This window comes from Ailuropoda melanoleuca, chromosome 11 (assembly GCF_002007445.2).
Source record: "Ailuropoda melanoleuca isolate Jingjing chromosome 11, ASM200744v2, whole genome shotgun sequence".
Lineage (NCBI taxonomy): Eukaryota > Metazoa > Chordata > Mammalia > Carnivora > Ursidae > Ailuropoda > Ailuropoda melanoleuca.
The window spans coordinates 99,550,192-99,688,522 of record NC_048228.1 but is presented as its reverse complement, the minus strand read 5'-3'; the positions used below and the strand labels follow the sequence as shown (position 1 = coordinate 99,688,522).

Sequence of the window (138,331 nt, the reverse complement as noted above, 5' to 3'; positions counted from 1 at the left end):
AAAAAAAAATAAACTCCAAAGACTAGAAAATTGTGTCAGCTGTACAAAGTTGGAGATCAGGGGTTGGGCCACTGAATGGGCTGGTGGAGGAGGGGAATGTGGAAAGGGGAACAAATCAAGAGTTGAGCCATTGGCCCAATTAAGTCACTTCATTCTTTGATGAGCCCTCACTGCTCAGGCCTCAGTCCTCTTAGATTCCTTCTTGTGTTGGGCAAAATTCTGCAGCAATGGGTATCCACTCAATGACATAGGTATATCTACCTTTCCCACTTAGAGGGAAAAGCTGGGCTCCAGTTGGTGGTCTTCCAGTTCCCTGGAAAATGAACATGAGTTTTGTTTTGGGATGGGGGAGGATGTGACTATTTGGTCCTAGAAATAGGAACAGGTAGCTAGTGTCCTCAAGAACTCAGCTACAGATGTCTTGTTTGACCAGACTCCCTAGTTCTCCAAAGTAGCCTTGACTCTCCACTATCCTCTACACAGCCCGCTCATCCCCTTGTCCTACTTCCCTGGCCCCCCGAAAGTATTTGAGTTTGAGCCTCTCTGGGATATACAAAATTAAATGTACCTCGCTATCAAGAGAATCAATTTCATCCTGAAAATTCTTGTCTGATCTACATTAAAAATTCATAATCTTCCTCCTAACATAGCTGACCTCATTTCTTGAGCGCTAATAACTTAGCCTTATTGTGTGTTTGCTGGTCCCCATCCTCCCTGCCAATTCCACCCCCTCCTTCCTGTCCTGACTCACATTGCAAGGTTCTGATATTGAAGGATCCCATGCCCCAAGAGTTTCTCTCTAATCACTAGGTTTCTCCACTCACCACAGGAGGGACGATCAAAGAAGAGTTTCTGTTATCATTGGATGCCAGTGATTTTTGCAACCTGCCGGAGTGCACCAATAGCACAGCAAGATGGCTATTGCAGAGGAAGAAGAACTGTTCCCAAAACCAGACAGACCCAGGCTCTGCCTTAAGCTTGCAGAGAAAACCCAAGTCTGAGCATCTCCCTGCCTTCATATCTGAACAGGGGTAGCAGTACTCTACTTGGAGAAGTTAGATAAGATGATAGGAGCAAAGCCACTTCTCATGCTGCAAAACCTATACAAACACACAAGATTGCTATTTTTCAATCTGTGCATTTCCAGTTTCCTCCTACATGAAGTGACTCTTCCATCCACATCCAGAACTGCCAACCAACCCTCAGTTTCTTCAGTTTGCAAAAGCTGTAGATAAGCCCATTGGAACGCAGATGTGGATAATCAGAGACATGACTTCAAAGGGGAAATACTAACACCATCATCATTATGGTCCTGCTATGATTTTTAGGAGAAGTGCTTCCTTCCTGCCAATTCGCCCACAGCAATTGCTTTCAGGTTCCCTTTACAGAATGATTATAACTTGATCCCCCAATCTGGCTGCTTATGTCAATGATAATCATCTCCATAGTCTGTAATTATTGAAACCTGCTGAGTCTCCACCAGTACCCGCCCTTGAAATAGGAAAAAGAATTAAGCACAACACCAACAGATGTGCCCAAATAAAGGCGATGAAATATGGGAATCCACAATGAACCTTCCTGCCATACATTACTCCCTCGATTTTACTGTAATGTGGAGAGACACAAATTAAAAATAATAATAAACATTTATTAATGTCTCCAATGTGCCATTGCTTCTCTTAACTGCTGTGTATCTGCAGGGTTCTCTAGAAAAATAGAACCAAAGAATACACACACACACACACGCACACATGTGACTAGTGACTGAAAACAACACCCATCGAATAGCTTACAGTTCTGTAGGCCAAAAGTTGGGGCGGGGTGGGGTAGAGGGTCAGCTGGATTTTATACTCAGAGTCAAGCCCCAAATCAAGGTATTGGCCACACCACTCTTACCTGAGGGTCCCATGGAAGAACCTGCTTCAGGTTCATTCAGACTGTTGTCAGAATCCATTTTCTTGCAGATCTTCACTTTCCAGTGGCTATGACCCAGGGCCCACTCTGCTCTGGAAGCCACCTGCATTCACGTTACATCTCACGTGACCTCCTCCAAATTCAAAGCAGCAACAGCACATTGAATCCTCCTCACCCTTGGAATCTCTCTAACATCCTGTGTTGCCTCCAGTCAGCCAGAGGAAACGCTCTGCTTCGAAGGGCTCATGGGATCAGATGAGACCCACCTAGATAATCCCCCTCTCTTAAGGTCAACTGCGCTGCCATATCATAAAACACAATCACCAGAGTAGTATCTCCTCACATTCACAAGTTCCAGGGGTTAAGGCGTACGATTCCCGTGTTTTCCAATACCACCAAGCAACTCTCCAAATCTCAGGGAACACTGACCAGCTGTCCCACAAATTCAGTGAACTCTGATATTATCTACCTACAGATAGTGTCCGATCCCACTGGTTAAGGGCTCAGCCTCACAAGATTGCCCCCCCTTCAGACACCAATCACAAGTCCAGGTTGTCACCTGTGCTTCTGACTGACCAGTTGTAAATCAGAGGCTCCCATGACTTCTTCCATCTTGGGTTCCATTAATTTGCTGCAGCAGCTCACAGAACACAGAGGAATATTTTACTAGCTAGGTTATCCATTTATTGGGAAAGGATGTAATTCAGAAATAGCCAGATGAAAGAGATGCACAGGCAAGTTATGTGAGAAGTGGCACAGAGCTTCCATGTCTTCTCCAAGTGGGTGCCCTTGTGTTCATTGAGTAGGAAGCCCTCCAGACCCCCATGCTTTTGAGTTTTATGGAGGATTCATTACATAGGCATGATTGATCAAATCATTGGCCATTGGATATTGATTCAACCTCCAGCCCCTTCCTCCTACAACCCCACCCACTGCCTGGAAACTGAATTCGTGCTTAAAAGTCAAGCATGCTTCCTCCCTCTCTCCTCATCCAAATAATACTCCCACACATGTAGAAAAACTAGTTTTCATAGATTATTAGAAAAGCAGCTCTGGTGTTAAGCTCATTTTTGCTGAAGCACAAACAACTGTAAGAATGGTGAATTAGTTCAATATTTTGTGAGTGACTTGGTACTATGTGACAGACTTGTCCATTGTTGAGCCGGACTGACTATAATCACCTTATCCTTGGAGAGGGATGTCAACAGCAGACAGGGTACTCTGGCAGCTAATGGCTCAAGGTGATAGTGAGGAGTTCTAACCTAGTCTAGGAGGCTCAGGAAATCCTTTCAGAGGGATTTGAAATTTACGGGAGTCAATTCAAAGAGAAAGAACCCAAATAGCATTTTTGAGGAGCTATTTTTGGATCAGGGCCCTTTCTTTGAAATTCTTCAAACCACAGCCCCAGGGTGATATGGGCATACTTCTGAATCTGTGTAAGATAGAGAACATTGCCTTGGATGGAAGTTTGCGATCTAGAGGATTGGTTCTCAACCTGACATCAGCAGCTGTCATTAGGAATACAGTCTTTGAAAACCCTTGGATGGTTTTTGAAAAAATCTCAGTGGTTAAGTAACTCTATGATCCTTCTTTTCAAGGATGCAGTCCTAGAGACAGCAATGAGGTGTAAAAGGAGCTCATGAAAGGAAGGACCAAATACCTGGAAACCATTTATGAGAAACCATCTGAGCTGTGGTGGTCCCAGGGCAGGGTGGAGAGTTGCATCCAAGTCATTGAGCAAAAGCCAGAAAAGCTAGTGGCAATGGAGTGGGCCAAGAAAAGTGGCCTGGAGGAACTCTTGTTGACGACTTTCTATACAGTCCCACCTCAGGTCTGGCAGCCAGCTGGGTTCAGTAAGGGCGTGGATCTCTTCCAGCTACGGGACTTAAGTCCTGCTGAAAACACTGAACCAGGTCCTATAGTGCCCACCATCAGCCACTTTCTCCTTTGACATTTTAACAGCTCAAATGGAAATCTCTTGAGGACCCAGTTTCTGAAGCATGATGAGTCGTGTCATCAAGTTAAATGATGCCACCTGCATACCTTTTTTCATCTGGAAGGCTTTTAAAGTCTGGTGGTGTGTGTGTGTTTTTTTTTTTAAAGGAGTCTGAACAGCTGGCCACCAGATGCCAGTCTCAATCCCTTGAATTGTGTTGGCTGATTATAGTTGGAATAATTTAATGACAAATCTTCACTTAAGTTGGTGCCCAATTACTGCCAAGTTGGACTTGTATTATTATGTGGCATTTTTATCCAGGACTATTGAAGGCTTAATGAAAAGAGGGTAGAGATGGGTCTGGAAAATAGCCCCAAGGATAGAGCGACTGGAGGTGACAGAAGTTTCAGAAGTTTTAATTTAGAACCTTATGCCTAGATAAATAAACAAATGAAAATAAACATACAAAAATAAGGCCAGCTTACAGGTAATAATTCAAAACAAGTACCAAATCATAGTACTTTTCAAGATGTCGTAATGTTTATCAGAAATATATCTCTGGCACAATGAACTGAAGACAACGCAAAGAGTGTTTTAACATCAATAGTCATAATGTTTGCCTTACTACTGCAGCGTTCACATTTCTGAACAGGATACAAACTAAAAGGAAGAGTCAGAATTCTCAAGATAATTGCAAAAATTATTTTCAATATTTTTTCTTTTTATCAACTTTATTTAGGCATAATTCACATTACATATATAATTATATATATATAATTATATATATATATAATATATATAATGCAACCATTGTAGGTGTAAGGGTCAGTGAGTTGTGACCAGTGTGTACCATTGAAACTACCACCAAGTTAAGATCTAGAAAGTTAGAAAGTTTTCAGTACTCCCCAAGTTTTTCTGTAGCCTTTGCCTGAAGCCCCTTTGCTTTCAGTCCCCACTCCCGCCCCAGATCCAGGCAACCACTGAACTGCTTTGTCACTATACATTGGTTTGCCTGCTCTAGAATTTCTTACAAATGGAATCATACCTCCCCAGACAGTGCTCCCACCTCCCAGGACAGTGCCCGTGGTACTTCGTAACTCTCCGTCTCTGTATCGTCCACATCAAGATCCAGGCTGATGGTACATTCTCTCTTCTACCTGGTTTCTTTGGTTCAGCAATGGTTTTGAGATTCATCCATGTTGCGGCCCTTCATTTTTTTTTTTTTCTGAATAGTATTCCATTGTATGAATTTACCACAATTGGTTAATTTGTTCCTTAATGGATAACATTTGAGTTACTTCTAGTTTTACTGCCCAGTAGTATTCTATCATATGGATATACTTGGAATTGTTGATCCAATCACAGGTGGATATTTTGTTTCCAGCTTGAGGCTATGATGAATTAGGCTGCTAAGAATATTTTTGTATTCGCATCTTGCAGATATTCTTTTATTTCTCTTGGGTAAATGGCCTACGAGTGGGGTTGCTGGGTTTCATGATAAGGCATAGTTAACTGTATATGAATGTGCCGGCCAGTTCTCAAGAGTGCCTGTGCTGTTCTACTCGTCCACCCCCATCACATAAGAGTTCTAGTTGCTCCATATATTTGTCCACTCTTGCCACTGTTGGGCTTTTCTCTTTTTTTAATTAATTTTTATTATTTTTTTAAGAGGGAGAGAGAGAGAACAGGCGAGCAGGGGGTGAGGAGCGGCAGAGGGATAGGGAGAGAGAGAACTTTAAGCAGACTCCACGCAGGATTCTATCCCACGACCTTGAGATCATGACCTGAGCCTAAATCAAGATTCAAATGCTCAACTGACTGAGCCACCCAGGCGCCCCTTGGCCTTTTACATTTTAGCCATGGTAGGGGGTGTGTAGTGTTACCTCACTATGTTCTCACTTCCCACTTCCCTGAAGACACTTTTCTTAAGACACTTTTTCAAATAGGAAGAGAGAAGACCTGGATGCAGGTATAAGAGAGAAGGTTAATGAGTAGAATTACCATATATTCTAGTGTGTCTAGGACAGTCCTGGATTACACCAAGTGTCTTAATGTAATTACCAGTGCACCCATGTATTAATTTGCTCAGGCCGTCATACCAAAATACCACTGACTGGGTGGCTTTATTTACAGGAATTTATTTTTCACAGTTCTGGGGACTAAGAAGTCCAAGACAGGTGCTGGCCAACTTGGTTCCCCAGTGAAGCTTCCCTTCCCAGCTTGCGGGTGACTACCTTCTCTCTGGGTCCTCACATAGTGAAAAAAGAGAAAGAAGCAGCAAGCTCTCTGGTGCCTCTTCTTACGAGGATGCTAATCCCATCATGTGGGTCCTATCCTCCTGACCTCATCTAAACCCAATACTTCCTAAAAGCCCCATCTCCAAATATCATCACACTGGGGTTAGTGTTTCAACATATGAATTTGAGAGAGGTGGACCACGGCAGCCCTGTAGTTTGGATTAAGTTTTGCAACTTAAAACTGTTGGGCTTTAAGTTGGGTGTGTGATGAAGTCTTCTCTAACTCCTCACAAAACCTCCAGTAAATCTGCATTTTTCACCAATACATTTGAAGTTATAGTTACAACTATAACCTCAGGTCCCAAGAGCAGAAGTTACCTGGTGAGACCCCATTATTCATGTTACAATTATTATGAGCTTTGAAAACATTCAAAAGTATACACTACTATGTGCATCATCTTATTAAACTATTAGGTTTTTTTTTTTTAGTCTAGTGGTTTGGTTGAAGAACAAAACTTACATCCTAAAAGCACACTGCAAATTAAAGAACGACTATTATCAATGAAAATATATTATTTCGAGTTCTGGCCTACTCTAAAATAAATGTGAAGATTTATCGTCTAACATTTTATTTTGACCTTTTGTGAATTGAGAGAATTTTACTGCACACTCAGGTACAAGTTTACCCATGAAGACAAAATAAAAGTTGAGCCAGAGATTCTGTCTATCCCTGAAACCAAATCCAAGAGAAAATGTTTTCTTGATTCATTTCCCATTTTCCCCTTTCATTCTGGCAATAAACTACCATTAGAATGTAATGATTTCAATTTTACAAAGTCTGTCTCTTTCCTGTTCACAATACGATTCACAATATGATAATGTCCAGTGCCAAGCATTATATCTGGTAGCATCTCATGACAGTTTAAAAATGGATGGAAGCATGCACGCATGCCTTAAATTTGCTACATAACTCTGAACACATTTTCACAACATAACCTTTCATATGGTTTTACCCTTATGGGGTTTCATCTGGGAAATTTTTAGCATGTATATAAATACGAGATATCGCATGAGGCACCATGGATAATAGAAAATTACAAAGAAGGTTAAGACATAATCCCAGCCTTTGAGAAACTTATAGTTTTGTACAGAAAAGGGGGGAGGGAACACTCACATAAAGAACTAGTACATGAAGCGGAAAGCAATAAGTACCCTGTAAATGAGACAAATGATTATAGGTTAGAAGCTTTGAGGGTCCCTGTAGGCAGGGCTTTGCTGTGCCAAGAGAACTTTGCATGTAAGAATTATTAGCCAAGTGGGGAATAGAGTAATACTTATTAGCTTTGCAAGTGACACTTTATACCACCCCCTGGTCAGGGAGAAGCAAAGGGGATCTTTTCTGATGTTTAGCATTGAAGCATGAGTTTTGTAATTTCAATTCAAAGTGAGCTTTTCTACTCCACATCTCCCATCCCCACATCCACACTAACACTGAACCCACTTACTTCATCAACGATGTGGATCAAAAGACTAAAACAGATTGAAACAGTGGTGAACCCATCTTGTAGGGAGATGACTTGCCTAGTACTATGCAGAAACAAGAAATTGAAAATCACACATGTCACTTGAGCACAAGAAATGAAGGGGTAGACAAGAGAACTGTCTCTGCTCAGCTCTGAGGACACAGGTTATTCCCTGGTCGACCACAGAATCAGAAAAGCCCATCCGGAAAAGCCCTAAGATGTCAAGGCTGTGTCTCCATCCACTAGTGAACAGTGGCCAGTAAATTTCAACCTTGGACCCAGCAGATTATAACTCCATCTTCATTAGGGGGAAGCTAAACAAGGAAAGGAAGATTGTGGAAAGGGAAGGCAGTAGTATTACCTCTCTCTCTCCTGTGGGCTGAAGAGAAAAAATGATCAGGAAGATAAACATATTCTCCCTCTCCCCACAAGTGTCATGACCTTAGAACAACCTCTTCTTCAACGTGCTCTGCCCAATATTTGTGTCATAATATCTAAGCATTCTTTGAATCAAGTGTTTCTTTGGAAAACATGGAATATTTTACCCCTTAGTGGGAGATTGATTACACTCACGGTGCAACTTTTTCACATCATCTTGTGTCTGTGCTCTTTCATGGACTCTCTCACACTGACTCTGGCCTCGAGCATGTGACCTGCTTTGGCCAATGGGTCAATAGCAAACTTGATACAAGCACAAACTTGAAAAAATACTTGGATATTTTCACTTCTTCTCTTGGACTCTTATAATCACTTGAATATATGTCCATACTATCCTTCTAGAGAATAAGATGCATGAAGCTGAGTCAAATGCCCCAGCCAAGGCCATCTTAGATCGGCCGACAGCCAGCAGACCAAAAATATAGGAGTCAGCGCCAGCCGAGACTAGAAGAAATGCCTAGCCAAGCACAACCAAGATCAATGGAACTGCTCCGTCAACCCACAGATTCATGAAGAATAATAAATGGTTTCTGTTTTAAGTCATGAAGTTGTTGTTATTGTGGTTGTTGTTGTTAACCTAGAAATAGCTAAATGATCTATCCTAAATGAGATTGCTCTGGACTGAATTGTGTTACTCCAGAATTCATACACTGAAGCCTTAACTTACAGCGTGATGGTATCTGGAGGTGGGGCCTTTGGGAAATAAGTTGGTTTACATGAGGTCATGAGGGTGAGGGCCTCATGACAGGCTTTGTGACCTTAAAAAAGAGGAAGAGACACCAGAGTTCTCACTTCCCACTCCAGGTGAGGACCATGAGAAGGCAGCCATCTAAAACACCAGGCAGAGAGCCCTCATTAGAACCTGACCACACTGGCACCCTGATCTCAGACTTCCAGCCTCCAGATCTGTAAGAAAATAAGTGTTTGTTGTTTAAGCCACCAGTTTACGGTATTTTGTTAGGGCAGCCCAAGCAGACTAGGACAGATTTTGGCACCAAGAAGTAGGGTGCTGCTGTAGCAAATACTTGAACATATGGAAGCAACTTAGGCATTGAGTAATGGATAGAGACTGGAAGAGTTTTGGGGTATATGAGAAATATGGACATTAATGGCAATCCTGGCAAGATCTCAGACAGATGGGGAACATGTTATTGGGAACTGAAGAAAGGTAATCCTTGTTTAAAATCTTAAAATCAGCAGAGAATGTGGTTGAACTGTATTCTAGTGTTTTATGGGAGGTAGAAAGTGTGAGTGATGAAACTGGATGTTTGGCTTGCTTTCTCCTGACTGCTTACAGAGAAATGCCAAAAGAGATAGATTAATTGAAGAAAGAATCGTTAAGCAAAAAGGGACCAGAACTTGAGGATTTAGAAAATTCTTAGCCTATCCATACTGTAAAAATGAGAAAGCTTTTTCTGAAGAGCACACTAAGGGTGTAGCTGAACAACCATTTGATAAGGAGATCATGGGTGGAGCTCCTGAACTTAAGCAGACATCGCAACGGAAACCAGGAATAGAGATGAGACTGTATCAGCAGAGGCACTGCCCCTTTGAACCAAAGGAGAAAAAAAAAGTGGGAAAGAATGAAGGAAGGCTGTCATTTTTTTTGGATTTTATAGGATGGGACCATATTGCTCTTTGCTTGTAAACATGTAATATCATTCCATAAAAGGGAAGAAGGAATCCCCAAACCGATTCAGAAGTCATCAGGGCTACCACTCTCACTACAGACCCAGAATGCACAGACCCAGGGTCAAGACGGCCTCCACCTCAGCTTCAAAGAGTGAGACCACCACCCAGTGTAGCCTCATGGGTGTGGGCACTCCGCTAAACTGTGGGGGTGATGCTACCACCCCAGGCAGGCTGGAGGGCAGAGCATCAAGATGTAATGCAAATTGCCTTGCTAAGTTTTGGGCTTGCTTGAGGCCTATTATCCCTTCTTCTTTCCTATTTCTCCCTTTTAGAATGAGAATGTCTATCCTATGCCTGTTTTGGAAGCACACAACTTAACTGGTGTCACAGGTTCACGGCTGGAGAGAAATCTGCCTCAGGATGAATCCTACCTACAGTTTCACCCATATCTGACTTAGATGATATTTAAATGAGAATTTGGACTTCAGAGTTGATACTAGAACTAGAACAAGTCAAGACTTTGGGGGCTGTTGAGACAGAATGAATGCATTCTGAATACAAAAACAACATGAATTTTGGGGGGCCAGGGGCAGAATGTTATGAACTGAATTGGGTTCCACCAAAATTCATATGTTGAAATCCTAACACTTGATGTGATGGCATTTGGAGATGGGGCCTTTTGGGAGATATTTAGTTTTCGATGTCACAAGGGTGGGGCCCTCATGATGAGATTAGTGTCCTGTTTAAAAAAAAAAAAAAACAAGAAGAGACCCCAGAACTCTCTCTCCCTGCCGTGTGAAGACACAGGAAGAAGGTGCCCTCTACAAGAGAGAAAAAGTGCTCTCACCAGAACTGAAGCCTGCTGGCACTCTGATCTCAGATCTCCAGCCTCCAGAACCATGAGAAAATACATTTCTACTGTTTGAAGTGCCCAGTTTATGACATTTTGTTATGGCAGATGAAGAGATCCCCTATATAACTAGTATCATCCAAACTTATTTTACTGTCCTTTCCCTTCTCATGGAACACTCCAGAATATGATTCCACAGACAACACTCCAGGGAAACACTGGGATAAATAAATCGTAATAATATAAGTGCGTCAAGATGCCAGATTTTAGAGACATAGTAAAGAAAGGACAACCAGGATTTTATGACGGAATGTTTTGGGTAAGTAGAAGAGAGAGTAAAAGCAATATTTAAAATCCTGAGGACCTGAGAGGATCGTGATACTAAAGACAGAATTAGGCAACTCAGGAAGAGTGAGTTTGAGGGAAAATAGTTTTGCTTTCAAGATATTAGACCTGAAGGGAATGTATTATCTCCAGGAAATGAGAGCCAGCAGGCATGAGAAAAATGGTGCTATAGGAGAGGTCGTATTAGTTCTATAGGTTCCGAATACTGGATGACCAACTCATGAAAGAGATCCTGCAGAGGAAAGAGAGTCAAAGGCCAAGGGAGGCACTTCAAAGTGCTGTGACATAGGAGGGACATACATATAGAGGCCCAGAGTGGGAAAATGAGTTTTCAAGGCCAATAGGAGAGTTCAGACTATAACTCAGACTGATTTCTTGATAAGCTTACTACAGTGCTCATGAGCCATTTAGCAATTAATTGGACATTGGTTCGCTGAAGGGCAACCAACCAAGATGGCAACCTAATTGAAATCATGTTGTGTGAAGAACTGTTGAAAGAGCCAGAATCATCGAGCTTGGGATAAGGAAGACAAACCTGTGGGGAGGGAAGAGGCTGAGTGTTGCCTTTGGAAATTGTAACAGCTTTTACGTGTGGAAATTGGAACAGGAATATTTACTGTTACTCAGAGAATAACCTGGTGAATTGTGGCCCCTCTTCCTGGTTGCTGTCAAACAGAAGTGGAGTGGCATTCCGCCAAGGCTAGGCAGAGGGCTTGTGAACACAGAGAGTGAATTAGAACCTCTCAAATCCTCCAAATCTGCAATTCTGTGATTTACAGATAGTCTCCTTTTCTCGTTTTGACTACTTGCAACAAGTTGATCTGCTACCTTATATCACCAAGAAAGTTAAAACAGGTCTTCAGATTTGCTTACCAGGACTGGAAACCATGGAAATGAGTGCTTGAGAAACTCAAAGAAATGGCTCTGTCCTGTCTCCAGCTCTCAAAGCTAAGAGTGACAAGCACAAGGTAGGCATTGTGGACCCTCTGTTCCTCTGCAGCAGGGTCAGCTCCCCCTGAGGGGCTTCACCTTGTAGTTCGGACTGGACTCTTTCCTACCACTCTCAATAAAGAACATTTCATTCACTCTCCAATCTCTAAACTTCAGTAACATCTTCCAAGAGGAAAATGAAATCTTCCAACAAGATTCATTTCTCCTTTGGCCTCTTCCTCGATGTCTTCGCATGTTTGATGGAACTCAGCAAAGCCTTTATTATAAAATCCAGATGAAGCCACCTGGGTTTTGGGATATAATTGGAAAATTGGCTGCTGCATGCATCCAAAGGAGAAGGAAAAAAGTCAACCGTAAGAGCACAAACCTTAATATATGAAAAAGGTTCAAAATGTATAATTACATTCAGATAGGGAACTGAATGTTTTCCAAGAATAACAACCTGCTGTCTCTAAGAGTTTAGCGTATCTTTCAGAAGTAATCTGTATTCCTCTCTAATGTAATGGATGCTAAGGAAAATATACGGCATGGAGATTGTGTTTTAACCAGCACTGAAGGGTTCAGGTACTAGAACCAGGCAATCTACATTCAAATCCCAGCTTTGTGGGGCTACTGGGTGGCTCAGTCAGTTAAGCAACAGGCTCATGGTTTCGGCCAGGTCATGATCTCAGGGTTCTGGGATAGAGTCCATCCTTGGGCTCCATGCTCAGCAGGGGGCAGGGGGGATCTGCTTTGATTCCCTCTCCCTCTCTCTTTGCCCCTCCCCCTGCTTGCACTCTTGCTCTCTCTCTCAAATAAATACATAAAATCTTAAAAAAAAATAAAAACAACACACACAAATCTTAGCTTTGCTACTTACTGGCTGTGTGACCTTGAGCTAGTCACTTAACCTCTCTGTCTGTAAATGAGGATAATGCTAGTATCTACCTCACAGGACTGTTGAGAAATTAAATGAGTTCATACACTTACAGAGCACATAAAACAATGCCTAGTACATAGCTGATGCTCAACAAATATTCCTAATTGTTCTCACCATTGCTTTAAAATGGTAGAAGAGAAAAGGGCCTGACCCTTTTAAAAGAGTTTGCAGAATGAAGGAAGCCATATTTCTAGTGGGGAGTGCTCAAAATACTTGAGTTAGAAACAAAATCTATGAAATAGGACCTTCTGTGCCCCATTTAGATCAGTTCAAAGCCAACCACACATGGCCTGAGCAGAGGGCAGCTTTTGAAAACATTAGCTCTCAACTGGCAACGCGGTTTAGCACATCTCGACCGAGGAGCAGCCTGGAACAGTCACTGTCAGGCTGACAGCCTTGTTCTGTACACACAGTAAAATAAATGTTTGGGTAAGTGGAGTTTACACTAGTCAAATGCTGAAGAGTGTATTTAACTTGTAACTTGGAGTTTAGCTTCCTTTATCCCCTGCTTTGAAGGTTGCTTGTGAAAGCTGACAGCAACTCATTGGACAATTTTCTTAATAAATGCAAATATTTTTAAAGATGAGGAACAAATTTTGTTTTCAGCATCTATTTCTGTCGCTAATCTTTCCACAGTTTCCAATTTACTTAGCCCAATAGCGCACCATTTATATACCTTAAATTTATAGTGTTCACAAATGACATTTAGCTAGATTGTTTTTGCAAGAGCAAGAAAGTGGGGATTAGTGTTTAATATAAAATACTCATCATTTGTTCAGTACTTTTTATTGTGTCAAGCCCTGTTCTGCATTCTTTGCATATATTACCTCTTTCAATCTTCCAAGAATCTTTCAAGGCAGCTATCTGTATTAAAGTAGTTGACACTAGCCAGCTCTGACAAACCACCGAACTCAGTGGGGAGACAGAACATAGGTTCATAAACTATTCAGTAATGTCTGATGCAGTCAGGCAGTTCTCCTATGCAGCATCTTAGAAGGGATCCCTCAGGGTTTGGGGTGTCTTCTACCACCAAGCTCCAGCACCTCTTTTGCTTCCTGACATCGGGACAGAGGGGAGAGACAAAATGTGGAATAGGTACACCAGTTACTAACTACCTGAGCCCCCAATTAACCCTACATTACTCCTGCTTATGTCCCATTGGCCAAAATCAGTCACATGGTTAACCAAGCTGCAAGGGAGGCCGGGAAATGGTGAGGCATCTGTAGACCACCCGAATTCTGAAACACATCTGCCATAGTTTACTCTTCTGGTCACCAAATATGCATTTTCTTCCCTCTTTCATTGTGTATAAAGAAAAGAACACAAACAACAGAATACATGCCTCTTCAAAGGAAATAACCTCAAATTCCATCTGGTCCCTGCATTCAGATCAAAGTGCATACTTCTGAGTGATGTGAAGCTCTTGGCACAAGTCTGGCTGTGCCACATCTTTATCCAGTGATCTGTAAACTAAAGAGAAAGTGCTCTCTATCGCCCCAAAGACAAGTTTCCTCCCTCTCCCTCTGTCTGTCTCACACACACAGTACAAATGGAGTAACAGTGATGACACAACAAAAACGTCAATTCAGAAAGGGGAAGAATAGGAGACACACAGCAACCATTGATGCTACCTCTGGCCAGGCAGACACAGTAAAGGTCCTCTGCCTTAGGGGTGGAAGACATTCTAGATATGGGCCTGGCTCCGTTGTCTAGGGAGAGCTTCTTTGCCCCTTTTTCTCTATGGCCATCATTTCTTCCTTCTGAGGGGCTCCCCTTGCTACCTCTGAGCCGTGTGTTGGGTTGCCAGGCCTCCAGGTGGCCGGCAGTTCACCTGCTGGTGGGAGAGGTTGTTTTCAGTCTTCAAGGATATTTCTAGTACAGGCGTATAGTTACTTTAACAATATGAGAACTTCAGAAGATTGGTAGGTTCCTGAAAGCCATCAAATCGAGGTACTATCGCTCTATTCCCTTTTATTTCTGTTTATAATTTAGCCACTCCTTCCTGGGTCTCATCTCCTTGAAACACCTTGCAAAATGCAGGCAATAGCAGCCAACACACATAATGGAACTTGCCCTGCCACTCACCCCCTCCCCCGCCCCCGCCCAGCCTCTCATCCGGGAGCTACAGGGTGATGGGGCACAGATGGCTTTGCAAGTTATCAGAGATGTCAGTTTCACCAAACGTGCTGCTGGGACAAAGCGCGGCACTTCACCTTTCCGGCCTCTGGTATCCACCTCCTTGCCATCCAGCTCCTGATGACTCGGCCAACAGCACTGAGTGTGGGTTTTTGTTAGACCTGCACCCCACAACCTTTACCAGTTTCGGTCCTGGTCAGGGGAAGCAACGCCAGCTGCTGTGGTAAATCAGTGACTCACAATAGGTCCCGCTAAGTAACACAGTGAGGTGTTTAATGACCTTTCGTTGGATAAATGCAGCACTCTGTGCATATATACAAATAGGTATTTAACCTTTCACAATTAAGGAAGCAAATGCTTAAAGAAAGCAGTTCAATGTGCAAGGTCACAGACGTGGAAAAGCATGGATGCAGGTCTGGGACGCTACGTGTACTAGTGCCTGTAGAGGTCCCCTCAGTAGAAGCCAGAGCAAATAGACTCTACCTTTTTCTCTGCTTTCATAGAAACGAAAATCTGAAACCTGACTGCTTCCCTGTAGTTTTAGACCCTTTCTCTCTTCGCACTATTTCAATGAGAGGTATTGTCCCCTGTCCATAGCATAACAGTTACTTTAGGTGACTCAAAAAACACAGCCGAAAATAATACATCGTTTTAATATAATGAATGAGGTTTTGGTCCTGTAATTGTTTGCATAAGTTTACATAATAAGTGTACTGAGTAAATCGTGCCTGTGTCGACCTCTCTGTTTTCCACCAAATGCTTTATTTACTTAACTAATGTTTTCTATATTAACTTAGGGGATTTTATTATATCATAGCCATTCATTAAATCTGGCAAGAGCACACATTGTCGTGTTTACTCTCTGTACAAGCTTTGACATATCATCCTTCCCCGATGGGAACATATTCTCGATGCAAACCTAAATTGTCAGAACTGTTGGATGACCTGAGCCTCTGCAACACTTCATTCATGAAGCGGGTATTTACTGAGTACTTTATTCAGGAAGCGGGTATTTACTGAGTACTTATTATCTATCAGGTACTGAGCAAGACCGGCTTTAAGATAGACTATAAATATTTTTAAAATCCCCACGTTAAGTTGGCTGTAATTTGAATTCACAAATACTCAGTGTGTGTGTGTGTGTGTGTGTGTGTGTGTGTGTGTGTTTAATGGCAGGTGGAGAAGAGTGGTTGAAACAGTAAAATCATTGAGTACAGTCTCTATGACAGAGACTTATCCAGCTACATGGAGACACTTCGCAAAGCGAGTATCCCTCCTAGAGTTTGTAATTCACATACAGGATGCAGGTTAAAATAAGTCCAATTCAAATGATGTCAGTTTGAGTATTTTCCCCTTTTATGAAAACATAATGTATACTAATTTTACATTTTTCAAACAGATGAATTAGAGAAGAATTGCATGGAAATAACTGTGTCAGCAAAAGTGATGTTTAAACACAATTTCACTAGTATCACTGTTCTATCATTTGAGAAAGAAACTTTTCTGTGCGCTTTTTCTTTTTTCTTTTTTCTTTTTTCTTTTTTTTTTTAGCTCCCAGTGAAGTGATGCCATTTGGTCTGAAGGCATCACTTGCAAAGGCAAAGAAGCAACTTGAAGTCACACAGTGAGAAGAGCTATGGATAAAAGAGAGAAATAGAATTGCTCAGATACCTGAAACCTTTGCTTCCCATTTGCCTCGGTCCAGGGTTTGCAGAAGAACGTCACTGGCTCCTACTCTTTCCTAACGAGCGTATATATTAAGCTCTTTGAAATGTGAGTATTATGGGAAGGATCGCAGTTGCTTTAAATTATAGACGTTGGCAAGTGGCGGGGAGGAGCGGGAGGTTGTTTAAGCTGAGAAAGACAGTTGCAAAACTTCGTGCAACAGCATGAGCTCCAAGCTTCAAACACATTCTCATGCTCAGAAGAGCACTTTATTTTTCATCGAGTTATTTGTTGTATTGTTTCGAAGCAGCTTTGAATAAGACGCGCATATTTCTGCTTTAAATTTTTTAATGGTTTCTAAATTCATGGGACAACCAAAGCAAGAAAGCCTCATGTTTTGGGGGAAATTTTGACATCAGCAATGTCTAGAAAAGGTAAGCCACTCTTTTCATTGCACTTTTTCTCTTTTGCCTTGTGTTTGGCCTTCGTCAAAAATATTTACTGGGAGAACTTAAGACAGCTACTTGTAAAGAAATTGGGAACTTGTAAAAATAGGTCAACAAATTATAAATCAGAGGTTGGAAAACCTCAGCCGTCATGCCTTCTCCTGCTTTCTATTCCGCTTGATGCAAACCTCTGTGAAATAGCTTTGACTATTTGAAAAAGGAGATTTCTCTTAGAAAATGTGTGCAGAAGATTCTTCAAAACCTCCTGATGTGTCTCACTTTTCACTAATATGGTGATGGGCTCATTTATTGCCTGGGTCAGAGAATCTGTGTTTTCTTATCCCGATATATGCAACCCAACTTTGTATTAACTCAGAAAACTTTCCCATTGAAGATTTTAAAATCACTCCAAAAAATTCTCTTAAGTGTGGTTACTATGACTTCTTATAAACTTGTCTTGCAGAATATGTTTTTAAATGTTAAATAAATCATTGGGCTTTTCCTTTGTAACAGCGTGATGAGGATGTTACGGCTATGATGTCCTGGGAGAAAAAAGTTCAGCTCCAAGTTTGTTCATTCCAATTGCAGTTGACTGACCATGCTAGTGTCTGGGTAGGATGACTTTGCCCTCTTGATTGTGCTTCTGATACAGGTAGGGAGCAGAGAGGCTTGAATATTCCTTAGTTTTCTATGGCATTGGTCATATGGGAAGTATGCTGTGGTTTTAGGTGGAGGGACCCATAAATCTGTGGTGTGTCGTTCTTATTTCCCTAGGAAAGTCTCTGTTATCAGATTTCCCATCTTTCTGAGGCAGAATTCCAGGTGCAAATAACTAGCTATCCACAGAGATCTATCAGCAAATTCTTCCGACCGGCTGTGATTTTAACAGAGTGTTCATTCCTCCGTGCACACATATGTACGCTCAGGCAGAGGCTGCAAAGCCGCATGGGTTTAGCCAAGCTTGAGTGGTCTGGGACACCTAGGCAACCTCAGTCTACAAAACCCACTGGTGCGGAAGCAAGAGCAAACATGCCTGTTGGGCCTGGGTGAGAATGTGAGGCTCTGCCCGGGGAAGCATGCTTGGGTTGGGAAGGGCTCTACCTGCCTTGCCGGACGAGCTGCTGCTCTGTTTCTGGGATATTTTTTTCCTTCCGTATCAAATTCTAATTATATAAGATGGATTATGGTGGCTTCCCCTACCTTTTGTGGTCTCAGTGGGAAAAAAAAAGAGGTTAAGATCAGAAGGACATTGTTACAGAGAAGAGAGAAGGCAGCTGGATCGGCTCATTGCAAGGTGGTCAAGAGAAACTGCTAGTTCCTTTCTCTCACCCCAGTCGTTAGTGGAGGAAGTGAGGGATCCATGCCTGCCACTCCGCTGTCCTTCTCCTCTCCGTGTCTTCCCTGCTTTCTCTTCCTCCCTCTACTTCTATCCACACCGGCCCTGCAAGCTCGAGAGAGGGAGCAGTGGGTTGGACGGACAAGATTATTACCATCTCCTCCTCTCCACCATTCCCAGGCCAGTTGGGGAAACCCCCACCCTATTTGGAGGGGGGTCTCCAGGACCCCACCCCATGACCTCATCACAGGCAGCCGGGGAGCTGGGATGGCCAGCGGTTGCATGGCGCCTGAGTGCACCCTGGGGAAGGGTGCGGCCCAGAAATGCGCAGTGTGGCATGACGTGGCTGCTGGGGAGCGGGGCGCGGACTTCCCATCACGGGCTCTTGTGGAGGCTGGCGGCATTTCTGGAAGCCAGGCCCGCCAGGCCCCACCTCTGGGCCTGAGAAGGCCCCAAAGAGGACAAAAACAAAAAGGCAATTAGAGTTGTTAATGAAGCCCCAAGCCAGCTGACTCATCGGAGGCCCAGCCACCAGGGGGGGCTTTGTAATGAAACCTGGACAACACCCTGGAAAGGACAGGTCAGGTTGGTCCCGAGAAGGACACTGATGAGAGGCCCAATGTGACCTAATCGTGCTCCTCACCTCGCAGAGGCTGGGGAGAGGCCACATCTGCAAGACACAGAGGGAGGACAGTGTTAACTAACGAACTGCCAGGGCGTTTGGGAACGATGCTGTCCAAACCTGAAAAGGTTTGGAGCCAGACTCAGCCCAGATCGCCAGCTACAGTCACACCCGCAGTCCATGACACGTGACCTGAAGAACCTCAGGCTTGGGAAGCGACCCCCTAGAGCAGCTAGGAAGATTGAAATTCGCTAAACTCTGAGGGTCCATTCTGGCCAAGAATCTTTACCAAGGCTCTTTGGACATGGCCCTTGACAGAGAGACCAAACATTAACAACAGTGGAGAACACAGAAGGGCTTTGCACATCAACCTGCTGACATCAAAGGAAACTCCTCGTAGAGCTGCATTTGAACTAGACCTTGGAGGAGGAATAAAATATCATGAGAGAGACAAGGGGGGCAGGAGCACGCAGGCAGAGGCCAGGGGGAAAAGGTGCAGAGGTGGAAAGGTCATGGCTGTTCCCATGAACCAAGGAGCTCGGGAAGGCAAGGCTCTGTTGCCCAAAGAGCATCCCAAGGAGTAAGACTTTCATGGGTTATTAATAGGAGGATAACAAAAGCATTTCCTGGTCAGGCAAATCCCAGAATGCGAAAAGCTGTGTACCACAGTGAGCCAGAACTCAGGTTCTGGGGTTACAGATATCTGATTCCATTCCCAGCTCCAACTCTTTTTTTTTTTTTTAAATTATATTACGTTAGTCACCATACAGTACATCCCCGGTTTCCGATGTAAAGTTCGATGATTCATTAGTTGCGTATAACACCCAGTGCACCATGCAATATGTGCCCTCCTTACTACCCATCACCAGTCTATCCCATTCCCCCGCCTCCCTCCCCTCTGAGGCCCTCAGTTTGTTTCTCATAGTCCATAGTCTCTAATGATTCATTCCACCTTCTGATTACCCCCCCTTTCTTTATCCCTTTCTTCCCCTACCGATCTTCCTAGTTCTTATGTTCCATAGATGAGAGAAATCATATGATAATTGTCTTTCTCTGCTTGACTTATTTCACTTAGCATTATCTCCTCCAGTGCCGTCCATGTTGCAGCAAATGTTGAGAATTCGTTCTTTCTGATAGCTGAGTAATATTCCATTGTATATATGGACCACAGCTTCTTAATCCAGTCATCTGTTGAAGGGCATCTCGGCTCCTTCCATGATTTGGCTATTGTGGACAATGCAGCTATGAACATTGGGGTGCATATGGCCCTTCTCTTTACTACGTCTGTATCTTTGGGGTAAACACCCAGTAGTGCAATGGCTGGGTCATAGGGTAGTTCAATTTTTAACTTTTTAAGGGACCTCCACACTGTTTTCCAGAGTGGCTGTACCAACTTGCATTCCCACCAACAATGTAGGAGGGATCCCCTTTCTCCACATCCTCTCCAACAATTGTTGTTTCTTGCCTTGTCTATCTTTGCCATTCTAACTGGCGTAAGGTGGTATCTCAGTGTGGTTTTGATTTGAATTTCCCTGATGGCTAATGATTTTGAACATTTTTTCATGTGTCTGTTAGCCATTTGTATGTCTTCATTGGAAAAGTGTCTGTTCATATCTTCTGCCCATTTTTTGATTTGTTTATTTGTTTCTCGTGTATTGAGTTTGAGAAGTTCTTTGTAGATCTTGGATACCAGTCTTTTATCTGTAGTGTCATTTGCAAACATCTTCTCCCATTCTGTGGGCTGCCTCTTAGTTTTTTTGTCTGTTTCCTTGGCTGTGCAGAAGCTTTTTATCTTGATAAAGTCCCATAAGTTCATTTTATCTTTTGTTTCTCTTGCCTTTGGAGATGTGTCATGAAAAAGGTTACTTTGGCCGATGTCGTATAGGTTGCTGCTTATGTTCTCCTCTAGGATTTTGATGGATTCCTGTCTCACATCGAGGTCTTTCATCCATTCGGAGTTAATTTTTGTGCATGGTGTGAGAGAGTGGTCAAGTTTCATTCTTTTGCATGTAGGTGTCCAATTTTCCCAACACCATTTATTGAAGAGACTGTCTTTTTTCCACCGGATGTTTTTTCCTGCTTTATCAAAGATTAGTTGCCCAAAGAGCCGAGGGTCCANCCAGCTCCAACTCTTAACTGCTGTGAGAACTTGGACTATTCAAGTTTCTTCATCTGTTCATTGAGGATAATAATTATATCCATTCTTAAAGGGGATAAAGAATCTGAGGATTAAATTAAAGAATTCACGTGAAGGGACTACTATCAAAGTATACGCCATGAAAGAGCTCACTGAATGTTAGCTAGTCTTATTAGCTGGTTTCTTTACTATAGGACTTCTCACACATTTTAGTTCTTACTACATCCTCTGTCTCTCCGTAGGTGGGTCATTAGAATCTAATGTTTTCCAAACTCATCAGAATGTAAAAATATTCCCCCTCCCCCCACTCCCAGGAGTATCACACAAACCATGGAATACAGAATGCATGATGGACAATGGCGAATCTGAGTTGCCCCAGTTAGTTGGGGCCATATGGCCTTCCAGCATGTGCATTTCCCAAGATTTAGTTGCAATTTATCAATCTCTACCAGCTTCTTCATGCACTGTCTTTCTTGTTTCTAGGAAACAAAAGCCCCACAAGTGGGATTCTCATATCTAAGGAAATTGACCTTTTCTTAAAACTATTGTCTACTTTTAGAGGGAAGAGAAAAGTGACGGCAAAGCAAATTGTTGTCAATCCAAATTTCACACCCAAAAGGGCAGCCTTTGCCTGTGGTTTGAGGGCCCATTGCATAGAGGGCAATGCACAGGACACAAGCTAACTAAAACATGATCCCACCTTTAAGGAGTTATCAATCCAATGGGGAAAACAGCAGGTGAGATCCAATACCTAAGAGGCAAAACTAGATTTACAAGGAAGAATACAAGAGAGCTCAAGGTGAATGAGAATTCATAAAAAAGGAGCTTGCAGTTCCCCGGAATAATCAGAGTAATATGTAATATTCTTTCATGTTTACCATGTACAAGGAACTATACCAAGCACTTCACAGTATGACTAACCCATAAATACTTCAGAAGGCTACATGGTGGGCGTTGACTTGCCCATCTCACAGAGGAGAAAATTGAGCCCTAGAGAAATTCAAAAACCTGCCTGAGATGTTCTAGAATGTAAGGGGCAGAGTGCAGTCTCAAACTCAGGCCCATCTAGTACTCTGTATCCCTCACCCAGGGAAGACTCCTTAGAGGAGATAAAATGTAATTTAGCCTTGAAGGATAGATAGGGATCGTTGGGAGGGGTATTCATTCCAGGCAGCAAGAACATAGCAAAAGCATGAAAGAGGACAGCGTGGGGAGTAGCAGCAGAACTCCCCTAGCAGAACAAAGTACATGCATACAGAGCAGAGGGAAATGAGCTCAAAAGACTTAGTTGGTAAAAAAAAAAAAAAAAAGAGAGAGAGAAAGAAAGAAAGAAAGAAAGAAAGAAGAAAGAAAGAAGAAAGAAAGAAAGAAAGAAAGAAAGAAAGAAAGAAAGAAAGAAAGAAAGAAAGAAAAGAAAAGAACCAGACTTGTTGGAATCAGATCATAGAAAGCCTTGAATGCCAAACCACAATGTTTAGATTTTTTTTTAATGGAATAATCATTGTAAGTTTGTAAATGAGAAAATTTGTAACTCCTTGGCAGATTATTAGAATGGTGATTTAAGATGATTAATCAGTGTCTAGAAGTGTCTAGAAGGGGCAGAGATGAAATCTCCAGTTAAGAAGCAGATGTTTTCCAGAGGAGAGATAAGAGCAGCAAGTGTTCACACAGCAGTTAAAGGGTGGAGATGCTCATTGGTCCCAGGCCCCTAAAGCTGCTACACCAAGGCCCTGACCATCACAGCGGTCTGTCAGAATAATAACCTTGAGGCCTCATTAAATCCAGATTCAACCCTACAAAATGGGAGGGGTGGGGGATGGAAGAGACAGGAGGAGTTAGTTGACGTCCAAGGGCCTTCCGACACCTCAAACTCCTTGAAGATAGACCGTTATGCAATTTATGGAAATCATTAACTCTACAGTCCCCTATTATTTCACATTTCCAGACTGCTTCTCCATATCAAGCAGGCATATTTCCAAAAGAATTTGAGGGTGTACAAAAGTTTTATGGCAATTACATAGTAGTGGTATTGGCACGCAGTGATTGGGGAAGAGTATATTTTAATATATCCCTTCAGGAGAAACATTCACCCATTATCCTGGCTGCGTGTTTTTTGCAAAAATTTAGCTGCCTACCTCTCTTGACGGAGGAGTCCTAACTGCAGTTCATACATCAGGACCTTGTAGCACTCCAAATGGTAGCGATTCATGTCGGGGGCATATGACCTCCTCCAGCTCCTTAAAAGGTGGTCAGCTTCCAGAGACTGGGAATTCATGCATCTTTAGATTCTTTGATGCTTTACCACTATGGCAGGTCTGACTTAATTTACAAATTCAGGTCTCCAAGAAGTGTCGATGCTTTCTTACTGTCCTTCCTTCAACTTGAATCTGATTCCAAGAGTCCACGCCAGCAGGAATTCAGGTTTCAGATATTACCCAGCTCCCGTCCCCATGACCTCCAGTACCAGGGAGGTCTTCCTTCAAGCTAGTTATTCCCACGCTTATAAATCGCCTGTCTCTTAGGTGTCTGTGGATTCTGCTTTCAAACCCTGCTTGAGAACTGGGAATCACTGTCCAGGCTGGGAACCTGTGTTTGAGCAATCCCGGGCCACACAGAGCCAACGTTTCCACTTCTCACAGATGTACCCATTCCTGACATTCAGTCTCCAGATCGGGGGTGGAGGGAAGTGGAAATCTCGTATCAAAGGCCTGCACTCCTCCTCTCCCAGCATACACACTTGGACTTGGACCTTCAGAAGATAAAGCAGGAAGTATTGCTTTCAAGGAATTTTTGCTTCCTGCTCTGCACAATCTTGAAACAAGGACACACAAAGGACAGGGCAACATTCTTGGAATAAGCTGGGGGTGGAGGACACAAATAAAGTTATTTTGTCACTCACCCAATAGGTATTCAACAATCATCAATGCAATGTGTGCCCCAATAACTAATGAAATGGTTCCTCCTAGGTTTGTCACCAGAGGGGGTATTATTATGATCAGATTAATAGATCCTTTTTAGTAAGCACCTACCCGGTGCCCATACTTTACATACGCCGTCTCCATATCTCCATTGTTCAGATGAGGAGAGGTGAGCAGCTCACCTGAGATCCCACAGGCACGATGAGGTAGGGCAGGTATTAAACTCAAGTTATGCCCATCTCCAAAACCCACACGCTCTCCATTCTGCCACATGGACTCCCAGAAAGGATTCCTGTTTTCTGTCTAGAGGTCTGCTCTTGACAGTTGCCTTTTCTAACTAAAATTTGTTTTAAACCAAGGGGTTTTTTTCACCATGAACATAGAGTGACTCTGGCTGACACAGTAATAATCCCATAGAGTGTTTACTAGCCCATCTCATCACCCATCTGCAGGCCCCACAGAGGCAGACAAAAGCAGGGGAAGGTGACTTGTCCAAGGCGATGGAGCTAGAAGGGGGTCAAACCCATGTTTGTCTGTCTCTACTTCAAGGGGAGGGAGTTAGTCCTCATTAATGAAAAGCAATTATAAAATAGCATTAAATATTTGCAGTTTTACAACCTTTTCATCTGCCAATAACAAAAAACCACAGACTATGTAGTTGCTTTCAACCCCATTCTGCCAGATGTTCCCTAACAATATTTGAGAACTGTCAGTAAGACGTTAGTTGGTAACCTTGCCAGTTGCCAAGGTCCCCAAAGGAGCTCATCCTCTTAAGTTGACAAATGATTTTTTTCAGTATCTTTCTTGCATCATTATTTTTTTTTTAGAAAAGAATTTTTTACAAAGTAATTTTTATCCCATTTCACTGTGAAGTCTAATTTGACATCAATGAAATCTTTGTCAAGAGATCCTTTGAATTTATCGCAATTACCAACCCTTTTATCATGCGTAGATTTCTATCAGTTTCTCGGGTCATTAGCATCTCCTCTTGTCCTTCACAATAAAGACCATATTCCTTGGAATGGTCTTGGACGGCCTTTGAAAATCTGTCTTTGGACCACAATCTTTGTCCACGTTCTTCCCTCCTGTTCCCCGTGTTTCCATATACCCAGGTATACTAAATACCACAGACGGGGGGCTTCAACAACAGAAATTTATCTTCTCACGGTTCTGGGGGCTGGAAGTCTAAGACCAAGGTATCAGTAGGTTTGGTTTCTTCTGAAGCCTCTCTGCTTGGCTTGCAGACGGCTGCCTTTTTGCTGTGTCCTCACATGGTCTTTCCTCTATGCAGAGAAGCCCGAGTAGCTCTTTGTGTGTCCAAATGTCCTCTTCTTATGAGGGTGCCAGTCAGATTGGATTAGGGTCCCCTTTCCAGGCCTCATCGTAATTTCCTCACAGCTTTAAAGGCCTTACCTCCATATATTCATATTCTGAGGTATTTCAACATGGAACTTCAGGGGGACACGATTCAACCCAAAACAACCCAATACTTGTGCAGAAGTAAACACAGTTTCTCTGGCACCCCTTTTCTCTATGTGTCATAGGTCTAAAGAATTGAGTCCGTTCCCTTGCCTTTGTATGGATTACGCTGAATCATATAAAATGGCTGAACTTCAACCATTTTATTACCTACCAAAAATGGCAATTTTATATGATTCTAACATGATCTGGAAACTTAACAAAAACTTTCATTTTTTGATGACAGTTTATGTGCCAGGCCCTTAAAATATCTCAGAAATTGTTAATCATATCCTTGTTTATCCCTGAGGCTGAGAGGGAATGGTATCCAAACAGACTTTTAGAATGTTTTTAAAGATTTTATTTATTTACTTGAGAGAGAGAGAGATCACGAGCGGGGGGGGGGGGGGGAAANGGGGGGGGTGGAAGAAATAGAGGGAGAAGCAGAGTCCCCACTGACGCGGGACTCGATCCCAGGACCCTGCGATCACGACCTGAGCCGGAGGCAGACACTTACCCGACTGAGCCCCCCAGGAGCCCCAAACAGACTTTTAGAATTTATCCCCACTTACAGATCTCACCTCCAGCTTCAACGCCACCAGTAACAAAAAGTTAATACTTAATAAGGTAGCACCTTCCATTAAAACTTCCAGGAAGTTCTTTATTATGCCCAGAATATGACCCTTTTTAATGTTTCTCTGTTAGTCCTTGTGCTGTTTTTAGCAGTAGCAAGGAAAAGTCCACTTGAAGATGTCACTATATGCCTTCCCACCCTCCCCGCCCCCTCCCACACACTTACAGGGAGGACTTGCCCCTGGACACCGTGGGGTTCACTGAGGATACTCATGCCCCTCTTGAAACAAACACCCATACCTGAACACCAAATTCTAGACAAGTTTTACATCTAGTGCTAACCCCATACCAACTTTCTAGGATGAAGAGAGGCTACTTGGAGTCCTGCATGGAGAAAGGACCTGAACTCACTCTAGACGTAGCAGGAAAGAATGTACGATGAAATTAGTGAATCTAAGAGAGAATCAGGTACTTTCTAGAGCTGGGCTAGCTACTGCTCTTCATATTGTCTACAGCCCAGACTGCAGGGAGACCAGTTCACTCTCTCTGATGTGAGCCTTCTATTTTCCTCAATGCTACAGTAGCTTCAGCTTTGCTAGCAAGCCCATCGCAAGAAACACTCAGATTATTTTTTTGAACTTAGTTGTAGCAAGGTCTATTTTGACCCACGTTGTGGTGTTGCTTTTCTTCATAGTTAACTAGAAAGAATGAAGAATCAGGAACTGTGCTGGCTCCGCGTGCCATTTTCAGCCCTCACCCTTCCTGCTTGCGCAAGTTTTTGAACTCTGAGCCTCTGTTTGTTCATCATTGAAAATGGGAATAACATATCCCTACTCCACTGGACTCCCTGGAAATAGCCAATGAGATATTACGTGAGAAAAATATGCAAGCTAGAAGGTGATACAAATTCCTGTTATTGTGAGGAGCCTGATATTTTTGGCCAGCCAGCTAATCTTTCCCTCGGCCTCCTTGTTTTTATGGAATTGCTTCTCACTGGATAGACTGACTTCTAGAAGGGGATTAAAACAAAAGCACAAGCAAGAGAAAGGAATACACGCCGGACGCTCGGTAAATGGGCTTGCATGTGAGGGAAACGTGTCAAGGGGAAGGATTTCAGCCAAGAGGAAAGTGTTTCCATGATGCTGTCAAAGCAGAGTGACAAAACGCAGACTGGCTCTCCCGGGGGCTCGTTTTGATCAGCCAAGGCCTCGGGTGTTTGTTTTGCAATGATTTATGCTCACCATTTGCTCACACGGTTCTACGCGGTTATTCTAATACTTTTTCCTGCAACAGAAAGTGTACCCATTTCTCAGCATTATCAACAACACATTAGCAGAGCTCTACGCGATACATTAAGTCAAGGGCTACCGCTCGAAAGCTATTGGACCTCGCAGGAAGTGCGCATGAGTGAAAAGCAGGGGGGCAGAGACCCTGGGGACTGCGGGGGTGTGGGGGGCAGTGTCCCGCCTCTGAAGTGGGCAGACAGCCCACTCTAGTGGGCCGTGTCCCTGAGGCAATGTGGCCTCATGGTGCTAGATTTTCAGAAGTTTCAAGTAATCCATATATCTGGGTTTGTATGTGAAATGTTCCTTTTTAAAAAACACCAACCGTGTTTTTGACCCTTAGAAATGGCGATTTCATGTGATTTAACCCAATATAATCAAGAAACAAAAACACAGTTCCCACTTTCTTATTGTATGGGAAATCTCAAGAGCCTTTGCTCTTCAAAAAACTTTCCTAAGTAAACATGCTTGCACGTGCACTCAGCACTAACAGCTATCCTCAACGAGGGTGCTCCCTGCCCAGAAGGTACTCGTGTGGTAAAGCCTTCTTTAATTCTTTCAGCACCCCCAATAAGGCTGGTCCTGTTTATCGCTTTTTGCAAATGAGACCCAAAGCCTCACCATCCATTAGCAATGACACATGTGTGCATGAACATATCATCTCCTGGCCAACAGAGCTGGTATCCTTGTGTCCTTCGAATTGAAGGAGGAAATGTAAAGTGCATGTCATTACCCACCCCCCAAGTGTGGGCAGGTTGGGGTGAATGCTGATTCTCCTGGCCTCTCGTGGTAACCTCCAATCTCCATACCCCTTGTATGAGTTCCTTCAGGCTGCCATAACAGAAAAATGCCACGGCTGGGGACGTGAACCACAGAAATCTATCTTCTCATAGTCCTGGAGGCTGGAAGTCTAAAAGCAAGGTGCCAGCAGGGTTGGTTTCTAGTGAAAACCCTCTTTCTGGCTTGCAGACTGCTGCTTTCTTGCTGGGTCCTCACATGGCATCAAAAGAGAGAAAGAGAGTGAGAGAGATCTGGTGTCTCTTCCTCTTACGAGGACACCAGTCCTATTGGATTAGGGGCCCACCCCCCCAACCTTGTTTACCTTCATTACTTCCTTAAAGGTCTTATCTCCAAATATAGTCACATTGAGGATTAGGGCTTCAACATGTGAATGGGGGAGGGGGACGCCATTAAGTCCATAACACCCCCAACTCTTTCCATGGAGACACCGTGTTTCCCTCCCATGGAGACTCCCCCTCTTCTGCCATTTTCTTCATTTTCCTGTTCACACCCCTTGTCCTGCTCCCACCTGCCCGAATCACTCAGCCAGCTCCCTCCATGTCCCACCATTTCATTCTTCTACACAATCTCTCCTTTCTCCCTTCCCTCCCCTCTCCCACTTCTCCATCTACTTCTCTTTCTCTGCTTTTTCTGCCCGTCTCTTCCATTCCGGCCACCCTCTTCTCCAAAATACCATCTTCTCCCCACTTTCTCCTCACCCTCTGCTCCCTGCCTTCTCCTCAGGCCTAGATTCCATCTTTGTGTGTGTGTGTGTGTGTGTGTGTGTGTGTGTGTGTGTGTGTGCTCTCCATAACTGGAGTGCCTAACACTGTGCCTGGTACAGAACGGAAACCCCAGAAATGTCAGGGTGCCCCTCCCACACAGGCTTTGAAGCAAGTTCAAAGAGAAATGCAAAAGGAAGCATTTTAAGTGGAAATAGAAAATCAAAGCCATGAGATGGAGGAGGGACAAAATGTGTGAACCACAAGGACGAATCTGGTTACTGTGATTGAGCGTGAAATTTCACTTCCTGGCAGCCTAACCCCATCTTTTCAGATTTCAAGTGACTTGTGTATTCTCTGGCATGCTCAGGGTGCAGGGCCGCCCAAGGGGGGTGACTTCCCTTTCTGTTGCCCTGACCCCTTCCCGCCCTGGAACAAGTGTCCTTCCCCACATCTCAGCTCACTTTTCAGTCGTGGCTACGCAGGGCTGTGTTGTGTTACCATCTCACTCACATCCTATTTAAATGTTGTTTTGCGTGGTAAAGCATGCAAATCTTATAATTAAGGCAATTGATAGTTGAAGCTGTTGCCATGGTGTCGCTGGAGGGAATCTGCAATCCGTGGTCAATCACAAAGCTTTCTGAATGCAGGTTCAAGGGACAGCTGGCTGGTTTGGGGAGAAAGGGATCACAGAAAGTGGGGAGGGAGGAGTAGGGAGGAGGAACAGAGTGGGGGCGGGGGGTTGTGTGTGGAAAGAAAGGTTTTGCTGGATCCTTACTGTTTTCCCAGTAGACACTCATTTTCCTCATCTTTCCCGATCATGAGCTCTTTCCTTTTCCTCTCACTATTACCTTCCTTCTGAGGCCCACAGAGAAATCCTGTCTCCACCGTAGGCCGCTCCCTCCGAAGGAGCACCTAGTCCTTCATTTCCCACACTGTCTGCTGAACAGAGAAAAGGAACCACCACTGCAAACTTTCCCGTGTTGCTGTTGACCCGGCCATTCTCCACAACGGGTCAGTGCCTGAGGCTATCACTGCTCTGTTAGACTCTAGACACCACTTGTCAAGAGGCCTATTGTCAAGCTAAATAGGGGTGGCTTGGGTGACAGGAAGAGGAGAAGTGTTAAAAACCAAAGCACCCAGAAGGATGGCAGGGTCCCACCCTGGAGAAGGGGAAAGGGGCAGGAGATACAAAACTGATTTCAGGTATTTGAATATTTCCCTCAGGAGGGACTTCTGAAGCAGATCTCCAAGATTTGGCATCAATTACTTAAGATTCTTAATCCATAGAGGATTTGACCCGAGTTATAGCAGCTCTATCATTTTCTAGGATTGTATTCTGGGGCAACTAACTCTTCCTATGTCCATCTCCTTGCTGTAAAAAATGAGGAAAATAGTATCCTCGTCAAAGTTGCTGTGAGGATATAATATGGTGCTCAATCAATCATGGCTAACGTTAATATTCCTGGTACCTCTGTTGAGATGCAGTAAAGAGAAAGCGTTAGATATACAGGGTTATTAAAATATAAGATTTTCCCTCCCTCCCTTCCTTCCTTCCTTCCTTCCTTCCTTCCTTCCTTCCTTCCTTTCTCTTCCTTCCTTCTTTCCCTTCTCTCCCTCCCTTCTCTCTTTCCCCATAGCCATCCAGCTGTACCCTGAACTTACATTCAGTAAGCTTTCTGATTAACCAAGAATTGCAAATTTCCTTTAGCAACACTATAGCAACAACCCCAACTATAAATTGCCTTACTCACAAAACTGCATTCTAAACAGGATTTGAGTGAGACCCTGAAAGAGATTCAGAAGTATTTGCAAGTGGAGGAAACAGCTCTGCAATAACATATAAATGAAGGAGAGGGGGAGTCTTAGCTGCGGTTCTCAACCTTAGCTGCACCTTAATCACCAACAAGGGAGTTTTGAAAAATCCCAGCACCCAGGCTGCACACCAGACCATTACATAAGAACCTCTAGGGGGTGGGATCCAGGCATCAATCATTTTTACCCCACCACCCCCCGCCAGGTGATCCTAATATGCAGCCAAGATTGAGACCTGCTGTCTTAGAGGAAGTGGTGGCCAACAGGCTGGAAGGCTGCAGAATTGACAAGGCTGTACGCTGTAGGCGGTGTGAGCATGTTGGTGACTTTCTAGGCCCTATAGAGACCTTTCAGGAGAACTGCGGAAACAGAAAGCAAGCTGTGAAAGGAGCAGGAGGCTACGAAGAGACTCCAGCCCACGAGGCTCCATCCTTCAACAGATGTGGTAGACCAGGAAGGGAAGGGTGAGGAGCAGAGCTTGAGGAGTTAGCAAAAGCAAAATAATTTCTTTTTAGAATACAGGGACCTGAACATATTTGAGCCAGAGATGAATCTACCATATCTTGTATGCTTGCAATTTAAATTTTGGAACATAGTGAAAAAATGTTTGCATCGATCTGGTAAATTTCATCTGGACAATTTCAGGTTCATCACAGAGTCGTGACCAAATGTGCTCTCTGCTTTACACTTCATCCCTTGTTTCATTTTAACTGTCACTTGTTACATTTTCTGCTGTGTGTCAAATATGTTACTTGATGACCTCTGGGAAACCTCACAAATCCTGTAGAGTGGCTGCCTCCCATTTTACAAATAAGGAAATTCTTAGGATGAGGAAATGAGATTCAGAGAGGTGGGGTGGTTTGCCCAGAGTCAGTAAGTGGCAAACCAGGACTCAAACCTGGGTCCGTATGACCCCAAAGCCCACAGGTCTTTTCACCCTGCCATTGCACCACCAGATAAAACACAAATTCAATCCTTGGACTGCTGCATGCTCCCATGGAAACCCACAAAATGACAAAAACTATGACCTGAAAGGTCATGTCCCAGCTGCAGGGCCTCTGAGTAAAATGAATGAAGAGTGGAAAATGTATCAGAGGCTGCAGCTCCTGCTTTGCGTCGCAGAGAGCTTGAGCAAGAGGGGGTGGGCTCAAGGCCTTCTGCATCATTGACACAAGTACCCGGTAGTGGATATGCCGCCAGAACCGGGTTCTGACAACTGACCCTGATCTGAAAATGCAGCATCCTGAGCTCAGGTGCAGTATGGTTCAGACAGAAACAGTCACACTCAACGATATTCCTCTCCACCATCTGCCCACTCCTTCCTCCTTCCCTGGACATGTAGTCCTTGCTGACCTCTGCCTGCCAAATCATTCAACACATGCCAGCTCATTTGGCCACCTTCACTTGCTGAAACCGAATCTCCACGTCCCTTGATTACCCTTGAAAACTGATTAGTGTCTATTTGCAAGCAATACTTTCCTTCTGTACATCCAGGTATATATATGGACCAGAGGGCTGCTCTGCTTTCTGGAATATTAGCTTAGAGGAGAACGAAATTTAATAAAAAATATAATATTAGCTCCAAATAGCTACATAATCTGTGTCAAAGAGATGATTTCCATTTGGGCTGCCATCTGTAGGTATTATTATTAGTTATCCCTTGCACTCAGATGGTGGACGGAGCAAAACATTGTTTTCCCTTCCAATCAAAAACCCTAGAAATTGCTGATGCAATGTCCACATAAAAGAACCAGTGAAATTTTGTGTTGCCTTTTAAAAAAATATTTTAATGTCATATTTTAAAAGAAACTGGCCAGCAAGTTCATTCCAGGACAAGTTTTAGATTCTTTGCAAATCTAATTGGGTAAGACCGTAACAGAGACTATTTAGTTTGGACAAACAAACTGCCAACATGCCCATAAAAGGGAGAACTGGCTGAGCAGTTTTCTTTCAGCTCTTACTTTCAGATTTTCTTCAAAAGTTAGTCTAAGAAAAATTTGAAAGAAACCATGAGATATACCCATAGAACACAAACACCTCAAATAGAGCCTGGGTTTCAACCAAATTGGTCTGGAGATTTTGTGGTGATTCAGACAAAATTCCTGTCTATGATATCCCTAACTGATTATAAAAGTCATAGAATAAAGGAAAGGGGGACATTTGCTGAGTGCCCACTGTGTGTCTGATGTGTGCTTGATGTCCTCACTGTTAGACAAGCCTTATCTCATTCTGTCTTCCCAGTCAGCCCCTGAGATTAGTGTTGTTCCCATTTACCAGGAAAGAAAGAAGCTGAGTTATGAGCTTGAGAACGAAACTAATATTTGTCAAATGTGTTTGAACCAATGAATGAATGAATCTTAGGTGACCAAATATAGATAGATAGATAGATCAAATATATTTGATATATCTTTTAAATTAAGATTTATTTATTTATTTATTTATTTGAAGACAGAAAGAGCTTAAGCAGGGGGAGGGGCAGAAGGACAAGCAGGGAGAAGGACAAGCTGAGTAGGGAGCCTGACTTGGGACTTGATCCCAAGACCCTGGGATCATGACCTGAGCTGAAGTCAGAAGCTTAACGTACTGAGCCACCCAGGCACCCCTGTGTGTGTGTGTGTGTGTGTGTGTGTGTGTGTGTGTGTGTGTGTATATTTTTTAAAGAATTTTATGAGGTAGATAGGTACATTAACTATTTTATCATTGTGGACTGGAGCATATAAATGAAATTTCTTTTTTCTCTAAAGATTTTTATTTATTTATTTGACTGATAGAGAGAGACCGAGCACAAGCAGGGGGAGCAGCAGGCAGAAGGAGAGGGAGAAGCAGGATCCCTGCTGAGCAAGCAGCCCAATGTGGGGCTCAATCCCAGCACCCTGGTATCATGACCTGAGCCAAAGGCAGAGCTTAACCGACTCAGCCATCCAGGCGCTCCTATAAATGAAATTTCAAATGATAGTGCCTAACCAAAACAAGGACATTTTGAAGTAAAATAGATAGATATACATATCTATTTTATGTAATATATATACATATATATGTGTGTGTGTGTATATATATATGTGTATATATATATATGTGTGTATATATATATATATATATATATATAATGTAACACTTCTAATGTAACACTTCTAATCCTTGAAGTCCAAAGCTGATGTTTTCTGTGTCCAAAGCTTCAGTCAAGGAAGAGCCCAGTATTTGTGGGTCTCTGTGAGGAAGGGCCGCCAGCCGGTCCTCCTCCACAGCTGTTTGTGGAAGGCTGATTGTGCGCCCTTCATCCTCATCAAAACCCACCTGCTAGCTGGGGAAATGAGGCTAAGAAGTCCCAAACTTCAAAGGAGAGGAGGCCAGACAGGGTCTTGAAGGAATGAGAGGACCCACATGTCCTAGAGGAACACAGCAGAAAAGACTTGCATATGGAGTCCTTGTGGAGGCCAAGCAGGCCTGTTTAATCAGAGTTCTGGAAGGAAAGTACTGAGATTAAAGTTAGATAAGGTTTGGATTAGAGTTCCAACTGTGAAAGACTGAAAGGCAGGAGAGGTAATGTTGACTTTATCCTCAAGGAACTGGGGAACCCATCAGAGGCTTTTGAGTGAGGGAGACATTTGGGATACAGAATTTTAGAAGGATGGACCTGGCCACGGTGTGAGACAGGGACTGAAAGCAGGGAGGCCAGAGGGAGAACTTTCCTCAGGATTCCATGACAGTCTGAAGGCCATGGCTGTTGGTAGGCTCCGCATGCCATCTGGCCTCTGCTGCATCCAGTTCTGGAGGAACCAGGCGTCTATGGGCTGTTTGTGCCCAACCCAATGGCCTCCTGCTGAATGGGCTGAATCTGGTGGCCTTTGATGTGCAAATGTCATCCTGACAGTGAAGGAATTCCAGGAACTCTTCCAGCCCAGCATATCCACCAAAGAAGGAAGCTCCATAGACTCATGTTGACCTTAGGAAGCAGGAAGAGGAGATAAGGGGAAAGCCACCAGGGGGGAAAATGTGCTTGCCTCCTAAAAAATTTTTGCCAATGCTGTAGGGTACAAATTTAAATCAGGGCCCCAAAGCAGAAATGTCAGAATGTGAAGGGCTCACTTGAACTTTGTTAATACTTAGAGAATGATTTCAGAGAGACGTTGCTGCCTCACGCCACTCTGTTCATGTATGCAGACGCGTCACCACTAGATTCTTGCTTTTATTAGAGCAACGTCTAGAGATCGATGCACTAGGAATATTCTGGCGAGGCCTTGCTTTGGGGCAGGTAATAGTCACTGCTGTTTACAGGTTGTGAAAGTTCAAGAAGACCATGTGGGAAAAGGGGCTGGAAAGCTTGGATTGAGTCTCAGTCTGCTTAGCCAGATGACGTTGGGAAAATTCATTCAGCTCAGAATAGTAACACAAACACGAGGACCAGATGAAAGAATGTAGGTGGACAGTGTCATACCGGAGGGAAGGAACCCACACAGCAGTGAGCAGGGCCATAAATCAACACCTGCAGGACAAGGCAAGAGAAGCAAATGGAAGCTGTGGGCCCGGGGAAGACCCTACCGCCCAACCATAAGAGGACACCAACCACCAAAACCCTCTCCATTTATTTTCTGTTTTTTAAATAATAGCAGCTAATTCAGATCATCAGGTAAGCCCCAAACAAAACAGCAGATCAAACTTGGCTGCCAGTTTGCAAACAAGGACCGACAACCTGCACACTCGTGCTCAACCCCGTGTCTGCCACCTGCTAGCCCGTTTAAACAAATTCCGCACCTTCTCTGAGGCTTACTTTTCTCAGCAAAGAAATGTGGATGATAAGGGCCAGGCAGAGGGCAGTGGTGGAGATGAGCTGAGACCAAGTGCTGGGGGCTCCCCATCACGTGACAGAAAGCCCCAGGTATTAACCTTTTAGTTGCTGGTCTGCTGAAGGGTCTGGTGGGTGGGAGGCTGGCACAACAGCTTTTACCAAAGCCTGCCATCCAGTTTCCAGTCCCCCATACTGTCCAATAAGTAATGACAGTTATTATTAAGGCTCAGTTAAGGTTTCTGTCTTGTGCCTGTTCCTTACCATCCAGAATGGTTTTCACACCATTCGAAATTTCTCTGCATTAAGGGGGATAACATATGAGAAAGACGTAGGCCTATCTCTGACTCTAAGAGGACACATGATTTTTTTTATAATTATATTTTTTAATTTAATTTTTTTATTATGTTCAGTTAGCTAGTATATAGTACATCATTAGTTGACACGTGACATTTAAATGACTTCACAGGACAGAGTGATGTGAGCTGGTCTCTGCAGCCGGGGGACCCCCGATGTGCTTGGGTTTGGCATCAGGGGCCTGGCAGGTGCAATAACCATGGTCTGGCCCATGGAAACGGCTTGCAGGGGCCTCCTTTTGGCCAGGCAGCCGTCCTCTAGACAGTGAGGGCTTCAGGACTGGAGCAGGTGACCAGGCATTGAGGAGTGAGGTCTAGGAACAAAAATAATCCTTCAGTCTTTTAAAACACATAGACTCAATTCTTGCAATTCCCAGTAGTTCTGTTCAATGTAAAGTCATTCCAAAGACTGATTTAGCAGATACTGAATCTCTGCTCCTGGGGAAAACACAGGGTTAGGGTCCTGCCAGCTTCTGGTGGGTGTTTTCAGCAGTGGATCAATATATAATCTTGTTTTACATGTGTTTCTGTTTAAAGGCACTTTATTTAATGCGTATTGTTGATTCATTAACATTGAACTCATGGCCAACAGCACATAATTCATGCCTGAATGAAGTTTATCTTACGTAAGTTTCTCCATAAGGCACCTCGCAGTCCTCTTGTGCTTAGGACCACTAGAAAGGACTTTTACACTTGGGGGCCATTTGAACAGCAAAATCACCACCACCACCCCCCCAAAAAAACCCTAAGAGTGCCCAAAATGTGTCACTAAACCTACTTGCTAAAACGATACTTGTTTATAGTATAAGAAACTGAAAGAGGAAGGTAATGCGTGGGCTGGTTTGATCTCAGCTGGGAATGTGCACCGGGGGGACCCAAATTGTTGCTGCTCTGTGCTTATTTGCAAATGACCATGGAAGCACCCTGAGTATTCATTTGCATTCACCAATCAATTTCAGCAAGTAGGCAAATTCACAAATACAGAATCTGAGACTGTTTCTAAAATCCATTCACACACTTATATATAAGACCTAACGTTTATATGTAAAGTCAGCCTAACCGCTCTGGTCAATTCATATCAACTCAGTGTATATCTAAGACCTGCAAGTATTAACTAGCCCAGAGGACACAATAGTTGTCAAAAACAAAAAAAATCCATTGTAAAGTTGGGTATCCTTTTCTCCAAGGACATAGACCCCAACTGGAATTATCCCTGAGACAGCTTTCCAAGATACTACATCAGCCGCTTGCATATTTTAGCGTTCAAAAATAGAAACTCGTCTTCCTGTTGAATCAGACTCTCTTTCTGGAACTCTCTGAATTGATCCTAGTTCTGTCGTTGGGAAATATACAGGACAAGGCCAGCCCTCCTTCCACATGGTGGTCTCTCAAATACTTGAAGACACTACCAGTTCTCTCTTCCCAGACAGCAATTTCCCAAGTTCGACATTTTCATCCCTAATAATTTCCTTACTTTGACCAGCTTTGTCATTTTCTTGGAACGTGCTCTAATCTCTCAGAAATTAACTGTTATCACCCACTTAGGCCCTAGAATAAAATGAGTAGCCTCAAACTCTGCTGATAGGATAGTTAACTTAAAAAACTTTACTGGGGAGTAACTTGGCAATAGATATGAAATTCTTTGAAATAAGCCTATCCTTCTATGTCTTAACATTTCTTCTGGGTAAATACTGAAATTTTGTTAGGAGGATGCTCATTACAGGGTTCTTTACAATTCCAGTGTGTGAAAACAATCTAAACACAAGAACAGAACAACATTAAAGAAAGTATGGTACATTAGTACAGCCATTAAAGACTATGTAGCCATTAAAGTGACAATGTGAGCAAATCTGCATTGACAAACATAGCTATTTATAGAGCTGTAATAGAAGAGTATAAAAGAGTGGGTATAGTCTGATTACATTTTTATTAAAACATCCATCTACATTCCCAGAGGTAAAGAAAAACATTCCCAAGAACTAAAGAAAAATATTCCCAAGAGGTTAAACAAGCACTTGAAGGTTTGCTTTCAAGTGTTTCCCTTCTTTTTTATCTATTTTTTCTGTAATAATCTATTACATTCATGATAAAGAAAAACAAATTTATTCAGTGTTTTAAAAGATTAAAACAATTCTGGTAGTCCCCCATTGCCTTCAGAAAAGAGTCCAAATACAGTGGCTTGGGACATGAGACCTTTTATGATCTCATCTCTTAGGGTTCATCCCCTAAAAAGCTACACACAAAAGCACATTCTAAAATGCCCCAGATTTATATCACTCTTTTCCACCTTACACCTTTTGCTTGAGATATCATCTAGGTTTCAAAAGATTTAGGGAGATTATCCAAAATCATACCGTTAATGAATGGCAAAACCAGTCCAGGCTGCCTGTCTCTGGAGCCCATGCTGTCTCCCCATGATCCAGACGAAAAACTGAGACAGTCAAGGTGATATTTGTCTAATTATCTTTGTGCCATATTTAATCTCGACATAAGCAGACACTTGCATTGTTTATGACCTTGTCTGGGGGAGAGAAAAAGCTCTGAAATAGAGTTCTTTCCGTTGTCCTATAGACAGAAAGTCAAAATGATTCCAGAAGCGTGTTTTTCGTTTTTGAGAAGGATGATCGAGGGTATTTGGAGCAATATCTTAGCTAGACATTAAAGCCCAGTTCGCAAGCATATGCCGTATGTAGTCAGATCTCACTAATATGGTCTACTTTGACTTCTTTGTCTCTTTCATTATAAATATTTAATATTGAGTTTCAAAATCCAAATGGCGTAAATCAATTCCAGATGTCTCCCCAAATCCCCAAATCTCTCATTAGAATGAGGAGAGACACAGCTTTACATGAGTAGGTGGTTACATTTTAATTCACTGAAAAACGGAACGGATCTCTGAGCAGTTGGTCAGACTTTCTTGCATGAAAAAGATCCAGGAACTCTTTTGAGTTCTTAAGGAGCTGAGTTCTCAAGATTTACAGCCCAGCTGTTTGACATATGTTCTGCCTTATTTTTCCCCTCAATGGGTGAAACAGCATCATCGCAAATGCAGGGCCTTGGGGCCAGGCTGTCTCCAGTCCAATCTAACTGGATGACTTTGAGCGAGTCCCTTCGTCTCTGTATTCCTCACTTTTCTCATTCGCAAAATGGGGATAGTCACAGTACCTGCCTCGTGGGGCTGTTTGGGGGGGGGGGTGTGAGTGGTTAATAATTGGAAGTGTTTAGCACAGTCCCCCCCCCACAGAGCAAAATGCTCTCATTTTAACCTACCAGGTATGTGTCAGAGGAGCTGAGTGAGGTCCTAGGGGCTAGAAGTTTCCTTTCTCTTTTCCATCTTGATAAGCTGGGGTAAGTCTCCTGAACCTTGCATTGAGAAGACTCTCCTCCTTCCTTCCATGAGTGACTTGGAAGCTAACTTCATATGCAAGTCCCCTCCCCTGACCCTGACCCTAACCCACACAGGCACTACCTGAGTCCACGTTCCTGATCTCAATCCCTGGGCCGCACCATCCCACCAATCTTGCATTTAGGGCCATTCTACATATGAAAATGTGAAAGCTTTGTCCTCAGAGATTTGTGGGAGGAACTTGCCATCTCCAATTAACAAGGGGAGATTATATATGTCAAACACCAAAGTATCATAAAAGGTCTTCAAAATGCCAGGCTTCTTTCCTCATTTCTTCTTCACCATTAATGATTGGTATCGATATTTGCAAGAAACGCTTAATCATGTCCATAAAAGACCTCCGCCGCTGACCTTCAAGAGAGAATTTACAGTCTGTATGTCCTTCAGCATCTCGGCCTCACGCCTCTAGACCCCGCATCCATGTCAGGGCGCAACAGGACAAACTTGGCACGATTTCACACTGGCCATCTCTTTGCACCTCTCCACAGCAATGAGAGCTTGGGCGATGTTCTGATACTTGCAGACTCCATTCACAAACATCACCTTCCTTACTCTTCGTCTCAACTCCATAATTAGGTATTATTATTATTACTGTTGTTGTTGCTGCTGCTATCATGGTAATTCTGCACTCTGGGAAATTAAAGCCTCAACAAATGAAAAGACTTGCCTCAAATTATGCAGCTGGTCTGTGACTCAGGCAGGATTTGAATCTGGATTCTCTGTGTTGCCATCCTGTGCTTTTTTCCTACCAAATTCCACTGCTAGAGCTATAGGATTCAAGAGTGAAAATCTTAAAAGAAATCTCGTTAATTCTTTGCTGCATCTCTTCCACTGTATGTCCCTTTTTTTTTCCTTTTTTTTTAAGCTTTTGATTTTTCTGTTTTCTCTGATGTTGCTATGGTTGGCAAGCTGAAGTTCAGCAGTCTCGCGGCTCGGCTGGAGCTGTTTCTGTAGGCTATAATGATTGTGTGCTAGATGGTTGGTTTAAGGGGAAAAAAACATGGTTAATTGGTGTTTTCTTTCAAACAGAATTGTGTTATACTGCAGCCAAAAAATGCCTCATCTAGAAAGAAAAAAAATGAACTATTCCAGAAAGTTTGTTCAGGAAGAAGCCAAATCTTTTGCAACAATGAAGCATTATACACAAATCTGAAAGTGTTTCAGACTGAGAATAGGATGGGAATGTGGAATAAAGCTGTGTCAGTTAGGGAATGTGCTCGAGCCCATGTAACAGAAACCCAACTTCAGTGTCCTGGCCAAATAGGGGTTTATGTTTCTCATCTACAATGAAGTTAGTTTGGAGATATGCAGTCGATGGTTGGTATGATGGCTTCCATGTCATCAGAGGGCCAGGTTCCCTTCTGCTCATGCATCACGGAATGTGGCTGTCTTTATCTTGATCGCAAGATGTCTACTCTACATCAACGCCATGATTGTATTCTTGGCAAACGGCAAAATACAAAGAACAAGGTCTGAACAGGTTACACCAGCTGTCTTTCTCCTTCAGGAAGCTTTCCCAGCAACGTCTTCCATCAACCTTGCTTATATATCCTTGTCCCAACTAGGGAGTCGCATGGCCCTCCCTGGCTACAGGGAGCCTGGGAAGGGGGCATGACATGGACACCTTGCCTCCCCGAACAAATAGGGTTTCTGTTAGTACAAAAGAAGGACAAGATGGACATTGGGAAGCAACCAACAGAGTCTTCCAAGACAACTGCCATTCGCTGAGGGCCCGCAGTGTGTTAGGCACAAACGCAAACAAAGCTAAGAAAGAAATAACACTATCCTTACATTAGACACACAGGAAATTCTATCCACAGAGAATATAAAGTGTGAAATGAGAAGCATTGCTCTCAGAAGATCACTATGTGGATTTTTCTCATGTGACAAGGCACAGAGTAGACACAAAAATGGTTCCAAATGTTTCCCTTCTCTTTGTCCTCCCTCTCAATTGAAATTAGATGCAATGCCAGCTTTCACTTGGAATGTCTTCATATTTGCATTGTCTAATTAATCTTGTTATGATCTAACTATGGCTACTGTTCTGGCCTGTGCTCCGTATCCCCCAACCTTTGGCAAACATAGCCCTGCTGACTGTATTAGATGATGTCAAATCTTTCCTGCTTGATATGATCTCTCTTTTTGATTGACTCTCCAGAGCTGTAATGCTACTGTTTTCACTTTTAATTTCATCAGCTAGGACATAAATAGTCTTTGGCTTGGTGGTTTATCCAGCTCTTCACGATGCATGGCACTTAGTAGGGGCTCAATGATATCGATTGAATGAATGAATCTCAGTGTCGTCATTCACCAGCTATATGATCTGGGGCAAGTTTCATAACCTGCCCTGAGTAAGAAAAAAATAAATGTTTGTTGTCATTACCAGCCACTGAGATCTGGGAGGCATTTGTTATGCTGTAGAATTACAGTTATAATAGCTGATTACTACAGCTTGCAGTGAGGGGGAGGGATTTCACGGAAAATAAATGTTCCGTAGACAATGCCAAAGACATTTATTATAGAATAGTATCCACACCATCACAAGATGCATTGTTTTTCTAGCATTAATTACAATTAACAGACAATCTTGAATTATAATAATCTCATTTATAATAAATACTAAAAAAAATGACACACAAACTTCCCCAAATCATACTGAGATTTTTAGAGCATATAGAGATCACCAACGTGGAAAAGAAATGTTTTCTGGGCAAGCATCATTCCGCTACATCAGTGAGCAAGCACACGGGGTGCCAAAGATTCAGAAAATACCCTGAATGCTTATCTCATGGGCACAGCTGCATTATAAATATGTTAGGTTTGAGTTATGGGAAACAATTAAACAATCTCTCTGTAGGGAGAATAGAATGGGTAAAGAATCTCTCTTTTGTGAGGCAAAAATCACATCTCTTGATTGTCAGTGAAAACCAAAGCTAGAGTAAATTTGGGAATCTGACAGGTGATCGCCTGGAGCTTTATCCCTAACCAATTGTAAATACACACAAGGGTACAATGGGGTTTTCCATCTTGCTCGACACTCTCGTGTATTTGACTTCTTTTCATGAAACAGCCAAAGAGACAGGAATTTTGGAAGCCACAAGCAGGTGTTTGGCACCATATATAAGTTCATATGTATGGTGTGAGTCACAACCTAGGATCTTTTCAAGGCATTTGTCAAATAGTAAAGGATAGCTCTCAAGAGATTTCTTTTTTTCAGGAAGCATGAACAACTGGAAATGTATTTGTGTATCTTGGAATCAAACAGACCTGGATCTGAGTCCCAGGTCTCCTGTCTAATAAATGTGCAACATTAGGCACCCTGCTTATCACCACTGAGTGTTTTCCTCATCTGTGAAATGGGAAAAACAATACTGAAGTTGAACCAAGTGAAATTGCCATATTTGCCGTTAAAAGAAGCCAAATATTAGCAATCTCATATGGTTCAACCTATACCTGTCTCCCAGGACTGAGTTCAGAATAGAAGGCCAAGCCCACAGACGTTTACTAGTCACAACTCCTTTGTTGCAAGTGACAGACACCCTATTCAAGAGAGCTTAAGAAAAAAGGGAATACATTAGCTCCTGTATTTGGTCAGTTTAGGAATGGTGATCGCTTCATGCATGGTAAAATCCAGCGGTTCCGGTGATTCCCTGGATCCTCTCTCCCTTTCTCTCTCTCTCTCTATCTCTACCTCTCTTTCTCTTTTCTCTCCTGTCCCACTTTCTTCTGTGTCTGTTGACTTTTATCATACGTGGTGGACAGGATGACCAATAATATTCTTTAGTAGAAGAAAAAGGGACTTCTCTCTCCCACGGGCTGTCTTTCTTGGGTTACATGTTCACCCCTACCAGTCACTGTTTCCAGATGTGTCAGATGGCCTACTCTGCTTGGCCCAGCCTGGTTGATTTTTTGCTTCAAGGGAGGTGGCAGGAGTGAAGGGCACTATACATGATAGCCCAGTTAGAACCACATAAGATAGGGAAAGCATTAACCAAAGAATATTGGGGTGCTAGGTAGGCAGGAAAAAAAGATATCTCTTACATTGTGTGCGATACTTAACGCGGATCCTGGCATGCAGAAGATGCACTAAAATGAGCTAAAGCATTTCCTACACAATATTCAAAGGACATAAGAGGAATTATTTACCCAAAGATAAGGTTTCACCTAAAGGTATGGTGACCAACTTTTCTCAGTTGGCCCAGGACTCTTTCGGTTTAGCGCTGTAAGTATCATGCCCTGGAAAACTCCTCAGTCCCAAGCAAACCATCTTGGTTTGTCTGGACTACCTGACTTTAAAACTGTAAGTACCACATATGGGGAACCCTCTCAGTCCCAGGCAAACCAAGACAGCTGGTCACCCTGCCCAAACCTGGCACTTGCAAGTATAAACGTTAGCTGCATTTGAAGTCTTATTAGGTCGGTTTATTAGTTGCTGCATCCGTAGAGAAGAATGACGTAGTACGTAGTACAGTACGTCCCAAACTGGAGCTGGTCCTATGGGAAAAATGCATAGATCATGTCCGCTAGATTGAGTTACAGGACCTGTAACTTTGTTCTTCTTCCCTTTCTGCTTTCTTTGTTTTTCTTTCGTTGTCTTTCTTTCTCCTTTTTTTCCTTCCTCCCTTTCTTCCCTTCCTTCTTGCCTTCTGACTGATCTTCCTTCTCTTATTTTCCTCTTTCTCTTTTACTTTCTTTTCTAGTGACATATTTACCTTTCAAATTGCATATGACTTAGCTTTTGTTTGCAATCTTCAAAGGAGCTGTTATGTGTTGTTTTATTGAAACAAACAGGCCACAGTAAATTCATTTATCCTGGACAATGCGCCAAGTAAATGGCAATGTCATTGCTGATTAAAATGAAAAGTGCACGCATGATTACTAGGAGTTTGTAAAGACAGCATGGTCTTGACGTTGAGAGCAAAGAATGAAACCATTAGGATGGGGGGGAGGGGCAAAAAAACCAGTGGTGATTGTGAAATGAGGAAGTTGGAGATTGTAAAGACTTGAGATTGAGTTCTTCCAAGGGCCATTTCGGTTTAAGTGTTTACATAGGGGTTACACCTACTACTATTGGGAATTGTTGGGATTTGGGAACTCTTTCTTCTTTTGAATCAATATTATCATTAATTAAGCAATGTAAACCAGGAAATCCTTCTTGGTTACAAACTATGCTTTGAAGCCAGGCATGCATTTGAGTGTTTTCAATCAAAACCTTAAAGTAAAATAGAGAGAAAGCAATTTCTCATCTTCAAAGGAGAGCTATCAGTGGGGAAAACTATTTTCTGAATTGTGCTTAGGAGAATGATGTGAATTTTGTGGCCCTGATTACAGCACTGAAGCTCTAAAGAGCTAACTGAACTTTAGAGACAAATCCAAATTCTCCCTTATAGCAAGGTTCCCCCCGCAAGTCAGGCTTATCGACTCAGGACTTCTACGACATTTGGGTTCTCCAAATATGAGTACTTACATCCTTTTCACAATTTTTGTCATTACATGGTACCACCTGTGTCATTTATGTACCCAATATCTTGCTGCAAATTTACTTTTTTAATGAGATAGACCAAGCTGATGCAGCCAATGCGGCTCATTAGCGCTCATGATTAGCCTTTGTGGGAAGAAAAGTATCACTTGCAAGAAAAGCAGTGGACTATGGAAGCATTGCATAAAGGCTAGGAGACTCACCACCTGGTCCTCAGCTTGGTTCTATCTTTTGGTAACCTTGAGATTTGGGATAAGCGACTTCAATTTTCAACCCATAGAGTTGTGAGGATTAATTAATAGACGAACAGTGCCGGCATGTGACAAAGAGTCACTAACATTCTCTTCTCAGTCCATTAGTGAAGAGAGAGAAGAGTTAACGTAGTCCTGTAGCTCAGAAGGGGCACTTTGGGAGGATTTGTGCCTTAGCGAAGAGACAAAGGATCCATTATCATCTTTGTTTCTAAACTGGCTTCCCCCTGACTAGAATTTTATCACTAGTGAGTCAAAGGAGGGGGAAAACAAGGTGTTACCAAGATTTTGGAGTCTCTCCACACAAGCTGAGCTGATTAAGAGCCCAAGTAAGAAAATACAGCTCAGAGTTAGGGAGAGGCTGGGATGCCCTTCCTCTAAAGAAAAGCCAACAACAAGGATTTCAGATAATTTTTTTTTTTTACCATTCCGTTCTCTGATTATTTTTAGTATACAGGCTATTTATATTTTATTTGGCACCATATTGAAAGTATATTCTTTTTAATAGCCCTTTAAAATTTGCATGTATTGTTTAGGTGCACAATTGTATTATCTGTCAATAATGATAAATTTTCTTCTTCTAATCCAATCCCTGTACCTCTTATTTTCTGCTTCCTGTCTTATTACACGTAAATTATTTTACCACTATTTAGGGATGATTAAAATAGTATTGCCTTTTTGGATACACTATGATAAGGATGACTTTGAGAATGTAGCAACTAAAAGCCCAAGAAAGAGTTAAAAATACGTCACAATAATTTGTAGGTAATGTGACAATGCCCCAAAGACAATGGGCAAAAAAGCATACAGAAAAACAATATCAGTGAACAATATTTCGATTGAATGAATGAATGAACACAATGGAATGCAAGAATCAAAACCTGTCTGTAAGGCTTCAAGTATGAAATGACATGAGGAAATTATCGTTTGTATCAGTCAGGATTCAGTTAAGAAACTAAAAATCACTCTAGGTAGGGATTGAAGATGAAAAATCAAAGCCTTAAACAACCATTGAAAGAACTGTAGACAATCTATACGTAAGATTAAATTGCATTGACCTATACAACACACAAATGAACCCACGCAAAACTAGTGAAATCTGAATACATTCTACAATCTAGTTAATACTGTGTACTGGTGCCAACTTCTAGTTTTGATATATTACAGTGATAAAAGATGTCACTATTGAGAGAAGCTAGTTTTTGTTTTATTTGGTTTTTATGCAACTTTTTTTTTTTTTGCAAACTTCTGAGAGTCTATAATTATTTCTAAATAAGAAAAGGAGGCTGTGGAAGCAGTGATTGGAGAAAAGACCACACTGTTTTTCCAAATACCCAGAAATGCAGGATTGCTAGGAAACCACACTAGAATATGTGATTCCAGGATCAGTCTTTACGACCTGTGCACGCTGTCATTGGCTGACTCTAACCAGGGAAACTGACTGCAAAGTTTTGGGGGAAATCTAGTTTCAGGCTTCTAGTCCCTGACATACAGGGGAGAGTAGAAAGGTCCAGAGATAATGTTGAGTTAAAAACTTATATCCCAGCTCACTGATATTTAATAGATACTATACATTTATCATCCAGTCTTTGAAAAGGGGATTAGAAGAAGGAAATTGGTCAGATTTTTCAGTTTGTAAATAAGGAAAATTCATAAATAATTTCATTTCCCAGCATAGTTCCTGGGTCTCTCTGCCAAACCATCTTCATCCAAAAGAATTTATAATAAGCAAAATTTTATAAGATTTTCCAGCTTATAAAAAAATTTCACACAAACTCTTTCATTGGTCTACCAAACAAAGCTGAGAAACAGATTATAATGAAAACACATAATACTTACTTAAAACTTTCACTTATGTTATCACATTTCCTTGCAACCCACCAACAAAACTGTGTTCCTTGTAGTTCTCTATATACAACACCTTGTCTTTCCATGTCCTTGCACATGTGGCTTCTTTAGCTGAGAATGTCTTTCCTGGTACAAATTCCTCCTGGCAAACCCCATACCTCCTCACACCCTGTTCATCAGGGTCTTGCTTCATCTCTTTCCTGAAAGAAACCGAGGCTAATGGAACATGAACAGGCAGCCCCACTGTGCAGAGGGCCAGGCTGTGCTGCCCTTGCAGAAGTCCAGGGGTTGACCAGCAGGCCAGCAGGTATGACCCAAGATCCGTTCCTCAGCTACCACTCCTTACTTCAAGAACCTCACTCCTGATGAGCCAAATCTAGCTTCCCCATGAAAAACAGCAAGGAGAAAAATTAATTTGGTAGTATACAGAGGGCTTAATAAGAGTCCGCCATTAGACTGTAGTCTCAGGCGTATGTTTGCCAGTCATACCACTACTGCAAATGGGTCTTGTAGCTCCTCTTTATTTCTATTTATTTTTCTTGATTCACCGATTCCTACTCCTCCCTTCCTTCCCTGTAGGTTCCCATGTTAGTGGTCTAATGGCTGGAGATACCTCAGCGAGCCAAACGTCCCTTCCCACAGTGAGCTGACAAACCAGTGAGGAAGACAAACATTATGCAATTATCTTAGAAGTAATATAACTACTGAAACAACTACTATAGCTATGAAGCAATGTTTATAAAGTTTTACAAAAGGAAAAAAAATATGAAGGGGAAGGATAGGATAGTATAAAGGAGAGCTAGGGCAGGTGAGGGGCAGATCAAAGAAAGGTTCCCTGAGGTAAGAATGCCAGTTGAGTTCAAACTGATGAGAGGGATTGAGCTACATAAAGCCTGGGAGGAAAAGAGGGAGAGAACAAGAACATTCTGGACAGACTCCCCACAGCTGTCAGCCCGAACTCAGGGGGGCCCTGAAGGAAACCACAGAGCTCCCCAAGTCTCCCTCCCCTTCTCACCATGCACTGAGTAATGCCGCCCTGACACGAGGCAGCTGAGCTCAGAGTTAGCAGGAAGGAAACATAGAGGTTTATGGCTCAGAATCCAGCAGAGAAGAGGGGGAGGTGGAGGCAGACTGTGTCGCGGAACGAACACGGTGCTGGTCATAGTACATGTGGACACTGCCACTTATTAGCTTTGTGACCTTGGAGAAGTCACTACCAGCCTCTCAAGAGTTGTTACGAGGATTCGGTGAGAAAAGAAACGAGTAGGGCCTTAGACCCAGGGAGTGCTCAATGAGGTTAGCTTTATCTGCCCGCGCTCTCCAGGTTTGCTCTGGACTGAATTGTGTCCCCTCAAAGTTTGTAGGTTGAAGCCCTGACTTATGGGGCAACGTGACTGCATCTGCAGAGAGAGCCTTTGAGAGGTAACTGAAGGTAAATGAAGTTATAGGGATGGGGCCCTGCTCCAAATGGGCTGTGACCTTATAAGAAGAGGGAGAGGGGCATCTGGGTGGCTCAGCTGGTTAAGCATCCAACTCTTGGTTGCAGCTCAGGTAACAATCTCATGGGTCATGGGTCATGGGATCAAGCCCTAAGTTGGGCTCCGTGCTCAGCAGGGAGTCTGCTTTAAGATTCTCTCCCTCTGACCACCCCCCAATAAATAAATAAATCTTGAAAGAAAAAAAGAAAGAAAGAAAGAAAAGAAAGAAAGAAAGAAAGAAAGAAAGAAAGAAAGAAAGAAGAAAGAAAGAAAGAAAAAGAAAAAGAGGGAGAGAGATCTTTCCTCCCTCTCTCCATCATGTGGGGACACAGTGAGAGGCAGCCATGCACAAGCCAGGGTAAAGGCTCTCACCAGAACCCAACCACACTGGCACCCCGATCTCAGACTTCCAGCCTCTAGAACTGAGAAAATTAATTTCTGTGGCTTAAACTACCAGTCTATGATAGTTCGTCACGGTGGCCCACACCAGCTACGGTAAAGCCCCATTTTTAAAAAAAAAAAAAAAGAACTATTCTTACAGATGATGGAGTACTTAACTGCAAGGACATCCAAAGAATGAATTTATGAAAAAGCAAAAGAAGGGAATGAAATAACCAAATAGGATCGAGGGCTTGAGCATTTTCGTAAATGCGGCCAATCTCAACCCATCCACTGTCTGGCTGTGACTCCTTCTGGGATGCGCACAGCCTGACATGGGTCAGAACTCCAAGGATGATTTTATGTGTGGTTGAGCAAGATGCCTTCTCCTTGTTTTCATTCTTACTGTTGCATGAGAGATGGGAGGACACTCAAACTCTAAGAAAGAAGACCAGTAGTGGCCAGCACAGGGATCCAAGCGCCAAGAGACGGCACGACAAGGGAAGAAAAGCGCTATATACTCCTTAAAAGGAGAAGTAAAAAAAATGCCAAGAACCCAGGATCCATGGCACCAAGGGGCATGAGCCAAGGCCATGGATGAAATGGGAAGAGGAAGTGGCACCGTCCCATCAACAGTGCTTTCTGCGGGAAGTGCGATGCTGGATGCTGGGAAACACTACTTAGGATTTCCAAGCCTGCAAAGGTTGATAAGCACTATCTCCATAGGAATCCATTTGATCTCACCACAACCAAATGAGGCAAGCACAGCAGGACAGGGATTGTGTCCCCAGAGAGGAAACTGTGGTTTGGAAGGCTTCAGTGGAATTCCCTCAGCCCGCAAGTGTTAGAGGCAATAGCCAAGTCTCCATTTTCTGATTCTAGACCCGGTGTCCTTTCCATGGCAAATGTCAGGATGTGCTCTCTACCTTTGCATCTGATCTTGACCTGGTTTTCCAAGGTCAAAAGTTTTCTCCATGTCCTATCTCATTCCCTGACCAACATTCTCCTCCCACCAAAAGTCACGGATGGCTTCTTCCAGAACACAAAATAACAGTGAATGGATTCTGACAACAGAAGGGAGAAGAGAAGCATGTAGATAGGGACCTACGGACAAAACCCCACACGTGGCATAATGACTTTCCCCCTTGATGAGGCTCTCCCACAGCGATCCCTATACTGCGAGGCCACTCCAGGATAACTGCTATTTTGATTCCCACTTCGCACCTGGGAGAAACTGAGGCTCAGAAACATGAAGGAGCTTGTCCATGACGTGCTTTCTAAAGATCAAGAGCCAGATGCCAAATCTTTGTGTGCTCCTCCACCTCCCTATGGGGGACAGAGCTCTGGCATGACAGCCAGGAGGCTCTTGGGTTCCAATCCTTCCACGCACTTCCCGTGTGCTCCCGGTCGAGCCCTATTAACCCTGGGCTTCCTTTCCTTCCACTGTAAACTGAAGGGGCTGGACTGCATGGTCTCTGAGAAAGTTCTCTAAAGTGGCTGGTAAGAAAACAATCACAAATATTGGAACACGTATTGTCCAGACTCTTTGTGCTGTTTCCCAAATATGATTCAGGGAGTGAGCCAACAGATAGAGGACGGTATTTATTTTTGCTGGTGAGGTCAACAGAGACTTCTTCTGAGCTCGATCACACAGGAGGTCTTTCTGCAGGCCACAGCGTCATTGCACGTCATGGGCCCTGCGTGCTCCCTCTCTCCCCGCCACTGCTCGAAGCCTGCGAGAACGCTTTTGAAACCAATCAGGAAATTACTTATCAATCTGAAGCCCCACAGAGTTATGAGTGCTCCTCGCTGCCAAAGGGAAGGGGATTTCGAGTGAAAGTCCACATCTGTGCGCAGTAGAATTCAAAGACTCCAGCTGTTGGAAGGTCTTGCGAGCAATGTAAGTAAACAGCCCTCTCTCCCGATCGAAGTGAACTTCTTCAGGCTTTTTTTCTCCCACGGATGAGTCTTTTGGCTCACGTCGGTGTTGAGCTGTTCTCTCTCCGTTCATCTCTGAGGTTTGGGGGTGTTTACTGACTGGGGCTTGCTCAATGAGCCATCTCCTCTGGGGGATGCTTCTGTTGAACAGAGGAGAGAAAGCGAAAGTTGTCAGGATCGGCTTTGCTTGGGAAGGGTTAGTTTTGAAAAGAGCCCTTGACTTGGCAGTTACACTCCTTAATGGCTATAGATCCATAGTCAAGAGGAGTGTGAGGCTGACATGGACATTGTGGGGGCTTCGCCCTGCAAAACAGAATGGTCATCGGGTCTGTGCCTACATAATTCTAATTTAGGTGCTCCCTTCATCTTGATATGCCGCAGGATTTTAATGGAGGAAAAAGAGAAACATTAAAGCTAATACTGTCCAGTGGAGATTTCCTTGCAGTGGTGTAAATCTTGTGCTCAATTTAGTTTTGGTCGGGGGTGCCGATTTATTGACTGTTCATTTTATTAAAAAATGGGTTCGACATTTTAACTGCTGTGGGGAGGAGAATGCATTCATTGCAACACATGAGCGTAAACATCTAGGCTGTGTTGGTAAAACCGTGGGTTTGTATTAATAGTAATTACGTGATGAGATTGCATAATTTCATACATAACGCGTTGTACTAAATTGCTTTTAACGATATTTTAAATCAGATTGTGGTTAAGGACTGAGAAGTAATTGTAGGGATGTAGCTAACGTAAAGGAAATAGCTCTCTTTCGATCAACCTTTGTTCGCTGAGACCTTACAGCTTCACCAGGAACTTGAGTGTCCTTTTCCAAGGGTCCCTCATCAAGAACCCTAGGGTTACAGGGAACTGGTGTCCCAAGATCTCAGACTCCGCCCCACCATCAGACTCTGCATTTCACAATATTTCTTGATTCCGGTTTGAATAGTAAAAGCCCACATCCTCGCCTTGGTTCTTCTGCTCCCCGGGAAGCTCCCCTAGCACAAGAGCAACTGCCCTTAACGCTGGTTGAATCTGCCTTTCTTTCTTCCCTTTGAGCGACTTTGGTTCACGGTTTGATATCCTGTGATGACAAGACTGGTCTTGTTTCCAATATGTTAGTTACTTAACTCTTCCGTGCCTCAGCGCCAGCGCAAGCATCGGCAAGTCAGAGGGTCAGGAAGCTCCAAGTGGAAAGGGATTTTAGCTACTAGGAATTTGTAAAAGCCTATTTCCTATGTAGACACCCCCCCACACACACACACCCAGAGCAACTTTTAGTCTGAGGTGATGTCCAACCTCTCACCTTTACTTAATATGGGTTATATACCTATTGTGCTGAAAGCAATAAAAACAAAACGTGAGATGATGCTCTCCTTCTAGAATTAACATGTGTGCAGTGTGTGCAGCCCCAGCCAGCTTTTGTTTTCATGACAATGATTAAGTAAGTCTGGGCACTGGCTGTTGGACATGTGGGGTGCAATGGCTCATAAAATGGAGGGATACATGCTTGGAATGTGAAAGGAAATTATCCAAATATTGGGAAACATGTAGTGAGCACTTACCAGACACTCGGCCCTCTGGTCACCCTGTCTCATGTGGTCTTCAGAGCAGCACATGAGGACACGCCCCAGAATGGCCTGTGTATGGTCACTTAATGCCTCTGTGCCTCGGTTTCCTTACTATGAAATAAAGGTAAAAACCATGGGGCTCCCGTGAAGGTTGAGCGTTAACATAAGCAAAGTACTGTTTTTGTGTCTCTTGTAGGAGAAACTGAGGTTAGGGATAGCTAGGTGACTCACCCACAGCCACACAGGTGATGGCTGGCAGGGCTGGGATTTGGGAGTAAATGTTGTGGCTGCATCATACTGCATCACATTTTTACGAGCTTCCCTCGTGCTATTGGGTTCTTTCGTATGATCCCTATCCAGCCTTCACAGTGCCTTCTGGGAGAAAGTGACTGGCCATTGCCCACGAAGATTTCAGACAGGGAAACAAGCTCAAGACTTGAGGCACCTCGCCCTAGGTCACGCACCCAGAAATCAGCAGGGCTGGGAGCTAAGTGCAGGCTTTGGAATTCCCAGGCTTGTGGTCTTTTCAGGACCCCATGCTCTTGACCGGGCGGAAGGGAGGGGAGTCAGGCCCATACCGCCCCCCTGCAGGGGAGAGTGAGCCAGCGGAGAATGACCATGCTCGGCGTCAGTGAGGCCTTCACCTGTTCCTGGCCCGGTGCCTCCTTAATTAAAGCAGGTGCCGGGGCCCCTTTGTCAGTAATTCTCCGGAGGATTGGCTGTGCATCCGAGTTTGACAATCACTGTCCTCAGCCTTTCTGTAATCTGGGAAAGAATGAAGTTTGCCATATCCCCCTGAAGAAGGTAGCAAGTTCTGTTCAGGAGAAGAGATGGGGCATTTTCCTTATTCAAATTTTGGGATTACCCTGTGGTCAGAACCAACCTCATTTCAGAGTTGTTTACTGTCTCATTTATATCTTCCCACACACTTCACCTTCCAAGCCCTGTGACCATCCAAACTTCGTGTCATCAACCCCTTTGATTGCAACAGAAGAGGGGTAGATCTCCTTCCCTTTGTCGGCTTGTTACTATAAATCAGTACCGCTCAGTAGAATTCATCACCGTATTACAATAAAGTGAGCTATATGTGTAATACGGGAGATTCACTCAATAAACTTTACACAGAGAAACCGGCGACTTGGAGCGTTTACTGTGCTGAATAAAACACAATGAGATTGCTTTCTCTGCGGACTACTACAGCACAGATAGAGACAAGCCAAACGTGTTCTCAAAACATGTGCTGGGAGCTTCAGCTGTCTCGGGAAGAGGTCACGGAGGGCGTGGTGGAACAGGAACCACTGAACGCTGGAAATAATTTCCGGTGGTGGCAAATGTCAGGAGTTAAAGGGAAATCGCCACGGTTTTGAATTCTGGCTTGATCACTTTCTAACCACAAGTACATCACTTCCCTCTCAAATGCATGTAACAGACAGACAACCCAGAATGGCGCCCAGCACAATGGATGCCCAACCAATAGGGGTTCCTTTTCTCCCTGGCTCTGGTCCGTTCAATCCACAAGTATTTATTGAGCACCTACTATGTGCCGTGCATTATTCTAGATATAGCTGTGAACAAGAGCCCAAGTCGTCCTTCAAACCTCTGGGGGGAGAGGGCGACAAAAGAATCATAAGCCAGGATGTAACCTCTGAGACGGGGAAGTGCTATAGAGAAAAAAATGATACAGTAATGAGATAGAGTGACCAGCAGTACATCCATGGGGCTGTTTTGAGACCTGAAAGTCTGCTCTGTCATTTTCTTTCCTCATATCCACATCATATGCCAGGAGTAATTGTATGAAAAGAAGGAGAAAAAAATCTCTGAACAGAACTGTGCTGCAGTTATTTCTTTCATTCCATCTTGTGCAGTTTTTTTTGCAAGATGTTCTTCCTCATCAAAGATAAATCAGTAGGTCCTAAGTGCATGAAGATTAATTAATGGTTCTTCTTAAAAGTTCAAATCGTCACAATTCCTAGGGATTACATTGTTGGAGAGGAGAAGAACCACCGCATGGCAGGTTTTTGGGGATGAATCGTGCTGCCTCACAATGACTTCATGTGTGGCTTCGAGTCTGAAATCGTACATATGTTAGTGCAGCCAACATGCGAAGCTGCCAGAAGTCGGCCGATCCAACGCTCTATTAGCCAAGAGTCATGTGTACGGCTTTGAAAAACAATCATGGTCTGAAATGTTTCCTTTCTTAAAATGGTGCAGCAAACCTCACTTGGGTCTGAGACAGCGTCTCTCCATAGAGAAGGTCACAGTGCAAATAACTTGTACCAGAGGAGTCTTTGCCTTTCACCAGCCAACTATTTGTGGCCAGAATATTCTTGGCTGTAACCATCCAGATGATTGTCTCATTACTCCATTATGCCTTTATCACCATCGTGTAAACCCCAATTATGGATCCACGACTTAGAACGAAAATTTTGTATGCGCAACAGCACAAAATGCGCAGGTCAATGTTTTCAATTTTCCAATACAGTCCTGGCATTTTTCTGTTTAATTTATGAAAACATGGTCTCTCCAAATTGCAAACACATTTCTAGAAATTGTTTTGAAAACAAGGTCCCAAGTTAAAATGCAAGGACTGAAAAATAAGAGCAAAGAGGATGAGATGAGGACCTTGAGGTTAATTAACCAGTAGTGAAGACGGTTGTGAGGCAATTCAGTGATGCTCCTTGGGGCTCCAAAGCCATCTCACCCAGAGAATGGTGGGGAGCTGCTGTCCTGAGAAGAGAGAAGGGGAAGGGAGCTACTGTTGTGCATGCACTTTTATGACAGATGCTACTCCCAGCATTTTATATGGATGAGGTCCTCCTCTTGACCCTTGTGTGGCTGCTATTTGCTTGTTTTATGGAGGAGGAGCTGAAGCTTGGTGCAGTTACGTACCAAGGAAGTTCTGCACCAGCGAAGAAGAGGCAGGACAACCTGAATCCAGGACTGACCTGCTGCACAACCCACTCTGTCACTGTGCTGGAGAAAGATAAAGAGTCTCCCCACCAAACCCCCTATACACATGTAATACACATTCTATTTAGGTAAAGAAAGAATGTACTGCAAGTTTTGAAATGTTGAAATGGCTTCCTCAGGGAAGAGGCTGAGGCATTGTCTTCTTTGGAGGTCTATTAAACCCAGATTGGTTATCATAAGTGTCTGGTATAACTTCAGTGTGGTCCTTCCCCAAGGTGAAAAGATAGACGAAATGATTTCTCAGGGTCTTTTCTAGTTTTTCCAACCAAAGGCCAAGTCTACATCCACGCAAGGCAAAATGGCGGTGGTGACATGGAAAGTCTTGTCATCCTGCTCTCCCTCCCTGACTCTATGCTGAGTACTTTGGCTGGAGTGATGTCCAGACTTTCTGGAAGTTACCACAGTCACTCAGATTGCAGGCTTTGCTGGCCATTTCCCCACAACCAGGGAGGGGACCCAATTCCTAATTTGATGGCTGTACTTCCAATGTTTCAGAACTACAAACTGGGACCAAACTGGCATAAAAAAATGGAACGTAGTTAGAAAATAGGAATGTCTTCTAAAATTCTGGCTACCACGTGTATCAGTTAGGATTGCATTTATCTGTGAGTATCAGAAAATCCAGTTTCTTTCACGTGTAAGGGGTTTATTTTTCTCACACAACAACAAACTGAGGGCCTCAGAGGGGATGGGGGTGGGGGAATGGGATAGACCGGTGATGGGTAGTAAGGAGGGCACGTATTGCATGGTGCACTGAGTGTTATACGCAACTAATGAATCATCGAACTTTACATCGGAAACCGGGAATGTACTGTATGGTGACTAACATAATATAATAAAAAAAATTAAAAAAAAAAAAAAGAAGAAGAAGCCAAGAGGTAAATGATCCAAGGATGATGTAGCTGTTTCAAGATGTCACCAGGGAACTAGGCTCCTTCTGTCTTCCTGCCTCGCTCCTGTTGGTTAGCATGTGGCTTTCGTCCTCCTAGTGGCAAGACAGCTGCTGCCCCTCCATGTGTTGAGTTCATATTCCAGGCAGGAAGACAAAAACCTTCTTGCCATACTTTGCCTTTTTATTTGGAAAAGGAAGCCCTCTTCCAGGACCTTCCATGTACATGGGCACCCCTTGCTGCAAGGAGACCTGGAAGTTTGTGTATTCTGTCTTTAATATAGAAAAAGGCAGGGGGAAAGTGGATTGGGGTGGGTTTTGAGAGAGTCAAACCTATAGTACTTGTCAAAATATTCCACAAATTCTTACCTCTGAAAGCAATGAATTTGGAATTTAATACATAAATAAATATTACATACACTTTAGCTAGTTCCATCTATTCTGATACTTAACTTTGAGCATAAAAATATTTTAAAGCGGTAAGGAGCAGGTAGGGACAGGATTCTACCCAAAGTACCACAGAGTAGGGGGAAGAAATGGATCTGATGTCAGATTAAGTTTCTGAATTCCAGTTCATAACTAACTGGGTGGGGGATGTCTATAGGCCTTCATTTATTTGTATTTAAAATAGGGGTAATGGTGTGGGGGATGCCTGGGTGGTTCAGTTGTTAAGTATCTGCCTTTGGCTCAGGTCATGATCCCGGAGTCCCTGGATCAGAGTCCCTGGATGGAGCCCAAGGTCGGGCTCCCTGCTCAGTGGGGAGTCTGGTTCTCCCTCTGCCCCTCCCCCTGCTCCTTCTCTCTCTTGCTCACTCTCTCTCTCTAATAAATAAATAAAATACTTAAAAATAATAATAAAATAAAATAGGGGTAATCGGGGCTCCTGGGTGGCTCAATCTGTTGAGCATCCGACTCTTGATTTCAGCTCAGGTCATGATCTCAGAGTTGTGAGGTCGAGCCTTGCATCGGGCTCCCCGCTCAGTACGGAATCTGCTTGAGATTCTTTCCCTCTGCTCCTACCCCTGCTCTCTCTCTCTCGTTCTCTCTTTCTCAAAACAAATAAACAAATCTTTTTTAAAAAATAGGACTAATGAGAACAACCCATAAAATTACTTTAGAATTAAATAAGATATGTAAGCTTATAAATAGTATATCATATAATGAGTCTGGCACATATTAGGCACTCAAGAAATGATAGTTCTTTGTTGCTTTGCACCTTTCATCCAGCAAGTGTGTAAACTTCATGAGCTAACAGCTGAAAAATCAGCTCTTTGATTGCAAGAAATGAGAACAAATCCACTGAACGGTGTGTAGCCTTACCCTATCAGTGCACGCCAAGATTCTTTCATTTTGGGCTTCATCACATTATCTTAGCAAACCAGACAAAAATGTCCAAGTGATTTTGTTTTCCAAACTGCATCATACACTTCAAAGTGCCATCTGCTTGTGACTTGTTGTTACAAAACAGTCAACAGAGCCATTTGGTGACATTTTAAATAGTGACCAGTGTTTGTTACCAAGGGACATAATTCCTAGAATTTGTTCAATTTGTTCTGTGTTGTTGAGATGTGAAGTAAAGTCTGCACAGAAACTCTCAGCTGTTTCAATACATTATCCTCATCTTAATCCCCGAAGCCAGGTCTTAAATTGCGTTTCTTTCCATTTTAATTATCTCCTCATGTCACTCCAACCTTTCCAGTCAAAGGTGGATATTTAAGGTTTATCACCTCCTAGTCACCACTGCAAAATTAAAAAGAGGAAATGAAACAAACCAAAAAGAGTTCACAGCTTTGCCAAGTCAAAATCCACACATCAGCCAACATCTCATGTCTGCACTATGGTCAGGTGGAAAAAAATCATAGAATACAACTCGAAGTCATTGGCTTTCGTTCACATATGAGTGAACCTTTTAAAGTCATTTTAGCAAGCCATTTAACTTTATTCTCCCCATCGTTACCTGGAAAGATTAATGAAAATCCCTGCCCCTCCTAGCTCGCTTGGTTGATAAGAAGACCGTTGAGATAATGTGCTAGATGTGCCATTCAAAATAACACATGATATACTCAAGTGTGTTTCAGCATTTCCTGTCTATTGTAGTACAATTTGTACCATATCGTAGTGCATAAAAAATTGCATGACCGGGGTGCCTGGGTGGCACAGCGGTTAAGTGTTTGCCTTCAGCTCAGGGTGTGATCCCGGCGTTATGGGATCAAGCCCATCAGGCTCCTCCGCTATGAGCCTGCTTCTTCCTCTCCCACTCCCCCTACTTGTGTTCCCTCCCTGGCTGGCTGGCTCTATCTCTGTCAAATAAGTAAATAAAATCTTAAAAAAAAAATTGCATGACCTTCTCAGGTTCCCCTCTGATTTCTCACCTTATCTTCACCTATCTTGACAAGAGGCCATTGCTCTTCCGTCACTCTCTCTTCCATATCTCAGTGTGAATGTAGCCAATTCTTCCTGGCTTCTACCTGATTTCTAGCTGTTAGGCTAATATCCAGGTTTCTGCAGGCTGACCACCTCTTCTTCTGGCTAGAATGAAGCTAAATTCATTTCACAGTCATTGAGCGTATACTTATTTATTGGATCCGGAGTGATCCAAACAGACAAAAATTCCTGCCCTCCTTGAGATTACATTTCAGTCCTCTGACATCACCAGTGTAGGCATACCAATGAGGACACCCCAAAGTCAATAATCCAATGTCATGCTGTCTCCTCTCCCTAAGATCTTTGTCCCAAGTGTTTCTATGTTGTGCTCACGTGTGCTCATGAGTTCCTGCACAACAGTCACCATGTAAATCATGGTCCAAATCATAGTCCTCTATGCAAATCACAGACCTTGATGGGGTCCAACTTGAGAATGGTAACATTCGAATGATGGATGCAATCTCTTGTTTTCCCAAAGTTGATCATCTTCATGCAGCCAGAGTGTTGCTAAGTTCTGGGCAGAGATGGAGAGAAAGCCACTTTCCCGTGGTGAGTCACCTGGCTCCAAAGTAGTTGTGCTTGTACCCAGAGATTAAAATCTTTACTGGAAATATCTTCCTGAAAAGTTTTCCTGGAAACATTTCTTTCAACATCTGACATTAACAACTTTCTCCATGAAGACTTAAAACCAGTCACTGGGTAGGAAATAGAAACAATTTATACCCTCTACTGTCCATATATATCCCCCTTCCCATTCAGATATGTGTACACACATCCCCACACCTCTTACCTCTCCTTAATGATCAATACCCAACTTCCAGTTGGCTTTAGCTAGAACACTCTAGAAACCAATGAAATCTGGGTAATCTATCTAAACTGTCGTCCCTTCAAATTAGTAGAGTTTGGAAATAGTCATTTCCATCTACTCCCAAGCACAGAATGGCCAGGCCCAACTGAAGGCCTTCAGGTAGCACCTATGAATCACCCTTAGAAAAAGCTGATTTGCTTTCTTCCCCCTTTATTGGTCCTGCAGGTTGCCTTTAACCTACCTGGTCCACTTTCCTTGGAAGAACAGAGAAGTATGGTAGTTAGGTCAAGGGAGCCAAGTCAAGGTTATTTCAGGACGGAAAAGACTTCAACATTGAGATACATATAGACTGAGAGCAATCAGCCAATGGTAGAAGATGAAAATTCTAGAGAATGAGAGAAGGTATCTGAGCCAGGTAATCTAAGAGAGGCAAGAGGTAGGTCAAAACAACCCCCCAGGGGTAGGCTTGGTTTTGAACAAGCATGGGTCCTGCCTCACACCAGTGTTGATGGAGACTGGCGGGAAGCAAACGAGAACGGATGGGCATGTGGATAAATTACGGATGATAGAAAATTTGAGGGGATCCTGATCGTGCTCTCTGTTTTTCTCTACGAGTTTAGAACTAGGATCTTTGCTTAAGATAAGGACAGTGAGCTGATTAAATGTGTACTGCAAGTACCCAGCACAGTTCTCAACATAGAGAAAACACTAGAAAAAAATTTTACTTACTTCTTTTCCCCTTGACAGATTGAAATCTATAGCAAATGTTTATCTCCACAAGACATCACGTAAAAAGAGCCACCGTGACACCAGCCATATATTTTGCGTTTTAAGTGAAACACATGAGCCTTCCTGAAACTTTTATTTTAAACTCTGTACTATAACGACCTCTCTACACTCATCTCAGTTTTGAAAATAACTTGGCTCAAGTGCAGACTGTCAGAGAAACCCTTTGACCACATATATTCTCTTTCTGTGACCCATGAGCCCGGAGAATGTTCTGGAACCTTGCCAGCAAAGAGGTGTGTGGAGGAAGAAAGCTGAACTGTTGGAGCTTTTGATTTCAGTGCTGTAAAAATGATTCCAGACATGACAAATGAGAGGGAGATAATCTAAAACATGGATCATTTCCATGTTTGCCCTTTGAAGATTTTAATAAGCATCAGCTTTTTTGGGCCAAATCAGGTTCTTAGCTTACAAATGTTTCAGATTCAGACTGTCTTCCTTTGATTATTTGAAATCACAAGGGTCAGTTTGGGAAGATTTCATGCTCAAATTTGAGGGCAGCTGGCTGACAGACCACAGCAAGTAGTGGCCTCTGAGGGGAGCAGAGGGTCTCCTTCTGCTTGTCCTACCACCCTTCACCCACAACATGATGGGGGGGAGCATGGATGTGGATAGACCAGGTCCAGATTCAGCCAGGTTTGAAGGTTCCCAAGAGGACACGTCTCTTGTATGAACAAGGGTTATGAGTTTGAGATTTCTTGAACACTAGTGTTCTCAATCTCTCTCTCTCTCTTTCTCTCCTCTCTTGTAAGTAAGTACTGGTCTCTTTGGTTTGTCTTTTAAGAATTCTAGTTGCCCACAACATCGGTATAGTCATAGGGAGCCAGGATTAAGTAGTCACAAAGTGCCTGGCACTATTCTAGGTGCTCGGGACAGAGCGGATGTCGAAACAGACCTACTTCCTCCTCTAGATATTATAGTCCACTTGAGGAGTAGACAAACAAAGACATCAAAATATTGTTGATGACATGCCTGTCATGAGGTGATGAAGTCAATGAAGAGGGAAGTGGGTAAGAGTGAACCGGGTGTGCTGCTTTAGAAAGGTGGGTCAGGGAAGCCTGGGTCCACAGAAACCCAACACTTGAGCAAAGACTGAAAGGTAAAGAGGAATGAGTCATGTCAGCCTCTGGGCGAAGAGCATTTTGGGCTGGGGAGTAACAAGCTGGAGGGAAGGCATGATTGATGGTCCTTGGTTCATTCCAGAAATAGGAGGATGCCAGGTGGCTGGAATGAAGTGCATGAGGCAGGATGTGAGGTGAGAAGGGAGTGGGGATCAAGCCCATCTAAGGCCTTGCAAGGGCTTGGAGTTTTATCTCAAGGGATGCAGGAAGCTATTGCAGGGTTTTAAGCGTGAGAGTGACTGACAGGCTCTGACTTAAGTTCTAAGACCAGTCTAAGACTGCTGTTTGGGAAACAGACTATTGGGTGAATGATATCATCCCTGCTCCAGCTCTCAGCACACTTGCCAAACTTATTATTATTTCAACAATAGCAGGCTCAGTTGATAAAGAATTCACAGACCAAAATAAAATGGACATGCATAAAATGTCTGACAACGATCCACCTTACAGCTTATATTTTACATTGTATTGCTCTGCTTGAGGGCAGACTGACCCCATCACAGCACGGTAATAAAATGTAATTAATTTGATTAAGGACATTTCTATTTGTGGCATTTTATTTCACCAGCAAGAAAGCTCAAATACCAGACTGCTTTGTTCAAAACTAGACCTCAAAGCCAAGGGAAAAATCATCTGTTGCCTTTGTTTTCCCTGGACCTGCCTTTCCTGGCAATCAGATTGATATCCCCCGGAACATGGGAAGGCTGTTTGCATCCCAGCCCACCTCACCAAGGTTATGGGGTCCTCCTTGGGCATTTGTGACCAAAGCTCTAGCTGTAACAAGATGCTCCTTTGGGTGGCCTTGTCTCTTGTGCATGGGACTCTTTGGGTCCAGCGGGGTGTTGGGGGGGGTGAGTAGAAGCAGGCTAATACAGAAACAAGCTAATTGAAGACTTACATGTGAGAAATCATGGATCCCAATCAAACACTGTTTATCATCATTGGTAGATTTTATTTAATTACTTCACCAACAAACACGGGTCCCTACTACACACCAGGTGCTGTTCGAGATGTTCAGGACTCAGCAACCAAAAGCACAAACAAAAACACCTCCCCCCACAGAGCTTCCATCTCATGAGGGAAGACAGATGATAGCAAAATAAATAAAAAACATAGTATGTCATATAATAATACATGTAATGGGCCAAAAAAAGGGGGAGGGCAAGGAAGGGAGTATGGAATGGTTGGATGTGTAATTTTGGGAAGAATGATCAGCGAGGCCTCACGGGGAAAGTGAAATTTGAGTATAAAGCTGAAGTGGTGGTACAGCCAGATGACGATTGATACAGAGAGTGTAGTTACAGGTATAAACATAGATATAGATGTGGACATAGGTGTAGATACACGTAAACGTGTACATATACACATGCACATACACACGTAGACACACATTCCCTACACATACGCATACAGGTATTGATGATGTAGGTACAGGTATAGATATGGACATGCATCTGAGGGAAAGCTTTGTAGGCAGGAAGGACAGTGAATGCAAATATCCTGTGGCAGGAACACCCTTAAGGAGCAGCACAGAGACAGTGTGGCTGGAGCCAAGTGAGCAAAGGAGAGATAAGTAGATCATGAGTTCACATGGTGAGGAGGGGCAGCCCATCAAAGGTTTGTGGATCATTCTAAGCCTTTACTTTGTAGTCTGAGTAAGAAGGGATGCCATCAGAGGGTTATCCAGGAGTGCTTTTCCTGCCGAGTGCCTTCTCCAAGGGCAGGAGCAAGAAGATCAGATGGAAAGAGTTGCAATAACTCAGGCAGGAGCAAACGTGGAAAGGACCAAGGGTGGCAACAGTGAAGATGGTGAAGAAGGGTGCGATGCTTGAGACAGTGCTTAAGGAGAGCCACAAAGAGTTATCACTAAGGTACGGTTAATGGGAACGAGGTGTATCAAGGGCAACTCCAAGGTATTTGGTCTGAGCATCGGAAAAAAATTGTTACCAATTACATGAGGAAGAGCATGGCAGAAAGAAATGACCTTTAGAGAGCAGGTTGGGTATGCAGGACTGAGAGGAGGATTTCTGGAGTGATGTCATTGAGAAGGTGAGAGGGGGAGTGGGGAGAGCGGATGTGATCCAGTGCACAGGTGTTAGGTCAGCCTGGGATAGAGGCACAAACAGTTCATTCTAACAAGAGAGTGGCAGAATATACCTGCATGATATCACACAAAAGGGATATCAGTGTGGTGGTGGGAGCTTGTATGTCTTCTGATTACTTCTATTTTCTGAATAAAATGGGAAATAAGGTCATTCATTGAGGATGACCACGGAGGAAGAGGTGTTGGGATTCAAAAAAAGAAGACAAGTTATGAAATAGTTATAAAGGAAAGTAGGATGGTTAATGAAATAAGAAAAAATAGTATAATTGAGGGGCAGCATTAATCAAAGACCCTTCTGAAGGGAACAATCACATTTGGAGATGGAGGGCGGTCAGCCTGATTGTATGTTTTTCTCTAATCCATCTAGCCAAAGTTGTGGTTTAGTTAAATAAGTTTCAATAAAGCAAAAGAGAGGCCAAGGAGTCACAGGTGTCTTCCAGACAGTAATTGTCACAGAATCTAAACAGGGTAAGGAATGAGGTGAGGACTTGAATAAGGGATAGAATGAAAACGGTAGTGTCCAAGTAAAATCAAATAGTTGTTGGACTTGGAATACTGGATGGAATACCAGAAAAGAAGCAGTGGGAAGACAGTGGGAAGAATGAAACTGAGTTTGTGAAGATACTGTAGTTATAGGTAATAAGTTCTTTATATGATCATGTAGTAAGATGCTGAGGCTGAGTAGGAGACAAGACCATTGAAAGAAAGAAAGTCAAGGGTCTGTTAGGCCAGGATACGTGAGAAGTTTTCTAAGGAGACACTAAATCATCTAGATTATGGCAGTGATGTCGGAGAGAGTGACAGACAGAGCCCAGGAGCTGAAATCTCCAAGATACGAGGGAAGTGAAGTAAATTAGTAGATGACATCAACCAGGAAGACTGGTGGGTGTCATGGACAGATGACATGAGTGAGACTCGACCCTGGAGAGACAGAAGGAGGCAGGGGGATGAATGGTCTGGAAATGGCAAGGAGGAGCACAGAGGTCCTATTGTACATCTGGGCCCAGTGGAATGAGGACTGAGGGGTAGAAAACAATCACCACGTGAGTGTGCTACAGGGACAGAGGTGTCCTCAGGAGATAGCCAACCTGCAGTCAGAACAAGAAGATGCAATAACATTCAGAATGGAGGGTGAGGATATAAGGCTCTTTGCTGGTGAGTGACGTTGGGTTCTAAGAGACACCAGGGAAGGAAGGGGTGGAAGATGGGTCAAGAAAGGGGCCACGGTGATGAGAGTCCACATGACGAGTGATGGCCTGGAAGTCTGGAAGGACATGAACTGGGGTAAAGGATGTGGTAAGACTCTCTTAATGTCTCAAGATAGAGAGTGGCGGTGAGTCTGTAAGTGGGAAAGAAGACCGAGGTGGGGTCTATAGGAACCATGACAGGTTTATGGAGGCTTGAAGATGGGGGAGTTAGGAACCTTATCTGGATCACCCAGAAAGCTCTAGGATGTTTTCCTTATTCCCCGTAGAGATTTTCATGAACTATCTTGTGGGGCCCAGGTACCTTGATAATCCTGGATTGTAAAAAGTAAGAAGGTGGGAGATAAGCAAAGAGACTGAGGTAGTCAGCAGTGAAAGGTTATGGAGAACTGTGCATCATTTTGAAGATCTAGGGCTTTACTCAGCAGACCAGGGTTCTTAGTCTTGTGACGGGACCTTTGGGACTCTAAAGACTGTGGTCTTACCTCTACTCTCACATAACCCTGCACATCCATTCTTCCTTCCATGTTAGGGAGAATTTGTCATTTGTCTATGTCAATGTTCAACCAGAGAACAAGAACCAACAGAAGATAATATATATTAATCAACATAGGGTAAGCAATTAAACTCTGCGATTATGAAGATTGTCTGGAGATTCCAGAATCTATAGGGAGACCTCCAGGAAGGACACACTAGGACTTTTAGGTATGAGGAGATGCTGCAGAAGTAGGTGGGAGTTCTTCTTTGTTAGGGGCGCCTCAACTATTCTGAAGACCATTTAATGGACTAAATCATGCCCACCACATTACCTAGAAAAGCCTCCCTTACTTAAAGTCAACTGGTTATAGAGTTTAATCACCTCTGCCAAATTCCTTCATGCCAAAACCCAGATGAATGTTTGATGAAAATCTGGGGCTGAACTCATAAAACTGACCATGACATCAGTATATTCCTTAAAATCTATAGATCCATGGCTGGGGGTTCCTTTTGTGAGCAAACAGGAGTCCATGAAGGGAGAGTGGTAAGAATGTCCACCTTGCAGCTCAGAAAGATCAGATCTTCGTGCATAAGTGGTAAAAATTCTTTGTAAAGAATTTGAGTAAACAGTACTAAAAATAAAATATGACTTTCTCCAGTGCAAATCCATGTGAACTACAGTTGGTCTCAGTGGGAAATCAAGCAAGTTGGAAAGAACCCCAAAGAAAAGTTATTCCAAATTTCCCTTGATATCTCAAGAAAGGGAGTATTTGTCCAGTATGCAAGGATTTTTAAGTAACTATCCCATCTTCCACTGAATTCACGATTAATGAGTTGACAAATATTTACAGGCACCTAATCAGTGCCCAGTATTCCAGTGAAAAAGGAAAAAAATAATTAGCTAAAGTCTCACCCCTGGCCAAGAAGCAGTCTCTCTGGGGAGTCCATCAGTTAGCACTCTTCCAACCGAAAGTGACAGAACACCCAACTCAAGATGCTTCAAAGTAAGAAATGGGAAAGGGATTCCTTCATGCATAGAACTAACATCTCCAGTAGATCTTCTGGCTTTGGGTTCTATCGAATCCAGTTACTCTAAGGATATGGTCTGAACTCTGTCTTTCCACATCTCTTGGTTCTGGTTTTCCTTGAGTTGATGTCACTGTTGGTCAGGTTTCTCCCTGCAATGGCAGGTAGGGTCTCCAACCACTACAGGCCTACATCCTTGTAGCTCAGCAATCCCAGCAGAAAAGTCTCACCACTGAGTTTCTCCAAACTCATTTAAGTCACTAGGTCTCCCTTGCATGAATCATTGTGATCAGAGTAATGTAACACCCTGGAGAGGCAGGAGCATGGGCAGACCTCATCAGAACCACATGTTCTGAGGGGAGGAGAGAAGAAAAGGTCCCCAAGGGAAAATCAAGGGGCTATTCCAGAAGAGGGAAGGGATGTTTGGTAAACAACAAAAGTCAAAGCCCTCTACAGAACATCACCACTCAAGATCCAGAAACCAGTGTGAATCAGAAGAGAACTGAGAATTCCACTGGGCTCCCTGCCCTAAACCACGAGGCTGTTTCCTCCTCTCTAAGGGCAGCTAAAAACAACACTTACTCTGTCCCACAACTGCAAGCATTCTTAAAAGTCAAATGAGATAGATGCCAATATACTTTATACATAATAAACATCATATATTTAAAAAGATATGATGATAGCCTAGCCAACGAGGTGAGGCTGGGTTTGTGCTGGAAAGGGGAAGCCAGAAGACAGAGAACACGCAGGAAGAGGTACCACTATTCGGGTGAAGTTACTCACAGGTAAAGAGTTTTGTTCTGCTTGTTAGCATAGTTAGTTCACATAGTTAACATAGTTAGTCTTAGTAAGTTTGTATTCAGAATCCCATGTGCAAGAATGAATTAAAATAATAGCAATGAGGGGCGCCTGGTTGGTTTAGTCGGGTTGAGCACCAGACTCTTGGTTTCGGCTCAGGTCATGATCTCAGGGTCCTGGGATCAAGCCCCACATCAGGCTCCCTGCTCAGCGTGGAGTCGGCTTCTTCCTTCCCCTCTGCCCCTGCCCCCCGCAACACTGTCTCTCTCCCTTTTTCTCAAATAAATAAAATCTTTTTAAAAAATAAAAATAATAGTAGTGAGAGTTATAGCTTTGTTTCCTACTAGCTGTGTGACTTTGGGAAAGTTATTTTAACTTCTCACTGTCTGTTTCGTCATTTGTAAAATGGCCTAATAGCAGTACCCATCTCATAGGATAACTGCGAGGATTCAATGTGTTAATGTAAGTAAAGTGCTGGGCATAGACTAAGTGTTCTACGAATATTAACTATTGTTATCAGTCCTCAAAACCCACTGGTAGGTATTCTTATCCCCATTTTTCTACATTAAAACATGGACACATAAAAGAATTAAGTAGATAAGGTAAGATGTGAACCCAGGTTTAACTGACTGAATTTCATGCTCTTTCTGTTGCAACAAGGACTTTGTAAATACAGGCAGGCAGGGAGGGAAGGAAGGAGAGGAAAGGAAGGAGGGACAGAAAAGCATTCGTGAGTATCCAGATCCTGAACATGGACTTACTTTAACAACAGTTAACCGGAGATTCTAGAATATTCCTTTAGCCTTGGATTCAGTGATATTAATTTAAATGGTTTTGTTAGAGAAAGTTTTGGCCAGCACTAAAGGAAGTGAAAATTTGAGGAATGTGCCAGAGACACCAAGCTGAATTTAATTGCTCTTCTCTGGAAATTCCCAAACTCTCCATTCCTCCAGGCATTGAGAAACTCGACTCCATTTTCCTGCCAGGATGCCCAGATGGCACAGCCATCCACCTCGTGGTCCTCACCTGTGTCTATCTAGAAGCGCGCACCTGACATCCCTCTTTCACTCCTCATCACAGCCACTGTCCCAGCCCCAAGGACAGACAGGAGAGAGTGGCAGAGCCATTTGTGAACCAAGCCTCACCCCCAGGTCCTCTGCTCCTTCCGCTCTGTCAGGGGAAGCAGCCCCAGCCCTGGGGTCTTGGCCCCCCTGCCACCTTGCACAGCCCTGTGGGACATCCACCTCTGTCAGTCCCTAGCCTTTCCAGGGAAGCTCAGTCACAGCCCTCCTTCTCGGAGAGCACCGGAAGCGCTGCCAGAAGGCTCCCAGGCACAAGCAGGGAGAGCACAGGGTGTAAGGAGGAGGCCTTAGAGGCAGGAATTCCTGGGAGTTCTGCTTGGCTCTCCCTGAGCCTTTCCTTTCTGGAGCACCTAACAGTAAACAGCAATAATTACCATATAGAAAGAACACTAACAGGTTTTTCAAGAGGGATTGGAATGAAATGAAAACTTAGGAGTGAGAATAACCAGGAAAAGAGGTGCATGCCAAAACCTGGGAGTTTGTTACCCCCTCCCCCCCACACCTACAAGGAAGTAATCACAACAATTGCCAGAAAGGCCCAGAAATGGACAGTGAGCTTGCCTGGAAGGCTCAGTTCCCTACCTGAAAACCAGGAGCCTGGGTCATTCACCCCTCAGAGCGATCTGTGGGACCCTCCCCTGTGGTCAGAACCCACAGTGCCTGGGCTGCTGCAGCTTCCAGAGACCTTCCCAGCAAGCTGAAACACCACGGGATTCCCAGCCCCGGCCTGGCCTTTCTCAGAATACCCTGGGAGCCGGTGCGGAGGCAAACTCCCAGTCCTGACTCCTAAGGATCCTGACCCGGAATGTGTAGCCTGGTTCCAGGGATTCTGGGCTTGAAAACCTGGAAATCCTGGTTTGAACACCATCCCTCCACATAACTTCTTTGCTGTGTGACCTGGGACACGGGAGGCCACCTCTCTGAGCCTGTTTCCTCGACCCACCTATTCCATAGGGTGTGACAACTAGACGGTGCGAGAGTACCAGCAGCAAGCAGCGCTCTTCACAGTAAACACGCACTTGGGGAGGGCTGCCATGTGCCAGGCTCTGTTCTACACACGGGGGACACAGGGAAGGAGACAGAAACTTGGCACGCACCTGGACCTTCCAAACAAGAAAACAGTAGCCGCTTCTTACATCAGAGAACGGCACAGCACTCAGGGGAAAAAAATAGAGCAGGGATAGGGGCACAGGGCCAAAGCAGGGGGAGTTCTATTTCATACTGGGGGCGAGGGGCTCTGAGGTGTGATGTTTGAGCAGGACCCCGAAGGAGGTGAGGGCATGAGTCTCTGAAAGTCTAAAATACAAGCATTCCAGGCAGTGAGAAAGTCCCATGCAAAGGCCCTGGGGTCAGAATATGTTTGGAATATTTGAGGAAGAGTGAGATAAGAGAGTGTGGCTGAGGTAATGACAGGATCTGAGGTCAGAGAGAAACCTGAGGACAGACAGTGGAGGGCCTCGCCAGCCACTGTAGCCATATGGTGAGCAATCCAGAAATAGCAGTTGAACTGACACAAAATGAAAGACAGCCTAATTGGACATCGAGAGAAGGCCTACATAAGTCACAGTCTGCTCATACCACAGGACTCTGGGCGGAGACAGACGTTCACCAGAGATTGTCAAGTGAAAAAGCATGTTGCAGAAAAGAGATCTGTCTGGATCCCATTTTTGAAAAAAACATATCTCGATATATGTACACGTCTGTGCAAAGTGAAAAAGTGTGGAAGGATGTGTGTATGACATGCTTATAGGAGTCTTTGAGGGTCAGGATTCCAAGGAGGAGATTTATGGAGAGGGACTCTCCCGTTTGACTCTCTATCCTTCCATATCATGTTCATTTTTTTGCAAGAAACATATTTATTTTGTAATTTTCAAAAACTACAAAATATGTGTTGGATCCAAATAGAATTGGAATCTACTCTTCACATTTCAGGGATCACAGATGAGATCGTGAGGCATCTTACAGGTCATGGACCTTAAGATGTGGCTCTGGCACTTTCTTACCCAAGGAACCGAAAGTGTCTTAGGACACTTCATTTGTTTCCCCGAAGGATTTGAGCAGGATGGTCTCAAAACGTACCTGTGGGATTTTAACTTAGGGAGGTGACCAGCTCGTAACACAGAGAGGCTGAGCTCTGAAAGACCTTTATTACTTACATTTCCTGAGAGTAAGGGCGTACCTTGGCACCCAGGGCCACATGGGGAAGCCCCTGGTTTGGCTGTAAGATGGTGGCGGGGCGGGGCCGGGGGGTGGGGGGGGTAGAAAACCCTAAGGTAGAGAATCTTTGTTGTGTTTTCCAGGAGAAAGCTGAGGCAAGTCAGAGGACACAGAATTGGCTAGTTTGAATAATTCCAGCAGGCTTTGGGGCATAGGGACTGTCCCCAGTTGTCAGGTAGCTGGCCCTATGGTATTTAGGGCAGAAAGAATATAGACTTGAAGAGTTTGATGAAGGATTTTGGGGGGCGGTGGGATCTGGGCTCTGGACTGGACTTTGCATGTAAAAGTCATGCTCCCCAAGGTGCCTGGGTGGCTCAGTGGGTTAGGTTAAGTGGTTAAGCATCTGCCTTCAGCTCAGGTCCTGATCCCAGGGCCCTGGGCTCAGCCCTGCTCAGCAGGGAGCCTGCCTCTCCCTTTCCCTTTGCCCCTCCCTGTGGCTGGTGCTCTTTCTAGCGTTCTCTCTCTCTTTCTCAAATACGTAAATAAAATCTTAAACAAAAAAAAAGTTATGCTCCCAGGTGAGCCCTTGCCATCTCTAAAAATTGGCTAGGCCTGGGCGGATCAGTTTCTCCCCGGTCAGCGAGGCCGGAAAGGCCAGAGCATCAAGGATACAATATACAAGACAATGGGTGAATTTAATTGGCTCTGTTATGAATTAATGTCAAAGTGATTCAGAATCTAAGCAAACACAGTTACAAAAATGACCCATTTAAAAAAGGCCGGTGTCCTGGGTCATAACTCAGCCATTCGCCGCTGCCAGGAGGCATAACCAGCTGTGAGTTGAGAGGGAAAACGTACAGGGAGGCAAGGCCAAGACCCGGGAATCCAGAGCAGGGCAAATAAATGAAAATCAATGTCATTTAAATTATTTGCCCTGCTCTGAAGCAGCAGAAAATCATAGAACCTCCTATGTGCCGAGCAAATACAGAGCACCTTAAGTGTATTACCTCTAATAACCTTTTGAAACAGGTATTACTATCACTGTTATGCAGATGAGAAAACCAAGGCTCAGAGAGGCTAAGTGTCTCACTCAAAGTCATCCAGCCAGTAAACAGCAGAAGTGGGGTTTAATCCTCAGTCCATATGATTCCAGATTCAAAGCCCCATTCCTCATATATCTGGGCTTAAACCAGAGTAGATGGTGATCTTTAAAGACACTGATTTTGGTGGGTCGAGGGAAGGAAGAAGCAATGGCAGCTGTCAGCAAAGGTGTCCCCGGTCAGGGCACGGCTGCATGGTACTTCCCGGCAGAGCTGCCAAGCAAGAAATTTAGGGTCACTGAGACTCTCACAAGGATCCCAGGGCAGATGTCGTTCCAAGCCCCACCAGGGAGCAGGAATGGGAGAGGACTACAGCTGGGGGGCGCCCAGATGTGAAGACTCAGCCACCTGTCCTGCATCCTGGGCCCCCGTGGTCCAGATCCCCACCGAGGTGGCCTGAGCCAGCCTCAGTGGGGTTTAACTAGAAACTGGACAGCGAGGGGCCGGCTGTGGATGGGAGGGGAAGGCCAGGGAGCGGACAGGGACTGGTACAGAGGACCATGAATAGCATGTCACAAAGCAGGAGAGGTCCCATCAGGAGGTCAAGGGAATCAGCACAGGTGCACACTAACGTTTCGGCTAGCTTCTAGTGTTCATCGTGATCGGGGGTGGGGGGGATTGATCAGTATTTATCGAGCACCAACCATGTGCACAACAGAGGGGGTCATACTTTGGTTTTCCCAAAAGCGGACTCTAAGACAAAGACCTGGGGACAGATTGGTTATGTGCACATAGCAAAACGTATGCATAAAGAAAAGAGATAGTAAAGCAAAAAAGGAGGGGTGCTATCGAATGGATCAGCACTGTGGGCAGCCGAGGCTCCATCCCTCCCGGCACCCTAAGGAGCCATGTAAAACACACTTCAGGGTGGTCTTGTCAAAGATAGGGAGGCTGGGGTGTTTATCCACCCACCCATGTCCCTCACAGGCTGAGGATCGCCCCTGGGGCTCCCCGTCTCCAGCACTTCCTGGCAGCCCCCAGGCTTCTGCAGCTCCAGAGAAATCCCCCAGGCAGGGAGGCACAGGGCCACGGGCAACTCAGCAGGCAGGTGTCAGGGTGGGTGGGGACTGACCCCTGCAGATGCAAGTGGGCTCTGGGGTGGGCTGAAGGCCACGGAGCTGGGCAACACCTGTTTCTGATCCACGGAGAGCCCTCACAGGCCCTGTGCTTCCATACTGAGCTCCTTATAGTTACCAGCACCCCCACTCAGCAACAATCCAGACCCAGGCTCAGGGAAGCCCCTAACCTAACTCTTGGGCTTGAACTCGGACATCCCCTTCTCCAAAAGTCCCTTTGTGACCGTCCATCCTTAGGAAACCATCTGCTTCTGGCTGCTGAGTATCACGAGAGGGACCGTAGACAGTGGTTAAGCTTGCTCTCCGAATCACACTGGACTTGAAGACGGTAGGAAGTCCTGGCTTTTAACTTCAAGGGGCTCATGATCTGCAGCGCGAGAAGATCCCAGCACCTCCCAGGCTGTGAACACTTCCAAAAGCTTTTAAGGCTTCTCTTAGAAACATGCTTTCTGAGAAATGAAAACAAGCAACATTCTTTGGAATCAGCTTCACCCTAGATGCTAAATTCGTCATAGGACACCTAAGAGCCCACCAAAGACAGCCCCACCCACAGCTGGGGAAATCCCACATTGATGCTGGGAACTACCGAGTTCCACTTCCAAGAATCCCCAAATCCTCCAAACCACTTTGGAAGGTGCCTCTGTGCGGGGTAGCCACACCACCCCCACCTCCCACTCCCACGCACAGCACCACTTCAACCAACACAGGAGCTCTCCCACAAATCTGGTCTCTATTGCTTTTTTCTCCACCTTGGCTACTGTCCTTAATCTACTTATTCATTCATTTATTCACTCACTCAGCCAACAATTTCCTGCGAGGGCTAGTCATGGGTCAGATGCTGTATTTGGTTGCAGCAACGCAAATGGAAATGAGGTATACCCCTACGTAAAAAGGAACTTATAGACCCTAGAGAGGAGAGTTATTTTGTTCTTCCACACCCAGCTGAAGATTTTAAAACACTCAGGGTTACCCAGAGTTCTAATGAACCCCAGCTAGAATCATTTCCCAAAACCTAACAGCAAAGCCAGTCATATTGGACTCATGCTTACCATCCAGTACTGGTCTGTCACCAGAGGGGCCCAGGCTCAGGTCTCCTCTGTGTGGACACCCCCTCCTCAAACTTCAAGGCTGAGCTCAGGCACCCTTTTCTCCAAAGACCTTTAGTGACCATCCGTCCTGAGGAAGCTGTCTGCTTCTAGGGCCAATGGGTATCTCTAGAGATGCTGGAGATGATGGCCAAACAGGTGCAGCTGGGGTCACACTACCCACAGAGTCTCCTCTAACTCTGCTGCTCCATCACCCGGGCCAGCTCCTTCATACCCCTGTGCCTCAGTTTCCTTATCTCTAGAGTGAGGGTAGTAATGGCGATATATGTCGAGTTAATGCTACAGATTAAATGAGATGGCCCACGTAATGACGTAGCCTGGGGGCCTGAGCACATAGAAAGCACTCAGACACTAGCTACTATGATCTCAGAATACGCACAATATCTGATTTCCATTGTTACCTTAATTTCACCATCACCTCCTTATGTATGTCTTCCACAACGGTAAGTAACTATTTATGTGTTAAGGACATGACTAAATGAACTCATTGGCCACTTGCAACATTAGCAAAGTGCTTTCAAGTAAAATGTACTGAGTGCCCCCTTGAGACCAGGCGCTGCTCCAGGGGCTTTCCCACATATTAGCTCATCAGCTCTTCCCAGTATTCTTGTGGGATTAAAAAGTCCACTGCTATTATAGCATTTTTACAGATGAGAAAATAACCTCAGAAAACTTATGCAATTGTTCTGGGGCCATGCCATTAAAGAATGACCAGGCACGGATGTAAGGCTGGTCTGGTTCTGGGGAAGAGATGTCACTATGGAGCTAATATGCAAGCTATAGATAGGACCAGACCTAAGACATCGTCAATTGTCTCTTGGTGTGTTGGTAATTCAAAGATGCAAGGTTTTATTTTTAGGAAACATCTAGGATTGTACACATATATTTTTTTAATTTACCTCTTTTTATTTTTTGTATTCATTAACAAATTATAGTAGCTGTAGCTATTTTTAACACAGTTGTCCTTTAACCTTTATACTGTAGATAAATGATTAGCACACTGTCAGTATTAGAGTTTTCTGACTTTATCTATATATTTACCTCTATCAATCTGTGGTGTATATTTGTATGTTTTCTTCCAATATTTCTCACAAGGTAGGTCTAGTGGTAAGGAACTTCCCCCATTTTTGTTTGTCTGGGAAAATCTTTATTTCTCCTTAATAAAGGAGATTTGCTGGAAAGAGTATTATTGACTGGCAACTTTTTTCTTTCAGCACTTTGAATGTATCATCCCATTCTCTCCTGACATGTAGGGTTTCGACTGAGAAATCTGCTGATAGCCCAATGGGAATCTTTTTGCTGTTTACAATCTATTTTTCTCTTGCTGCTTTTAGGATTCTCTCTTTGTCTTATATATTTGGAACTTTTATTTTATTTAATGGAGATCATTTTGGATTGTACACATATTTTTTAATTACAGAGAGAACAAATAACTTGATTAAAGAAAAGAAAAAGAAAAACCTTACAGACTATAAATTGCCAAAAGACCTGAAGGCAGCAGCTCCCTTGGCTCTTTAAGGCGGACACATGATCGCTGTAACTGATCAGAAATCAACTGAGCTTGTTCAGATGTAGTAATTGAGGCTGTCAACAGCAATACATTTAGGCAAAAGAAGATGTAGGAAAGGAAGCAAAGAGAAACGAACAACGAAAAAAGATTAGGTTCCATTGTTTTATTTCTTGGTGAACCCAAGAAATCTGAAACCTCTGTAACAAGAGATCTTACTTTGCAGATTCTACAAGATTTCCCCCCCAACATACAAGGAAGCCATTGAAGCTACCCAGTGTCCTGGACAGGTGACAAATGGTCTGCTCTGATTCACACCTTCCAGCCAGCCCTCCTCAGTGTCCAGGCTCCCTAATGTTTGATACAGAAATTGGTGGCTTTTCTTGCCCTGTGTTGGTCAAAGACTATACAGCAGAAACAAACAAACCCAAATTTCAGTGGCTTAAAACAGCAAAGGCTTCTGTATTCTCTATTGTTTTTATTGCTACATATTGTTGATGCTACAATACGGTTATTACCACTTGCTCAACATGAGGTAACAGGGTAGGCGCTCAGAGACCTAGCCAACTTTACCATCTTCCTAGACCACTATCATGGCATGAGGCTTCATAGTTCAACATGGAAAGGGAAGAAAGAGGGTAGGATGTTCACGTTACTCCTACTCACATTTTGCTGCCCAAGCAATTCATCTGACCATGCCTAGCTTTGAGGGGTGACAAAGGGTGTGTCTCAAAAGAGGAGAGGACCAGAAATACTGGTGGGCATCCGTGCTGTGTACCTCACATAGGATAAGTCAGAATATCCCTATGAAAATCTCCCTTCACGTGGCTGATAGCCGGGGGGAAGGGAGTGGCACATAAATGAGGAGGAGCCAGGAGGACGCGCCATGTTTGTTGTTTAGGAAGTCTCTGGCGGGGAGGGACTGCCTGGTATGAAAAGGGATGAATTAGACTGGGAGGGACACCTCTGGAGTCACAACTTTACGTGTTTCCTAAGGCACCCTGACCCACTGGAGACCAAAGTCTGAGGGAGACCTTTCACCAGGGCAGGTGGAATAGGAGGGCAGAGATCACAAACTAACATGGTTAACCACACCACTCCCCACGTCCCCTCTGCACTACCGTTGATCACCTACTCATATTTGAATAATACCAAGAAAGAAGCCAGGTGGCAAGGACCCCAGTATGAGTACTGCAAGAGGGGGAAAACAGGGAGAAAAAGTAAACGCTGAGGGCAGATTGAAAAAATATACAACCTAAATGATCTATTCCAGAGAACAAAGACATTAGTTCTCTTCAGTATTAAGTCATTGACAGCATAGTTTTTCAGAGGGGGAAAAAAAAAGTTCAGAGAGGGAATAGAAGTGATCCAAAAAGAAATAAGAAGAAAACCAGTCTCAAAGTGAGCTGGCAGCACTCAGGAAATAAATGGAAGCTAAAAATAAAGCAATTATAGAGATGAAAGTCAACTTAGAAGCAACCGAAAATAGACAAATACCATGGAAAACGCAGGCCACGCTTAAGAAATCGCACGAAATGGAAAGAGAAAGGAACAATGGGATCAAAATGATTGTAAACGAGACAATTCAAATTGAAGAAAGAGGCAAGCTGACATCTTCAAACTGGTATTCTGAACAGAAAAACAGAAGGGAATGGGGGAAAAAAAAACAAAGAAAATTCAAAAAAAGTTTCTTGAGGTAAAGAAAGCTAGGTACCTCTAGGGTTTTTTTTCCTTTTTTTTTTTTTTTTCAAATTTTTATTTAAATTCTAGTTAGTTAGCATGCAGTGTAATATTGATTTTCAGGAGTAGAATTTAGTGATTTATCGCTTACATACAACACCCCGTGCCCATCACAACAGGTGCTCTCCTTTTTTTTTTTTTTTTAAGATTTTATTTATTTACTTGACAGAGATAGAGACAGCCAGTGAGAGAGGGAACACAAGCAGGGAGAGTGGGAGAGGAAGAAGCAGGCTCACAGCACAGGAGTGATGTGGGGCTCGATCCCACAACGCCGGGATCACGCCCTGAGCCGAAGGCAGACGCTTAACCGCAGTGCCACCCAGGCGCCCCTACAGGTGCTCTCCTTAATCCCCATCACCATTTAGCCCATCCCCCAGGTATCTCAAGATTTAAAGGACACACTGTATCCCAGGAAAAATTGGCAAAATAAGAAGCATTAGGACACTACTGTGAAGATACTGAAAATCGAAGGGAGGTGTCCTGTCTTGATCCTGTAGAGAACAAGAATCACATGATTCCTCTCAACCACAACTACCAACATTCAACATGAAAACATCAACCAAGTTCTGAGGGGCAAAAGGGGGGCCCAAGGGTGTTCTACTCAGCCAAACTGAACCACTATGACAAGAAACCAATGTTCTTAAACATGCAAGAATTCAAGGGCTACAGCAACAAAGTGCTTTCTGAAAAATACTTGATGATGAAATCCCGCATTCTAAGGCATGAATCGAAATTAAACACCCAGCACCGTAAAAGGACAACCGTAAGCAACGGATCCATTTCAACACAGAACCAAAGCTGAGCAACAGTGGGAACGAGTTGACGGAAGAGGATATAAGTGCTGTAACTCCATAAAATCTAAAAATAATAATGTAACTAACAAAAATCAGGAGGCAGGGAATGGAAAGGAAAAGAAAGTGCATAAAATCTCCCTTTCACAGCAGAAAGTAAATACCTATCATGTAGAGTTTAAACATCCCGTTTTTAAAAAGTAAAATCATGCCAAACTCTTAATATTTTTTTCATAATTGTCTTTTCACCCGAGAAATATCTTCTAGGAGCTAATATCTCTTGTTACGAACAAATACGTATGTGTAGCTCAACAATTCCTTCAGTTTGATTCTACTTGCTTTTTCTTCCGGTAAATCCAAGTAGACTTGGGTTTAATCCTATTTATAAAAACAGCATGCACCATACGAATCTGTTTTTGCAAAGCTGTATCTACCAAGGCTTCTGCCTAAATACGTGCCTAGAGAGAAGTTGAGGGTGACGTGCTTCAGTGTTGGCAGAATGGTTTCTGAGAGGTAGGGTTCTGCTTTTCTCTTTTTTCTTTGCTTTTTTCTGAAATCCTTAGATTTTGTCGCTCTTCCTTAATGTTCTAAGAGACACATGTAGCCTGTGTTTCTCATTTCAGACACTGAGTGTTGGTCTCATCTTGTCCTGCCCTCTTTACCCTAGTGATGTGTGCATTTCCTAGAGCCGCTGTGACAAATGACCGCCGACCTGGAGCTTAAGACAACAGAGATTCATTCTCTCACAGTTCTGGAGACCGAAAGTCTAAAATCAAGGTTTTGGCTTGATTTGGTCCCTCCTAGAGACTCGGAGGTAGAATCCATTCCAGGCTTCTGTCCTAGTTTCTGGTGGCTGCCCCCACCACTGGGCTCCTTGGCTTGCAGACACATCATTCTAAACTTTGCCTCTCCCCTACTCTTCTCTTCTGAAGACACATTGGATTTTGGGCCCACCCTAAACCAGGTCAGTCTCCTCCCCTCAAAATCCTTAACCTAATTTTATCTACAAAAACCGTTTTTGCCAAGAAATTTCACATTGCAGGTTTTGCAGTGAGGGGGCCAACATTCAATCCACTCTAAATGCTTTGGGAAATGGTGTAAAAACCAAACCTCTGTGCTTGCGCCTCTATGTGGTTCACAGAAGCAGCGAGCATCCCCTAGATGGGGCCCAAGGATCCCTAAAGATCATAGATTTTAGATCCGGGTAAATGTCCAAGAACGAGTTCTTTTTGTCCACTTACTGAGCTGTATGAATTTGGGAAAATGATAACTTTTCTGGGTCTTGATTTTCAGGAAAATTGTGCCTAGTCTGCAAATCCTACTGAAGGGTAAATTAGGATTAGAAATAATTTTTATAAATTAGGATTAGAAATAATTTTTATAAAGTCCTTCATAATATGCCTAGAATGGAGTAGTTGCTTCTCTGCCTGCTGTTATAAATTATATTTTCAAAGGATTATGCCAGGGAGATCACCAGCCCTCAGTAATTTGACCTCAGGAGAGGGAATGTCCCAAACTCAAAGGCATCTGCATGAGTCAGTGACCAGCATCACTTAGTGTGTTCTCTGACCTCAGCTGTGCACTTGGGATTTAAAAATGGCAGAGTCAGGGCCAGCCTGGCTGGAGGAAGGGTGCCGTGGGATCCTCAGTGAGAACCAAACAGTCTGAGAAAGCAAGAAAGCCCAATCACCTTTGCACCAAAGCCTTTGGTGTGGCTCCGTTCTCAGGTAAAGGACGTGTGCACAGCACTGTAGAAAGCGTTGCTCTATCATGTGGCAATGTGATAACACATTCATAGCATGGAGATCACCAACCCTAATCCACCACACACGGGCCTCCCAAACTGTGTTCGGCAATCATTTCAATTTTAATACATACTAAGTTATTCAGAATTTTGATGATTTGCATAACATTCTGTGGAATTACTAATGGAGTCAGTTCCCACTTTTCCAAGGTGATAAATGTATCGGTGAGGAAGGTTTTGGCTACAATTGCCAGAATACCTAAGGAACAGCAGCTTAAACTAAGTAGGGATTTTATTTCATCTGGTAACAAGAATTCAGGGGGTTGCGGCGCTAACGGTTCAGCTGCTCATTCAAGCCATCAGAGACCCAGACTGCTTCTCTCTTCCCATCCTGTCATCCTTGTCATCTTATCTTTCGTCTTCATGCTTGTCGTTGAACAGCTCTGTGCTTGAGACATTATCTCTGTTCTACTCAAAGGCAGAGGAGGCGGTGGGGGTGCTCGGATTGTGTCCTCTCATGGGGAAAGCGAAAGCTTTTCCAGAATTTTCCAGAAAGTGTTTTCTTATACCCGATTGGCCAGAATGGTGTCACATGCTTCCCAAGGGCACCGGCACTACAAAGGGGGCTGGGAAGGAGGCATATATTGGCACCTGACAAAATCAGAATTCTGGTTGCAAACACGGGGTGGGGGGTGAATATCGATTTTTAAATTATAATTAGTGAACTAGAGCGGACAGTCAATCTGATGTCAGTTGCAGGTGGACAACAGAGCAATCCCACAACTCTGGGTATCGCTTTAATGACAGTATCTGCCACAAAAAGAAATCTGGAAGGCTCAGGAAACTACAGCTCAGAAAACCCGTCCCTTCCTCCTGGCCAGTATCTGTTGAGGAGTTTTCCTCTCCCTGCTGAGCATTTCTCAAAGGGATAATTTCAGTTTAGGATAAAATTTGAACGGAGCGATCTTTGAAAAATGAAAACCAGATCCTGTTTTTCTCCCACTGCCTTCAAATAAACCGAACTTCAAATAAAATTTAAACTCCTCCCCATGGCTTCTGAGACCCAGTATAGTCTAGCCCCTAGCCAGCCCCTCAGGGCCCATCTCGCACGCCCTTGTCCTGGGTCTCTCCTGCTATCCTGGGAACAGCCCGAAGGTTCCTGCTGCAGCGTCCTTGCAGTGGCTACTTCTCTGCAAGGGACTGCTCGCCCCCTCCCAGTCCCAGGCCACATCTTTGCACCTCCCAGATCTCGGCCCCAAGGTGGCTTCCTCAGAGAAAACTCCTCTGAGCCCCTCTCCGAGACTCCCCAACTCCTACTGCTTTCTAGTCCTCCCATCATTTAGAGTTATTTGAAATCATCCCTGCGCAAGCTTCCTTGGTCCCTGTCCGCAGACCACTCTACAGGGCCCCTTCTCCGTGGCAAGACCACTTTCTGTCTTATGTGCCCTGTTTCCCCAGCTCCTGCCTCCATGCTTTGCACATCAGAAATTCTCAACAGATCTGTGTTGAACGAGTGAGGATATAGACCAGACTTAAGAACCCAAACGTCAAATAACCAAGCAGAACAAACAATGGGGAAGCAAGTTCCGGGTAATGGGCCCCAAGAGTAGAAATGCACAGAGGGTTACGTGAAGATGAAAAGAGCAGCCTGTGCTTGTTGCCCTCAAAGGACCACACAGTCCCGCCACCACCCACCCCCCCGGAAAATAAAAGGAAAAGAGGGTGTGGGCGCAGCATGACAGCTGCCAGCTTCAAACTTCCAAATTGGAGAATGATGCACAAAGATTTTGCTAGAGGGACGCATATTGCAATGTTATTGGCAAAAGCGAAAATTGAAACCACCAAACCATCCAACAATAGAGAATTAGTTAAGACAATTTCAATACCTCCATATAATACAGTTTAAAAATTACATTCCAGAATTACATTTTATTATATGGGAATAAGAGTAAATATAGAGTAAATGACAATAGGATTCCCAAAACAGTAAAGAATAGAATAGCACAATCTAAGAAAGAAGAGAGAAAGAGAAGATGGAACTTTCCAGATGCAGATCCCAAAATGATAAGAAGGTTATTTCTGGGTGGTCTGATGATTACAGCTGATTTCTATTTTCTTCCTTTTGTTTACCCATATTAGCTAATTTTTCTATGATTAACGTGTATTAATTATGTAATCTTTTTCCACTTTGGAACAACTAAATTAGGAATCATGTTTTAAATCCCATCTCGATAGTATGATCAAAACATTAGATATCAGAGAGTTTTTTCTTGGAGTGAGAGAGCAGGCTGCTGTTAAATATTATTCCAGGCACATGAAAATGTTTAAGAGGTTCAGCGGGGCATGGGGACAAGTGCCTGGATGGCGGCACCAATGGTACAGCCACGAGGAGCCCTAGGTGTCTTTGGACTTGAGGACCGGTGGCACCATATGAACCTGGAGATCAGCCACCATAGACAGAATACCTCTTAGAGCTGTACTGTGTGCCAAACTCACTTTATCTTCAAAATATGCGAATTAAGTACTTTCCCATTTCACAGATGAGAATCCTGAAGTTTAGGGAGGCTCGGTGAATTGTCCAATATCCTCCAGAGAGCAAAAGTTAGACCAACTGGGCCTGACTCCAAAGACCTTGTTTGTTCCCCTACATCAGAGCTAATCCTCATTTATAATGTCAGCCTCAAACCATAGAAGTGGAAGACAAGCCCCCAACAGTTAGTCCCGTGGACATCAAACATTTCTTTCTGTTGTTGTTTTGGAACCATTAGTTTGAAGAAAATCTTAATCAGAGGCAAAATCAAATAAGACATTAAATGCAACATCATTTCCTGGATTGGGTCCTGGAAAAGACAAAGAGCATTAGTGGAAAAGCTGGTGAAATCCGAACAGTCTGGAGTTTAAAAAGATGATCGATGATGGATGTTAGGTAGATGATAGATAAGATGAAGCTTGTTGAATGACGAGTTGGGGGTGGAGGGAAGGGGGTGGCCTACCGAGACAGAAAACTGCTTACTCAGTCATCAGCACCACCCTCCATCTCAGCCCCAAAAAGTGCTCTAGGTTCCCCAGGGAGCACTTTGGATCCCCTTGTGCTGACTCAGTCAGCTTTCCTTATGGATGAGGGAACTAAATCCGGACAAACTAACTTCAAAAGAGCTGTCAGCTAGACATGGCAGAGTGGACTAGAACCCCAAGGTTAGGAGGTGTGTCCCCACCAAAATCCATCTGTTGAAGCCTTTGCCCACAATATGATGGTCTTTGAAGGTGGGCCTTGAAGAGGTAATTAGGTTTAGATGAGGTCATGAGAGTAGGGCTCTCATGATGGGGTTAGTGTCCTTATAACAGAGCCCTCTCCCCACACCATAACCATGTGAGGTTATGACAAGATGTGTTCAGCTGTAAGCCAGGAAGAGGGTTTTCACCAGCACTGGCCAGCACCTTGATCTTGGATGATCCAGCCTCTAGAACTTGGAAAATAAATGTGTATAAAACAAAAAAAAGTTGAACCCATTTTATCAAACACCTATATTCCTGAGAGGCTGTATGAACTGAAATATTGTTGACATATACAGAGTGAATCTGCTATTTTTTATTGAATTGGGTATCACGGTATTATCCTCAGCCCTAGACCCTGCCTCCAAATTATCTGGGAGGCTTGTTAAAAGTCCAGGTTCCTGGGCAAACTTAGGAGATTCTAAAGCATTACAACTTGAGAATGGGTCCCTGAGACCTGTATTTATTAGCTCTCTCCACTTACAATGGTTTTCTCAGGGAAGACAAACTAGGGAATGGGAGATGGAACTGAAAGGAAAGCTTATTTTCACTGTGTATGCTTTTTGTTATACGAAATTTTCCAAGACCGTTGTGTTCTTCCTATTTAAAACTGAACTACACTTGCGGGCACCTGGGTGGCTCAGCCGGTTAAGCATCTGCCTTCAGCTCAGGTCTGATCTCGGGGTCCTGGGATCAGGCCCTGCGTTGATCAGGGAGCTCAGCGAGGAGTCTGCTTCTCCCTCTGTGCTCTCCCTCTCTCTCAAATGAAATCTTTAAATAAATAAATGAATAAATAAATAAAATAAAAATAAACTACACTTAATTCCCCACGCACTGCCATAGTAGGGAGCAATGAATCCAGGGAGACCCTGTCGGGTCCCTGAAAAACAAAGCATTATACAGAATCAGCTGGAGGGTGTCAGGGCACCCTCATAAGCTAGAGTCCTGGCTGAGACCATGAGCTGTGGAGTCCAACAGCCCGGGCTCTGAACCTGTCTCTGCCCCAACCAACTAGCATTCACTTCTCCAATCATCTGGTCTGTCAGATCCGTCCAACAGGACCTACCTAACAGACCCGTGAGGATGACTGGAGACAATGAACTTGAGTGCTGAGCACAGAGCCTGGCCCATACCGGGCCCTGCGTAGAGAAGAGATTTTCTTTTTTTCTTCAGAGCCCCTGAGCTGGAATGGAGGTGACTGATACAATCGGAACTGAATTATTTTTGGAGAGCAAAACTTTTCTTTGTTTTGTGAAACCAAATCGACAGTCCTCAAGCAAGAAAGCATATGTGTTCGAATGGTCTCCACATGCCCTGCGAGGGGCTAAAAGCTAAGATTTCTCACCATGGGGTTCCTGCAATCAGCACCAATCTAGGAAATTAGAACTCCATATGCTCGGGGCGCCTGGGTGGCACAGAGGTTAAGTGTCTGCCTTCGGCTCAGGGCATGATCCCGGCGTTGTGGGATCGAGCCCCACATCAGGCTCCTCTGCTATGAGCCTGCTTCTTCCTCTCCCACTCCCCCTGCCTGTGTTCCCTCTCTCACTGGCTGTCTCTATCTCTGTCTAATAAATAAATAAAATCTTAAAAAAAAAAAAAAAAAGAACTCCATATGCTCATTCACTTAAGTTCTAAATGTGTACATTCGTAATTTTCTTGCATGTCTTCCACACTATTGTGAAGCTTTGGCTTATTGTATGTATTTTAACTAATTTTTCCCTTAAATATGTAAATAACTATATTACAAAATATTTGGAAAATAGAGAGGAGAAAAAAATTCACGATTCCATGATGTGAACACAATGGATGCTGGTATTTTCTATATTTTCTGCTAGGCTGTTAACGTGTGAGTTATAGTCATCATAAACATTATATTCACACTAGACAACATCTTGTCTCAATTTTTCTATCAGTATATTGCAAATATTTCCCCTATTATGGCAAAGTCATTACGACCACACTTTCAAGTAGCTGCATAATATTCCACCAAGTGACTATGCCGCAGTATATGTAACGACCCCCATTGTCTAACATTTCCATTAATTCCAATTTTTTGGCATTTTTAACAATGCTGCAATGAACATTTTTGTATGTAGGTATTTCTGTTGAGTTAAAAACTATTTCCTTAGGGGAAATTCACACAAATGGCAAGTCTTCTGTTTCTCAAATGTGAAATTACATTAGAGAACAGTATTACCCTAATTAGATAAACTTAGGAAAATAACAATTTCATGTGAATGTGCTCTTTCTCTGGTTTTCAGAATTATCAGGGGAATAACTTTTTTGCAGAGCAGAAACAAGCAGTCTGTTTTTTTTTAGGATTTTATTTATTCATTCGAAAGAGAGAGACAGCCAGTGAGAGAGGGAACACAAGCAGGGGGAGTGGGAGAGGAAGAAGCAGGCTCCCAGCGGAGCAGGGAGCCCGGTGCAGGGCTCGATCCCAAGGACCCTGGGATCACGCCCTGAGCCGAAGGCAGACGCTTAACGACTGAGCCACCCAGGCGCCCCTGTATTCGTTTCCTATTGCTACAAATTACCACAAACTTGGTGACTTAAATCAACATGGTTCTTAATCTACAGCTCGGGAGGTGAGAAGTCTAAAACAGGTTCACAGGGCTACGTTCCTCTTGGCGGCTCTAGGGGAGAAGCTGTTCCCTTGCCTTTTCTTTTCTAGAAGCTATATTCCTTGCCTCGTGGCCATTCCTCCACCTTCAGAGCCATCAGATAGCACCTCCTTCTCTGATTCTGTTTCCCTCGGTTTCCATCCTCACATTTTTTCCCCTAACACCAACCCTCCGGCCTCCCTCTAGCAAGGACTCTTGATTTTTTATCAGGAGCCTGACCTGATAATCTCCAGCCTGACCTGACCAGGATAATCTCCCTCTCTCGAGACTCATAACTTCAACACATTTGTGAAGCCCCTTTGCCAAGCAAGGTCACATAATAACAGGTGCTAGGGGTTGGGACGTGGACATCTTTGGGTGGCCTGTACTCAGTTTACCACACCTGGGAAGTAAATAAAGCTGAAAGAAAATGCGGAAGGCCACAAGTGCGCCTGCAGAGCTATCTTCTCAGAGATGATACAAGAAGGAAAAGCGGTCAGGGTTAGAGTCCCAGCAATCCCGACAGAACCAGCATTAGGGATGGAGACTGCATTCAAAGAGGGTGTATCTACCCCTCTGTTTCTGAGAGGCTAACACGGTCCACATCCCTCACTTAACCCGTTTTCATGATCGCAGCAACCCTGACAGGGAGCATCCTTGTCCGCAAAACAGGTGAGGGTCTCAGATGAGTTATACAACTCTCCCGCGGTCACACAGCTGGCCACACTGGTGGGCACCAGGCCTGTGATTAGGACCCAGGTGACTCTGACCCCCAAGCACAGGTGCGGTCCGCTTTGCCCAGGCAACCGCCGACAAAAGTGACCCAAACGAACCACACCAGCCGTGTGCGCACGACCCTCCACAGCGACCCGCTGTGCAGCAGTTCTCACCGATTCCCTCACCCACTTGTTTGTCTACTGTTTGTTACCAGTCCCTCCCTGAAGGTAAGGGTCTTGTCCGTTGCTGACGGCTGTCACCCCAACTCTGAGGACAGGCCAGGCACATAGTAGACACTACATAACTGTTTGCGTAACAAACGAATAGCACTTCTTTGACCGAGAGATCGCCAGTGCAAGCAAACTCCACCACATACAACACGGCCGAGACGCTTAAAAGTAACAAACACCCCAAAAAGTCTTCTCAAAAGCCAAAACAAACAACTCTACGTCCAAGTTAATGCACTATCTCTTTAGAAAACCCCTTGAGACCCAATCCAGAGCCTGCGTTCTCTTTCTGGAAAGTGATTTCTAACTAATTTGTTGAGCTCTTAATCACTCCACTTCCTGCTAAAAGGGATATGCTTCAGGGACTGAAATTAGAGAGGAAGATTATCATCTGAAACACACGATCCAAGGGAGCAAGGCAACCGCGGATGAATATGGATGAGAGTTCAGGACTCGCATCGGTGAAGTTATAGCCTCTGTAGGTGGGGACAGGGATTCAGAGAAACTGAGTCATGACATTTCTCAAATTCACAAGTTGCAAAATCCCAACCCCACACTTGTGTGCGCCTCCCTCAGGCCCTACAAAATGGATCGTCTCCGTGTAAGGATCCCATCCTCTGAAACACACATAGCTAGACAGAACAACCTGGACTCGAAAAGATGATGACATTCTTTCATGCACACAGATCCTCACCATCATGGTCATACATACTTGATTATTTTTAAATTTTAACTCTGCACGTAAATATAATACCATTGCTTTTTTGATTCACACTGTGACCTCACACATCCGTCCCTCATGGCAACTGGTCACTTCTTACCTATTTGTCTCTTTCTCCAAGAGTGCAGTAAGCTTCTTTGTGGCAGATAAGTGGCGGCATCATTTTTGAATCTCTAACCCTGGTGATTGGCACTACACGTTGGATGAATTATTGAGCCTTTTATTATAAAAATAGAGCATGACTATTAGGAATTTCAGAAAATAAAGGTGGAGAACAACAAACAGTTCCATGATCATGAAAAAAGCAAGAAAGATTTTATGTTTCTCTCTTTTTTTAACATAGAGTGGTTTTCCTTTCCTTTTATTTTTCTCCTTACAAAATCCTATGCGCACATATCTGTGTTGGGACTTTTCCACTGAACCTTATAATATAAGCATTGCCCTATTTCATCTCAAAGTTCTGAAGATTGATTAAAGATAAAAATGTTCTAACATGGCTCTTGAGGGCACCATTGGCTGCATTATTAACTTCAGCTCTGGTGTTTTCCAAAGAGAATTCTGCCTGTGACCCAGCTACTAATAAATCAGGTTTCATCTCCGCAACTCACCTAGAAAATCCTTGTGTTTTTCCTCTTTTACCTTTACAATCTGTGACCTAAATGGAGCTGGCCCCATGTCCAGCACAGCCATCTGTATCTATCCCTAAAACCATTCAGCAGGAGACTTCTGGCAAAATATGGTATAGGGCATTCTGGTTCTAGTGCTGTTCTATTGGGGGTTTTTTCTATTAAAATACATGTTTTCATGAACTCACAAATGTGTTAGTCATAACCATCACAGAGTTCCAGTTGATGATTAAAAAACAAACTAGGTTTGGGAAAAAATTCAAGATGCCTTCCATACTCCAAATTTGTTCCCAGTCAACAGAGAACAGGGGCCAATGCCTTGAAACCAAACATATTTTTATGAAACCAAACATCATAAAACATGAGTGAGCGCACCCTTACATCACTCAGACCACTAAGATTAATAGACACGCTGAAAGCATTTGCTTCACACTTGCTCAACTGAACAAATACATCTTTTCACAAAACTGATCCAAAATCTTGGCCATTCCCAGATGTCTAAAATCCCAAACTCTTTGCTCTCAAATTCCTCAATGAGAAAGTGTAGAAGAGAATTTGGGCCTTTAACCAAATGTTTAAATCTGGCGCCAGGAAGAGAAGGAGCTAAAATTGTACATTGAAGACGGAAGGAAGGAAGGAAGGAAGGAAGGAAGGAAGGAAGGAAAAAAGAAGGAAAGAAAGAAAGAAAGAAAGAAAGAAAGAAAGAAAGAAAGAGAGGAAGAGAAAATACACTGAGATAAATATCCACAAATAATCTCTTATATTATCAAAGTTTTATTTTTATTTCTTCGAGAAAAAGGACCTTCCTTCTATCTACACTTGACACTGTCCATTGGGAAGGTAGAGTGAATTTGTTTTGTTTTAATGTAGCATTTATTGACTTTTTAAAACAAAAAGGTATAGGCTTATTGCCCTTCATGGAAATTTGGAAACCACAATGTAAATGAAAGTGGAAAATATAAATCACCCATAACACCTCCACACAGCAATCGAGCCACGTTAATATTTTGATATCGAGGCTTCTTGTCTTTGTGATACATTTATTATTTCTTAAAGCCACAGTGAATGTTCCAACACTAGAGACACAATTTGACAGCCTATTTTTCCCCTTAATTAGTATATAATAAACATTTGCAACTGTCATTAAATGTTCTTGTAGAATATAGATTCTAGTGGCTGGAAAATAGTCCTTTTCTTGATGTGCCATTGACTTAACCAACCTATAACTGTAAAAGAAATAATTTATAATAACCAAAAAAGAGTATGTTAAGCTACGATCAACATCACTGCACATATAGCATTGTCTACGTTTTTAAAAATTTTCTTCAAATTAAATCATAAAAGTAGAAATGTTGAGACAAAGAGTTGCACAATTTTCAGACTCTTCGTTTGTATTTGTCAATATAAATTTTACATTTCTAAAAGGTTGTACCACTTTGTATTTTTACAACCTGTGGACATGCCTAGCCCCTAGCTGTTTTTTTTATAATAATATTTTTTATTATATTATGTTAGTCACCATACAGTACATCCCTGGTTTTTGATGTAAAGTTCAATGATTCATTAGTTGCGTATAACACCCAGTGCACCATGCAATACGTGCCCTCCTTACTACCCATCACCAGCCTATCCCATTCCCCCGCCCCCCTCCCCTCTGAAACCCTCAGTTTGTTTCTCAGAGTCCATAGTCTCTAGCTGGTTTGAATTCTGTGAATCTTTACCAAACTACTTGGCCATTAAAACTATTTTGTCTTGCTACTATTCATTTATTTTTTAAACAAGTGCCTATCCAGAAACTTTTTTGTGCAGGCTCTCGGGCTGGAGGCACTGCAGCAAGCACAGCCTTCAGCAGACAGACTAGGTCGGACTCCCAGCTCTGTCTTGCTCCCTCTGTGACCTTGGGCATGTTCATCACCTGAGCCTCCATTTCCTCAGGAACAACATGGAAGCAAATACAACCCACCCAAGGGGTGAGTCTGGAAGCTAGCCACACTGATATGTATACACAGTGCGGCAGCCCAGGCCGGGTCCCGGGGCCTCTCAGCACGTGTTGGTACCTGAGCTCTACCTCCCTGCAAACCTGGCCCCTACTCTGCTGAGCCCCAGCTCTCTCCATGACATTTGACTGAGCCTCAAACGGGAAGACTCAGCCCTCCAGCTGCTGTACTCTGTGTCTCAGACAACTCCTTCTCCATCTGACGGAAGAGAGATCAATTTATGGGAAGCTGATATTTGCAGTTTGTCACATCTCACATTGACATTGCATTCATTCTAAGATGAGAACTGTGCCCCCCCCACAGCATCTGAGTCACATGACCTCAGAGTCCCTCCTTTTACGTTGAAGTCAAAAGCTGTAGTGGATGGAGAATTTGGCTGAAATTGGGCAACTCTGCCTTCCCGCTCGGTTGGGGCACCCTGTTTTGCCTTAGCTCCCCTTTTGTAGATGGAAGCCTTTCCAGCAATAACTCAAATAATGCTAGTGTTTTTTTTTTATTTCAGATCTTTTATAAAGAAATTTTTTAAAAGTTCATTTCTCTATAAAAAAATGAAAAATCACCAGTTAAGCTAGGGCTCCATTTTGATCCTTTCCTTTCTTCTCCATTGACCACTAGCCTAGAGCTAGTGCATTTCATTTCCATGCATTAGTTTTTATGGAAGTGAAACTTACATAAAATCTACCATCTTAAAGTAAACAATTCAGTGGCATTTAGTGCATTACAATGTACAGCCAGCACCTCTATCAAGCTCCAGAACATTTCCTTCATGCCGAAAGAAAGCCCCCATAGCCATTAAGGGACTACTTCTCATTTCTCACTCCCACCTCCATCCCTTGGCATCTACCACTCCACTTTCCATCTCCACAGATTTACTTATTCTGGATATTTCATACAAATGGACACATACAATACGTGGCCTTTTGTGTCTGGCTTCCTTCACTTAGAATAATGTCTTCAAGGTTCTTCCATGTTGTGACATGTACCATTACTTCCTTTTTCAGAGCTGAATGATAGTCCATTGTATGAGTACACTAAGTTGGATAGAGTTCCATGCACATCTACGTGCTGCCTACTGCATTGTGCCAGAATTTCTTATTTGGTGATGATCCAGGCAAGAGCCCTGTTTCCCTAACGTGCAAGCCTGGTGGCTGGCGCAGCAGGAAGGTAGCTGGGTGTTCTGTTACCCAACAAATCCAGCTTCGAGCCATGGCTCAAACCCTTCATGGTTACTTGAGTGTGATAAAGGTGATTGGTCCTTTATGCCTTTGTTTCCTCTTCTATAAAATGAGCATGAAATATTAACCACCTCATTTGGGGTTGCTGAGGGCAGCACAAAAGGCAATGCACAGTGACTTTACCAGCACACAGCAAGTGACCGATTCAACACATTTTTAAGTCATTGGTTAAACACCTGCCATATGGCAGGCACTGTTCTAGTGGTAGGAGTGCCAACAGCAGGCGAAACAGTGAACAACAGATGGCGCCCAGTCCAGGCAGAAAGCAGACAAGATAAACTGAAGACCATCACCAGTATGATCATAGACTGGGGTGCTATGGATCAGAGAGGGGGTGCTCCAGAGCTAGCTGGGGATGATGAAGTCAGAGGTGTGCCCATAGGACACAATGCCTAATCCATCAAGACTTGAACAAGAACAGGTTTAAAATCTCTCCATTCCTCCCTGTATCTCCTGCTGCCACAGTGCCCACCACGATCATCTCTTGCCCTACTGGCTGCCTCAGCCTCCCAACCAATCACTCATCTCCCTTCACCAGCCCTCTCCAATCCACTGTCCACTCAGCAGCCAGAGTAGCATTAAGAATAACAAAGATGATGGTTTCCCCTGCTCCCATTACTATTTTTTAAGTTTTATTTATTTATTTGAGAGAGAAAACACAGGTGGGGGAGGGAGAGGGGAAGTAGACTCCCCGCTGAGCACACAGCCCCATGCAGGGTTCAATCTCACAACCCTGAGACCATGACCTGAGCCAAAATCAAGAGCTGGATGTTCAACCTCAACGGGCTGAGTCACCCAGGCGCCCCTCCCGTTACTCTTAAGATACAATCTAAACACTTTGAGCCCTGAAATGATTTGAGCTCATCTATTTCTCTGACTGCCTCCGTTAGAGGCCTCCTTGCCCTCTAAGCCCAACCCACTGTCCTTTCATTTGTTAGAATTCCCAAAGCCCTGTCCTGCTGTGGGACTTTCAGGTTCTTCTCTCTTCCTGGAGGACTCCTCTCCTCTCCTCACCCAGCTAAGTGGCTTCAGGACACTCCTTAAATGTCCCTTTCTTAGAGTGGTCTTCCCTGACCCCTGGAACTAAAACAGTCCCCCCTTTTTACTCTCTATCACCAACTCCCCTTTTTTTCCTATGTAGCACTTGCTATCTTGGGTGTGTAGTTACTTAGGGAACAGAGGTAGTAAACTATAGTGGTTTAGAGTCTAAGCCTTCATGGTCTCAGGCAAGATACATACTTCCTGTGGCTTGGTTTTTCTACCGGTAAGTGAAAATAGTAATAATAGTAACTACCTTCTCTGGTTGTGAGAAGATGAAGTGAGTGGATGTGTGTGAAGCCTTCGGCACAGTGCGGAACCCAGGACAGCACTCAGTGAGGCTCCTGAGAGCTGTTCAGCCCCCTAACCCACTGCAGATTGAGAGGCCTCACTGAGTCTGCTCAACAGTGTGGACCAATGCCTGGGCACATAGTTGAATGTTAATGAAGATTTTTTTTGAAAAAGTGTGGGCTTGAACCAGATGAAGAAACAGAGAGAACAATCTTGCAAGTTGAGAGAGAGCAACAACATGCAATGTCGTAGAGCTCCGTAAGAATGAAGCACGTACAAGGACTGGAGAGGGCTTGTCTAAGTCTACACCGCAGCATATGGCCAGTAGCTGGTGTAGAGCAGTGGAATGAATGCCAGTGAAGTGAATGAATGGCTCAGAGTTAGCAGAGCCGGCTTTCAGCTGGATCTGGAAGAGTGGTAGCTTCTTGATAGCCTGAAGGGCAAAGGAAAAGCAAAAGAAGGCCTGCAACGAGCAAAACAAAGGCCACTGGTAGATCAAGGTCAGTGTAGAGCCTTGGATGGAGGGCCAGAAGGCTTGGCACCTTGGGTGCAGAAGAGATGGAAATAGATTCGACCTCCCTGGCCACGTGACTCTGATTTTTGAGCAAGGGCCCCTGGAAAGCTTTTTAAGAGTGGCTCATACTTCAAAGACTCCATAGAAGAGGAACCCCCCTGGGAACAGAGGGCTTCTGATGCACTTGAGACCTGACCACACCAGAGGGCGACTCTGGTGTCTTGCCAGAGCTGTCCACCCAGGGAGACAATGAGATGACTTCAACCCAGGCAATGTGTCTCATCACCTGTATCCCATTTGGCAAGGTCAGCTGGGCACCCACTATGCACCCTGCATGGCTCCAGTTCTGTGAAATTACAAATGACCAGGGCTTAACTCCTGGCTGGGGCTGTGTAGGGAATCTGGGGCCACCCAACCCAGAGATGGTACCACTGTGGGACAAGCTTCAATGTCCTCTCCACAAAACATGCTGCTATGATCAAGCATCAGTAGAGGTCAGCTTTGCCAACCTTTAACCTTATTTCCAAATCGAAGATTCTGTGGCTCTGCCTGTGTTCCAGGGACTAAGGGTGCCTGACTGTTGGGGAGCTAACATTCCCCTGGATTTTGTTTTCATACAGGAACAGAATAGTATAAATTCACACAGCCTTTTGGAAAGCAGTTTGGCAGTGTGTACCAAGAGAGATATAAAACATCCAAATCTTTTGACCCAGTAATTCCATTTCTGGGAATCTATCCTAAGGAAATAATCCTAAATAGGGATAAAGGCTTATGCACAAAACTTTTCAATGTAATCTCATTTATAACAGAAAAAAAAAAAGAAAATAGCTTAATTGTCCAATCATTGGGGGAGAAGAAGATTAAATAAATTATGGTATAACTACTTGATGAATATTATTTGGCCATTAATGGTTCCAAAGAATAACAGAGGAGAAATGCTTATTATATAATATTAGGTTAAAGAAAAAGCAAGCAGATGATCCAGCAATCCCACTTCTGGGTACATATCCAAAGGAAAAGAAAACAGGATATAGAAGAGATATCTGCACTCCCATGTTTATTGCGACATTATTCACAACAGCCAAGATATGGAAACCACCTAAGTGCCCATTATCCGCTGAATGGATAAAGCTGGGGTATATATAGTAGAATATTATTCAGCCGTGAGAAAGAAGGAAATCCTGCCATTTGTGACAATATGGATGGTCCTTAGAGTCATTATAGCAAGGGAGATAAGTCAGACAGAGAAAGACAAATACTGCATGGTATCACTTATATGTGAATTCTGAAAAAGCTGACTATGGTTACAATGGCTACAATGGCAATCGCATTACAATACCTATATGCATCAAATCAACATGTTTTAACACTTCCAATTTGCACAATGTTGTGTATCAGATATATTTCAATTATAAAGAAAGAAAGAAAAAGCAAGCAGCAACAGTGATAGATATCACAAATCTTTGAACAAAAGATCTATGCCTGCACACAGACACAGAACAAAAAATAACAGAAAAAAAGATAAACCAGAATGGTTACAGTGGTTATCTGAGAGATAGAACAATAATTTTTGTTACTTTTACTTTCCACCTTTTCCTCTTCTACAAGTTTTCTTTAATGAGCACATTTTAAAATAAAATATGAATGATTCTGTATGACAATGATACTCAGTGTATAGAGCATAGACAGTAAATGTTGAGGTTAGGAAAAGAATACATGTATTTTGATGAAAACTTTGCAAACTGTGAATAGGAAAACATATAAGAAGGAAATCACACACACACACACGCACACACACAGCCAAACAAAAACATGAACAAACTAAACTTGTCACTGGTTCCATTGGAAACATGACCAGTGGTTGGGCAGGTTTTCTTACCCGTCTTTGCCCAAGGGTATTACCTGCCGTAGCCCTTCATTCTTGCCTTCCTCCAATCCTCCTTGACATGGCAGTCCAAGAGATCTTTTTAAACTGTATGTAGGGTCCTGTCATTCCCAGTCCTACTCTCCACTTGCTTCTTATTTCTGTTCAGATAAAGTCCAAGAGCCACAGTGGCCTTTCCACTCCTGTGATCAGCCTCTCCCTCAACCTCCGCCTGCATTTCTCATCATGCTTCTCACACTGTTCTCTTCCTTGACAGCTTTGTCCTTTCTCCAAGGTATCCTGTCCTCTCAGGGTCGTGCTTTCCCTCAAGCTGTTAGCTCTGCCTAGACATCCTACTCTACCCCACCTCACACCTATTTTCCCAGATATCTGACATCATCCTGTAGGTCTCAAGAAATTGCTTAGAAGTTATTCTTTCAGGGAGTTTCTCGAGCCACATAAATGAGATTATTCTGAAAGCACTGATCAGAGCCCAGAAGGAGCACCGCCAAAGGCATGCATTTCCTAGTACCAGCAAGAAGGTAAATTCTAAATACTGCTAAAAAAGAAAAAAAAAAAAAAAAGGAATGTCTCTGACTTAGAATTGCTTCTCCTTTCACCAACAGAAACCAATGTTCCTCGACTAGCACAAATGCCCATTGATGAGATGTATTACTTCATAAATCTTCACAATCATACCTGGTTTGAGCGGTTCTAGGATTTAATGTATGAAAGAGAAAAGTAAGGTGTAGAGAGTTCATGCCAATGGCTCAAGGGTGCATGGCTGGGCAATGCAGACTTTGGTCTTCAAATCCAGCTGCCACAAAGGAATAGTGGGAAGAGAGAAGGTGTGGAGAGTCCTGCTAATTTAGACTGTGGTAACATTCCATTGCTTTCGTCTTTTTTTTGCCAAAACCACTATACTCAGCTTTCTTCCCAAGCACACTATGAGTCACTGTTGGATTTCCAGCACTCTCTCCACTGGGACAGAGTCAGCGAGAGTGTTGTTTTGGCTGGCAGGGAATGTGTGTGCAAGTGGTACCACCTGCTGCTAAATCCTTGCTTTGTTGGGTCTATTGTCACTCTTAACTCTGAGACTGGCTCATGTCCCTGGGTCTCCTCCCAGAATGCCTCAAATGTTTTCAGCAAGAAGCAAAGCAGAGAACAAGGGTCTTCTGTTAGCTGGGTAGACATTTAGAAACACTGGGCAGTTGGAATAGAACTGAAATGCCCACAAAGAAGTGAATTTAGGGTTTTTCAAATGTAAGCTATTATTATTATTATTATTATTGTCACCACCATCATCACTACTTTTCTGCCTAGATAATGTCACACAGACACTCTCAAAACCCCCAGGATAGAAAGGTTTCATCGTTAAATGGCCATGTTAACCTCTGGCCTCCCTGCAACCAAAGACAGACCCCTGGGTGGTTTTCAAGTGCAAAGAAGTAGGCACAGAGAACACAGGACAGACAATTCATCAGAGAACAGGAGCCGAAGCAGCAATAGGGCAGCAAGGGTAATGCCAGCTATATTAACTCACTTAGTAGTTCCTGAGTGCCTACTGTGCTCTAGTCAATGTGGGACTCATTTGCTGTGGACTATTCCAATTAATCTTTACAACAATTGTAGGAGCTAAGCAGTATTGCTGTCTTCGTATTAAACTAAAGTTTCGATTGAGGGAGTCAGAAAAATCTGAGTTTGAATGCCAAATCTCTCACTTAGTAGCTGCATGACCGTTGCAAATTCTCTCATCTGGGATCCTGACTGTCCACGTCTGTAATAAGCAGATAATAACACCTACTTCCCTAAGTGGTCAGGATGCACTATGGTTCGCCTGTAGTGGGTGCTTCATAAATGGCTGCTGTTATTTGCTGCCTTCAAATTAGGAGTCTGCACAAATGATGTTGACTATTTTTTTTTTACTGTTTCCCAATTTGAAGACCATGTTTTTATTTTCTATTTTTATTTTTATTATAATAATATTTTTTATTATATTATGTTAGTCACCAATACAGTACATCCCTGGTTTTTGGTGTAAAGTTCGATGATTCATTAGTTGCGTATAACACCCAGTGCACCATGCAATAACGTGCCCTCCTTACTACCAATCACCAGCCTATCCCATTCCCCCACCCCCCTCCAATGCTAAGTGAAATAAGTCAAGCCGAGAAAGACAATTATCATGGTTTCTCTCATCTATGGAACATAAGAACTAGGAAGATCGGTAGGAGAAGAAAGGGATAAAGAAAGGGGGGGGTCATCAGAAGGGGGAATAAAGCATGAGAGACTATGGACTCTGAGAAACAAACTGATGTTGACTATTATTAGCCTCTCGAAGGACCCCCTCTGGGAGGCCAGCTGCAACCCTTCAGATAGGTCCCTTGTCCTGGCCCACTAACTAATGTCCTGGGAGGGTAGATACGTACCTCTCAGTGACCACTAGAGAAAGAGCGGCCCCATGGAGCCAGCTGGAAGGGCGAGCAGATGTTTTTGGCTCCCAAGGTGTTCTGGGAATCCAAGAGCAAGGTGGGTCTCACCATTCCAACCGAAGCCACCCCACATAGCAGCAAATAATCCCTCTTCCCATTTGTGCCTTCTGTGATTTTCCCTTGCATTTGCCCTGTGGCAAAGTTCTATCGAATGGATATTTTGGGTCAAAAAAATTACAGAGCGGATTTAACTACTGGAATGAATTTAAATAGGAAAGTGATACTATTCACTCATCTAGCAAATATCCGTTTATCAAGTGCCCATTGTTTGGGTTCACTTTAGTAATACACGAGAGCCTGGACTTGAAGGCAGAAAGCAGCAAGGCCGGAGAGAGGACGTCAGAGGCTGTTGCAAGAGGCCAGGGGAGAGACGGGGAAGTAGGGGAGCTACTCACGTGGCTGGTGGACCATACCGGTCAGTGGTTGCGTCCAGAACCCAATCAGCATTGAAGACTCACTTCCTTGCTCTTATTCTGGAATCTAATTAGAATGAGTCATTAATCCCCCAGTATATACTGAGCACCTTTAGATGCTAGCCCTGGGCCGCATGTGGTTGGCATCGGTGAGTAAGACAGTGTTCTTGCCCCAGAGGAGCACATTATAAGGGGTGCATTCTTGTACCTGAGTCTATATCAGGTATAACTCATGTCCAGAAACCTAGATTCCCCATAGAGATTGCAAACCCCTTAAAAGTAGGGGCTGGCTTCCCCACATTTATTGGGACCCCAATGACTAGTACCCCTCTTCCCTTCCAGAACTTTAGACAAATTGAGAAATGAAACAAAGGATTGCGGGCATCCACATTGTGGAAATACGTGAAGACGAACCAGATGACAATAAGAAAAAGCTATTTATTCTGAACTTGCTATAGCAAGAAAGTGAGCCACGATCACTTGCATTTTGGCAGAGTCTCAGAGACAGGCAGAGGGGCGAGAAAGCTTTGCAGTAGAAACAACCAGGAGGCTGATTGGAGGCTGTTGGGCTGGGGAGGAGGAGGGTTTGGAGTCCAGCTCTGCCCTCAGCAGCACTGCCAACCTGCCCCTAACCTCGGTCCCCTTGTGCGCTGTGAGGAAGTCCTAGCAGCTACCTCCCGGACTCAGGGTAAAGAATAGCCAAGAAATACATATACAGTGCTTAGGACAGTGCCTTGCCACAATAAACACTTGATAAATGGTAACTATTTTTTTATTTTTCATCATTCAAAGATGCGGCATCTCAGAAACAAGCTTAAGTGTCCATCGATGGATGAATGGATAGAGAAAATGTGGTATGTATATACAATGGAATGTTATTCAGCCATAAAAAAGAAGGAAATCCTGCCATTTGCCACCACATGGATGGGCATCATGTTAAGTGAAATAAGTCAGACAGAGAAAGACAAACGCCGTATGATCTCACTTACATGGGGAATCTAAAAACAAAACCAAAACCCAAACTCATCCTCCAGAAAGCAGATTGGTACTTTCAAAGGCTGGGGGTGGAGAGAGTGGGCAACATGGGTGAAAGGGGCCAACAGGTACAAACTTTCAGTTATAAACTAAATAAGTCCAGAGCATCCCATGTGAGCACCGGGACTACCGTTTACAGTGCACTGCACATCTAAAAGTTACTAAGAGAGTAAACCTTAAAAGTTCTCCTGGCAAGAAAAAAAAACCAATTTGTAACTATGTGTGGTGATGGATGTTAATTAGACTGTGTGACCATGTCTCAATAGACACATATACTGAATCGCTATGCTTTGCACCTACAACGGATATAATGTTATATGTCAATCATATCTTAATGTTTTAAAAAAAAAGAGCATGCACAGACACACAAAGATACAGTGGCTCTCATATGCCCCATATTTCTCAGGAAAGTGTGCAAACTGAAGTTGGCACAACCTGGAGGCATAGGGTTGTGAAGCAGACACACAGGTTTTGCTCTCGTGGTCTGTCAGCCCAGTTGTCCCTGCCCAAGTTCTCCCCTCATCTCTCTCGACAGACAGCACCATAGTGGGGATGGAAGCAGTGGTGTCCAGCCTTCCAGACACCTGCTCCGGGGCTGACCTGCCCCATTCTGTGCCGATGGACTTTGGCTCTCAAGGCAACTCAGATCACCCCATTAGCCTTCAGCTTCCGAGACTCCAGGATTACGTGGCATTTTGAAAACAGCACTGGTTCTCCGGTGTTTCCTAAACAATCTCAGGACAGTTCGACAGGTTTTGTTAGCAAAAGCCAAACGCTGCCACCGCTGGTCCCAGCAGGGCCCGTCCTGGACGTGGGGCTGCATGGAAGACCAGCTCTGCACAGTCTTCCCTACTGAACTCTCGGCTTCTTGGAATTTCTGTAACGGGTCATCAGAGAGCTCCCACTGCACTCTGAAAACGTCCCTGAAAAAGCTTGACAGCCCCATAAAATTACATTTCAGAACTCAAAGTGCACACTATGGCAGTCTGTGAGTAAAGTGCTTTTAAGACATTTTTGACTTATCTAAACTATGCTCATTTTTGGTTAAGAGGTCTCAAGGGCCAATAGAGCTGCAGGGTGGCAATAGCTCTGTTATTTGTTATCCAAGATGATAAAAATTCCTAAGTTTTCTGAAATAGTTACAGAATAAATGATATGATATGTGGAATTTGCTTCAAAACCTACCAAATGCAGGGGTTGTGGGGAAGGGAGCCTAAGTGAACAGGGGGCACCAAGGAAACCGTATTCCCCTTGGGTAACTTGCACTTGGCTGCTGGGTGCCTGGGGCCTAAGTATGCATCACTTTTGTGTGTGTTTGAAATTTTCTGCAATTTTTAAAGCATTTCTTATGATTAAAATATAAGAAGTGATATTTTGGACATAAGGGCGAGGATCAAGTCTTATGGTTGGGGTAATGTTATTTGTTAATTCTCGATTATCCCCAATAATGGATATTTCTATATATAAAGAATACTGCAGTGTCTTCTCTATGTGAAGTTAAGAATGAGGGCTGGATGAGAGGCTATGCTATGCAAGGAGTGACTCTTGCAAATCATACAGGGACCTGAAGTTCTAATTCTATCAGTGTATGTCATTGTGACCTTTGGGCAAGTCCCTTCTTCTCACTACATCTGTTTTTTGGTCTGTAAAATGGGAAAAGCAGGCGGATGCCCTCTGAGGGTCCTTCCTTCCCTGGTGGCATGAAATTCTTGCTGGAATGTGAGCTCCGTGCACATCAGGATCCTGTCTTCCTCTTTCAGCTCTGATCCTCAGGGTCTGGGACAGTGCCTGGCACACAGTAGGGATCAATAACATTTGTTCATTCCATGAGTGAGTGAGTTGCCTTACTTTTAAACATGAAAACTACTTTTCTCACAAGAACTCACTTCTTTTTTTTTTAATTTTTTATTATGTTATGTTGGTCACCATACAGTACATCCTTAGTTTTCGATGTAGTGTTCCATGATTCATTGTTTGCATATAACACCCACTGCACGATGCAATACGTGCCCTCCTTAATACCCATCACCGGGCTAGCCCAATTCCCCACCCCCCTCCCCTCTGAAGCCCTCAGTTTGTTTCCCAGAGTCCACAGTCTCTCCTGGTTCATTCCCCCTTCTGTTTACATCCCCCATTCTTTCCTTCTTTCTCCTATCGTTCAACAACTCACTTCTTTCCCTATAGTGAAAGCAGACTGGGTTCAGAAATCACACTGAAAAGCCAGGAAAGTGGCAAACAGGCAGCACCTCAATGTCTATTATGCTCATTGTTGTAACCTATCGGGGTTGAGGGAGATTTGATAGCCTGGCTCATAAAATCCTGTTCGCGGTCCTTCAGGGACTCCTACCACCTCAGGAAAAAGACCAGAACCTTCCATGGCTGGGAAAGCCATCCTCCCTCCAGGCTCATGCTCTCCTGTGCTTCTTTTCATGGCCTTCTTTCAAAACTATCCTCTTTTGGGGCATCTGGGTGGTGCAGTTGTTAAGTGTCTGCCTTTGGCTCAGGGCATGATCCCAGCATTCTGGGATCGAGCCCCACATCAGGCTTCTCCGCTATGAGCCTGCTTCTTCTTCGCCTACTCCCCCTGCTTGTGTCCCCTCTCTCGCTGGCTGTCTCTCTCTGTCAAATAAATAAATAAAATCTTAAAAAAAAATACTATCCTCTTTTACCTCAGGACCTTTGCACATGGCAATCCCTCAGCCTGAAAGTGTTTTCTCACAACCTCTTACTGGTTAATGCCAGCTCCTGTTTCATATTTAGGCCAGATGCCATATCTCTAGGCAGGCCCTCCCTGATCCATAGCTATGTTGCCCTGCTAAACACTCCGGAAATACCCTTCATCTTTCCTTGCGAACACTCTCCAGAGTTTATTGGTTATCAAATGACCTTATCTGTCCTTGATATAAGTAAGAAACAACTTCATGCTTCTCCCACCACTTCTTCTAGTCAAATTCTTTTGGATCCTTCTTCTCTGTCCTTTCATAACATCTCAGGCAAATTCCTTAACTTTCTGGTCATTTTCGGTTACATGACCCAGTTTCATTATTTCATTGTGACTCACTTTCAGATATTAAAAAGACAAATCTAAATCATAACTTTCATTTCACATCCAAAACACAGGCTGTTCCCTTTCCATGCCTTCAGCTCAGGATCTGCCATGGTTTTTCACTCTTCCCCCATCTCTTCTTCCTCCTTCTACTTTAAACATGTCTAGAGTCTGATCAGAGCATTAAAGAATTAGAAAACCACGATCAAAGTGTTTTTGCTCAGTGTGTGCTATTTGCGTGGTTCTCTCCTACCACACACAGGTGTGCCCCATATTCAAAGGCCAGCTCTCTCTAGTTGAACATATTCCCAGGATCACTGGAAGCTTTCTGAGAGACCTCCATACTACACAGTTCCCTGACTGGGTGATTCACTTCTTGGTTGGTACTTTTTGTTACCCTGCACCAGCCTCAGCTTCTATACTCAGTGATGTACTCAGTGACTCTTAATGGCTACCTTGCTCTAGGAGAACTCTGTCCTGGCTTAAGGTCCCATCTAGATGGCCCCACCCCAGCTTCATCCTTGGTACCACTTGCCTCTTGGGAAACTCATGTATGCTTGCCTCTCTAATGGCTAACCCTACACTGGCTCCCTTCTCTGGCAGCCTTCTGACTTTACAGAGCTAGAATTCTCTAGTTTCTATGAGCCCACAAGACATCAACCTCCAGGGGTGGGTCAAGCTCTCCAGAACCTGTTTATCACATTTCTCTAATCCCATGAAAGCTGCAAGGCTTTAACTTCACAGTTTAGTTAAACATCCAACTGGGGAATAAACAGCTTCTTTCTTACAGGAACGTTTCACACTATTGGTGATCTCTTGGTGTCCTTGATACCTGGCTGGAGAGTGGGTATCACTCTCCTCTTACCTCCCTCATAGGAAAGGAGGGGAGAGCTCATCAGCACTCCCTTATCAGCTAATAAGTCTCTACTTTGAAGCCTATCTTTAACCATAAATCATTTTTGAACTTCTAGTTTTCTTTTATGTGGATGGAACATGAACACTGGTCAGTGTCAGATCAGATGTTCTTAGCAAGTCTGAAATGGATGTGTGGACACTGATTGCCCATTATGCCTTGCTTTGAGTCTTCAGTTGAAACTCCAAGATTATGCAAAGTCCAACTGAACATCCTGTTAGACATAGTTCTGTGATTATTTGATGAATGTCTGTCTTCTTCACTAGACTTTTCCTCTATGAGGGCTCTATGTTTACTCTCCCTTGAATACCAAGACCAAGCATTCAGTAGCTAGCATATAGTAACAGATCAATGAATATGTGACGAAGTAATAAGTAGAAGAACAAGATGAAAGAGGGAAAAGACCAGATTCGTACGACTGGAACCCTGTGGTTTAGAAGGACTAATAGAGGGGACATCATATGAACAAGAGAAGATCAGGCAAAGATTCCCAAAGTCTGGCTGTCCATCCGAATTACTCATAGACCTTTTGAAAAATACAAATGCTTTGACCTAATCTGCTGATATATTGAATCAATAGATCTAATTGAGAATCCATGAGCTAAAGTGCATAAGGAAAGTCCAAATAATGTGCCAGGAGGGTTCAAGGGAAGACAAGGTTGTACCTAATGGGGAGCATCAGGGAGACTTTCAGAAGCATCAAGGAGACTTTCTGGACAAAGCAACGAATAAGGATGAAAAATATGAGCAGATGAAGAAAGGGGCTGGGAAGATATGATTAGTAGGAACTTGTAAGCCAGAGGAGATGAGATAAGTAAAGAACCAAGGAAAGAAAGAGATTAGATTTCAGACAGAATCTAGGGCTCCAGGAAGGAAGAAGAGTCAGGTGTGCATTCCACCTGCCTGAAAGCTCTTTGGATGCAGGAACCTGATCTTCTAAAGTTAGCAACACTCTGGGGAGGTATATGGTATAGTGCTTGGGTGAGCCAACTGCAGATCAGACTACCTACCGTCTTCGTCTACAAAAGAAGGATGATAAAATTACTCACCTCAAGAGGGTATAGTGAAGATTAAGGGAAGTAATGATGTAATGTCGTAACATATAAGTGTTCATTGTGTATCAGCTAGAACCTTTTTTAAATAATTCTAGTACCTAGCAAAATGGCCAGTTCTGCACATATCTTCCCAACTTTGCATTTGGTCAAGGTCATGTTGGTGGCTTAAAATTGGCCATGATGGGAGGTGTTTTGTTTTTTTTTTAATCACTCGTCATCAGGGAAATGCAAGCCAAAACCACCATGAGATATCACCTTACACCTATCAGAATGGCTAAAATCAAAAAGACAAGAAATAACAAATGTTGGTGAGGATGTGGAGAAAAAGGAACTGCGTGCACTGTTGGTGGGAATGTAAATTGGTGCAGCTACCGTGGAAAACAGTTTGGAGGGTCCTTAAAAAATTAAAAATACCGTATGATCCCCAAATTCCACCACTGGATATCTACCCAAAGAAAACAAAATGCATGCACCCACATCATGGGAGTATTAAACCCCCCCCCAAAAAAAATTTTTTTTTGGCAAAACTACAAACCTGAACCCTTTTTTTGAGAGCCGAACCAGCACACTGTTAGATGCTCTGTGGACATTGATTGGATTGGTCTAGATTGAACTGAATTCAGTTGAAAAGTGAGTTAAAGCTACAGGAAAACCAAAGCACAAACTGAGAGGAAAAACTTCTCTGCGTAGGAAAGGCAGAGGAAGACCTTGGCCTTGGCATGACTGGCAGGTAAAAACAGAATCTGATTTTTTACTCTCAGCTAATACTCCCTTCAGCTTATTATTTTACCCATCACTTTCACCATTGTCTCTTAAAAAAGCATCAAAAAAGCTGAGCGAAATAATCACTAATAAGCTTAAGCCCCATCAGAGCTCTGAATGCTCTAGGAGACAATTTCAAAGGCGAGGTCTCTTTGTGAAGAATATGTCCGGGAAGATACAGATTATAACGAGTTATCTGAGATGGAAAATAATTTTTAAAATCTATTATTGCAGAACAGGAAAAAATAGTGTGATACCTTAATACAAGAAACTTTATCATCAAACATTAAAGGGGAATTAAGGAAGTTGTGAATGATACAGGAAAGCAAATGTAAATACCCATAAATGTTATCAATATTTGGCCAAGGTAAGGCAGTAATATAAGAATATATCTGTCGCTTTTGGAGGTCAAGAAACTATTTCTAAGTTCTTTGACAGAGATTGTGCAATTTCAGAGAGTGACTAAGGAAGCCCATTAAGAAGTCATCACTTTACATAAAGAAATTAACACATCCAAAGGCTGAAACACCTGAAGTTAAGCTTGTCAGGACTGGTGTTATAGTTCAGCCTGTTAGAACACTTCATTGTGGGGAGTGAGGAGATTCCTTGAAGTCAGAGAATCAAGTCAAGTCTTATGTATGACAAAGGTTTGTTGTGTGGTGGTCTACTGGCATTGAACTAATGGAAGCATTTTACCCCAGTGACCTGCTCTGCCTGTTTAAGCTCAATACTGTCATGCCATTCTTCTCTTTCAATGAATTGCTAGGATTCCATTTGCTTTTATTAGCACATAGACTACTCAAGACCTCAATCCTCCCCTCCATGAACAATCTGAGAATTCTAGGCTTGCTTGGTTCAAAGGATCATTCCTATTTCCAACCCAGGTAAAACATACAAAACAAAACATTGGATTGTCCAGCCTTCCCATTGATTTAGCTGCCACCAAATGGTGACACCGTTGAACACTAGTCATGGACATTCCTGTAGATAATTTTGTAGGGGATTTTCTTGCTGACCCCATATCAGTCCCTTACTAAGTTCCAATATAATAATCCTTTTAATCCACCACTGTGTGTTTAACCACTGTCCCCCAAAGGATATCTTCTCTGACAGAATGACTGAAAGCAGACAAACTTGCAGCTTCATTTATGTACTGTACCAAAACCACCACCCCAAAATTCTTTAGGCCTTTTTGTCCAGATTCCCACTTACCTTCTGGTCAGTTCCATTCTGTGATCTATTGTGCCCTTTCTTGATGACAGGCTTTGGACCAGGCCAACCCTATAGTCCATGACTAATTTCCTTAAATTTGCATTATGGAGAGGAATTGGACCCTTGGTTCCTTCCTTCTAGAAGACCATGGATACTTTAAGAAAATAATCTCAACACCTCTCCAGCCAAAGATCCCTGAGAGGAAAAACCTTCATTGAGCTACTAGCAAGTGCCTACTTAGATACACAGCATTTAAAGAGTCACTTGAGTGACTTCTCTCAATATATATCTCCTTCAGGGTGACTTGTACCTCTACCCATATGTATAGAAGTGGCATTTTTTACAAATGCCATCTCATCGGGCACAAGCATGTTGTTGGAGAATATTAAGAACTGTGAGAAAACTTAGAAATAATGAAAGATACCATTTCATTTTGAGGATGAGAAGACAAACCCAGGGACATCTGATTAAGATCATCCTCTATAAAATTGTGTTTAGAGAAGGAGGGGAATAAAACTGAAGATGTTTAAGGGTACTAACTTGTAACGAGCAATAAATAAGCCTTAGAGATCTAAGGCACGATACAGACAATACTATTGTATAACTAAGTAATATGATGACAACAACAACCATATTACAACATATAAATATATCAAGTAACACATTGTACACCTTACAATGTTACATGTCAAATTTACTCAATTGAAAAAAAGATCCTTCTCTAATTTAGCAAAAAACTAAATGTCTCACTTCTGTACCCAATGTGGTTTTTACTACCTCGTGATAGCATTCATATTTTGGACAGCCAACAAATTCAAAAGACCATTTCTTCCAGACGGGAGGGTGGATAACTAGGGCAAGATGAAGCTTATTGGGATGGGGAGCCCATCCATCTTCTTGGTCAAATTTATCGTCAGTATCCACTTCGATAACTTTGAAAATACAATTAGCATTCTCAAATGCTTGAGAAGAATGGTGGGGAAAGCAAGATAAAAACAAGATTTTTCAGTCACTGAATTTCCATAAATGACATCATGAATTATATATTGCTGTTGCTAAGGAGATGTGAGAAGTACGTATGAGAAGGAAACAAAGAAATTGATTGCATCGAAGATGAGTAGTCACAGGCTTTGGAGAACCATTCTGCCTTTTGAGTTGTTATGATCAGTTCTCTAGAGTAACAAAGACATATCAGTCTTCTAAAAATACCTAATCATTTACCCATTCAGCAGAGAACAAAGAAAAGATCAGTGCAGTGCTCATAGCCCTCTTCCATTTCGCAGCACAAAGGATGAGGGGCCTTTTCCCGCCATATTTACTGAGACTATTTACCACCCCTCCTTGTTTGTTCCATGAGACCATACCCAGTCTCCAGAATTTGAAGATTCTACCTTGAAAAGTCTCAAATAGGAAATGACTCTTCTCTAAGTTAACAACTAATTTCCAGTCAGTGAGTAATTTTTTTCCTGAAACTTCCACTCAGTGGAAAACAAATGAAGAGGGGAAAACTTAAGTAAACAAATCTGAAAAAGAGGCCACGACACACAGAGATGGAGGTACTTCTAAACTTACCCGTCAAAGAGAGCAGGAGCTTCAGGTTTATCTCAAACAAAACCGTGATTCTGACCAGCCCCTGACTGAGCCTCACCCCATGAATGACTTCCAGGGCCTCTGGCTCTTTGGGACTAAAGGAGAAAATTATTTTTAGCACAACTATTTGGAAACCTCTGAGAACTTGGATCTCTTTTTCTGTCTGGTACCAAAGCAAGTTTTTCGCTGAAGCTCTCATGAAAGATCCCCAGTGTCTTGTGGATTTAGAATCCTGGAGCAACCCACCAACCCAGAGCAAGGTATGGTGTTTACTCTTTTTATAGAACTTTGACAAATGTAGATGCAGTGGCCCGTTTCATTACGGTAGCTTTCTGAGTTTATTAAACAGGCAGCTCTGCTAAAAAATTCCATGAAACTGAAGGCCTGGGTTCAAATCTCTGGTCTGACACTAGCCGAGTGGCCATGGACAAGTTGCCTGACTTCTTGAGATATCAATTCCCTGTCCAACCTCCCACAAAAGTGTGGTTTGGAAAGATGGTATGGACTTAACATTGCTCCGTAGACTCCAAAATGTTTGCCAAATGTCAGCATTTTTTACTGTCGTGCCATCGTAGCACTTTGCATAAAACAGCCAAAGCTTTGTAAATCACAAGCTGCTCTTTAAGGAAATATTGATGAATGACTCTTTTCTTCATTCAATCTTTGTGGAGGCTCCACTGCAGACGAGTCTTGTCCGAAAAATGTTGGGGGCATAGAGTTTATATTTTGGGGGAGAAAATCAAGCTAAATAGATAGCCATACCACTGAATAAATGGGTGTGAGGTGCTGCTCGCTGCATAGTGACAGAAGGGAAGGTATTGCATGGCCAACAGGAGAGGCAGGTCTGAGGAGGGAAACTGGGGCCCCAAGCACAGAGCTGAGGAACCACACAACAGAAGCAGCTGGGATGTGAACACCTCAGGTCTCCACCCTGTCTTGCTCACTCCTAGAGCCACTCCTAGTGCAGCCAGAGAAGGACAGAGACTGCTGTTGTGAAATCTCTTCCTCGCCAGGCCAAGGATATGTCGTATTTTGGCCACCCCTAGTTACCTATCTTCTTCCTAATGGTTTCCAGGCAAAATACAGCCTCAAGTCGCATTAATAATTGAGTCCAGCCCTTTGTCATGAAGTAATATTACAGTTCCCCTCACATGATGTGGGAGAAAACTTGAGTGTTTGGAGACAAAAAGAGCTCAGTTCAAATCCTGCCTCTGCCATTTGTATGGCTGTGTGGACATGAGCCCTCAGACTCTCAACTTTCTTATTTATAAAATGAAGATCATATCACCTACTGCATAAAAGAGGGGTAGGGGTGAAGTAAGCGATGTTTTAGAACACCCAGCACAGTCATAAAAATACTAGTAGGTTCCCTGCATCCCAACTCATCTTGTTTTTTTCACTTAGTACTTTGTATTGTGGGGAAACAGACATCACATACACTTTACCATTTTGCAGCGTATGGTCGTGGGGCAGCAAGTATATTCGCACTGCTTTACAACCATCGCACCACCGTGCGTCTTCAGAACTTTCTCATCTTCACCAACTGAAACTTGGCACTTATTAAACATGAACCCCCCACCCCATTTCCCAGCCCCTGGCAACCACCATTTGACTTTCTGTCTCTATGATCTTGACTATTCTAGATACATCCTACAGGTAGAAATCATACAGTATTCGTCCTCTCATAATTGGCTTATTTCACTTAGCATAAAGTTCTCGAGATTCCTCCATGTTGTAGATTGGGTTGAAATTCCCTTCCTTTTAATGGTTGAATAATATTCCATCGTATGTATATACCATATCGTGTTTCTCCATTCATCTGTTGATGGCTCTTGTGAAGATTGCTGCTATGAGCATGGATGTACAAATATCTGAGTCCCTGTTTGCACTTCTTTTAGATACATACCCTGAGGTGCAATTGCTGGATCATATGGTAATTCTAGATTACTTTTTTTGAGGAATTAATTTACCATTTTGCACAGCAGTGCACCCTATTACATTCTACCAATACCATTTTTTCCAGCTTTATTGAGATAGAAGTGACATATAACGTTGTGTAAGTTGAAGGTCTACGATGTGAAGGTTTGATACCTGTATGTATTGTGAAATGATTATTACAAAAAGATTAGTTAACACCATCCATCACCTCGCATAATTATCATTTTTCATGTACAGTGAGAACATTTTCTGTGTGTCATAATTGCGTGCAGTAAGATCTATTCTCTTTCAAGTATACAAGAAGACAATATTCTTAATGATAGACACCACACAGCACATTAGATTCCCACAACTTATTCAGCTGATAAGTGGAAGTTTGTATTATTTCACCAACGTCTCCCCATTTTCCCCACACTCCAGCCCCTGGCCACTAGCATTCTACTCTCTGTTTCTGCAAGTTAGATCATACAGTGTTTGTCTTTCTCTGACTTATTTCACATCGTATAATGCTTTTAAGTTTCATCCGTGATGTCACAAACGGCAGGATTTCCTTCATTTTATGGCTTGAATAATATTCCATGGTATATATACCACATTTTCCTTATCATTCACTTGTCAATGGACATTTAGCTTGCTTCCATGTCGTGGCTATTGTGAATAACGCTGCAATGAATGTGGGAGTACAGACAGCTCTTTGATATCCTGTTTTCATTTCCTTTGGATATATATGCAGAAGTGGGGTTGCTGGATCATTTGGTGGTTTTATTTTTAATTTTTTGAAAAATCTCCATATTGTTTTCCACGGTGGCTGTACCAGTTTACATTCTCACCAGCAGTGTACAAGGGTTCCCTTTCACCATATCCTCAGCAAAACTTGTTATGCCTTCTCATTTTGATGATAGCCATTCTGACAGACGTAAGGTAATATCTCATTGTGCTTTTGATTTGCATGCCCCTGATGACTAATGACGTTGAACATCTTTTCATGTTCCTGTTGGCCATTTGTATGCTTTCTTTCGGAAAATGTCTATTCAGATCCTTTGTCCATTTTTAATCCGATTATTTCGTTTTTCCTGTTGAGTTTTATGGGTTCCTTTTTTATTTAGGAAATTAACCTCCTACTTGATTCATGGTTTGCAATTTTTTTTCTCTCATTCTGTAGGTAGCTTTTTCTTTTGGTTGAATGTTTCTTTTCCTACGCAGACGCTTTTTAGTTGGATGTAGTCCCACTTGTTTGTTTTTGCTTTTGTTGCTTGTGTTTTGATGTCATATCCAAAGATACTGTTGCCAAGACCAATGTCAAGGATCTTTTTCCCTGTTTTCTTCTAGAGGTTTTATGGTTTCAGGTCTTATATTTAAGTCTTTAATCCATTCTGAGTTGATTTTTTGAGGAGTGTAATTTGGGGATCCAGTTTCACTCTCTTGCACATAAATATCATTGTCTCAGCACAATTTTATTGTAGAGACTACGCTTTCCCCATGAAGGAAGTATTCTTGGCTTCCTTGTCAAATATTAGTTGACTGTATATACGTGGGTTTATTTTATTTTTTAAAAAAGAAGGAATCTCAATCTGTGGGCCCATTGTCTAAAAGTTCAATTTTTGCAATGATTTATTCAGTATTTCTCCAAGTATTTTTCATGCCTCGTTTATCAAGAACAAAGAGTTCTATCACTAAAAATCTTACAAAACACTACATACTACATTCATGCTTTACGGATTCAAAATACACATTAACATAAAGGCTGTGAAACCTAAATTACCAGAAAGTAAAAAGAAGTTTAAAAAACTAAAAACCTGTTATTTTGTAATCCCTGCAGAAAAATAGGATACATTAACATCCCAGGACAGATCTGTTCAAGATTAACAATATTTCCAGAGCTTTGATTTTCTCACTCCAAAGGAGCGTGATGTTGGAAAAAATACATTTTAGCACATATTCTACATAAATTTGCATATTCAATGCAATCGTTCAAAATATTTTGTATGAGGAGTGACTGCAAATGTGTATGAAGTTTCTTTTTGTAGTTTGGAAGATGATCTAAAATTGGATTATAGTGTACATTGAGTTGTATACGTCAAATTACCCAAATTTATGGTGTGTAAATTAAATCTCAATAAAGCTGTAAAAAGTATTGTAATGTTTATAAAGCCATGACCTACATAGTTCAGTCCCAGCTAAAATAACCAAGTTCACTGCAAACCAGTGGGAAAGTGCGTGAAGGATGGATTATTCAATATAAAGTGTTGAAAATATACCATTGGATCCCTGTCTCACCCTTGTTACCAGAAACATTCTAGGAGCCCTGAGTGGCGGAGTCAGTTAAGCGTCCAACTCTTGGTTTCAGCTCAGGTCATGATCTCAGGGTGGTGAGATTGAGCCCTACTTCGGGCTCTGTGCTCAGTTCAGAGTCTGCTTAAGATTCTCTCACCCTCTCCCTTGGCCCCTTCCCCACGTTCTCTCTCTCTCTCTGTCTTTCTTTCCCTCTCTCTCTCAAATAAATAAATAAATCTTCAACTGAAAAAAAAGAAAGAAACACTCTAATGGGTCAAATATTAAATGTGAACAAATGACACAACAAAAGAATTGAAAGCGGGAGAAATCTTTTTATTATCTAGAAGTGAGGAAGACCTTTTAAAAATAGTAGAACCTCAAGAATGTTGGGGTTTTTAATATTTTATTTATTTGAGAGAGAGAGAGAGAGCATGCAAGAGAGAGCAGGAGAGAAAGAGAGAGCCTGAGCTGAGGGGGAGGGGCAGAAGAAGAGAGAATGGGAGAAGCGGACTCCCCACTGAGCAGGGACCCCATCCCCCACCGGACGTGGAGCTCAGTCCCAGGACCCCGGGATCGTGATCTGAGCCAAAAGCAGATGCTTAACAACTGAGCCACCCGGGTGCCCCAAGAATGTTTTGATGATAAAAATATTTTTAAATGCATTGAACAAAATGAAAAGGCAAACCGGGAAAAGCTATTTGCGGCTCATGTCATAAACTATGTACAATGAGTATGTGTGTGTGTATATATATATATATATACTCATAAGACAAAATCTCTTAGTTACCTGAAAAAGCTAGGTACAGAAAGTTGCATATAGTGTGCCAACATGGGGAAGAAGGACACAAAATAAACTAGCAACAATGATTGCTTCTAGAGAGGGAAACTGCATGTCTGAAAGACTGGGAGGAGGCAGAAGAGATTTACTTTTCACTGCGTACACTTTTTTAAATTTTATAAATGTACATGTTCTATCTAAACCAAAAAAGGAAATATTTAAAATATGTCTAAATACTCTAGACTATGCAAAATTAAAATAACTCAAGTCTTTTGTCTGTATTTTTCAAACATGGTGAAAGTCACCCACAAATCTCCAGAATATTTCTTCAAGTTTCTCTTTTCTCTTTCCCTCGTAATATTTTTTCTTTAAGTCTCTCTTTCCCTTGTAATGTTCTCAGAGGCCATTCTCTCTGGTTCTTGATTTTGTTTTTCACAAAACTCAGACCTACCCCCCCAAAAATCTCTTTTTCCTTGCCCACAACCTGAGTTTTTTGTACACACACTGTTCTGGATGGTTGTAGAAGTCAATGACTAAGACAAAGTCCCTGATCCTCATGGAGATTACATTCTATCAGATGGAGATACACAATATTTTTAAAGCATAATAAAGGTAATAATAATTAGTGAGTTAGAGGTGGTGAGTACAAAGTAGAGAAAACAATAGAGCAGAATGGGGGGGTCAGGAGGTATAAAAGGAAATTGCAATGTTAAATACAGCGTAAGAACTGGCATCAGGGAGAGGGTGGTATTTGAGCAGACGCACAGAGGGAGATGAGAGAGTGAGACATGTAGGTGTCTTGGGGCAGAGTTCTAGACAGAAGGAAGAGACAGTATGAAGGCCCTAAGGCAGACCATTCCCGGTGTCATTGAGAAACACCGAGGAATTCGGAGTGACTGAAGCTGGAGAGCAGGAAGGAGAGTAGAGGAAGATGAAGTCAGAGAAGTAAGGAGGGAAGGTGCCCAACCAAGTAGGGCCTTGAAGACCATGGACCATGATGCTTTTGACTTTTAAGTAAAATGAAGAGCTATTGCAGGGTGATGCCACTGTAGTTTTCCATTATACCCACACCCCTTGGTTATCCTAGTAAATTGAGTCCCAAGACTCAAGTAGCCACTTACCACCATGCTGTCGTCCTGCATCAGCCACCAGGTCGTGTGGTTCCTCAGTTCCAATGAGGATTGTTAATGGATAATGATTTTGAGTACCTTTCAAAAATTCTAACTTGGGTGGGGGGCAGGGGGGCGCCTGGGTGGCTCAGTTAGTTAAGCGCCCGACTCTTGATTTCGACTTGGGTCATGATCTCGGGGTTGTGAGATGGAGCCTGGCCCTGAGCCTGGAGCCTGCTGAAGATTAGCTCTCCCTCTCTCTCTGCCCCTCCCTTGCCCCCTCCCCATCTAAAATTAAAAAAAAAAAAATTCTGACTGGGGATGCTTCCAGCATGTAGACTACAGCACAGACAATATTCTAATGCATTTGTCAATGAATGCGTCTGTTTCAGTTGTGTTCATTTTTACCTTCTTTGAGCACCTTTTTGCCTGGCTATTGGAAATATTAATATCCTTCCAAGCACATCTTTAAAATTTCTGCTTCTTCTACCCATCATAACCTGGACCCTTACCACGAGCTTCTTTGTAACTGGTCCCCAGCTATTGGTGTGTTTGTGTTTTCAGCATCTCCACCAGTGTCTGAGATGCCACGGCCCAAAGTGCCTTCTCTCCATGTAATTTCAAGTCCCTTGCAGAACCAGATCCTGGCCCCAGTGACAGCCTCCCAGTCCATGTCTCTTTAAACACCTTTTTATGAGCATCTCCTATGAGCATGCTCTTCTCTTTCAAATTCCTTCTCAAAACCTCCTCTAATAAGTTTTTTACAAGAAAAAGCTAGCAATTTAATCACTGTAGTTTGCTTTAACTGTGGCAGGGGTAAGGATATAACGTTCTTTCATTTTCTTTCATCTGGAACACCCTTGAAAGGGCTGGTATCTTTATGAGATCCTCTGGACTTCTCAGAAAGTGCCTTAATCCCAGTTGAGCAATGGGATCAGTAATTTTGAGTTTGTGCTATATTATAGCAGACAGTACACAGCAAAAATATTCTTCTGGATTTGGGGGTGGGGGAACATGCAGGGAGAGACAGTGGTAACACGGAGATTTGGTCAAGGATACAGAGCCTATATGTCGGTAAGTTGCCTCAGTTTTTCACTAATAAGATTTCTAGGAATCAGATATATTTTGAACCACATGTGCACACTGTGTTTTTTCTGTTTGTCATTCCTATGCTCTGGCACATTTCTAGGTCTAATTCCAAGATGTTGCAATTTCCCCATGGGTATCATAAAACTGGTACAGTGTGCCTGGTTAATTTTCTGATGTGGCTGTCAAAAAGCAAGGAAACTCCGTCCGATTGCTTTTTTCACATTTTATGATTATTTCCTTTGGGCGAGTATATGCCAGGCTTATACGTCAAGTGTTGTTGAGATTTCTTATTAAAGCACAGGTCCAGCTATCCGAAAACTATTAATTTACACCACCCTAAAACCATGTGTCTACATTGTCCCATCCAAGAATCTGCTAATCCTAAGGACCATTTAGCCTAGAAGATCGGGTGTCCCAGCCTCTCCCGCCCACCCCTCAGCTTATACGCCCAATGTCATGCTCAGGATCTGTCATTCTGAGGATCCTGTTTGTGGAGGGAAGAACCAAGTCCTATTAAATCATAGCCGAAGAGACCTGTTGTCTGCTTCCCTAGAAGCATGTGGTACCATGCATGGTTTAATTTCACTCAGCTCTTTAATTGAGCCTTGGTGCTAACGGCTTAATGGTTCATCGGGGCATTGTATCCAGCAGATTTTAAATTAAAGTTTGAGACCCCCCTGCAGGACGTGCACAGTACTCCAATTAACACTAATTGGTTTTACACATGGTTATCAAGTGAAAAACATGGTCTTCCTGAGAATGCCACTTCTTTTCTCCTGCTTTAAAAAGCTCATAAATTCTAAGGAAACGATCATGGATGCACGCAAAGACTAGATATACCGATGTCTAGCGTAGTGTTTATATTGGCAGAAAACTGGAAGGAAATATCCACAATGGAGAATGGTGTACACAAAGGATAGTGGAGAAAAATGCAGCATTTTTTAATGTTATGAATAATTTTTAACATGGGAAGATATGCTCATGATATACTGTTAAGTGAAAAAAGTCGAAAAATACAAGAGTGGCAGAGTATCACTTTCTGCACAGCATAGAAAGACCAGAAGGATGTGTGTATCAAAATGTAAATTATTATAATTATCTCTAACTGGTGAGGATAATGTTGATGTTTACCTTATTCATATAAATTTCTAATTTTCTAAAACTAATGCATTATTTTACAAAACAAAGGCATTGTTTTTCAAAATCCAACATTGACCCTACGGGGAAAAATGCAGCAAGTGGCTTTATTTCGAAATTGTTCAAATCAATCCTGCATCTCCACCAACCCTTCTGTGGCACACTGAGAACTCTCTATAAGTGAAGTGTGAATAGTTTCCAAGGGACTGATGAGTGTAAACTGGGGTTTTATACGTGCATAGAGAGGTAAGCGCTGGAGTGTGTGATTTCAAATGCCCATTGCATGTTCATTTATGCCAAAACTCCCACCTGAGAGGGTGCATTGATGTCCCTGTGTTTCTTTTCCAGAGCCAAAGATGTTTATCTTGCTCTATGTTACAAGTTTTGCCATTTATGCAAGTGGACAGCCTCGGGGTAATCAGTTCAAAGGAGAGAGCTACTCCCCAAGGTATATCTGTACCATCCCTGGCTTGCCCGGACCTCCAGGACCCCCTGGAGCAAACGGTTCCCCAGGGCCCCATGGTCGGATCGGCCTTCCAGGACGAGATGGTAGAGACGGCAGGAAAGGAGAGAAAGGTGAAAAGGGGGCTGCAGGTAATGAACGATCAAGTTCCCTAAACTCCTCCCATTCGCGCTCCTCGGGGAGTCGGCTTGGGATTCTCTCTCCCTCTCTCTCTGCCCCTCCCTCCGCTAATGCTCTCTCTGTATCTCTCTCAAACAAATTAAAAAATCTTAAAAAATAAATAAATAAGCACCCCTGGTTCACCCCCACCTTAAACTGCTTCCTTTCTTTGTTGCCTTTTCTAACGAGAATTGCTCCTGAAATCCCTTCCCTACTTCGCCTTCCTTAATCATAATTAATATTGAGCCCTTACTACGCTTTAGATACTGCTTGAAACTCTTTACCTGCCACCTTATTTTATTGTAATGACAACTCTTTCAGTTATCCCATTTTACAGATGAGAACACAGAGCAATAGCATGGTTAAATTAATTACTGAAGATGGAAGTTCACTGCTAGTGACCGGCAGAGCGTGATTCAAACACTGATGCCCGCGACCACAGGGCGATCACAGCTAGCAGGCAATGTCTGGCTGTGCAAGGGCCTGGGTAGATAGCAAACAGATGGGCAAGGAAAGGAAATGGGCAGACGAAGCAGAGGCAGGAATCAGGAACCAAAATCACTGGTGCCCTCCTGCTCTGTGCTAATATCCTGAGCAAAGTTCCATAAAGGACTTCTAAATTTTACTTTTCAGAAATGAAATGACCATAGTACAGTATAGCCCACCTTTCCTGGCTCGTCTCTTTCCCACCCATCCTGTAACAGCTTTAAAAAAAAAAAAAGATTCTTATAGCTCTTTACGAGAACACAATTGCCCTCGACTACTCCAGTAATTTTTACTTTTTTCCCCACAAATAAGTTGGCCCAGGAAGATTGCCAGACTCTGCAATCCTTCAGAGTAAACCGAATTGAAATTCTGCGGAAGCTGTGTTAACTCTAAAAAAGGAAGTGATTTGGCATCAATCTTTGAAAACAAGTTTCTGAGTGTAAAGGCTGGGACAAAAGATAGGAAGAGAAAAGTTAATCTGTTCCAAGAAACAGGTCTCTATCTAGTCGTTGCACCTGATATACTGATGTTACGTGAAACAGTAGCATAATACACATGCAAGTTACCGGATAATAATTCATTTCTGAATTTGTCATGCAGAGAATACTTGGAAAATCAGTAGCTACCAAATGTGTATGAATATTGTTCAATATTAGATAAAAAACCTTTAGGTAAAGGTTCAACATCTTATCTATGGTAACATCTATGAATACAACTTACTGCTGTGCCGTGAGCATGAATAGACTTGAAATCCTGTAGGAACACCAGGATCGGAGCTACATAGGACCAACCCTCTTAGTTCACTGCGTCTGGAAGCAATAATGTAGTGCTTGCACAAGCAGGCAATGGAGTCAGTCGGATTTAGGCTCAAATCCTGGCTCCTTCAATGACTAACTTAGTATCCTTGGGCAAATAGCTGCTTTGAGCCTCAGTTCCCTCATTTGTAAATTGGGGGTAGAAAGGATGATGTGATGATTAAGCACAACAATACATATAAAACACTGGGTAGAAAAGCTGCCACGTGGTAGGCACTCGGGAAATGTTAGCTGTCATGTCACATCACACAGTGCTCTGCAAACGTGAGTCATGGCTAAGTTCCTGGATATCCAAAGTCATAAAATAAACCAGAAATGAGTGATGGGCTTCATGAGGTAGTTCTAGTGTCATTTAAAAACGGGTTTGTGGATATGCATTCATATTAAATTGAACATTCATAATTGCTACAATTTTAACCATCCAAGGCCAGCTACACTCCCATATTCATCTATCCACGCATGCATTAGTCTTCAACAAGCTTCTTGTGTACATATTGCTACCTTGTATTATTCGAGACCAGTGTTTCTCAGCCTTCACCCTAATGACATTTGGGGCCAAATAATTAGTTACTGTGGGACGGCTGTCCTGTGCATTGTAGGACACTTAGCAGCATCCTGCTAGATACCAGTGGCATCCCTACCACCCACGACAGCATAAATGTCCCCAGACATCACCAAACATCCCTTGGTGGGCAGTGTAAATTTGCCCCTGGTAAAATTGTCCCCTATTACTGTTCTAGACAATGAGAACACAAACATGAATTAGACATTGTCCTTGCCTTGATAAACAAACACGGGGGTGTGGGAGGCCAATATAAAAACATATAATTACAATATCATCATCATCATCATAGCCATTTATTAAGAACTTACCGTGTCAGGAATTTTACATTTAGTACTTAATGTCTACCATAATCCTGTTAGAAATCATTACAATCAACAATAATAATGTTACACACACCCCATTTACAAAACAACAGTAACAGAGCTCTGGAGCTTTGAGGACAAGCTTTTAATGCAGCTGGAACTGGATACAACACGGCTGATAGCCTTTGATTCTTCTGTCCCCTCATATGACACCACATACATCTTCTCATTTATGTACCTTAGTAAACATCACCACCACATGCATCTAAGCAAGTGCAAGCAGAATCAAGTACAGTTTTGTCCGACTTCTCTACTTTAAATTATAAGTACAGAACTTATTATACCAAATGAGAAATGTTCTGTTAAAAATATCTGCCTCCCTCACCAGTCTATAGCAATGACTCTCATAGCATAATATCACCATTTAATTTAATCTGAATGCACATCCCTATACATATCTTCAAATAACACTAGAACCACCTCATGAAACAGATTGTTCTAGTTTATTATATGGCTTTAGATATTCATGAACTTAGCTATGACCCATATTTGCAGATCACAGTATAATACATAGTAACAGCTAACTTGAGGGTGGAACAGGTGTCATTCATGTCAAGGTCCCACCCAGCCCCTAGCAGAGTGCCTAGCATGTAGTAGACGGTCGATCAATATTACATGGTTTAGATGTATGTATGCATGCACACATAAATCCATGGATGGATGGATGGATGGATGGATGGATGGATGGATGGGAGAAAAATAACACTGAAGAAGAAATCTTTGTAAGCCCATTTCCTAGAGAACTAAGAAGAAATTCTTTCTCTCCAAGTGTCAGTACGTAAGCATAGACTAACCACTACTCCATAATTTTCCTCTCTACCCAAGCATATGTCTAACTGAATAGGGAGAGGGAGAGTGATGTATCCCTTCTTTCCATTATTCATTAATTGGCCCTTAGTACCGGTGCAAATCCTTCATGCAAACAGGAAGAATTGCTTCAAGTTATTATAGATAATCCCTGATTATCTGATTCAATAACCATAGAAAATCCAAACACTGAGATTGGACTTAAATCCAATTCTTCATATGACAAATGCAGTATTTGAAACACAGACAAGAAGTGACTTACCCAAAGTCATAGAGCCAGGAGGATTGGAGTACATAATGAAATTTAATGGTTGAAATTGTTGCTGATGTCACATTTTTTTTATTATTATGTCAAAGTCACTCATGGAGACAGCGAAAGTTAAGCTCCTATTGAAAATGAAAATAACAATTTAGAAGTTGTGGTCCTTGATTCACAAATAAATTTAACAGTAAAATAGTATTCATATTTTATTTCTATCAAAAAGAAGCAAAAGATCAGACTATTATGGCCTTATTTCAAGAATTAGATACCAGGGTATATTCTGGCTGGGACCAGTGGACTTTCAACTTCACAACAAAAGCCACTTAGAGCTTGAAGACAGTTCTGTGATCAGTAATAATACTGATCCCGGTCACCAAAAAAAGGGTTTCATTCATTCTTAGAATCTTCTGTAAATTATAAATAGTTTAACAACCTCTTTCCAAAATTATTAAAACAAAATATCATATGTTTTAAGGGTAAAACATTAAGTCTCCTCAAATTTACATTATCCAGAACATTTCATTCCTACATTTGCCAAATAACTGAAAAATAACTAAGTTCATACATGTAATATTCAAATATACATGTAATATTCAAATATACATGTAATATTCAATGTAATATTCAAATAAATGATACCAGAGCACTATCAAGATAAGAAGGCCTAGCTTAATAAAAGTTCCTGAGGACAAATATAGTTAAGAGTGAAACTACACAGTATATCAATAATATTTTTCCCTGACTACAAAAGTATATCATAAATTACCAATAATTTGGATACTTTTTGAGGGTATATCATTATACAAACATTATTTATGGAATGGATTTAACCATAAAAATCAAATGACATTTCTCTCTCTCTCTCTATATATATATATATATATATTTATATATATATATATATGGTTTAAAAAATTAAATAGATGTTGCTTACCCTTTTCAACCAATGATCACAATTTCTCTGCATTTAGCTTATGGTTGATATGTAGTTATAAAGATTTGGACAAACAGAAAATATTTCACTGTGGTGATTTTGAATTTGTTGAAATCCTTTCACAGATATTATGTCTTTTCTATATATAAGGAGACCCAGAGAAATTAAGGGACTTGCCTAAAATGATACAACCATTTAGCTGCAGAACCAAACAGAATTTAGGATTCTTGATTCCAGCCCCAAAGGTAAGAGGCACTTTGATGAAGGGGAAGCATCATTACCCTAGGACTTGGATTCCAGTCCTAGCCTTGCTACAGAAGCGAGTTTCTTCACCTCTCCGGGACTCAGTTTTCTCCTCCAAAAAAGAAATACTGCACAGTGGTGGCCGTCACTGCTGTTTGGTTATTGCAACATATTGAGCCCTCACTATGAGCCAGGAGCACTTTACGATGTACACTCTAGCCCCTGTCCTGGGGGGATACTCAGGTTCCAGAGTCAGTCAGGCATGAGTTCAGGTCACAGCTCTATCACTTACTAGCTGTTCCCTTGAGCAAACTAACTTCTCTGTGGCTCAGTCCCCCATCTGCCATGGAAGCAATAATAATTTCCTAATCCATAAAGTTGTTGCAGGACCTAAAGAAGACAATGCCTGTGAGTAAAGTGTTGTCCCTGGTACATAGTGAATGTTGAATAAATATGAGCTAATCTGATTTTCATTAATTCTTGTATTATTGATACTGATAGAAGTAGAATCAGGCATAAGACAAAACAGCGTCTAAGGATTCATCTGGTCCTGTCTGCCCCCATGACCCCACTCTGGGGAATAATATCATTATGCTCATTGAATTTCTCCTGTAGTGACAAATACTGTATGTGACTGATTTTGTTGCAGATGATCGATCATCAAAATAGCATTTAAATGACTTCTCATGTACTAAGGAAAGCTAACCTGAAATTCTGATGAAAATGTTCTATTTCCATTGTAATGCATCAGTGATTTTTTTTTTAAGATGCATTAGTATTTAGTGGTGTACTGTTGAAAGTTGATTGGAGACACACATTTAGGGTATGCTGGCACTGCGTGGGGCGTGCTGTTTGTGACTGTATATTTCAAGGAACCATTAATTAAACTGTAAACTCTTTTTAAAGGTTTGAGAGGTAAGACTGGACCACTGGGCCTTGTTGGAGAGAAAGGGGACCAAGGAGAGACTGGGAAGAAAGGACCCATGGGACCAGAGGGAGAAAAAGGAGAAGTAGGTCCAGTTGGGCCTCCTGGAGCAAAGGGGGACAGAGGAGAGCAAGGGGACCCAGGGCTGCCTGGAGTTTGTAGATGTGGAAGCATTGTGCTCAAATCTGCCTTTTCTGTTGGCATCACGACCAGCTACCCAGAAGAAAGGCTACCAATTATATTTAACAAAGTCCTCTTTAATGAGGGAGAGCATTACAACCCCGCGACAGGGAAGTTCATCTGTGCCTTCCCGGGGATCTATTACTTTTCTTATGATATCACATTGGCGAATAAGCATCTGGCAATCGGGCTGGTCCACAATGGGCAGTACCGGATAAAGACCTTCGACGCCAACACAGGGAACCATGACGTGGCTTCGGGGTCCACAGTCATCTACCTGCAGCCAGAAGATGAAGTCTGGCTGGAGATCTTCTTCACTGACCAGAACGGCCTCTTCTCAGACCCAGGTTGGGCAGACAGCTTGTTCTCCGGATTTCTCCTATATGTTGACACAGATTATCTAGATTCCATATCAGAAGATGATGAGCTGTGATCAGGACTCATGTCCTGAATGTTCCAAGATTCTTGTGGCAGACGCTTTGATTTAATCTGGGGCCCTGGAAGGTGGAGCAAGCAGAAATGAGATCCAAAAAGACTCCCACTCAGATTCCAAAGCACTTACAGAGAATTCTAGCAGCATCTATTAAAACAAGATGAACCACCAAATGGTTGAAACCACACCAAAATGAATTCTATAAAACAATAACCCCAGATAAGAATGCTCTCAAAAGCCATGTTCATAAATATTTAAACAAATTAAAGACAATGTTAACAGATTTTCTATTAAACTCCCTGAGTGATAAAATCAGCTGGCAATGATATTGTCTCATTAAATCTTCATAAAATTACATTTTTCCTTGCTATTTAAGAGAATCCTAACACCCTAGACAAAGTCTTTAACAATTCTCAAAAATCAAAAACTAGAGGTAAGAGATACTGAGTAATTTGAGGCAAGCTAAAGTGAAGGGATAACTTCCTTTGTTTTATTATTCGTTCCTTCACAACCGTGTACGTATTCACTCAACAACTCTTTAGGAGGCCTGTGTGACCCAGAGACTGTGGTGGTGGGTCAGATTTAATAGTGAGTTAAAACAAAATCTCTGCCTTCATACAGGCTGGTGTGTGATGAGCATACTGTCACAGTTCAGTGAGAGGAGCACCTGACAGACTGACTCAAAGTGGACGCACATGGGAGCTGCTCTATCCTGGAGAAGGGGGCCAGAGAAGTTTCACACATGGAAAAATGCTAAGATTTCTAAGTTGTGTGTGGGAGGGATACAAAGACAAACATGAATTCAGCAGCTGCATTCACCCCCAATCTCATCCTCAAAACACCACTGGTATTTGCCCTCGGGAAGAGGTAAAAAAAAAACTCAGAGATAGAGGGGGTCCAGGAGGCATAATGGAAATGAAGAGAAACAAGTCACTGAGATCAGCCAGGAGGACATTCTCCTAAATCCTTTAGCTGGACAGTTACCCAAGACAATTATTATTCCTCTTAGCTTGCACACGAATGAGGCCACTACTTTACATTGTCAGGAGGCATTATTTCTCATGGATTTCCAAGGTATTGAATTTAAGTAAAGGGAAGCATATGTCCACTTATTTATAGTGAACTGGTGGGGGTGAACAGGAGGAGGAAGGAGAGAGACCAGACATCTGAGCAAATAACCGTCCCTTCCAAGCCTCATGGCTCCCACAGTCCCACCGTCTCTCGGGGTGGGCGTCTTTTTCCTCACTGCAACTCAGTTCCAGACCATTCCATCTCAGTCAGGGTTCTCTCCCATCTGCCATCCCCATAGCTGACAGTGATAGGATGCCCTTACTCTCTTGCTTTTGGTGGCTTCTAGTCCTCCTTCCATGTGTTCTCTCTTGGCTCATTCATTTGATAAACATTTTTTATGCAGCGGCACAGCCCCTGCCACCCAATTTCTAAGGACACGAGAAAGGAAATAACATGCATACACATACACAAAATACCAGGAATTCTGGAAATGAGCAGGCTAAAATATGCTAAGTGCTGCACTGGACATTGAGACAAATGCTCTGGAAGAAATGCTGAGAGGAACAGGTTTACTCTCAAATTGAGGGGTGAGAGAGGAGGGTTTGGGAAATCTCCTCTGTTCTCTGCACCTTCCGGGGTAGGTGGGACGTAGAGTGGCCAAAGTGGGGACAGAGGTAATGATGGGGACAAAGCATGAAAGTAAGAACAGAGACCCAGAAGAGCCTCGAATGCCAGCCTGACAAATGTGGACTTCATTTATGAGGAACCATGGAACACCTGTGTGTTCCCGAGCTGGGTGCTGCCATGATCAGAGGTGACACTGGCCGTGATCCAGCATTGGTGTGTAAGGGCAATGCTCGCTTCTCCCTTCGGCAGACCTACCTCCCATCATCTTCTCCTGCCTGCCATGCTTTACCCATTGGTGGTTCTCCTTCAGAGTCAGGACACAGGTCTGGAAGGCCAAGAGCAATGAAAGTGGAAAAGAAGAGAAAACAAAGGTGGTTTGAGATAGTCACCTGCTTATACATAACAGCTGGACCTGGAAGGCCAGGCTACAGAGTGTAAAAAAACAGCCAGCAGCAGAAGCTCATCTGGGGAACATGAAAATATGGGCCCTTTGAAGACCACGGGATTTGCTGGCGAAACCGGAAATGGAGGAGTTATTGCAGACAGTCATGACCCACGAGATTATTGTGTAATTTAAATATTTTCTGATCGTGATCCATTCATGCAACATTTTGTGGACATTGTTTACTTATCTTTTAAATGTTTCTTTCATTACAAAGCCTATTTTAAGTAGCTTTTTAAAACTCGTGCTTCTTCAGCTGGTTCTAGGTCCAAAGACGAGTTTTATTTTGAAATACCTGGTGGGCTGGCTGGCGATGGGGACCAGATAGCTAAAGTGGGAAAGGAAAGACTATTTTGGTATTAAAAGAATAAACTCCTTAAGCAAACATAGGTGTCTTTTATTCCTTAAAAAAAGAAATGACAGATACCACTTATCCACATTTATGGGTATTTGCATAAAAAAATACATGACTGATTTTGATTTTAAAAAATTCTGTCTCATTCCAATCATTCTTTGTAAGGGCTGACTTGTAATGAATATGTATTAAGAGAGATTTATTAACTATATAACATCTTGCTCCAGAAAGGATTTAGAGTCACTTGCAAAGATAGATAAAACCCAGAAAGAATGCATTAGTCAGAATCAGGTGAGAATAAAAGAGCAAAACAAATTTTTAAAAAGTGAGACCAGCACAAAACATGCGTGTGCCTGTGTAGCACACTTTTGGGACGTGTGTGTTTCCTTGCACCTGTGCATGCAGAACGGCATTCCCGGGTCATTCATCACTGTGAATGATGTTGTTTGCGGTGATAAAAAAAGAAGTGTTCTATAAACTCTGAAAATACTTCTTCTCTGCCACTCTGTGAAAGAAGATCATGGACATAAAAATATTTCAGAAATTGGCTAACGTGTTGTTTGATACCTTCCTCTCTTGCGCTTTCTGTAGCCTCCACTTTCAGCAAACACCCATACCCACCCTGTCGCCAAAGTCAACCTAAGGGACATTGTGGGGGGTGTTCAGTATAAAATTCTTAATGGTTCCTGCTCTTACACGTAGAGTTCTGAGTCCTCACATCTTTCCATCCCCAATGCTAAGGTTTCGTTCGTATACTCATTGTTACTTCCCTAGACGAGTAAAAACTTTCTAACTGTCCCTCTGCCTCCAGCTGCAATCCTCCAATCCGTTCTCCACAAATACAGATAGGACCTTGTCAATCCACAGCTTAAAGGCCAGCAGTGGCCCTCCAATCCCTGCAGTATGAAAGGGGACTGGAAATTTGGGGGGCTTTGCTATCTGGTATTCATTCCATATCCTTTTTCTGGTACTCATGCCTAATTTCCTTCTGAAGGACCATCCTCCTTCACATGCTAAGTCTTTGAACTTCTAAATGGAAATGACTCCTATACTATATAAATCACTGGCCTGAACAATCAGAGCATAGCATTCTACTCACCAAAATAATCAGTTCAGGTGACTCAATCAGAGACTAAGATTTACTGGGAGTTCCCTGGGAGAGAATCTCATTCTTTACCATTGAACTTGAGCCTGTGAGCCTCTACGAGCTATCTTACCATCACAGAGCATAATACCATTTGAAATGGGGCCACACACACGAGTAGAGACAGAGCTAAAGAGAGTCACCATTCAAACATTAGACATGCCTGCAGCCCAGCTTCCCTTGGACTTTTCAGTTATGGTAGCCATTCCATGCCATTTTTACCAAGCCCTTTTCAGGTGGGTTTTCAACCACTTGCAGAAGACATCCTATTGGGGGGAATGGGATAGTCTGGTGATGGGTAGTAAGGAGGGCACATATTGCATGGTGCACTGGGTGTTATACGCAACTAATGAAGCATTGAACTTTACATTGGAATCCGGGGATGTACTGTATGGTGATTAACATAATATAATAAAAAAATCATTAAAATAAAAAAAATAAATAAATAAAAAGAAGACATCCTACTGAATATTGATATAAACTCCCCTTAGCAAAGCACATTAGGCCCTTTGGGATCCAGCCTCTGCTGACTTTTATAGTCCCATTGCCGAAAGTCAGCCCATGAACCTATAATGCAAGTAAATGCAAGATACCCACAGCTCTATGATGCCTTGTTCCTGTGAGCCTCGGAGCCTTTGCACACGCCATTTTGTTTGCTCATCATGCCATTGCTGTCAGGTCTGCCAGCCTAGCTCACCTTTTAAGACTCAGCTAGGACGTTACTTCCTTTTCTCTAATAGTCCTCTTCCCCTGTGCCCAAGAGGAATCAGGTGACCTCACACATCTTCCTTATGATCTGGGAATTAGTGCAGAGTCACAACAGCTGTAGTGAACACTTGGCACTATTTTGAATGCTTTATGCACATTAGCTCATTCAGTGCTCACGGCAATTATTCTCCCTATTTTACAGATGAAGACACTGAAAGACAAAAAAGTTAAGAAACATGTTACTGAAATAGGGTCACAAAGACCCAGGCAGTTGAGCACCAGAGTCTGCTCTTAATCATCATGCAAGGTCCTTCTCCAATTACCCGCTCATTCCACAGTCATGCATCACTGCACTGCCCATATATTTCTCTTTTTTTTCAAGATTGTATTTATCTATTTATTTATTTATTTATTTGAGAGGGACAGAGAGCCAGTGCAAGCGAGGGGAGGGGCAGAGGGGGAGGGAGAGAATCTCAAGCAGACTCCCCGCTGAGTGCAGAACCTGACGTGGGGCACGATCCCACAACCCTGAGATCATGACCTGAGCTGAAATCAAGCCAGACACTTCACTGACTGAGCCACCCAGGGGCACCTGCTCTGCCCATATATTTCTACATATGGTTATCTACCCTATTCATTTTCATACTCAAGGGCTGTACACAATGCTGGTCTTGATATGTGCTCAACAAAAAACGTGATGAATTGATCAGTGCCAAGTTCTTTTTAGCCTCAATTTTTACATGTGTTTCACAGATAAATTATTGCGCTGTGAGAAAAGTGCCCCATCCTTCATCCTCTTCCTTTGATGCTTATAAATATCATTTTCCTCCTATTTTAGCTAAACCCATCACAATCAGGACTGTCTCCTGCATGATCAAAATATGCAGTGAGACTTGACCAGGCAGCTCTGCAAACTCTAGGGAGACAAAGCTGCATGAACCTCCCTTTCTCTGCACAAGAAACAAAGATGAGCCCTGGGACAGGTGCCGAGTCTATGGATGTGGTTTAGTTCTGCCAAGGAGAATTCAGGCCATCTTTTACATCACCATGTTTTGTCATCATGCTGAGAAAAATTAGGCAGCCTGAATTCCTCTCCATTTTCCTCATGAGACAGTCCCTATAGTTAGGACACATACACACACACACACACACACACACACACACACACACACACACACATTCTTGTCCAGATTAATCCTCACAGAAGCCAGAAGCAAACAAGACTCTAGGGTGCACAGGCCTCCTGTGTCCCTCCTTGCGGTTGGTACTCAAGTCTAAGACATGCCAAATATGCTGGGTAACTGAATAGTCCTTTGAAGAAAAAAATTTAAAGCGCACACACACATAAAACGTTCTATGAGGAGGGTTTAAATGCTGTGCCAGGGTTTCCAGAGATACACTGACATTGCTTTTCTTTTTGTTCTACCATAGAGCTTCTCGGCCTCAGCAATATTGACACCTTGAACCAGATCCTTCTTTGTTCCATGGGTGGTCCTGTGCGTAGTAGGACCGAGCAGCATCCCTGGCCTCTACCCAGTAGGTGCAATAGCGCCCCCTCTGGTCATGGCAATCAGCACTATCTACAGACACTACCAGATGTCCCCTAAGGGGCAAAACGGTCCCCAGCGGAGAACCATTTCTGTACAATCTGGTCATGGTGACAGAGTCTGCTCGGTCCTCACAATCCAGCCATTTTCCAGGTGATCTTTTCTTTAGGCACACATAAACCACCTGACTGGTCACCATTCCAAGGAAGATAATTTTTCCTTTTCAAGGCATCCCCTAATTGAAGCGTACCCTGTCCTCAAAAGCACTCGAAAAGCAGCAAGAAACTATGCCCTCATCCCAGTTCCCTCTTGCTATGGCCAAAATATTTCTTTTGTGTTTTGTCTAAGATACAAAAATCACAAAGTCTCCAATTTCTGGGAATGTATGCCAAGAAAATAATTACTAAGGTGTGCAAAGGTTTAATTACAGAGGGAGCCTTGCAGGGAAGTTTATAATATGGAAAACTGGGAAATAGCCTAAGTGATAATAGAATATTGGTTAAATGAGTTGTCATGCATTCATCCAACAGGAGTGTCATAAAAAGTGATGAGGGTGGAAATGCATTGGCATCATAAAATCTTCATGAAATACAAACAGAATGAAGCAGATTACTGAGAAGTATTTTGGTAATTATCCCACTTTTAGAGTGTGTGTGTATGTGCGTAGAAAAAGTTGAGTGATTTTTATATGTGTTAGAGAAACATACAATTTACACCCCTCGAGTTAAAGCAACCAAGAATACAGGAAACAACAAATGTTGGAGAGGATGTGGAGAAAGGGGATCCCTCCTACATTGTTGGTGGGAATGCAAGTTGGTACAGCCACTCTGGAAAACAGTGTGGAGGTCCCTTAAAAAGTTAAAAATTGAGCTACCCTATGATCCAGCCATTGCACTACTGGGTATTTACCCCAAAGATACAGACATAGTGAAGAGAAGGGCCAAATGCACCCCAATGTTCAGAGCAGCATTGTCCACAATAGCTAAATCGTGGAAGGAGCCGAGATGCCCTACAACAGATGACTGGATAAAGATGTGGTCCATATATACAATGGAATATTACTCAGCCATCAAAAAGAACGATTTCTCAACATTTGCTGCAACATGGACGGAACTGGAGGAGATAATGCTAAGTGAAATAAGTCAAGCAGAGAAAGACAATTATATGGTTTCTCTCATTTATGGAACATAAGAAGTAGGAGAAGAAAGGGAAGAAGAAAGGGGGGCGGTAAATAGAAGGGGGAATGAACCATGGGAGACTATGGACACTGGGAAACAAACTGAGGGCTTCAGAGGGGAGGGGGTGGGGGAATGGGATAGGCTGGTGATGGGTATTAAGGAGGGCACATATTGCATGGTGCACTGGGTGTTATACGCAAGTAATGAATCATGGAACTTTACATCAAAAACTAGGGGTGTACTGTATGGTGACTAACATAATAAAAAATATTAATAAAAAAAATAAAGCAATCGAGAATAAAACAAGGGTTTGAACTCAGTAGGACACACTCCCAGGATGGTTTACAGATGGTAGCAGTGAGATGTGACTCCTTGTCCTGCTAATAAAGTGCTGGGTTCAGTAATGGGCAAGTTATTTCACCTCTGTACGCATCAGCTCTTCACCAATGAACTGGAGACAATACTGTATACCATAGTATCTATAGGTAACCATAGGGTATTGTACACTTCAATGTATTTTAGAGATCGATCTCATCCCAAACAACAACTGCAACAAAAACAAAACCAAAAAAACCCCAAGAAAACCACAAAAGAACACAAGGAAAATTTTGGAGGTGGTGGATATTGTGATTGTGGTGAGAGTAAATGAGGTGTAACCTCTGTCCAAACATCAAGTGATACATATTGAATGTGCAATATTTGTATCAACTATACCTCAAAAAATCTTTTTAAAAAGCAAAATAAAGTAAGGAAGTACCCCCCCCCAAAAAAGAAAAAGTTGAATGTAAATAAGTGATTAATGGGGATTTTTAAATTACCTTCCCTTTGATTTTTATTTTCCTTTTTGTAATAAACGTATTTTACTTATTTTACATAAAATGTTTGTATATAAGCTCTTCGATTGTCAGGGTAGTTGTACACTATTATGCTGCCAAAGGATTGCAGAGAAAAGTCTAAGGAGAGAGAGAGAAAAAAAAAATTGTAGGATACATGTGAGACGACATCATCCTTTAAATTTTCTGGTGGCATACCTGGATGTCTATTCCAGAGAATTCTTTAAAGCAAGAATAAACCAGAATAATCTTAGTTTATATATTTTTAAAATTATCCCACCTTAACTTGAACAGGGAAGGAAATGGATCTTGAATTGACATCATTTTATTGAGTTTTTATTAGTCCGGAACTATAAACCCAATGGATTAGCCACAGTATGAAGTCATTCCAAACCGATGCGTCTGTCGGATGGCAAAGACATTTATGAGTGGGAATATAAAGAAGACCACGGCCATGGCTTCGCTCCAGTGCCATCATGATGGCGGCAGAACTTTGAAATAAAACCGTCCCAATCTAGTCAGAATTCTAAGAAAGGATCTGAAAGCACTGGAAGGAGAAAAATCATAAACTCTAAGGGGTTGCATAGATACTCATACATTATCTTTTACCAGATTACTCGTGAGATGCTGCCTTGGCTGAAATTAACAGCAGGAAAAGGCAAAGTCTCTGTAATCTTTCCCTACCACAGCTTCAGATAACAGTCTTGGCACGGCAGTGTATCGCTGTTGTTATTGAAATTACTCTGAAATAATGAAGGGAGTTACAAGGATTTTCTACAGAAAACACCCAGGTCTGACTATACTCACAAATGAAATTAAACTACGGCTGCCTGAGGTGGTCCAGTTGGTCAGACTGTTGGCAAAAAATAACTATATGGTTGGTAGGTGAGATTGTCAGGTTCCAGAATACATATTCATCGATATCCCGAGACACATGCACACACACACACAGTCTATACCCACTTGATTCCCCCTAGGCATAAAATTCTGATTAAATTCAGGATGCCCAATCAAATTTGAATTTCAGGTAGCACAACAAATCATTATTGAGTATAAAGATGCCCCAAGTATTTCACTGGAAGACTTGTATTTTCATTTGCTAATTCTGGCAACTCTACTCCCCTAGAATTCACCTGCGAAGGCGTAATGTGAATCCAAGCAAACTTAAGAAGGCCCGTGAACATAGTTTTTCATATAACAAGAAGCAGCTTTTCTTATGAGAAGAAATTATTAGTTTCCCAAAAGAGCTTCAAAGAACTAAATTTAACTGAACCAGAAAGACATAAGAAAAGCTGGGTGGAAAGTCAGAAGATGTAAGACCTAGCCCCAGCAATTACAGTAACCAGCCTTGTGTGACTTTTTTGACAAGTCATCTAAATTCAGTAAATCTGTTTCCAGATTAGATCCATGGTGGAAAATATGGAGCTGCCTTTCTTTCTCTGAACTCACGGCAGACATTGTTCATCGATCTCTGTATTCCTTCCCACTGTGCCCATGGGCATCCTCAGGACCCTGCTCAACCAAATTTCCATCACCCATCATCCACTGAGAAGAATCTACCCTTCAGATGGAATTACTTATCTTCCCAGAATTAAATGAGCCTTCGGTTTCCCTTCCGGCTCTAATGGAAGTTTGGAATTCTTTGGAATTCCAATTCTACTCTTAAAAGCAAGATCACACCAAGTTTCACACCCTCAATTAAAAGTAAAACATGGCAACTGTCTTTTATGAAGTAGAACTTTTTCAAATTCAGAGCAGGAATAATGGACACAGGAGTCCTGCTTTGACCAGACTGTGTGGGAGCTGGATGGCTCCAACTGTCCTTAAGGACCTCTGTGGAGGACGTGACAGGTCCTGACTCCCACCTTCAGCAATGACTTTAACTCCACTTCTCTTCACGTTTCCACTTCTTTCTGCACACCATGGGCTTCTCACATGACTCACTGGCGTCCTCTCCCTCTATATATCTTCTCTACCTCGTAAATCCTGCTTTCACACAATCCCACCTTCTCTTGGAGTACCGTGCTAGGTCGTGACATCTTTTGTTTCAGCTCCAATAGCTCAATCTGCCTGATTCTCTCTTAGTTGCCCCAGACTGAGGGTCTCAGGGCTTAGCTAGCCTCTGTTTGCCAAGGCTCCAGTCTAGGGGTTGGCTGTTAGTTCCGTCAGCATCCATTGGTCCTGTCAGCTAGGACTGTAACTATCTGGTATAAAACATGGTTGTCTGGGCAAAGCTCATCAGCAAGCGATGTTGGGGGACTGGGGGGTTGTTCCGTTGTTGTTTTTTTTTTTCTTTTCAAAAGGCTATGTGGGTACCATTATGTCCAGTTCATAACTTCACAGGGTCTTTTCAAGGACCAAATATGATCATGTATGTGAAAAGTGACTCTTTTAGTTTGTTTCCCCCAAAAACAGAACCTGAGGCAAAAATCTGAGTGTAAGTAGCTCATCCGAGAGGTGCAGGAAACACCAGTAGGGAGATGAGGGAACAGAGACAAGTCATGGGTGTGTTAATAAGAAACTGCTACAGTAGCTGCCTGAAGCTTATCCCCAGGGGAAGCTACGGGAAATGGGATGAAACGCACACCCCAGAATGAGCTCACCCCAAAAGAGAGGAAGCTGGAGCATTTAAAGACCAACTCCCAAGAGTTGGTTGAGGACTACTCCCCAGCACTTTGGGCATGCACTGGTGTTCCAGCTGAGTGGCTTTCCAAGGTTCTGAAAAAGGGTGTCAGGCACAGAGATGCAGGTAAGACACTCAGAAATCCACCAGAGCAACCAGAATTGGTTAAGGCCCAGGGAATATGGGAGAGGCACTGACATCCCCTGCTATAGCACTCTGTCAACTCTCAAATAAATGCCAGCTGAGGGCAGGGAAACAGTGCCTGGCACATAATAAATGCTCAGTAAATACATGTGAGATAAATGAGTAAACGGATGAATAAATGAATGACAGATAGTTCTATATACATGAATCTAATTATTATTATTGGAGTAATGTCATGGAGCTTTCATTTCTGTTTTTCTCTTTATGCGAGTGAGGTGGTAATATGATGGGGAAAGGACGGGGGGAGCAGTCAGAGGGACAGAGGACCACCAGCTAGCACTGAAACAGATAACAACTCTTTCTGCACCACTAGTATGCCTTGGACAAAACAGAAGAAATATCTTTCTCACACATACTCCTCAGTTGTATTTTAATGACTTCTACTATTTGTCCTTATACTTGCGTTAGTTTGTTTTCAGCTGTGTAAAATGATGACGAATGAAGGAGGGCTATATTCTTCTTCTTTCCTTAATCCTATGTCCTCAAGGACAACCCTGAGCCCTACTCTTGCTTAAACCCCACAACAGCCATGTCACGAACAAGACAACAGTAATAATGTGTTGTGAGGACACAATATGAACCTGCCTTCATTGATAGGACTTGAGACAAGTTTCTGCTCAACCCCACTCCTCTGTGGCAGTGCTGAACCAACTGAGACATACTCTCAGAACTTGAAAACGAACCAAAATACTGGTTTTCCTACTGATAGTACAAAATCAAAGAAAACAATTTGGATATGAGGTGGAAACAAACTTCCCAATGGTTGTCTCCAGGTCTAGACCTTGGGTACTATTGGTCCTGCAGATCAGAAACTTCTCCATTCAGCCTCAGCAAGGACCAAGGTCTGCCTCACCTCAAGTTCATAGAACCCCAGGTGGGCCATATCTGCAAGTGGCCCTTTGCACACACCCTACTCCCAAGAGTGACTCAAAGGCCAGTGGATTCTAGGCTCTTGACATCCGCAGTCAGAGAAACTCCCCCTCCTCCCTCCCTCCATGGGAAGGAGTCATTGCAAGATGGAGATAAGTCATTGGCAATTTCAAGCCAATAAGTGAGTAGAAGTTCCTATTTTTCAGGGTGGCAGAAACTCAGGGAGAGGAAAACAATGATGCCTTCCCATCCCACATCTAAGAGAAGAGCTGATCTGAAAACCTATTTCCCTTTGGACATTGGACAAGCTGAGGGACCTGCTCTGCAGAAGAATCACTTTCAATTACTCTTTCATCCTATTGCACAGATATCCATGCATTTAGGTCTGTACAGAAACCATAAACACTTCAATAACTAGGACTATATCTTCTGTTCATCCCACCTCTCACACTGAGACTGCTAGTAAACTCTGCAGTGAGCATATAGCAAAAGGAGTTTAGGGATGTCAAGACCAAGGCTCTGATATGTCAAAAGGAAAACTGTTTCTTTGGGAATATTTCTTCTTTCTCAAAACAAGGTAAGAAAATGGTAATATTGCTTCTGCTTTGAGGGTTACTTTGAAGGCAGAATGGAAGGTGGCCAGTTTGCTTTTTAAGGTACTGACCTCTAGTGGCCAGCAAGGAGAACTACACTGCTAGAGAACAAATGTTCTAAGATTTTACAAACCCAGGTGTGAGCGTGGAGGGGTTTTGAAGATCATCCTTCTCTGCCCACCTCATGTTATAGAAGAGGAATTAGAGATCCACAAAAGATGAAGAACGTGTCAGTGGTCGCTAACACAGGACTGGAACCAAGGTCTGTCTTTCATTGTGTTTCATGGCTTCCCACAGCCTGGCACACCTTTCAAAGCTAATCTCCCACAGGTGTTGCCTGTGACAAATAGAGTGACAATGACAACCTGCAGTTCCAGACACCCCTTCTATGAGATGGCAAACAGCTAGAAGGTAAGGATTTTTTCCTAATCGTCTTTGACTATCTAGTCCTTTTCGCCAAGCCTGTCACATAACAAGTAGGTAATGACCATCAGATGGTTGGACAGACAGATGGACAGACACATTTTAACTTGAAATTGGAAACTGACTAAAACCAGAAGCTACTCGCCTTTTTATGCTTTTGGCAAATGGCAGATCCAAAATTTGAGGCCAGCAGTTCGGTCTTACACTAAAAGCTACCATCCCAACCACTTACCCCAAGGAGCCCTACCACGAATAATGGTCTTCCTGAGTTTCACAGAAGCAGCCTTACTGGCTCTTGAGTCCACACAGATGATTCGAGAGAAGATTGTGCTTTTCAGACCCTCAGTCATACTGAGTTTTTGTCCTCAAATAATAGCCCAATGAAAACTTTCCTTCATGCGTTGGTTTGTTCCTTCAATCATTCAACATATATTTACTGAGTGTCTACTATGTTCCAGGAATTGCACTGAGTAATGAGAACCCAGTGGGAACAACAAAACAATGTGTCAACCACTATGCTAGCGGTAAGCTCTGGGAAGATAAAGAAAGATGGAAAACTTGTTAATGATGGCAAATCCTTCTCCAGTCTTAGTGGAGATGTGAATTAGGAGACAGGCCTGAAGCCTTCTAGCATATATTGTTAGCTCAAAGAACATGTGAGTAAACCTGAGCATCCTATGGTAAAATAACCCAGTAGGTAGAGAAGGGGCAGAATCTCCATATAGTAAGTGAAAAAATTCATGTCTCCTTTCCCCAATCATTATTCCTAAAATTTACTTACCTTTTGAGGATTTTAGCCATCTCTGCTGATACCAACACTCTGGCTCCTACAATTCCTCCTCTCCCTACTCTTCTGTCCCAAGGATGGCTATAAAACCTTTCTGTAATTCCCCACAGCACTACAAGACTATGTTAGAACAAGTAAAAGATTTTAATAAGGTCTCCCCCACAAGAAAGAGGAATTACAGCAGAGTTACTAGAAGCTTGCAACCAGATATGATGGCACTTGAGGCCCACAGGCCACCCTCATGAGTCTGGCCAGGCTCCTGTGGGATCGCTTCCCTGTCCTGCCCTGTTAGGCATCATATGGCAGTGTCCATCTTTCCGTACTGCCCTGGGAAATTCCTCAAGTACATCAAAGAGCCTCAGAGTCCAAGCTCAAGAGAGCAGAATGGTGCTTAGTGGTAAGTGTTCCTTTGCCCTGTGCTCCAAATTCCATCTCTCAAATAGTGAGAACACAGGCAGCTACCAATTTACAGATGGCTCTTACTCCAGAAATCTATTTGCTAGACAGTTATTTGGAATCTGCCATGCATTTCCCAAAGCATCAACAGTGATTGAAATCAGAGGCAAGTCCAAGAAAATTCTATTTATACCCTGGTCCATTTGAGAATGTTAGAAACATAGCTTCGCAACTTGACGGGAATGAGGAAGTGAGTATAGATGTTCCTGGGTACTTGTGATATCAATGCATCATCTGAACCAATTTAAGAACCCAAATCCTCCCCCCATCAGGTCCTCAAGAATTCTGCAGCAAGGGACAAAGCACAGTTGTCTTTCTAGGGAGCTATGGATGCAGACAGCAAAGATGAAAATTCTTGACCTGGAGTCAGTAGAAAGGTTATTCCTAAATTGAATCTAGCAAGCGATCCATGTTTCCCAAGTGTAATTAACATTTGGTGCATTTGAAGGAAATACATTACAATTTGTGGCATCACAGGACATGAGAAAAATAGATGGATCAGTGCCTCACGAAGTAGGGCATATTTTTATTGAGATATTTTCAGCCGCTCCTCCGTCTAGTGAGCCCACAAGGTCTCCTTGGATAAGATCTTGTTTCAATGAAGGGTCGTCTGAGCAACTATTCTTGATTATGCAAATGTAAGACAAGGGACAGCCACTGCCCTGGGAAATGGGGATACAACAGGATTTTCTATGACATGGTGGATGTTGTCCTTTCTAAATGCCCCCTGTAGTCCTTGACGTCACTGAACCAATTTGCAAAGTGGCCAGGGAACCTCCTGGGGACAAAAGGGATTTAGGTTCAGGACTCTTTCCTGCTGAATTTCAGCAACATTAAAACCTCTCCGATTAACTTGGATGGTCCTAATTGAATTGATCAGTCAGAAGGGATGCTTGGCACCCAACATGAGAAGAAGGGGTTTGGGGACTATGGACTGGAGACCACGGTTCAAATCAGAACCCAGGCAACTGGAGGGAGGGGAGGAAGGAGTGTAGTTGCTGGTTTAACACAGCCTGTGACTGAGGTCTTAAACCTCTCCAGATGCGGGGAACAGTGGCAGATTACATTGGTGTAAACCATATTGCAGAAACCAGGCTTTCTCAATCTGGGTGCTATTGACATTTTGGGCCAATTTTTTTTTTTTAATGTAGGGGGTGGAGGGCTGTCCAACATCCTTCCATCTTGCGTTGAAAAATGTTTAACAACATCCCTGACCTCTACCCACTAGATGCCACTAAGAGGATCCCAAAATTGTGAGAACCAAAATGTCCTGAAACTTTGCCAAATGTCTCCTAGAAGGACTAAATCAACACTGGTTGAAAAGTGCAACCATGAAATCTTAAATGGGAGGAATCCGGTTTGAATATTTGGACTCTCAGATACATCAATGCATTTGAAAGCAATAATGTTCCGCCTTCTTGGGGCCATTTACTGCAGGAATGAACCAGACTCCTCTCTTCTCTCTCCATTGGCATTTGGATGCAGGACTACCCATTGAATGGAGTAAGCCCCTCGAGATTTATGAACAATTCTAAGTGAAATTGAGACTTCAAGTGGGAGATACTGGATGTCCTGCTGATAAAGCCAAGCACATTTTCGAGCAACTAATTAGAAAAGGAAAGCATTTTGATGATATTTATACCCTTATCTGGTGAAGCAGGTCATTGCAGTGAGATGCTTTTAAGGGAAGTAGATGGAGAGAGAGAGAGAGAGAATATAAAAATTAGAGGAAAATAACCTTTTCGACAAGAAAAATATAAGAATTCACAATTCATACTAACAGCAGCAGTTTTCTCTGATATGTAAGAGTGTATCCAATTATTTCAAGTTATGACATGAAACTCTAAATAAAATGAATCTTACAGCATTTTATGCTCAATAGCTCAGACAGCTCTCTTAGGAAGGGAGAATGTTTTGAAAAGAAGCAAATGAGAAGAAAGTCGTTGCAATTCAAAACAAGCTGAAAATCATAGCCCTGGAGGAAGAAAATTAAATGTTTTAATATCTATAAAATAAAATAGGCTACACAACCAATATATCTGAATCAATCAGTGTTTCTCTCCACTAACTATAGAGAAACAAGAGGTTCGAATTTGCTTAAGTTCAAGTTATGTTTCAGAGAGATGCATATAATTCAGCAAACTGGAAAATACGAATCAAATGTGGAAGAGCATATGATTTTATATCATTTATGATTCAAAGGTGATTCCTAAGCTTGCAAGTTGAGCTTTATTTTAGTGATGTGTTTTCCCTTGTGATATATTTTTCTTTCATGGAGAAAGTATCAGCTACAATAAAAAATATTATAGAATTCCAAGAACTGGGTGCAAATGATACATTCTACCTGTTGAGGTCTGAGAAGCATATTTTAACCATTTATTGACCTCAATAATGGGCCATGGCAGCTTTCCTCCAAAGAGAATATAGCATGATAGTCTCATCTCAGGTTCCATGATTTTTTCCATGTTTATTCCAATATCTTAATCTCCCAAAGTGGGTTCTAATGCACCATGCTTTAGTGGCATACCCTTTAAGGCATTGAATACATTTGCCTATTTTTTCTTAGGTATACAGGTAAAAATTATATGCCTCAGAGTCCTATGTAGAAAATAATAATAATAATGATGATATTTCATTTGTTCATTTATTCTTTTCTTCATCCATTTAAAGATATGACTGCAAGAGCTACTATTGCTGTGTAACAAATGACCCCAAAATGCAGTGGCTTAAAACGATCATTTTATTATGCACGTGGATTCTGAAAGTCAGCAATTTGAACAGAGCACAGCTGATTCACTAATCACTACTCCACAATATCTGATGCCTCAGTTGAGAAAAGTCAAACCCTAGAGGTGACTCGACGTCTAGGGGCTGGAAACATCCAAAGGCTTCTAATACACATGTCTGGGGCCTTGGCCTGG

At 42.9% G+C, this 138,331-nt stretch overlaps 1 protein-coding gene across 4 annotated transcripts; it reads left to right on the top strand.

Annotated features, from left to right (window-relative positions):
- Positions 1-16,722: 16,722 nt before the first annotated feature.
- C1QTNF7 (C1q and TNF related 7) lies at positions 16,723-124,074 on the top strand. 4 transcript variants are annotated; one of them, XM_011221041.3, is made up of 4 exons: positions 50,387-50,515; positions 97,830-97,891; positions 115,324-115,569; positions 120,978-124,074. In XM_011221041.3, the coding sequence occupies exons 3-4, from the start codon at positions 115,332-115,334 to the stop codon at positions 121,607-121,609; spliced, it is 870 nt and encodes a 289-aa protein (XP_011219343.1). In that variant the 5' UTR covers positions 50,387-50,515; positions 97,830-97,891; positions 115,324-115,331; the 3' UTR covers positions 121,610-124,074. The 4 variants fall into 4 exon arrangements, with proteins under 4 accessions (XP_019651987.1, XP_011219343.1, XP_011219341.1 ...); XM_019796428.2 differs by lacking the exons at positions 50,387-50,515; positions 97,830-97,891 and adding an exon at positions 16,723-16,980; XM_011221039.3 differs by lacking the exon at positions 97,830-97,891.
- Positions 124,075-138,331: the final 14,257 nt, after the last annotated feature.

Bases quoted from the DNA above. Each gene is read 5' to 3' on its own strand.
- C1QTNF7 (XM_019796428.2), top strand. The intron at 115,570-120,977 runs GTAATGAACGAT...CTCTTTTTAAAG, and splicing joins AGGTGAAAAGGGGGCTGCAG to GTTTGAGAGGTAAGACTGGA.